General features: G+C 39.1%; 3 protein-coding genes and 1 pseudogene across 6 annotated transcripts; 3 read left to right on the forward strand and 1 right to left on the reverse strand.

The window, feature by feature from the left end:
- The first annotated feature begins 28,517 nt into the window (after positions 1–28,517).
- LOC114041406 (zinc finger protein 3 homolog) lies at positions 28,518–41,344 on the forward strand. The gene is made up of 2 exons (XM_027859829.1): positions 28,518–28,726; positions 38,889–41,344. The coding sequence occupies exon 2, from the start codon at positions 38,927–38,929 to the stop codon at positions 39,974–39,976; it is 1,050 nt and encodes a 349-aa protein (XP_027715630.1). The 5' UTR covers positions 28,518–28,726; positions 38,889–38,926; the 3' UTR covers positions 39,977–41,344.
- A 4,628-nt stretch (positions 41,345–45,972) lies between these two features.
- LOC114041405 (zinc finger protein 239-like) lies at positions 45,973–60,666 on the forward strand. Its single transcript, XM_027859827.1, has 4 exons — positions 45,973–46,043; positions 48,213–48,300; positions 49,404–49,589; positions 58,826–60,666. Exons 3-4 carry the CDS (start codon positions 49,463–49,465, stop codon positions 59,860–59,862), a joined length of 1,164 nt encoding a protein of 387 aa, XP_027715628.1. The 5' UTR covers positions 45,973–46,043; positions 48,213–48,300; positions 49,404–49,462; the 3' UTR covers positions 59,863–60,666.
- A 1,315-nt stretch (positions 60,667–61,981) lies between these two features.
- TOP1MT (DNA topoisomerase I mitochondrial) lies at positions 61,982–99,942 on the reverse strand. Of its 4 annotated transcripts, none has more exons than XM_027859912.1 (14): positions 99,697–99,935; positions 95,590–95,705; positions 93,273–93,394; positions 89,584–89,712; positions 88,405–88,592; positions 85,093–85,237; positions 81,798–81,941; positions 80,916–81,101; positions 75,464–75,532; positions 74,658–74,772; positions 66,138–66,265; positions 64,569–64,663; positions 62,822–62,925; positions 61,982–62,189 (listed from the first exon to the last, which is right to left on the reverse strand). In XM_027859912.1, exons 1-14 carry the CDS (start codon positions 99,846–99,848, stop codon positions 62,053–62,055), a joined length of 1,830 nt encoding a protein of 609 aa, XP_027715713.1. In that variant the 5' UTR covers positions 99,849–99,935; the 3' UTR covers positions 61,982–62,052. The 4 variants fall into 4 exon arrangements, with proteins under 4 accessions (XP_027715713.1, XP_027715714.1, XP_027715712.1 ...); XM_027859913.1 differs by having other exon boundaries at positions 61,994–62,189; positions 62,776–62,925; positions 99,914–99,942; XM_027859911.1 differs by having other exon boundaries at positions 61,994–62,189; positions 62,776–62,925; positions 89,584–89,706.
- Positions 77,486–78,866, forward strand: LOC114041451 (annotated as a pseudogene).
- Positions 99,943–144,179: the final 44,237 nt, after the last annotated feature.

Genomic DNA, 144,179 nt, shown 5'->3' on the forward strand with positions numbered 1-144,179 from the left:
AGGAACTTACAGAGGCAGCTAGGTCTCAGGGTAGCTATGAGTGTTGGACTTGGAGTCAAACAGACCTGAGTTCAAATCCAGACTCAGACACTTACTAGCTATGTGATCCTGGGCAAATCATTTAACCTGTGCCTCAGTTTCTTCCTCTATAAAATTGGGGTGATGATAGCTCCCTCACAGGGCCGTTGTGAAGATAAATTAGGAATATTTGCAAAATGCTCTGCAAATCTTAAATTATATAAATGCTAGCAGCTGTTTTTCTTGCTCAGGGTTGTTGTGAGTTGTTTTTTGTTGTTTTTCTTATTACATTCTAATTGGGGATACACAAATATATTATATGTGTGTATGTATATGTATATAAACATATATATAGCATATAAAATAAAGCTAATACAAAAACACACAAAGAACTTAAATACAAGGTAGTTTGGGAGGGAGAGCACTAGCATTTGGGGGCATCAGGAAAGTCTTCATGTAGAAGATGATGCTTCAGCTGTGTCTTAAAGGAAGAAGTACATTAAACTGGCAAATTCAGGGAATGTTGTAGACATCATTTACCTAGATTTTAGCAAAGTACTCGATATAGTGCTATTCTTGTGGAAAACATGAAAGCTATAGATTAGATGATAATATAATTAAATGGAACTGATTGCATGGCTAGACTCAAAGAGTGGTAATTAATGGTTCAATGTCAGCTTGCCAGAAGGTGTGTAGTAGAGTGCCCCAAAGATCTGTGCTCAGCCCTGAGCTGGTAAACGTTTTTGCTTTTGTTTTTATTTTTTTGTCAGTGACAAAACATCAGATAATAGATGTCATGCTCATCACATTTGCAGATGACACAGAGCCAGGAAGGATAACTAACACACTGGATGACGGAATCAGGATCCAGTAAGATCTTGACAGGTAAGTGCAGAGGTATCTTACATGCTGCCTGATGTCGCCTGTGGCACTCTGCTTCACCTGAGTCTGAACCAGATTAAAATGTAATTGGGAAGTATTTAATAAACTAGAACGTAGACAACGTTAATATGTAGCTCTCTTTTCTTTCCTTTTTTTTGTTGCAAGGCAATCAGGGTTAAGTGACTTGCCCACAGTCACACAGCTAGTATATGTCAAGTGTCTGAGGTCACATTTGAACTCAGGTCCTCATGACTTCAAAGCTGGTGCTCTATCCACCTCACCACATAACTGTCCCTGATATGTAGCTTTCTAAGTCAATATGGGCCTTCAGGGATCCTTATGTGTGCTTTAGTGGCCCTGTTTCTAGTTCAGTTTGACACCACAGAGCTAGAAATTAATGGAGCTGAAATTAATAAGATAAAATTCAGGAAAGATATATTTAAGTCTTAGATTTAAGTTTAAAAAAAAAATCAGCTCCACAGTTATAGGATGAGGAAGCATGGATAGGCAGCAGTTTGTCTAAAAAAAGATCCCAGAGGGTTTTAGTGGAATGTACACTCACAAGTCAACAATGTAATATGGTAGCCAGAAAAGCTAATGTGATCTTGAGCTGCATTAAGACGAGCACAGAACCAGAGCATTGGGAGGTGACAGTCCCTCTGCCCTCTGCCTTCTGCCCTCATCAGACCTTCTGCAGAGTACTGTGTTCTATGCTGGGCACCCTGGACAGTTAAGCACCTTGAGACTTCATCACGTGAGGTGAAGTTAAAAGAAATGGGAATGTTTAGCCTGGAGAAGAGAAGACTCTGGAGAAATAGGAGAGTGATCTTCAAGAACTTGAAGGAATGACGTGGTGAAGGGCTATTAGATTTGTTCTGTTTGGCCCCAGAGAACAAAAGCAGGCGCAATGGATAGAAACGGAAAAGAGACAAATTGAGGCTTGATGTCAGGAAAAAACTTCTTAATAATTCTCCAATTAATCCTGTATCTATCTTGTTTGTTCATAGTCGTTTGCCTGTTGTCTTCCCCAATTAGAATGTGAGCTCCTAGCAAGCAGAGACCCTTAGCACAGTTCCTGGCAAGTAGTAAGTGCTTAATAAATGTTTATTGACTGACTGACTGAACAATTGGAACTGTCTAAAAGAGGAATGGACTACCTCTGGAAGTGTTTGTTACCCCTCGTTAGAAGTTTTCAAGTGGGGGGCAGCTAGATGGCGCAGTAGATAGAGCACTGGCCCTGGAGTCAGGAGGACCTGAGTTCGAATCTGGCCTCAGACCAAACACTTGACACTAGCTGTGTGACCCTGGACAAGTCACTTAACCCCAATTGCCTAAAAATTTAAAAAATAAAATAAAAATAAGAAGTTTTCAAGTTGAGGCTAAATACCCATTTGTCAAATAATGTTATCATGGGAAATCTTGATGAGGGAAGACCAGATAATGTTCTAATGGGTATTCTTTCTGGGTGTGGAGTGGGCTAATGGCAAATCTCTGTGAGCCTGAATTTACTTAGCTATAAAATGGTTGCTAAGGTCTTAACACTGAACTCTGTCATTGTAATTCTGTGAAGTTGCAGAAAGATAAATTTTTAGTTCAATATGTAACCAAAAAAAACCAACTTGCTAACCTTTAGAATTATCTAAAAGTTGACTGGTCTGCCTCAATGATAACGTAGAAAATTCCCCAGCATTGGAGATCTTTAAGTGAAGAATGAATACTTGTTGGGGATGTTGTAGAAGGAATTGGTTGGACTAGATGGTTTCTGAGATCCCTTTCAGCTCTAAATCTGTCATCTTGTTCTGATATAGCTTATATTAGATCCAGGGTTTTTAACCTGAGTCTGTTAGTTTTTTTTTTTTATTTTGATAGTTGTATTTCAATATAATTTGTTCCCTTTGTAATGCTATGCATTTTTTTAAGCATTGAAACATTATTTTGAGAATAGTACCATAGGCTTCACCAGACTGCCTAAGGAGTTTGTAACACAAAAAAAGGTTAAGAACCCCGGGCACTAGATAGACTCTGACTTACTTTCCAAACCTGAGTTTCAATGATTCAGGTACTCTCTTAACATTAAGGCTACCTGTGTTTGTGTCTCATCCCATTATAAGATTGTAACCTTCTTGAGAACGGGTACTCTGTATTACCTGAACTTTCTATCTTTCTTGGATGTATTACTTTGGAAATGTTTGTTCAATGAACTAATGTGTAAATGAATGAGATTTAAATTAAATTCAATTAACATTTAAATTCTAAACTATTTAGGAGATTTGCTTCTCAATTACCTGTGGTCTCTTAATTTGGCAGCTAGGATTTGATCAAAAAATATGGGGGCCTTTTTTGCAGTGTGGTATAGTGGAAAGCACAGTGTATATGATCAGGAGACTTGGGCCCTGGCGCTAAATTAACTGCACACCTTGAGCAAGTCTCTTTACTACTCTGGGCTTGAGTTAAGCTGTAAAATGGAGTTTGACTAGATTATCTCTCAGGTTTCTTCCAATTCTTAAGATTCTTCAATATTTTTGAAAGCCTTCTGTGTACCAAGTATGAGAGTGCAAGTGTTAAGAAAACTTTTCAATATTTTTCCTATGCCTTATTAAGTTTTGGTTTATTAGCTTCTTGTCAGTTTTTATCAGTTAAATATGCATTTAGACTTGTAACTGCTTAAGTCAGATTAGTTACTTAATTTGCTTTTGTTCTTTGTCTCTTTATCTGTTTCAATTCTGCTGCACTAATCCCAGTCGCCCTTGGAGTAATGGAGCATGTCTAGGTCCCTTTTCCCAGTCCTTGAGGATGTTTCTGGGTGCTGAAGTTTTGATCTCTCCATCACAATATTTTCCTTACCCTGCTGTGATTTTCATTTAACCAGGTCTCAGCTATGAATCCTGACAGGTTGCCTTGGAAAGATGGAAGCCCTGAGGCCAGATCAGGAATCATGCTCTGTTTTACCCTCTGTTACCTGCTTCTGGGCATCTGGGATACACGTACAAATATTCAGTATGGTGACATCTATTAAAAACTAGTTTTTAAAATATTATGAGTTAATGTTATGTCTAAGCATTATGGGGCAATAGTTCTGTTTGTAATAATGCTTGAGTACTAATACAGTTTGTTTGTTGAATTCTCAAGGATATTTTGGAGTTTAATTCAAACTGAGAAAATCAAATTGATATTGTCTCCATTTTGTAATTAAATTTTTTAATTTGATTTTATTCTGTATTTTGTATAACTACTGTGGGGATAAAAATTATCCAGCCTACAATATGAGAGACCTAGGCAGAGCTCTGAGCCAATGGCACTTTATTAAAGGGTTCATGATCCCCTCTAATGAAGTGGATCCAGATCTTCCTCACAATCTGAGATGTACCCTCCTTCCAAGGTCCTATTTTTATAGGGTTACATATTTAGACAGCAATACCAAATACAGAATAATTCCATTGCTTGGCATATGATACATAGGCAGAGTCACAGGTTGGGCAAGGCAGGAAATATTTCTGCTGTCTAGGTGATCATAAGGTGGTCATAAGATGGGTGAAGCATAGGGCATCTCCACTAACTAGGTGAATAAGAATTCAAACCTGTCCTTGAGTTAGGGGGGTGTCTACCCCAAGCATGTGAAGACTTCCCCCAGCAGAATGGGCAGCAAAGAACAATTTGTTTCAATGACCATGAAGGTGACTGAAGCAGGCATTGTGGAGTGCTTAGAGCTTGAAGGTCAGACATTGAAGATGCCAAGGTCATCCACTGTATCCCTGGTCATTGCCAGTCATCCTGACTTTTGTCTTGCCATTGGACTTCAATGACTTTAGGAGGGAGTGAGGCTTTACTTTGTGCATCCCTCACCCTGTGATGCTATTGGTTCCCTTCAAAAATGAACGACAAAAAACATCTGTTGTACTGTGTATGTATCTTGTATATACTTATATTTCTTTTCTCCTCCATTAGAATGTCAGCTTCTTGAGATGAGGGCAAGTTTTCACTTTTTCTTTGCTTTTCCAATACTTGGCACAGTGCCTGTCACATGGTAAGTGCTTAATAAATGCTGATTGATTGATTCTGAATGTAATGCTTTTGGGAAGGACATTGACAAACTGGACCTTGTCCAGAGAGGGGTGACCCTTCAACTGAAGTCTTTCTGGTCTGTAAAATAGGGATAGTGCTCCAACTACCCAACTCACTGTTGTGATTATACTGTTTTATGAACCTTGAAACAACATATAAATATGAATTATTCTATTCAAGTCAGCAACTATTTATTAAGCACTTGGAATGTGTCAAGTACTGCACTAGTCATTACAAATATAAAGACAAAAACTTGCCCTCCGAGAACTTACACTCTTTTGGGGGTTGAACACATAAACAGAAAAGCAAGTCCAACTCTTCCAAAGGCCGAAGGATGGCTTGCATCTGCATGGATTTCTGGGATTTGGAATTTTTTTGCTCCCTCGAGGTAAGGCCTTGGTTTGGGCCTAGGGCGGCACTAAAGAAAGGTCCCTTCCAATGATTCTCCAACCACTCCCTGGTGAGTTGGTCAACAGGCAGTTATGAGAGGCTTACTACATGCTAAGCGCTGGGGATACGGGGATACAAGGAAAGGCCAAAAAAAAAAAAATCCGCAGTGCCTGCCCTCAAGGAGCTCCCAGTTTAGTAAGGCTTTGGTACGTCATCAAGGAGGGGAAGGCGCCTGCGGCAGTGGGAGGAACTAGGGAAAGGCCTCTAGCAGAAGGTGAGACTTGAGCAGCTTCTGGAGGAAAGCCGGGACGCAGGGGGCATTTCAGCCCAGGAGACCGCCAGTGGCCTCCATCCGTTCCTCCTTCCTCCTGCTACTTTTCTCTCTTTCCACCTTCTCTTCCTAATAACAGAACCCAGCCTGGCAGACCACTGAGGCCGAGTCCTCCGCAGTCCCTAGAGCGTCCCCGGAAGCGGCGGCAGCAGCAGCACTGGGGGCGGGTCTGAAATGGCCCTGGAGGGGAAGTATGGCGCTCACTTCCGGCCTTGAGCGCCTAAGGAAGTGTGGTCTGCGTCTGCGACCTTCCGGAGCACAGAGGCCAGACTGTTACTGTGCGCATGGCCAGGGGAGGCCGCACTTTACGCGCAGAGGCTCCAGCTCCGTGAAGGGGGGGGTGGGGGGGTTCGCGCCAAGGTCCTTACCTCCCCACGCCCCTCCCCGCTCCAGGTTCCCCCCTTCCCCACAATCCCTTCTCCCCCCCCTTCTCCTGGTGCGGGTAGAGTAAGGTCTGTGCAGTATGGGAGCGATAGATTGATTCTCATCCCTTCCCTCTTCCTCTCTTCATCCTTTTACCCCTCCCCCCCACCCCCCCAAAAAGCAGCAGATGTGGAATCAGAAAACCTAGAATCAAATTCTAGTTCCACCATTCCTACCCGTGTAACTCATCACTTAACTTTTCTAAGTCTCGGTTTGTTTGTTTGTAAATCGAGGAGGTGAACTGGGTGACCCCCAAGGCCCTACAGAGGAGAGAAAGAGGAAGATGACAGTCATTCACAAGAAAACTTCCAGAGGTGAGAGAGGCCAAGAATGTCACGATTCTGGGAAAAGCATCCGTCTGAGCTCTCAGCTTGTCACACAGGAAATTTTCCATAAGAGAAAGACATCATAAACATAAATATGACCAACGTTTTAACCAATGTTCATTCTTTATTCAAAAACAGAAATGTCATACTAGAGAAAAACACTATAAATGTAATTACTGTGGGAAAATTTTTAGTCAGAGTTTGCATCTTTCCCAACATCAAGGAATTCATGCTGGAGAAAAACCTTATGAATGTGATAAAGCCTCCAATTCAAAATGCTGGTCTTCATCAACATCAGAGATTTCATATTGGAGAGAAACCCTATAAATGCAATTAGTGTGGTAATACGTTTAGTATTAATATGTTTTTGCAGTCCTTATTGAACATTATAGAATTCATACTGGAAAAAAAAACATTTGAATGTGAAAAGTATAGAAAAATCTTTAATCAAAGCTTATTACTAATTAAGCATCAGATTTCATTAGAGAAAAACCCTATAAATGCAGTGAATGTGGGGATACCTTCATTCAGGATTCGGATCTTATCCTAGGTCAGAGAGTTCATGGTGGAGAAAAACCCTATGAATGTAACATGTAGAAAATTCTTCACTTGCTGCTCATATCTTCTTCAGTGCCATAGAGTTCACACTGGAGATAAACCCTATGAGCAGTAATATCTGTGAGAAAGCTTTCAGTGGAAGTGCAAACCTTCAACACCAGAGAATTCATACTGGAGAGAAACTGTTTGAGTGTGATAAATGTGAAAAATCCTTCCATCAGAATTCATTATTCATTCAACATCAGAGAATTCATACTAGAGAAAAACCTTATAAATGTAATATGTGAGAAAATCTTCAGAGCTTACTTAATGACATCAATCATCAACATATTCATACCAAAGGAAAAATCCTATGCATATAATAACAAAGGAGGGAAAATATCAGCCAGGAATCAGATCTTGTATATCAAAGAGTTTACAATGAAGAGAAACTATGAATGTAGTATTTGAAGAAAATCCTTTAATTGCAGTTCAAACCTTCAGAACAAGAATTCATACTGAAGAGAAACCCTATGATTAAAACATATTCAGAAAAGCTTGAAGCTAAAATCTAACTTAGCATCAGAATTGGTACTGGTGAGAAGCCCTGTGACTGTAAAGTATGTGGTAAAAAATTCAGTAGCTCTGATGTTCTCAACCATCAGATAATCAACATTGGAAGAAAGCCCTTGTTTCCTTCTTAGCTTCCTTCCTTCCTTGCTTCCTTTCTTCTCTTCCTCTGTCCCTCCCTTCCTTTGTAGCTTCCTTCCTTCCTTCTGCTTTCACTGGCTACATTATCCTTGCTTCTCCATTTTGATTCCTTGGTAAACTAGTTCAACTTCCCTTTGTGTTGGCCTACTAAGCCTCAGCCTTGGATTATTCCCACCATCCACTGCCTTCACTCCTACTGACATGCTACTGATTGAAGCTGGAGAAAAACGCAAAACCATGTTGACTGGGTCCACTGTAAGTTTGTTCCATAATCTCAGGGCTATATGAGGTGTTCAGGGAAGACCAGCACCTCTGGTATGGAGGCTTGCTAAACCCTTCCAGGGCTGCTCATCTACCTTCACCCAACTCCCACCTGTGGCTCCAAGAATCTGTAGCATGCCCAGAGACCACGCCACAGGAAAACCATCTGAGCAGATGGGTCAAATCAAGTTGAGGGTAACCAACAGGCCTGAAACCAGTTGGCGAGTTAGGGGGCTATCTACCCTAAGTATGTGATGACTTCTCTCAGCGGAATGGGCGGATAAGAACAATTTGTTCCAAGGAAGGTAACTGAAGCAGGCATTGTAGAGTGCTTAGAGCTTGCTCAGACATTGAAGATGCCAAGGTTATCCAGGCCACCTTCAATCTTCTTTTTTTCTAAATATTTTTTTATTCCCTCCCCCCCTCCCCAATTACATGTTAAAACAATTTTTAAACTTTTTTTTTTTAAAGTTTGGAGTTCCAAATCCTATTCCTCCCTCCTTCCCTGAGATGGTAAGCAATCAGATAGAGGTTATGCATGTTCAATCATGTAAAACATTTCCATATTAGTCATTCTGTACAAGAGGACTTGAATAAAAGAAAAAGACTGAAAGAAGGTGAAAAAAAAACAAAACACGTTTCACCCTGTATTCAAACAATATCAGTTCTTTCTCTGGAGGTAGATAGTATGCTGCATCATTAGTCCTTTGGGATTGTCTTGGATCATTGTATTGCTGAGAATAGCCAAGTCATTCACAGTTCTTCATTGAACAATATTGCTGTTACTCTGTATTATGTTCTACTGGTTCTGTTCACTTCACTTTATATCAGTTCATGTAAGTCTTTCTAGGTTTTTCTGAAATCATCCTGCCTGTCATTTCCTGTAGCACATTCCTTTTCTTTTTTTTTAAATTATTTTTTAGTTTTCAACATTCACTTCCACAAGATAAGTTCCAAATTTTCTCCCCATCTCTCCCCTCCCCCATCCCAAGATTGCGTGCATCCTGAATACCCCTTCCCCTGATCTTCCCTCCCTTCTATCACTTCCTCTTCTATTTTCCTGCAGGGCAGGATATATTTCTATACCCCATTGCCTGTATATCTTATTTCCCAGTTGCATATAAAAATAATTTTGAATATTTGTTTTTAAAACTTTGGGTTCCAAATTTTCTCCCTTCCTCCCTGCCCACCTGCCTTCAATGAGAAGGCAAGCAACTCGATACAGGTTGTGCATGTGTAGTCATGCACAACACTTCCATAATAGCCATGTTGTGAAAAACTAACTATATTTGCCTTCATCCTATCCCAGCTTCCATTTATGCTATTCTCTCCTTTAACCTTGTCCCTCTTCAAAAGTGTTTGCTTCTGGTTACCCCCTCCCCCAATCTGCCCTCCCTTCTATCATCCCCCCCATTCTCATCCCCTTTCCCCTATTTTTCTGAAGGGTAAGATTGATTTCCATACCCAATTGAGTGTGTATGTTATTCCCTCCTTAAGCCAAATCTGATGAGAACAAGATTCATTTATTCCCTCTCACCTCTCCCCTCTTCCCCTCCATGGTAAAAGCTTTTTCTTCCTGCTTTTATGTGAGATAATTTACCCCATTATATCTTTCCCTTTCTCCTCCCAGTACAATCCTCTCTCACTCCTTTTATTTTTTAGATATAACCCCTTCATATTCAACTCACTCTGTGCCCTCTGTCTATATATATTCCCTCCAACTACCCTAATACTGAGAAAGGTCTCATGAATTACAAATATCATCTTTCCATGTAGGAATGTAAACAGTTCAACTTTGATAAGTCCCTTATGATTTCTCTTTCCTGTTTACTTTTTCGTGCTTCTCTTGAGTCTTGTATTTGAAAGTCAAATTTTCTATTCAGCTCTGATCTTTTCTTCAAGAATGCTTGAAAGTCCTCTATTTCATTGAATTTCCATTTTTTCCTCTGAAGGATTATACTCAGTTTTGCTGGGTAGGTGATTCTTGGCTGTAATCCTAGCTCCTTTGACCTCTGGAATATCATAAGCCAAGCCCTCTGGTCCCTTAATGTAGAAGCTGCTAAGTCTTGTATTATCCTGATTGTGTTTCCACAATACTCGAATTGTTTCTTTCTGGCTGCTTGCAATATTTTCTCCTTGACCTGGGAACTCTGGAATTTGGCTACAATATTCCTAGGAGTTTTCCTGTGGGGATCTCTTTCAGGAGGTGATTGGTGGATTCTTTCAATTTCTATTTTGCCCTCTGGTTCTAAAATATCAGGGCAGGTTTTTTGTTTTTTTTTTTTTACAAGTATTTGGAGGGGTTTGGGGGAGAGCTCAAGCAAATCTCTGCTTTTACTCCACCATCTTGGCTCCATGCCTGACCCTCCCCCACCTCCCTCTTCAATTTTCTTAACTTTTGTCCTGCAACTAGATTTTCAATGTTTCTGGAAGGGGAGTGAGGCTGATGACTTTGTGCAACTTTGCCTCACTTAAATCCAGTTCATGTAGAAGTCAAGAAATCACCTTGTGATGCCATTGGTCCTCTTCAAAAAATTAAGGACGAACAGCAACATCTCAACTAGGCTACTTATGGAAGTAATTAACTTACTATCCCAATCAACATAGTAGTTTTCCAAACCTTTTCATCCCTCCTCAAAGCTCCCCTTCCCTCCACCTCAGCTGAGAACCTTGCTTCATATTTTATTGAAAAAATTGAAGCCATTCTTTAAAAGCTCCCTCTCCTTCCCTCATTTCACATCACGCAGATACCTTTTGCTACTATTTCTGCCTTCACCCCGTCTCAAATGAAGAGGTGGCATTTCTCTTTGCCAAGGTAAACTCTTATACATGCACAAGTGATCCCATTCTATCCTATATTTTCCAGTAAATTGTACACTCTTATCATCTTCACTCTCTCTTATCTTCATTCTTTTTCTGTCTACTGGCTGCTTTCCTTCTGCCTTCAGTTATACCCATGTGTCCCTCATCCTCAAAAAAACCCTCACTTAGTCCATCCATGCCCAATGGCTTACATCCCACACCTCTCCCTTTTGTGGCTAAATTTGAGAAGGCCATCTATAATTGATACTTCCCCTCTTCATAGTCTGGCCACTAACCTCATCATTTGGCATGAAACTGCTTTCTCCAAAGTTATAGATGATCTCTTAATTGACAAATCTAATGGTCTTTTCTCATCCTTGAGCTCTTTGTAGCCTTTGATACAGATCACTCTATTCTCCTTGATAATCTCTTCTATCTAGGTTTTGGTGACACTAATCTATCCTGCTTCTCTTTCTGACTGCTCTTTGTCCATTTCTTTTGCTGGATATTCATCCAGATAATGCCTGCTAAGAGTGAGTGTCTCTCAGAGAGCTCTTTCCTGGACTCTTCTCCCTCTAAATGCTATTTCACTTGGTGAACTAGATATTCTCATAGATTCAGTTATCACTTCTAGGTGATGATTGTAAAGTCTACTTGTCCAGCTCTGCTGCTTTCTAGTCACATTTTCAACTGCCTATTGGACATCTTAAACCAAATGTCCCATTGATGTCTTAAACTCAGTATGTCTAAAACTGAACTCATTATATTCCCCCTACCCTCATCCTCACTTCTTCCTAACTTCCCTATTATGGTGGAGGGTACCATCATCTTCCTAGTCATCCAGACTTGCAACCTAGGTGTCATCCTGGACTCCTTACTGTTATCTATTATCAAAATCCTGTAGATTCCACCTTCTTAACGTTTTTCATATAAACCCCCTTCTCTCCTCTGACATTGACACCACTCTGGTGCAGGCCCTCATTGCCTCACACTTGAACTGTTACCTTGATCTCCATGACTCAAGTCTTTTGCCACTCCAATCCATCCTCTACTCAGCTGTCAAATTGACCTTCGTAAAGCAGAAATCTGAACATGTCAGCTCACTATTTAATAAACTTCACTGGCCCCCTGTTGCCTCCAGGATCAAATATAAAATCCTTGATTTGGCTTGTAAAGCTTTTCATGACCTGATCCCCACTTACCTTTCCAGTCTTACACCTTACTCCCTCTCTGTGTGCTCTGTGATGCATTAACACTAGCATCCTTGCTATTCCCTCCTACAGGATACTCCCATCTTCTAGCTATGCATTTTCACTGGTTGTCCCCATGCCTGGAATTCTTTCCCTCCTCATCTCCATCTCCTGGCTTCCTTCAAGTCCCAGCTAAAATCCCACCTTCTGTAAGAAGACTTTCCTTAATGTTTTCATTAAGCATCTGCTGCCCTGACTGGTATTAACTCCACAGAACAATATGCTCCTTCAATCCAATCAATACTTATTAAGTGCCTACTAAGTACCAGGCACTATGCAAAGTGCTGGGCATTTTATGGTTTGTTTAGTTGTTTTTCAGTTATGTCTGACTCTTTGTGACCCCTTGGGGTTTTCTTGGCAAAGATACTGTAGTAGTTTGTTATTTCCTTCTCCAGCTCATTTTACAGATAAGGACACTGAGGCAAACAGGGTTAAGTGACTTGCCCAAGGTCACATAACTAGTATGTCTGAGGCCAGAATTGAACTCAGAAAGTGGAGTCCTCCTGATTCCAGGGCAGGTACTCTATCCACTGTGCCACCTAACTGCCCAGTGCTGGGGATACAATTAATAAAAAGATAGCCCCTTCCCTCAAGGAACTTACATTCTATAGGGGGAGACAACACACACAAGGACATAGGAAAGCAGGTGTTGCAAGAGAGGGGAGAACACCAGAGGGTACTTAGTTTGGGGGCATCTTGTTGAGGAGTGCTCAACATTGTGTGATAGCTGTCCCCAATAATACAATGATCCAAGACAATTCCAAAAGACTCATGACAGAAAATGCTATCCACAGCCAGAAAAAGAACTGATGGAATCTGAATGTAGATAGAAACATACTTTTTTAAAAACTTTATTTTTCTTGCTTTTTTTTTCTTTCACAACATGACTAATATGGAAATTTTTTGCAAACTGCACATGTATAACCTTTGTCAAATTGCTTGCTTTCTCAATTATAAAGTAGGAGAGGAAGGGTGGGAGAGAGTTTGGAACTCAAAATTGTAAAAAATGAAGGTTAAAAATTGTTTTTGTTTGTAATTGGGAAAAATCAAATGTTAAAGTACAAAAAAAAAAAGACTGTAAGCTCCTTGAGGTCAGGGACCATCTTTCATTTTATTAATTATACATGTGTGGCACATAACAAGCACTTACTAAACCTTGATTGGATTGGATTTATTGTGCCTCTCCCCTGTTGATTATGTTAAGTTTAACCTGTGTACATCTTGTTTATACTAGTAAAGCAATAATGAAATAAGATTTTTAAAGTGCTTAGCACAGTGCCTGACACATAATAGGTATTTAATAAATCCTAATTCTCTTCCCTTCTTCCCTCTCTAGGGTTATCTCTCTTAATATTCTGTGATCTCCTTGAAAGCAGGGACTGTTTTTTGTCGTTCTTAATATTACCAGAACTTAGCACACTGCCTAACATAATAATATATGTTTATTGACTAACTGTGAATGGCAAAACATTTTGTAAGGAAGGATTGAGATATTTTACCATACTGTAGTACAGTTTGGTTTGGTAAACACTGAGTTAGAGGAAATTCCTTGTAAGGTATGCTTGGTTGGCTGAGCTTGAGTTGGTGAGATTTTTGAGAAAAGATCAGAGTTTCCAAGATTGAAGGTTAAGGGAAACCCCAAAGTTAGAAAGTTGTAGAAAACAGAAATTATCTAAGGAGATAGAAAAATACTTTTAAATTAAAAAAAATTTTATTGCCACGTTCTTATTTTCTCTTCCTCCTATCTTAACCTTTGGGGCAGGGGAAGAAAAACTGATCCCCTGTAACAAATATGCATAGTGAAACCAGATTCCCTCATTCGTCATACCCCAAAACACATGTTCTATTCTGCACCCAAGGCCAGTTATCTCTCTCTGTTGGGTAGCAAACTTCATCCCCAGTCCTCTGCAATCAGGGTTGGTCATTTCATTTATCAGAGTTCTTAAGGTTTTCGCAGTTTGTTTTTACAATGTTGTTGTTACGAAATAAACTGTTCTTAATCTGCTCACTCCACCCTTCAGTTCATACAGGCCTTCTAAGTTTTCACTGATACCATTCTTTTCATCACTTTTCTTTTTTTTTCAGTGAGGCAATCAGGGTTAAGTGACTTGCTCAGGGTCATACAGCTAGTAAGTGTCTGAGGCTGATTTGAATTCAGGTCCTCCTAACTCCAGGGCCAGTGCGTTTTCCATTTCACCACCTAGCTGCCCCTTTCATCATTTCTTACGGCAGGGTAGTACTCCATTACAGTCATATGCACTTATTTGTTCAGCCATTCCCCAATTAGCATTGCCTGTTACTATCATCGTCATCACTATTATTATCATTATCATTACTGGAATCCATGAGTTTCTAATTCTTTGATATTACAAAAAAGAGCTGTTGTAAATATTTTTGTACATATGGTTCCTCTTCAATTTCTTTGGGGTATAGGCCTAGTAGTGATACACCTGGGTCAAACAACAACAAATATGTATGTATATGTGTTTACATACACATATTATGTATGACAAGTAACAGCCAAAATGAATTCTAAACCAACATGGGAAGCGGTTTCTCTCTCCCTCATAAATGAATCCCCCCCCCGACCATAGAGAGGAGAAGTCAACCACGATTCCTAGACACTCCCGGATGTTCGCTGTGGGAAGTAATGGCGGCCTGTGGCTCGGTGGTTGGGGAGGCGGCCCCTCCCCATGCACTTCCGGTCAGGCCAGCCTTGCAGTTTGGCCCTCGGGGCCTTGTGGTGAGGGGTTGGTGTCTCTGTCCTGGCCTGCGAGGTCCCCAGCCTCGGTCCTCCCGCCGTCTAAGGGCGGGGCGGGGCAGACTGGGGGCGGTGTGGGGAGCTGGTGAGCCGGGGGTCCCGTCAGGCCGAGGCCTCCGCCCTGGGGCTGCCCCAGCTCAGGCTCCGGCCCCTCTCCCTCGGGGTTCTCCTCCCCTCCTGCCCCCGACCTGCGGGGAGGGGTGGGCCGCTCTCCTCCTGAGGAGGCCGAGGTGGTCGCTGCTGGGCCGCACCCCCCAGGCCTAGGGAGCCTGGGGCTGCCTTTGGTATAAATAAATCCCCCCACTCCCATCCCTGGAAGGGAGGCAGTTTTTGCCTTTTTTTGTGGTCTTTCCTGGGATGATTCAGCCCAGCGCCGAGCGCACTGTAGGTGCCGCATAAATGCTGGTTGATGATCTGATTGACATTGGTGCAGTTTCCCCCGCTAGAATTTGCCGGTCTCCTTGCCGTGTGGCGGTGGGTGTCCAGATGTGGTGGACTAGCCTTAACTAAATGACCAGAGCCGAGGCTTCTCACTAGGTTGCCTTCTGGGTGATGAGTTTTCCGGACTTAGCCACTCTAGAAGAGTAAGCCACACAAGGGGGTTGCATCTCATACCTAAGAAAAACAAAGACTCTGGAAGTATTGAAGTAAGTATTGGGTCTAGATAGCCCCTGGGCAGTGGAAAGGGCCCTGCTGAGTCGTGATGAAGCTCTTTTCTGAGCAGATAACTCTAAAAACAGAAATTTAAAGCTAGAAGGGGCTGTCTTCCTCAACAACATTCCCCAGCCATCATTTTGCAGGTGAGGAAACTGAGGCACAGAGCATTGAAGTGAGTTGTCTGATGTTACATAGTCACAACGATTTGAACTCAAGGTCTTTGACTCCATATTCAGCTGTGTTTCCACTGTATCCCACTTTGCCTTTTAGGTCAAATAGGGAAGGGAAAGGGAATAAGCAAGTATACAGTGCCTGCTAGGCACTGTGCTAAGTGCTTTACAAATAATACCTCACTTGATCTCATAAACTCTGGGAGCTGGGTGCTGTTATTATCTTCATTTTATAGTTGAGGAAACTGAGGCAAACAGGTTAAGTGACTCGACCAAGGTCACACAGTAAGTATCTGAGGCTGGATTCCAACGGACATCTTTCTGACCACAGGCCAAACAGGGGATAATAATCCTTGTTTTGCTTCCTCTTTGGTTGTTGTAAGAATCACTGAATGGTAAATATGAAACTTTGTTCAAAAGAATTATTTCAGTCATTCATGTAACAAATATTAAGTCGAGAAATATTTATTAGTCACTCTTTATGTGACAGGCACTGTATGGTATAAAATGTTTGACTGGGATCATAGCTTCGTATATTTAAAGCTGGAAAGAACCTTGGAGATGATCTGGTCCAGAAGTGTCAGACTCACTTCAGAGTGGGGTGGGATGAGGTTGAACCAGATTAAAATGTTATTGGGAAATGTTTAACAAAATAAATAAAAATACAATACAACATAATGTTAATTTGTGGTTTTCTAAATCAATAAGCATCTGAAAGAAATCTCTTTCTATTTGAGTTTGACACCACTGATCTAGTCCAACCTTTTCATCTTACAGATGAAGAAACTTAGCCCCAATGAGTTACTTCCCTGAAATCAGTCGGTCATTAAGCATTAAGTGCTTCCTGTGTGCCAGGCACTGTGCTAATTGCTAACCTTGCAAAGAAAGGCAAAAACAAGGCGCTAACCCTAGAGAAGCTCACTTTCTAATGGGGAAAGCAACTTGTGAAAAAATGGTACGTAAAAGGTATGTACAGAGCAAACAGAAGATAGTCTCAGAAGGAAGGCTCTAGCAATTGAGGAGGGGGTCAGGAAGTAAGGGAAACAAGACCAGCTCCTCTGACACCAAGTCGAGTACCCTTTCCACTACGGTTTCCTGGAGCCAAGTTGCAAATGAGCTCTCCAGGAAAGGACTTGATTATTTTCTAAATTCTGATATTCCTCTAGCACTCAGTAATATCAGCAGCCTTGTCCAGTTTAGGTCCTCTGAAGGTCTCCTTTCAGCCCTAGCTGAAATCAGTGGTTTTAATCACAAATCTCAGTGCTGCATGAAATATAAAATTATTCATTTCTGGCTCTTCTCTTTGCCCCTTCCAGTTCCTTCAATCTGGCAGGTATTGGGTACTCAGCAAATATATATTTTAATCCAATTTCTGAGCTCTTTTGCTCCCTCCCTAAGATTTCCAAGGGTCCCAGGCCAGAATCATTGGGCTGAGGTTTCTCATTGAAACCACTAACTTCAGTCAGTGTGCTAGGTGCTATGGGGATCCAGTGTTCTATCGAACTCTCTCCCTCCTGGTTTCTTTCAAGTCCCAGCTAAAATCCCACATTCTACAAGAAACCTTTCCATATCCCCCTTAATTCTAGTTCTCTCTATAGAGTATCTCCAATTTATCCTGTATATATCTTGTTTGTAGGTAGTTGTTTACATGTTGTTTCCCTCATTAGACTGTGAGCTCCTTGAAAGTGGACACTTTGTATCCTAACACTTAGTACAGTACCTGGCACATAGGAGGTACTTAATAAATATTTATTGACTGACAGACTTACAGACTCTAGCTTAGTCCATACCAGCATAGTTAGAAAGAAACTGAAACTAGGATAATTGAGGGAGATGAGAGGAAAACACTAATGTCCCCAATGATTTCTGTCACCAGACCCAGGTGAAATACATCTTAAAATAGTGCAGCCAATGTGATCAGTAGCTGTTAGTAATTTTTGAGTAATTATGGCAAATGGGAGACATGTTACAAAACTACAGATTTGATGGACATCTTAACTTTCAAAAGGATACAACTTCTTCAAACTATAGGGAAGTCAGTTTGATACCTTTTCCTGGTAAAACTCAAAAATCTTATTAAAGCAATGGTTTGTGAATTCTTAGAAAGGGAAGAAATAATATATATGTGTATTATTTCATATATATATGTATATGTATATATATATGTATATGTATGTGTGTATATGTATGTGTGTGTGTGTGTGTGTGTATATATATATATATAGTATATTGCTGCATTTCAGCAAGGTAGTTGACTAAATCTCTCATGATATCCTTGTGGCCAACATGGGTAGATGTGGGCTGGATGATAGTACATTTGGATGGATTTGTAATTGGTTTTCTCACCAGATCCAAAGAGCGGTAATTAATAGATTAATGTTATACTAAAGGGAGTCTCTAGTGGAATGCTTTGGGGCTCTGCCCTTTGCGCTGCTTCAATATTTTTATCAACAAATTAGAGAAAAGACCATGCTTATCTAGCTTCCAGGTGGTCGGAAGCTGGGAAAAATAGTTATTCTGTTGGATGACAGTTGACAGAATTGGTGTCCCCAAAAAAGATTAGGACAGGTAAAATGAGATTTAATGGGATAAATGTGAAGTCTTGTTCTATGTTTCAAGATATGAACTGCATAACTACAGGATGGAGATGGTATGGCTAAAAAGCAGTTCAGGTGAAAAAAGACCTAAGGGTTTTAGTAGGCTACAAAACTAAATATTAGCAGTGTGATTTGGATCTAAGGCTGAATAAATAGATGCATAATACACAGGGTGGGGGGGGGGGAGTAATCTGTTTATTTTTCCCTGCTTAGTCCCCTTCTAGAGGATTATGTTCAGTTCTGGGCATCACATCTTAGGAAGGATATTAACTATTTGGAATAAATCCAGAGGATGGCAAGAGGTCTGAAGATTGTCATGAAAATTAGTTAAAAGAACTGGAGTACTTAGCCTGGAAGAAAGGGTTTAAGAGCCATATGATAGCTATCTTGAAATATCTGAAGGACCATCAATCACGTGGAGGAAAGCTTCAGCTTGATAAATTTAATCCCAGAGTAGAATTAGGAGCAATGAGTGAAAGTCACAGGGAGAAAGATTTTGACTCAATATGGGGAAAAAAAACTTTCTAAGAATTAGAGCCGTCTGGTAGTGGAATAGACTGTTTCACGAAGTGAGTTCTCCTTCTTTGGCGGTATTCGAGGCTTTAATAATCCCCACATGTGCACTGCGCTATCTCTAGAGAATTTTTACATCTGTCATGTTATATGTTCCTCATAATACAGTTCTGCAGTGATTTAAGACTCATATTATAACACACTTTGCTCTGAACAATCCAGTAGGATCAGTAGTGAAACTATTATCCTCATTTAAAAATTAGACTTGACAAGTGACTTGCCTCCAGTTACATTGTTAATAAGAGGCATGAGCTGGCTCTTCAGCCAGGTCTCCTGGGTCCTAGTCTAGAGTTCTTTCTACTACCAGACTGTCTCCTTCATCTAAAGCCACTTGGATTTCATGTCATTGAGGAAGCTTACTTCTTTAAATGTCATCTCCCTTTGCCCCCACTGAAGGCTGATCTGAAAACTGGGGAGCTTGCTTTATTATTATTATTGAGATGAAGGGCTGAGGTGACCGGGATCTTACTGACAGTTACAGTGAGATGTGTACCATTTTTAGGCATCTCTACTACTAAAGCCCTTCCCTGATATGGCATGGGAGGAAATCTTAGGATCTTGAGGCTAAGCCAGTGAAACAAACTCTGGCAGTTCCCTCCTAGCTGGGATGGCTTGACCAGTTGATCATAGCAGTTCATGAAACTGTCTGCTAAGGTGAAGAGGGAGCACACATCTGTAAATTCAAAAATCTTTTGAAGTATTAAACATCCATGTTTGTAACTTTTAATGCAAGAAGTTAAATAGAACAAATTTAATAGGTCTTGATCTGTGTTTATCAGTCAGAGTCACCTTCTCTCTACTAATTCCTTCTACCTCCAAGGATTGAATGAGATGCTGGTTCTATTTTTATTGAGCCTGGGTTCTTAGGTTTTTTTCTGAGATTTGAGGTGGTTGGAAAGTATTTTGGGGCATTACTCTTTACCAGAGTAGTTCTTAGAGTTTCCTTCTCACCATACTATAGTTTTCATTTTCTTTAGGTCCCCTCTATGCTCAGCAATAGGAACGTTCATCAGGTGAGATGGCAGCTGTGGGGATAAAGCATGAGTCACCTCCTGTTGTACATCTTCTCAGCTTCTCACCTGGGATACAATCTGAACTTCAGCACCACCAGGCTCTACTTCATCTCTGTGATCGTGGTATAGCCCTTCAAACTCTGCATCTTCTCTCAGATTCCGTATTTAAGCATTTTTGCCTCATTCCCCTATTCCCAATGAGTCCTCATGACCTATCAGCCTTTTAGTTTCCCTAGTCCCAGCTGTCCCACTATTGTAGTTTGGGCCTGACTATACGAGAGGTCCTACCACGTAGAAAGGGAAATGCTTTTCACAAAGAGCCACCGTGGCTTCATCACGGACATCTCCTGTTCAACTATGTCAGTTCTTTTTTGTGACATGGTCATTAGGCAAGTAGATCAGAGGAATGCTCTAGATACAGTTTAACCAAACTTGAGCTAAGCTTCTGACAGCCTCATCTTATTTTTATGGATAAGTTAGAGAGATAAAGGCTAAATGATGTTTCATTTAGATGAGTTTGGAATTGAATGACTGACCCCCAAAATAGTTATTAATGGCTTGATGTCAGCTTTGAAGGAGGTCTCTAAAGGGGTGCTCAAGATGAATTTAACAGGACTAAATAAAAAGTCTTTTAATTGAATTTAAGAAATCAACTTCACAGGTATAAAATAGGGGAGAGTATGACTGATATTGAAGAAAGTTGATGTATGTGAGGTTGGGGTAGGGGCATATGAACATGTCTAGTGTTATTCCTACAAATGATGAGACAGGTTGGAGAAACTTTGAGCCAGGTACTGAGCTCCTCCAGAAAGCAACAAAGCTTTGTGCCCCATTATATGGACAGATAGCAGTGAACCTCAGTGAAAGATAATTCTGAGTGATGGCTGTGCCTAGCTTCCTGGGGACAAAGGAAGGGGCAGTTGACTGTGGAAAGGGTAGCCAAGGATATATTTCTGCAAGGAAAAGAATATGGAAAGAGTGTGAAAAGAAGAGTTCTCTGGATGAAGAAAAATCTGTTTGCAATTTGGCAGGGGTTTCAGAGGGCACAATGGAAGGGGAGGAAGTGCCTGTTATATACTAAGCATTGCGCTGAGTGTTTTATAAATATTATCTCCTTTGATGTTCATAACAGCCCTGAGAGGTAGGTGCTGATATTATCCCCATTTGCTTTAGTTGAGGAAACTGAGGCTAGGAGAGCTCAAGTGACTGGTCCAGAGTCACACAGCTAGCTAGTAGGTATCTGAAGTCACACTTAAGCTCAGGTCTCCATGAGAATAGAAATCAGCTTCAGGAAGCCCTGGAGCCCAGCACTTTATCTACTGTACCACCTAGCTGCAATGGAGAGGAAGAGCAGAGGAGAAAAAGTCAAGCAAGTCATTGGATTAAACTGGATTGGTGCAAGAGTGCAAAGAAAAGTAGTAAGAAAAAAAGGAGCCTGAATCCCTGGGGTTAGAGGGGAGGATTTGTTCCCAGTTATTTAGGGACTCACCCTGCTATATTCCATGATGATGGATGCTTGAATTAGTGCACTGTTCCCTCTGTAAACACTGGCGAACTTTCCTGATTCTGGCCAACTGATAGTGTCTCCCTATGCCTACGTTGTCTTTTATTTACTTTGTCCCCAGAGTTGTGCAGTTTTAAGTGAGTAAAACTTTGCTTATATGGATAAGTGTTGTTTTCCCAATAGCATATGAATTTCTTGAGGGCAACGACTGTTTTGTTTTTTGCTTTTGCATGTCCAGTGCCTAGAACACTGACTTGCACATGGTAGATGCTTAATAAATGTTGGCTTGATTATAGTTTATAACCCTTAAAGTACTATGGAAAATGAGTTATAATAAAAATAATTATAAGTAACACAATATATAATTATAACAAAATAACTTTTATTATAACTCATGTTTCTATTATTATATAGCTTATTTTCATAGTTCCTTAAGGTTTTCAGGTACCTTATAATATGAGGTAGGGGTTGCCAGTATTATCAATATTTTTATAAATGAGGAAACTGAGTCTCACAGAAGCTATGTGACTTGTACATGATCACACAAATAGTGTTAAAGTGCATTGTCTTCCAAGTCCAAGTTCTGAGGCAGAGGTCAGGAAAGACTTCAATATCTTAATCTTTAGTATCTCTTTTACTACTTTTATATTCTTGACCAGCCTTCTCACATCTTCGAGTATGTTTTCCTTATTCTATGTGTTTATTTTGTACTCTGTTTTGGAATTCTCTCCAATAATTTCATTCATAGTATTACAGGATTTAGAGTTGGAAAGGACCTTAGAAATGGTGTAGTGAGTCAATTAATAGACATAAATGCCTACTGTGCAAAGCCTTGTGTTAGACATTGGGGGATGATATTTTAGATATCCCCCAACATATTTAGATAGTTTATATAAGATACTATCCCTTAACTCAAGGAGTTTACAGAATAGTAGGAGGATAGGGGACCCACACAAAGCTATGATACATAAAATTTTGTGATTCGTGTTTTACAGATGTGGGGGGGGGAAGTGCTTCATGAGGCCCACGGGGAAAGGCTTTTATCAAGAGGGAAAGCTTTCTTGGGGAGGTGCCATCTTTAAATTGGGCTTTAAAGGATGGGTAGGGATTTAACCAGCAAAAATGGGGAAGGAAAGTACTGCCAGCAAAGGAAACAGCCTGAGCCAGTGCAGGGAGGTGGGAGAGCACAGTATATAGTCAGGGGCCCAAGAACTTTATAGCATGGCTAGAATAAGGAGGGCACAGAAGGTGGTAAAATAAAACAAGAATGGAAAAGCGAGGTTGTACCAGATTTTGGCGGGCTTCAAATACCAGACAAAGGAATTTAGACTTTACTTAGGAGGCAGAGAGGAGTTGCTAAAGATTTTTGAGCAGAGGAATGATATGGTTATCTATATTTCTGTGAATGATTATTCTGGCAATGTGGGAGAGAGATGGAAAGGGAGAATGTGTGAGAGATAAGGACATCTCTTAAAATGAATTTCAATTTGATGGTACTATTTCTGCCCTCCAGCAGTCTGATTCTATTTGGTGTCTTATTTCAGATTGTAAAACTTTTAATAAGAAAGAGGCTACATCAAAGCAAGAAATTACTAAAGAAAGAATGTCACATGAAACAATATGGGAAAAATTTCTAAGTGAAGGTTCCTTGGGATTAAAGTTTATGGAAGTCTGTAGAACTATCATTTACAAGATAAGTCCTGGAGGAAAAATAAGCCATGAACATAAAGACTATAAAAGAAGCTTCCGTCTAAGCTCAAACATTGAACTTCAGGAAGTCACAAAGCAGAGAGACCCCATAAATGTGAAGCATGTGGCAAAAGTTTTGAATATCAGTCAGATATTATCAAACACTTGAGAATTCACACTGGAGAGAAGCCTTATGAATGTAAGGAATGTGGAAAATTCTTTAGCCAGAGCTCAGATGTTACCAAACATCAGTGAATTCATACTGGGGAAAAACCCTATGAATGTAATGATTGTGGGAAAACTTTCATTCGTAGCTCACATGTTGTTAGACATCAAAGAATTCATAATGGAGAGAAGCCCTATCAATGCAGTGAATGTGGAAAAGCTTTTAGCCAGAGCTCAAACCTTATTCAACATCAGAGAATTCATACTGGAGAAAAGCCCTATGAATGTAATCATTGTGGCAGATCTTTTAATCAGTTTTCATTACTTATTGAACATGAGAGAATTCATACTGGAGAGAAACCATATCAGTGTACGGAATGTGGAAAAACATTTAGTCACAGCTCAGATATTATTAAACATCAGAGAATTCATACTGGAGAGAAGCCCTATGTGTGTCATGAGTGTGGAAAAACCTTCAGTCATAGCTCAGGTGTTATTAATCATCAGAGGGTTCATACTGGAGAAAAACCATATGTATGTAACAAATGTGGAAAAGCCTTTAGAGGATGGTCAGGCTTTGTTCAACATCAGAGAACTCACTCTGGAGAAAAGCCTCATAAATGCAGTGATTGTGGAAAAGCTTTTATTCGGAGCACACAACTTATCAAGCACCAGAGAATTCATATTAAAGAGCATATTCCAAAGAATAAACCAGTTACTATAATGAAAAAAGGAAAAGGAGAATCTGAGAGAGTAGAGAATCCAGTTTAAAGCAGCTTTTTGAAAGTTTGTAAGCTCTTGCAGGTCAGGCATTTAGCTTGTATTATAGATATCTAACCCACCATCTCATAAGAGTTGCTAAATAAATGCTTGTTCATTGTTTTGATAACTTGTGTGGGTGTTTCACCCTCACCCACCCCCATGGGCAGATCTGAGGAATACTAAGAGAACATTTGGTGATGTAGATGCCAAAGATGGAGGATATTTGAAGAGGAAGTAAGAGCTGAATGTCAGAGCAGAGGTTGAGATGAATGAGAACTGAGTAAATTAGCACGGCATTATGCCCAGGAGGAAGGATGGAAACAAAATTTATTAAGTGCCTACAATGTGCCGGGCACCATGTGCTAGGCACTTTTATAAATATCATCTCATTTGATCCTCACAATAACCCAGGGAGGGATAATAGTAACATTATTACCACCATTTTACAGTTGAGGAACGACTGTAATGTTCCAGGAAAAACACCAGTTACCAAGGTATCTTAGAGCAATTTTAATCAGTTTTCCATTTATTTACTGGATGCAGAGGTTGTTTCTAGGTTCTCTGGGAGGCAATTTACACAACAGACATAATGTAGTTAGTTTCTTTTCTTGAAATTGTTGGAGGAAGACTGTCATGGTAGCTTTCAATGTAACTAAAGGACAGAGAGCGAGGTCTTATTTTAATGGTGTCATCCCAAATCCACAGAGGTAGATTTTGGCTTGATATAAAGAAAAATTTCCAAACTATTAGAATTTAGGGTTGGGGTTAGAACTGTCCAGGAAACGAATGGTTGCTTACAGAAATATCAAGTTCCCAATCATTGTAGGTTTTTTTCCCCCCCAATTAAGAAGCACTTTTTTTTTTTTTATATGAGGCAATTGGGGTTAAGTGACTTGCCTAGAGTCACACAGCTAGTGAGTGTTATGTGTCAGGTCGGATTTGAACAATGGTCCTCCTGACTCCTGGGCTGGTGCCCTATCCCCTTCGCCACCTAGCTGCCCCATAAGCATTTTTTACCTCCCACTAAGCCTTCCCCACTGAGAAAAAGAGAAATAAAACCTTTATAACAAATTAGCTATGTCTAAAAAATATCACTGTAAGTTTTCAGTAGGAAGCTGGACAGACCCTTGTCAGAGATCTTATTATAGAAGAGATTCTTGCTCAGATAAACATTATAGTAGAGGACCTCTCAGATTCTTCTCACTCGGATTCTGTGATTTTAAAAAATCAGTGGTGGGGTCTTGAAGAAGCAGGAGGAAGCTGTCACTTGGATGTGGTAATGCCTTATCTTCAGAATGAGACATGACTGAACAGCAACCACAATGCCCTATCTTCATCTGTGTGGCAAGTTGTATTTTTTCTTTATTGAAAACATTTGATTTCTTCTGTTTTCACATCAATTTCTGAACAACCTTCCTCCTCCCTTACCCAATGAGGAACAAAGAATTTTTTAAAAGGAAAAAAAAACCAGTTAAGCAAACCTAACCAATACATTGGCAGTGTCTAACAATAAGCACATCATTTCGTACCTGTGGTCCCCCACCTCTGTAAGCTGAGGAAAGATATATTTCCTCATTTCTCTTCTGGAGTAAAGCTTGGTCATTATAATCATACAGCATTCTTTCTGGTTGTTTTTTTCTTTGTAGTTACAGTTTTGTTAATATGTATGTTGTTTTCCTGCTTTTACTTACTTTATAACAGTTCATAACAAGTTTTCTTATGCTTTTCTGAATTCTTCATATTCATAATTTCTTAGGATGCACTAATACTCCATTATGTTCCTTTTACAATGAACATGTTTCCAGTTCTTTGATGCCATAAAATGTGCAGCTATGAATATTTTGAGTGAGAATGTACATGTATATTTATACATGAGTGAAACATGTATTTGTATATGTTTGTATACATACAAACACAGAGATACCTGACTTTAAATTGACTGGAGTAGCAGTAAGATCTCTGCTGCAAAAGGTATGGAAACTTTAGTAACTTTTTTGGGGGCATAATTCCAAATTGTTTTCCAGGTTGTTTGTACCTATTCACAGGTCTATCAACAATGTCTTAATGTACCTGTCTTTCCACAAACCTGCCAACAATGACTTTCCATTTTTTGGACATCTTTGCAAATTTGCTGAGTTTGTGGGGAAGAGTTTTGACTTGCTTTTATTATTAGAGATTTAGCAAAACATTCCTTATGGTTTGCAGTTCTTTGAAGAACTATTTTGTCATATCCTTTGTCTTGAATCCTGGCTCTGGAGACAATGGATTTAGCTCTGATACTACCTGTGATTCTGATAGATTTCACCTGTAAATGCATATGGAACAGGGATTTTTTTTTCTTTGATAGATTCTTTACAACTCAGTCAACGAACATTAAGTGCCTACTATGTGCCAGGCATTGTGCTAAGTGCTTGGAGAAAGGCAAAAAACAAACAATTTCTGCTGTCAAGTAACTCACAGTCTAATGGGGAGAGACAGCATACAAACAACTGTATACAAACATTTCATATATATATATGTATACACACATTTATTAATACATATATATCTGCTTAATTGGGGGTAGTCTTAGAGGGAAGACAAGATTAAACAAGACTAGCTAGGAAAGGCTTCTTGCAGAAGAAAATGAGACTTGAAGTTGAAGGCAGAGATGAGGGAGAGCATTTCAGGCATGAGGGACAGCTAGTGAAAATAGGAGATTATGTTTAGTATGAGGAACAGTAAGGCCAGTGTCACTGGATCAGAGGATGTGGAGGGGAGTAAGGTGTAAGAAGATTGGAAAGGTAGGAAGGGCCCAGATTATGAAGGGCTTTGAAAGCCAAATAGCAGATTGTATGTTTGATCCGGTAGGTTAGAGGGACTCAATGCAGTTTATTAAAGGTGGGGTGGGGTGGTGGTGCAATGTGATATGGTTGGATCTGGATTTGACAGCCAAGTGGAGGATGAATTGGAATGGGAAAAGACTTGAGGATGGAAAACCAACCAGCAGGCTAGTTCGATTTCATTTTCTGAGACTACTTCATATCAAGTTATATTTTTAAAGCTCTTAAATATGCATGATTTATTTAATTCACATTTCTCCAACTTTTTAAGGTTTAGAAACAATTTTCTCATCACAACCCTGTGAGGTAGATCATCTAAGCATTGTTATGCTCATTCTTTGAAACAGAAAATGGGCTAAGAGTTGAAGGGACTGGCCTGTGGTCACACAGTGATAAGTCCTGGGGCCAGGATTCATATGGTCATAGCATTTAGAGCTGAAAGAGATTGTAGAGATCATCTAGTCCAGTGCTTTCACTTAACTGATAAAGAAGCTAGAAAGGAAATGGGCAAATACTGAAAATCTACTAAAAGGTTCATAACAATCTAGAGTAAAAAATAAAAAATCAGTAACATTCTTTACCTTAAAGAAACTCAGATTTTATTGGAGGCAGTGGAGAATTCAACACAAAACACAGGAATAACAGAGTTGGTAGTTGGGGACAAATGAGAGATCCGCAAAGAGCTCATTTTTGAAGGAGGAAGAGGAATACTAGCTAACATTTATTTATATGGTACTTACTATGTGCCAGGCACTTTACAATTATTTCATTTGATCCTTCAAAACAACCCTGTGTCTAAGAGAGGTGCTATTATTATCCCCATTTTACAGATAAAGTAACCGAGGCAAAACAGGTTAAATTACTTCCCTGGTGTCACATAGCTCCTGCCTGAGACTAGATTTGAACTCAGGTCTTCCTGACTCCTGGGACTCAGCCCTCTTTCCACTGCCTTTACCTAATAGGTTAGGGGAAGATTCTATAGAAGAAATGGATTCTGGAGGGAATGCTCTGTAGGCACGGGGAACACGTATTTATGTGTGAAAGCAGGAAATGTCCAGTACTCCCAGAAGCTGTGTGAAGGATAGATTAGGGGAGATGCGACCCTGGGTCACGGTGCTGGTAAGAGTGGAGGGGAGGTGCATGTGGAAGGTGAGATAAGCATCAAAAGGACGTGGACAGGGGTGGGGAGAGGGAAGAATCAAAGAGCGCCCGAGGTGGAAGCCCCACACGAGGGGAGCCTGGCGGCTGAGCTGCTTTCCAGGGAAACACGAGCGCTGATTTGGCCGGGCTGTGCTTGAGACTCTGGCAGCATGGGCAGTGGTCCTCGGGCTTCCAGGACCAATGGGTGGGAGACGGATGACGGACTGTCCAGCAGAGGAGTCCGAGACACAGCGGTCAGCAGCTGCCCCCAAGGGGCGGGGGGACTCTGGCAGCCGACAGGGTCACTGATGAAAAGGCGGAGCCTAACTGTCGGCCCCTGTCCTTCCAACTCGGTCAGCAGAGGGCCCGAGGGGGGAGGGGGCGGCGGCGGCCCGCAGGGCCCTGCCCCTCCACACTCCGCCCTCCTCTCTTTTCCGGCAGTGGACAGAGTGCGGGGCCCGGAGTTCCAACACTCTCCAGCTCAGACCCCGTCCTCAGACGACTCCTTAGCTGTGTGACCCTGGGCGAGTTCCCTTCCCCTCTGCTTGCCTCAGTTTCCTCAATGGTCAAACGGGGATAATAGCTCCTACCTCAGTGAAGACTGAATGACATCATATTTGTAAAGCGCTTAGCAAAGCCTTCTTCCCTCCTTTCCTCCTCTCCTCCCCTCCCCTCCCTCTTTTTCCGGCGGACACCGAGCCCGACGAGCCCTGCTGGGCGCCTAGAGCGTCGCCGGAAGTGCCGAGCGGCGGGGACGAAGGTCGGGCGGGAGCACTTCCTGCTCGGGACGCGGCTCGGGGTGTGTGGGACGTGTGGGACGTGTACATCGTCCGGGCTTGAGGAGACCTAGTGGATCGGCGTGTGTTGCTCAGGGCGAACGGTAAGCACGCGCAGTACAGTCGGCCCCACGCTTTGGGGGTTGCGCGCGCCGCCGAAGCCGCGTGGGGAAAAGACAGAGGGCGCCGTGGCTGGCTCGGGTACCGGGTCGTTGTGCACGTGCGCGTGGTGGCGGGGGTCGGAGTAGGGTGGGTCCTGGCCCAGGCTCGATGCCCAGGGAAGACTGGCTGGACCGCGCGGTCTTTTGTGCGCCTGCGCGTTACAGGCAGCGTGATTTGTCACGTGTCCCTGCGCGTGTGTGTGCGCGATGATCGGGTCGAGAGGTTTGTGCTTGAGGGGCTGTGTCCTGTGTTTTTATCTCCAGCGCCCTAGTTCGGTGCTTGGTACTCAGTAAGCGACTAATAAATGCTTGTTGCCCGACAGCTGTGTTTGGGGGTGTGGGGGGGGTTGCTCTCTCTAGAAACATCAGAGACTAATGATAGTTAACTTGTAACACTTGACGGTGTAAGGACCCAGGGACCCCTTTGCTCCCCGGCCCCCCTTCTGTCCGTGCTGCTATGGCCATCTTCCTAAAGGGCCTTCAGTAGTTTCTCATTTCCTAGAAGATAAAGACTACACGCTTAGGGCTGGCATTCAAGGCCTCCACTGGCGTCGTGGTGGTGGGGTTGGTGACTGGGCTGTAGTAGAAAAAGGCCAGCATCTGGCCTCAGGGAGCCTATGTGTTCCAGGCTTACTGCTTGTGTGACTTTGGGCAGGCCTCAGTTTTCCTGTCGTATGAGGAGGTCTCATAAATGTCATTATAAATGGCTTCCAAAGCCTCTTCTGGCTCTAAGACCTATGAGGTGGTAGGGAGCTACAGAAGAAGCTCACAACTGCATGTCCTGGAGACATCTCAGACATAATTAATTCCAAGCAGAGTTATTCCTCCCACCACCCCATATCCGAAAGTAATGCTTTAAAATGCATAAATAAAATATATGGAGTTACCAATGAAACCTAGTTTTATTGAAGTAGTCATCAAAGTGTTTTAAAGAACAAACTCACTGAGGCCATTAAAAACTCCTAATGTCCTGAGCGTCAGAGGCAGGCCTGTGTCTAGATCTTCCTGTCTCCAGGGCTGGCCCTTTAGCCACTAGACTGGGCCCTCACTAGGCCACACTGCCTTCCTTATTTATCAGTATATGATGATACATTAGAGAGGCTGAAAACAAAATGGTGCTTGATTCAGTTCATATGTGACTGGGGGATCAGGAAAGATTTTATGGAAGAAGTGACATTTGAATTGACCTTTAAAGAATGGTTGGGAATTAAGTAGATAAAGGGAGGTCAGTGAAGGTTTTTCTAGACATAGAGGTAGGATAGGAATAGGACCTGGACCTGGGATTTCATTTATAGAGATCTTCCAGTTGAGGGAGCCTTTTCTACTGATGCAGGTTGGTACCTTCCCTGCAACATATGGCCTTAGAGTGTTCCCTAGAGCATGGAAAGCTAAGTGACTTGCTCATGGTCACAACCAGTCCGTGATAAAGAGAGGACATGAGCCCTGGTACTCTTGGCTTCAGAACCAGCTCTCTCCTCTGCCATAGGAAACCTGCATGGATAAAATGAAGATGATAATAGCACTAATCTCACTGCAGTATTGTGAGGACCATATGAAATAACATGTAAAGGGCTTTACAAACCTTGCTATGTAAATGCCAGCTATTTTCAAGGCAAGAAAATGTAAGGTTTGTAATGGAGATGGTAAGCAGTTCAGTTTTGCCAGGATATAGATTCCATGTAGGGGAATAATAAGAGACAGACTGGAATGGTAAGATGGCTTCAGTCTGGGGAGACCTTGAATGCTGGGTGAAGGAGTTTGCACATTACTTAGTCGGTAACAGAGAGACTTTGAAGGGTTTGTGAGCAGATCTTTTGGTTGTATCATGGATGGTTGGGGTGGAGAGGATCAGAATATAGTGAAGGTAGAAATAATTGTACCCGTTATTGTAGTCCAGACAGGTGGTAATGAAGTCCCATACTAAGGAATAAAGAGGAAGGAATGGACATGAGGGATGTTGGAAGAGGTGGAGTTGTGGGACTTGTTAACTGGCTATAAGAGTATGAGAGTTTAGAGAAAAGTCAAAGAATTTCTAATAGCCTTACAGTCTTATCCCTGCTACCTTCAGCCAACTCCCCTTAGATACACACTGAACTGTGGGTTTTCTGAGAGTAGAGATTGGTTCTTGTTCATTTTTACCTTCTTTATGCAGAGAAATTCAACTGGATAAACATTTTTTAAGCCCCATCTCTGTGTCTCACATTTCTTCTTGGATGTCCCACCAGGATTTCAAACTCAGCATGTCTAAAATGGAATTTATTCTCTCTCTCTCCCTCCCGGACACATACGTGGCAAAACTGGTCCTTCTTTAAACTTTCCAGGTTCTTATGAGGGCAGCACCATTCTTTCAATCACCCAGGTTCTTAACTTCAGAATCAGTGGTGTAAGACTCAAATAGAAATGGGGGCCCCTAACCTGTACATAAAGATTCCGGTGGGCCACATATCAACTGAGAAAACAATATGTTAATAGTATCTGTGTTTTATTGTATTATTAGGTATTTTGTTAAATATTTCCCAATTACATTAGACTCTGGTTCAGGCCATACTCAGGAGCATTGTGAGCTGTGTGTTTGACACCTCTGCTCAAGGTCATCCTTCTGTCCATCAGCTCTGCTCAAGGTCATCCCTCCATCAGCTCTCTCCCTTATCTTCCATAGACTATTTCCGATCCCAAGAGAGTTCTCCTAACAAGTAAAAAATTAAACAAAACTAACAATACAGTGACCTAATATGAAAGTGTATGCAACATTCCACATCAGTAGTAAGTACCCCCACCATATCTGTTTTTTAAATAAACAACTTTATTTCCTTCCCCACCTTTACCCCATTAGAAAAAAAAAAAAGAAAGAAAACAGATTCCTTCTAACAAATATACATAGTCAAGCCAAAAAAAAAAAAATCCCTCCTTGGCTTATATGCAAAAATACATGTGTCACTAGGGGCAACCGGGTGGTGCAGTGGATTGAGCACTGGCCCTGGAGACAGAAGGACCTGAGTTCAAATGTGACCTCAGACGCTTGACACTTAGTAGCTGTGTGACCCTGGACAAGTCACTTAACCCTGATTGCCTCACCAAAAAGCAAAAAAACAAAAAAAAGAACCATACGTGTCTCTTTCTCTTCCCTCCATTTGTCCTCTCTCTGTCAGGGGGGCGATAGTGTGTTTCATCATTATCATCCTTCTCTGGGATCATGGATGCTCATTGCATTGGTCAGTTTTCTTGAAACTTTCAGAGTTGTTTGTCTTTATGGTATTTTGACTGTAAAAGTCGTTCTCCTGGTCCTGCTCCTTTTATTTTTCATCATTTTATAAAAGTTTTTAAAACTGTTCATTTTGATAATATCGATGTTATAGTATAAATTGTATAAATTGTTCTGGTTCTGATTACTCATCATCTATTCATTAGTATTTCATCATATTCATATACCCTCATTTATTGAGCAATTCTTCATTTGATGGACATCCCTTTAGTTTCCAGGTTTTTTGGTCATAACAAAAAGATGCTATAAATATTTTTGTACATATAGGATTTTTTTCTATTTCTTTGATATCTTTGGGTATAGGCCTAGCAGTGGTATAGGGTCCAAGGGCATGAACTATTTAGTAACTTTTTGTGTAGAATTCCAAATTGTTTTTCAGTATGGTGGTACTCATTCACAGGTCCATCAACAGGGCATTAATATTCCTGTTCGCCCACAGCCCCACCACGTGTAACTGAAGGCCATTCTAGTTTTAATGCTCCATGATTATATATACCTTTCACAGTGTACCCAACACCTGCATCCTCAGATTGAAAATCTCAATCTTGAGTTGAATCCCTAATGGCCTCCTAATTTCACTTTCTCATCTCTTGGAACTTCCTCTTGGCGACTTCTAACACCTTCTCTATCTCCTTCGTTGTGAATTGTGAGTCATATTATTTTGTTTTACTATATAAAAAATGACCCATGATTTTGTTCACTTTCCTTAAGAGTTTGATGACTTGTTTTAGAAGAACTGTGTTCTCTTGGTTGTTTTGAGTGTTTGGAGTGTCAGCATTTTCTGTGGGATCTGTCTCTATGCATGTGCTATGGAATTACAGGTTCATGTTACTAATGTGGACAGCAGGACCGACTAGTAAGTACATTGCAGTAGTCTCTAATGCCTTCTATATGTAGGGTCCTTTTTTGGGCTACATTGAAGAAAAGATTATAGTTCCCACCTTGGGAGAGGTATCTGGATTCTCAAAGATTTTCTTCCCTACCATGATGAAGCATTGCAGAATATGACATGGTGTAGTGGAAAGACATGAAGTCAGAGGACCTGGGTTTGAATATTGATGCTGCTCCTTATTTTGTGACTTTCAGCAAGTCACCTTCTCTGGGCCTCAGTTTCCTTATTTATAAAATGAGAAGTTTAGACCAGATGAACTCTGAAGTGTTTTTTGAGCTCTATTTGATCCTATGATTCTTCAGGAACTCACAGTTTATCAGGAGAGTTAATACACATAGGCTTCTTTTTAAAAAAAAAATATTGATATCCTTTGTTTTTATATCACCTTTGTTTCCTAATATATCACTTTCCTTCCCCTACCCATTGATCCATCCTTTGTAACAAAGAGGGAAAAAGAGGAAAGAGGAAACAAACCAGATCATCAAAACTAATCAACACCTCAACTGAGACTGACAAGCAAATTCATATACACATTTCAAATGTTTTGTCATTTCAGTAGATTCGTTATTTCACTGGTATGGGTACTCCCAAGAGCTGAGTCAGATTGAAGACCTTCCATTCCTTAGCAGATGGTTTCTATAGCTAACATGTTTATCACCTGGCAGCCATTTTTCTGTTGATGATCCCGTTTAGATAGTGCTAGGTTGGTCCTCAGACAACAGAGACATTCTGTCCCTGGAACCACACATGAAACCCCTCCATCTTGGTTATACTTGTCAGAGCCACACTTCACTGGCATAGCCTTCAAGAGTTTCTACTCACATCTACAAAATGAAGAGGACTTTAAAGAGTGCTTTCTAATAGAAAAGAAGGGTCATAATGAAGGCCCGTGGGGTAGTAGCATTGCTTAAAAGAAGAGTACAGGGTGTTCCCAAAGTCTTAGTGCAGGAGCATCACTAAGACTTTTGGGAATAACCTATATCGTCCCATATGGATTGATCCACTAAGCACATGGTAACCAGTCAACATATATTCGTGGTAGAGAATCAAAATAAATGAATGATAAATAGGTATCTCATATTCCTGTATCACTCATTGTTGGCTGATGTCATAAGTGGGTCCATAAACAGTCTAAGACCTTGTGTACATTAGTTAATATATGCCTTAAAGCCATCTTTTGTTCTGGTAGCTTTTATTGGACATTCTTCTGTGGAAATATGTGGTTTACGGGGTTCCTGAACTTAAGAAATTTTTTACTTTTGCGGTAGAATTCTCATAGAGGGACAAAAAGAAAGGAAACATTCCCAGCCTTCAAGGAGCTTAGCAGATTATACCCAGCAACTCTGAGTCACACAGATATTTCATTAAAAATTACTTTTTTAAATAGGTGGCATTTAAACTTTACATTTCTTGTTTCAGATTGTGAGAAAGATACTGAGAATGTAGAAGTGACTTCCAAATAAGATATTGCTGCTGAAGTAGAATCCATGGAGCAATATGGGAAAGACTCTTGTGTCATGTTCCCTAGAGAATGGGTTTGGAGGAGACTGTAAAAATGATGATTTAGAAAGTCAGAAAGGTTTCCAACCTGTGGTTGTTATTCAGGCCCAGAGCATAATGAAACTGGGACAAGTTTCAGTCTATGTTCAAACCTTATATGTTAAGAAAGGTCTAGAGAAGAGAAATCCCTTGAATAAGGCCAGAGTTTCAAATACCATTCCGAAGTTGATAAATGACAGAAAATTTACATTGGCAAGAATGAAATGAATGTGGGATACCTTCAAGCATAGCTCTAATGCTATTATATATCATAGTATTCATTCTGGAAAAAAAAACAACCTATGAATGCAGTCAATGTGGGAAACCTTTTAGTCAGCGTTCAGATTTTAAACATGAAAGCATACTGGAGAGAGACCTTATGAATGTAATGAATGTGGGAGAGCATTTAGTCGAAAATCAGATGTTGTTAACCATTAGAGAATTCACACTGGAGACAAACCCTCTAAATGTGGGAAATGTGGGAAAGCCTTCATTCACAACTCACACTTTACCCAACACTTGAGATTTCATAATGTATTAAAACCCTTTGGATGTAAGGATTGTGGGCAAGCCTTTAGCCAGAGCTCAAACCTTGTTCAGCATCAGAGAATTCACACAGGAGAAAAACCCTATGAATGTGGTAAATGTGGGAAAGCCATCAGGGCAGTGTCAGACTTAATTTTTTTTTTAACTCACAGAATTAACACTTGGCAGAAACCATTTTGAATGCACAGAATGTGGGAAAGCCTTCAGATTGAGTTCTCGTCTCATTCCACACCAGAGAATTCACACCAGAGAGTAATCCTGTTAACTTCATGAGAACGGGGAAATAAAAATCTCTGTGGGACAGAAGCTACTCTGAGGGCAAGATCCCCCTTCCCCTCCCATCAGGCTGCCATCATATGCAGAGTATTGACTTTCCTACCTACCCCCATCCTGTGTAGCATTTGGCCAATACATGTGCCTAGAGGTAAATAGTCAATTCTTGGTTTGTTTGTTGTTGTTGTTTGTTTTTTGTTTTTTTTTTTTAATGGGTAGTTGTGTTCAAGCTTTTAGGGACTGAGCCTCCTTTACTCAGACCAGGGAGATCAGGAAAGACGAACATCATAGAAGCCAGAGAGTTTGAGAGGATATTTGATAGTTCAAATGATGCAGAAATATCGAGAAAGATGAAAGTAAGGTTCTGGAGACTTCTGATACAGGCATCTGAAAGAAGAAAGGGAAAGGGTCCAGAAGATGTTACCAGAGATTCAGCTGTTACTTATCTTGTGATCAGTCAAACTTTCCAGTGTTTTCTGTGTCCAAGCCCTTGGGCAGTTCCCACTTTAGTTTGGCAGAGCAGAAAGAATATGGAAATGGAAGTTAGAGACCTGGGTTCAAATCTTGACTCTGGGCAAGTCATTCATCGTTTCTGGACCAGCCTCCTCGCCTATAAAATGAAGCTATATCCCTATACAAGCCCATCCTATTTTGCAGAAAGCTGAAACCCACTTATTCTTTATTGAAGTGCTAGTTACATTTGGAACTCCCTGTCCTGTTGGATGTAATTATGATACATAGCCGTCCTGCTTTTACCTTGTAGTTCTCTTGAAGTACCAAGACTGAGTTTTCTTTTATTACAAATCCATTCCCAGTAGAGTAGCTCAACCCCAGATGCCAGAACATCGAATAACAAATCATAGTCTAGAACCCAGTGGGACTGCTTCCTAATTGCTGCATTTTAGGAGTACCTTAATATTCCTTAAGGTATTTTTAGGGTAGATTAGGAAACCCAGAGAACGCCTTATTTCTACTTGGAAAATATCTCCCTTAGAGATCCCAGAAAGTCTGGCTTCAAGGGTCCTTAAAAACAATGTGCTGTAGCTCCCTTATAAAATTTGGAGTACTGAAACCCAGAGGACACCAGTCTAGATTCAGAAGGGACTTCAGACACCATCTAGTACAACTTCTTCATTTTACATATAAGGAAACTGAAGGCTTTGGAAGTTAAATGGCTTGCCCAAGGTCTGTCAGTCAACTAGCATTTATTAAGCACCTACTATATGCCACTATGCTAAGTGCTGGGGATACAAAAGGGCAAAAGACAATTCCTGCCCTGGAGGAGCTCACAATCTCAGGGAGAAGGCAACAGGCAAACAAATATGTACCAAAAAGGTAAATACAGGATAGAAAATAATTAACAGGAGGGAGATTCTAGAATTAAGAGGGTTTAGGAGTGACTTCCTAGAGAAGATAGGATTTTACTTGGGACTTTATAACCAGAGATAATTACCAGAGCCTGGAGTGCATTGTTTGCGGAAAAGCAAGGAGGATTGAAGAGTACATCAGAGTTAAATGTAAGACTGAAAGATGGAGGGAATAGGGAGCCACTGGAGTTTACTGAGTAGGGGGTGACATAGGCAGACCTGTGCTTTAGTAAAATCACTTAGGAGGATGAATTGGAGTGGGGAGAGACTTGTGGCAGACCAACCATCAGGCTATTGCAGTAGCCCAAGTGTGAGGTGATGAAGACCTATACCAGAGTGGTGGCAGTATCAGAGGAGAGAAGGGTGTGTATTTGGGAGGTGTTAGAAAGAGAAATCAGCAGGCTTTGGCAACAGATTGAATATAGGAGGTGAGATGGGAGTCAAGGATGACCCTTAGGTTGCAGGCCTGGAACCCTGGAAAGAAGGCATTGTTTTTGACAGTAATAGGGAAGTTTAAAAGAGAGAAGGATTTAGCGGGAAGGAAATGAGTTCAGTTCTGGACATGTTGAGTTTAAGGGGTCTACTGGACATTCAGGGTGAGATGCAACTAAGGCAGTTGGAGATATGAGACTAGAGGCAGCAGACATGGTAGTGTAGAATAGGTAGTTTTGAGAACGATCAGCATGTGATGACGATTAAATCCATGGGAGGTGGTGAGATCACCACATGAAGTATAGAGGAAGAAGAGAAGAGGGCCCAGGACAGAAACTTGCAGGACACTCATGATTAGAAAGCATGATCTAGTAAGGGAGACAGAGAAGAAGTGGTCTGCTAGGTAAGACAAGAACCAGGAGAGAGAGTAGTGTTCCAGAAACCTAGAGAGAAGAGCATGTCAATAAGAGGAGGGTGATCTAATAGTGTCAAAAGCTACAGAAAGGTAGAAAATGGGGATTGAGAAAAGGCCATTGGATTTGGCAGTTAGATCATTGGTAACTTTGGAGAGAGCTGTTTCAGTGAAGGTGGCTGCATTTGTGGATGATGACAAGATCAAGGGTATGACCTTCTGTGTGTGGCTGAGGTGGGCTGGAGGAGTAGGTCCAGGGAAGTAAGTAGGTTGAGGAACTGAGTGGTTAGGGTATTTGAGGGAGAGTCAGTATGTATGTTGAAGTCTTCTAGTATGAGTATCAGGAGTTGAGGAGGAGAGAAGAACTGGTGCAGGAACTGAACTCTTTGAGAAAGGAGTAACCTGGAGATCTGTAGACTTTAGCTACCAGAATTTTGATTGGGTGGAAGATGTAGATTGTATGCCGCCCAGAGGAGGAGAAGTTACGGAGTGGTAGAGGTGGGGGAGAACCCGGAAATGGCAGTGAGGGCCAAAGAGAATTCCAACTCCCTTGTCTCAGTCGGTGAGCTGAGGGGAGTTAGTGAAGGTGGAAAAGGGTGTCCAGGGAGGCAACAGCATCAGTCAGTTAACATTTATTAAGTGCCTACAGTGCTCACCTCTATTTGGAGATCTGTGGCCTTGTCTTCCTTGACTACAATGGATTCCATTTTAATAATAATAATACTGCCTTCATTTGTATAGTGCTTTGCGTGGTATAGTGGGGAGAATGCTATGCTTCAAACAAAGAAACATAGGTTCAAGTCCCAGCTCTGATGCCAGATGAGTGGCCATGGACAAGTCACAATATATTTTAAAATTTGTATTGTTATCTTTGGTTATTTTACTATCACCTTTTCTTCCAAATTTCTCCCTCCTCTGTCTCCTACCCAAGGGGATTTCCCTTGTAACAATGAAAGGGAGAGGAAAAATTATTTTAGCAAAGTAATTCACTTCATTTGAGTCTGACAACATATTCCAAGCCGTAGTCCCCCTTCTGCAAAGAAGGGAGGGAGAGAAGTACATTTTTGTATCTTTTTGTTAACTTGCAGAATATTCACTTCTTTTTTTTGTTCTCTCCATTTACATTGTTGTGTATTTTTTTTATCTTTATTTGGCTTGCTTTACTAAGGTAAATTACTCTTTATGCCTTATCTATAAATAGGAATAATGATATTTGCTCTGTCTACATAGGAAAGTGCTTTGTAAATGTAAAAATGATATGTAAATGTGAATTATTATCTTCATCATCATCTTATCCAGTGGCCTTTGTCAAGCCTTTTTTTTCTCCTCAGAAATCAGGTGCCATTTGTGGGTAATTTTGTTTGTTTGTTTGTTTATTTCAGACCGTAGGACCAGAACTGAGAAGAGTGGATTCCAAATCATGGCAGTTCCTGAAAAAGAATCATATCCAGTGATGTCCAGATTCCTAAAAGATATCCCACAGGGATTGGAATGTCATAAATCTTGCAAAAGTGAGGAAGATGTCGAGATACAGCAGAATTCCTTGATTGGAACAGTTTTTGACAAGAAAACTGCCAAAAGGGAGGAAGACTTCAGTGCCAGCCCAAATCTTGGTCCACATCATCCGAGTAGTACAGGACGACCTCATAAATGTAATACATGTAACAGAAGCTTCAAATGTTACTCAGATGTTGTTAAACATCAGAGATTTCATACTGTAGAAAAACCCTATGAATGTGGGGAATGTGGGAAAACCTTCAGCCAGAGCTCAGATGTTATTAAACATCATAGAATTCATTCTGGAGAGAAACCTTATGAATGTAGTGACTGTGGGAAGACTTTTATTCACAGCTCACATGTAGTTAGACATCAGAGAATTCATAGTGGAGAGAAACCCTATAAGTGCAATGAATGTGGCAAAGCCTTCAGCCAGGGTTCGAATCTTATACGTCATAAGAGAATTCATACTGGAGAGAAACCCTATGAATGTAATGAATGTGGCAAAGCTTTTAATCAATTTTCATTACTTATTGAACATGAGAGAATTCACACCGGAGAAAAACCATATGAATGTAAAGAATGTGGTAAAACGTTTAGTCGATGTTCAGGTTTTATAACTCATCAAAGAATTCATACTGGTGAGAAACCTTATGAATGCAGTGAATGTGGGAAAACTTTCAGTCGAAGCTCAGATATTATTAATCATCAGAGAATTCATACTGGAGAGAAGCCCTATGTATGTAAAGAATGTGGAAAAGCCTTCCGAGGCTGGTCTAGCTTTATTCAGCACCAGAAAATTCATACAGGGGAAAAGCCCTATGAATGCAGTGAATGTGGGAAAACCTTTATCCGGAGGAGCCAGCTTACCAAACATCAGAGAATTCACACCAGAGATACCCCTTTTAATAACCCTCCCTATTTATTAAATAGGGAAGAAAGCGAGCTTTGTATAATAGATTATCCACTTTAGAGAAATCTCTAAAATATTAGAAGTTGCCAGAGAGCAGGTACTTTGTAATTTTGTGTAATTCCTGTTGCACTGTTCCTGGCTTAGCACTCCAAATAAAGTGCTAGTATTTTTTTCATCAAGAACTGTTTGTAGGTTAATTGTTTTGAAATATGTCGCTATTTCCTCATTACTTGGCACTCTCATATCTAAGAAGAACTTGGAGTATATGGTGATATGGATGTCTAGGGAGGAAAATTTTTCAAGAAGAAAGGGATGTTGTTTTTTGGACATTATGAGGAGCACTCCAAGTATTGAGAAGGATAAGAACTAGGGGAAGTCATTAATGAATCAAGTAGTCTTAATCAGGGCTCTTATTAACCACAACTCAGGAACTCTGGAAAGCAAAACAAAGAAAAACAAGATTGGAGTGAATGATAGTTTGAGAATCCAATCTAAAATGTTAGAACCTGAAGGACTCTTAGAGATTGAGTCCAATTCCCTCATTTTGCAGATGGGAAACTACTTCCTGCTCTCCTCCTCCCCATTCTTGCTCTTCAGAAGCAGATAAGGGTTCCTTGGTGAAGGAGCTCATAATGAACTGAATGTGCTTGATGAATCTAAGTGGTCCAGTTTGAGAGTTTTTGGATTTCAGGAACCAACTGACCATTTTTACCTCATCCCAAGAGGTAGCAGCTTCTCGGTTCAGTGGACGTCAACAGCTAAGGAACTGGTGGAATGTCAAGGTTTCCTGTAGAAACACATGGTAGGATCAGATGTACTTGCCCCTGGGTCTGAGAAATTCACAGGCAATATTTCTGAAGTCCAACCTCCTTTGTGGAGGGAGGATCTAAATTTTCCAGCCAGTGTGATTATAGAAACTAGGTTTTTGGTAGAGAGGGGAGAATTATGGGTCAGTGCCAGCTTTGGAGGCTGCCTCCAGAGGAACCCCAAGTTCAAGAGTTTGGTGATCTGACATTCTAGGGGTAGCAGGGGATTTTCTGAGTGTTGTACTTCTTGTGGATAGAAGAGGATTACCCATATAATGAGGAGTAGGGAGAGACTTAAAACCACAATAAAGAGGAACCGAAGACCTGAATTTTGTTACCTGCTATTACTGTGAATAGTTAGGACAGTAGCAGTTCAGTGAGTGTGTTTGCCTTCCAAGGGAGAAATCTAAACATTGTTCCTACAAATCTGAGGAATACTGCGTAAGGTGAGGGAAAAGAGGGATTCCACCAGAATGTCAGGGTATTGTCAAGTTTGCGGATTTCTAAGGGGAGCTTAGAGGTATCTGAGCTCTTTAAGTATTATCTGTATCTGTTTGTGGGCTCCTGAGACCTTTGTAACACCTGTGTTTCAGATAAAGTAAAAGCTGTCTTTTACCCAGTATCCGTTTTATTTCCTTTAGTGCTTGTAGACCTTGGGACCTTATTGCTCACATTTGGGGAAACCCAGACTTAAACATATTTAGAGATTTCCTAGAGTAAATCCTGTGGGGGCCATAACGAACCAAAGAAAATACTACCTCCTCCCTGCCCTCTTTTTTGAAGAGTCTAAACTATGAGTTAAAATATAAGGAAGGAAATAACATTAAAAGGCCGCTGAGCAATGATCATTCTTCATTCTGGAAGACAAGTAATGTACCATAATTTCTTTCTCTAGGTGGAGGGAAGCTTTATAGGTGGGTGATACTGCATTGTCTGTCAGACCCAGGAACTATTTCAGTAGATTATGCCACTTTCCTTTGTTACAAGGGAGGTTTTAATGGAAGTAGGGAGGTTGAAATGGGAGTATGAATGAGTAAAGCATTTATTAAGTGCTTACTATATGCAAAACACTTAGGAGAACGTCGAGACAAAAGGAGAGTCAACACATGTGGAAGGTTTCAGCTGCAAGTCAAATGGGAAAATCCCTTGGGCCTTATGGTGTACCCAATAGGAATAATCATAAATGACTAGTATAAAAAGCAAGTTATGGATTAAATTTTAAAATGAGGGGAAAGGAAGTGTGATCAAGACAATTCTCTAATTAATTTGAGCTTATGGGGAGAAGGGTGTTTTTTTTTTAATCCTCTTTTTAAAAAGTTTTATTTTTACGTCTTTTCTTTTGAATATAACCTCTCCCCTTCTCATTTCAGAAAAAAGTGTAAAAGAGTTCTCAAAACAATTGCAAATTAACAAACATGTGAGATTGCACCCAAATCAATAATAAGAGAAATGCAAGTCAGAACAACGGTGAGGATTCTTACACTTAGCAAACTGGTGAAGACTACGAGATGTTAGAACTATTAAATGGTCCAATTGGTTGTAGAAAGCAGTTTGGAATTATGTTAACAAAGTGACTAAAATGTTTATACCCTTTGAACCAGAGACCCCTTTGTTAGCACCTACTATGTGCTGGGCACTGTGCTAAGCACTTTACAAATGTTATCTCATTTGATCCTCACAACAATCCTGTGGTAGGTACTGTTACTATCTGAATTTTACAATTGAGGAAACTGAGGCAAACAGGATAAGTGACTTGCCCAAGATCACAAAGCTAGGAAGTGTCTGAGGCTGGATTTTGAACTCAGATCTTCCTGCTTCCAGGTCCAGCTCTCTATCCACTCCAGCACCTGATTATGAAGGGCTTGAAAAGCCAGACAGAGGGTGTCATATTTGATCCTAGAGGCACTGTAGTTGATTGAATAGAGGGATGTCATGGTCATACTTGTCACTTTGACAGCTGAATGGAGTGAAGAGACTTGAAGCACAGAGCCCAACCAGAAGGTTATTGCAGTAGTCCAGGCATGAGGTGATGTGGGCCTGCACCTGGGTAGTATTCATGTTAGGGAAGAGAAGAGGGCCTGTGAGAAGTGTCAGAGGTACAACTGACAGGTCTTGGTAACTGATTATGTATGGAGATAGAGCATAGAGTCAAGGATGACACCCAAGTTCAAGCTGAGTGACTGGGACAATGATGTTACCTTCAGCAGTAACAGGCAAGTTAGGAAGAGAGAAGGGTTAGGAGGGGGCAGGGAAATGAGTTCTGTTTTGAGCATGTTGAGTTAAAGATGTCTGAAGCATCTAGGTTAAGGTGTCCAGCTGGCAGTTGGAGATGCAAGACTGGAGGTCAGGAGGGAGGTAAGGCTAGACCAATTTGAGAGTCATCTGCAGAGAGATGAGAATTAAATCCATGTGCGCTGATAAAAATCATCAAGTGACAAAGGGTAAAGAGGGAAGAGCAGAAGGCCCAGGATAGTCTTGTGGGACACCAAGTTAATGGTCGTGACCTCGATAAAGATCTAACAAAGTAGATTAAAAAGGAGCAGTCAGTCATGGGGAGAACAATGAGAGAGCCGTGTCACAGAAACCTGGAGAAGAGGGTGAATGAAAGTGAGTTATCAGAGGCTGCAGAGAGCTGAAGAAAGAGGAAGATCAAGAAAAGACCATTAGATTTGGTGATTAAGAGGCCATTAATAACTGGAGAGAGACCTTTCCGTTGAAAGGTAAGGTGGCAGCCAGATTACAGAGTTTAAATGACAGGAAAGTGGAGGCATCCATTGTAGACTTCTCAAGGAGTTTGAGAAAAACAGAGAAGGATCCCATATACACCAAAATATTCATAGCAGCATTTTTTGTAGAAGCAAAGAGCTGGAAATAATGTCGAGGCGTATCAGTTGAAGAATGCCTAAATAAACTGGTACCCAAATGTATTGGAAAGAAACAATGAAAATGGAGACTTCTGAGATGTATGGGAAGATAAAAGAGGATACACATGAAGTTAAGCTTAATCAGGGAAACAACATATACAATGCATAAGACAGTGTAAACAGAATGACAAAAACAAAACTAAACACTATAATTATGATGGTTAATTTTGTTCCTGAAGAGATGGAAATGTGTACCTCCATCGTATCTTTTCAGAGATGGGGGAATGAGTGAGAAGAGTGCATTTATGTGAGACTATTGATATGTTGGCTAGTTTCACAGAATTGCTTTTTTCTCCTTTTTAAAAAGCTTTGTTGCAAGACATGGCTCTGGGGGGTGGGGGGTGGGGGAGAAAGGGGAGGAATTTATCTGTAAATGAAGGAGATGTAAAAACCAAAGCAATTTGGCCAAACCAGTACATCAATGGAGTCTGGTGTTCTGCACCTGCAGTTCCCCACTTCTTCAGAGGAAGAAAGGAGTACATTTTCTTTTAAAAAACAATTATTAAATTTGACTATCATTTTATAGGAATAATCTCATCTTTGGGGTCAACCTTGGTGGTTGTAATTACACAACATTCCATTTCTTTTTAGTTGTTGTATATATTGTTTCTATAAGTCTTCCCATTCTTTCAGTTCTTCATAGTCATTTCTTATAGCTCAGTAATAGTCCCGTACTGCCGTTTTTTTTAAACCATCCCTCCATTAATAGGTATCTTTTATCTCTAAATGCTACCATTTTCTATGGAGGGTGTGACTGTGTCAGTTGGCATCTCCTTTAGAGAATGGAGGATATGAGTCTTGATTAATTCTCAACAACTAGGTCTTTCCCTATGGAAAATTGGTTGGTTCAGATTCCTGTAATAGGAGCCAGCCTTTGTGCTAGGTCTGTAAATGAAGGGGTCAATCTTACAAAGGAGGGGAAGTTGGCCCCTTTCCCTGTATTTGACTTTTTCTGTTTAGAATATTCTAGAGTGCAGCACAGCTAGAAGAAAATCTGAGTTCTGGAGGGTGGGAGGGGAAGAGGTGAAGCTTTGCCCTCATTAATGACTTCCTTGGGACAAGGCATATGTGAGTGACAGGGACTCAGCCAAACCTAAGAATTCCTGGCATTAGTATTGGAGAGGCATTTCATAAACTATCACCCACGTGGCAGCTGTGGCAAGAGAAACCTCATGGTCCAAGTGGAGGGAGCACCTACTACATAGAGAAAGGAGGGAATTTCTGAGCCCTAGATGTAAGAGGGAATTTCCTGGGCAGTGCCAACCTGGAGAGTCCCCCTCTAGTAACCCCAAGTTTGTGAGGTTCTAGAACAAGAGTTCCTGGGCAGTACCAGTTTCTCGGAGAAAAGAGGATCATGTATGTGACTGCACAGCTAGAGGTACCTGGGGGAGCAGATGTTGAGGGTGGCTCACAAGCCATGCTGTTTGTTTTCCTTCTGAGAAAAGTCCAAACCAGCTATGATTTGGAAAAAACCAGGGGAAGGTTGGACTTAGCAAATAAAGATCAGAACTGCATTGCTTATGGCCTCCAGAGCACTTTTATATATTTTCTGCCTTGTTTATGGGCTCCAATGAGTCCCAACCTTCTGTGCAATGGAATAAAGGCTGCATAGGCTGTCAGACCCCAATGACTGTTTCAGTAAATATGAACTGCTTTTCTTTGTTACAAGGGAGAATACTTAATGTATGCACTGTTAACCCGTGGAGCTTGAGATTCAAGCTATATTTGAGTGATAGGCAAAATAACATTCTGAAATTTTCCAGTGTAAAATTCCAAGTCGGGTAATTAAAGAGCCAGAGAGGAATATTGGGAGGATTGGACCTGGAGGAAGGGTGGATACAGGTTACAAAAATAACGTCTTGAACTATAATAATCTCTCCATCCTGTGACAAGTACAGAAGAGACTTTTACAGAAATGATGCAAAGGAAAATTTCCTCCCCCGTGATCCTCTTCCCAAGCTTTGCCCCAGAGTCGAGTTGTGTGACCTCAGGCATATCCTTTCCCTGAACTCAGTTTCCTTTTCTGTAAAATGTAGATAATCACCATTATTGCATTTCCTGCCTCCTCCAAAGTGTATCCCATCCAGCGGTCCTTCCCTCTAGGCCCTGCCTGCTCCTGGCTCCTCTCTCCATCCCCTCCCCTCCTAGGCTTTCAGCTATGCCGACCCCGCCTCCTTCGGCCCTCTATCCTCTGCCATCATTCTTTGTTCCTTTCCAAGGACCTCCCTCTCCGACCCTCCCCTTTCTTCCCCAGGCTGAAATCTGACAAAAGAGCCTCCTGCTGTTCCAAGGAAACCCCGGAAGTGTTGGGGGGAGAAGGGGGACCCTGGGCTTGGCAGGTCCCCTGAGGGGTGTGGGTCCACTTCCGGCCGGGGGCTCGGCGCCTGTGGATGCTTGGTCAGTGTGTGCCTCTCTCGGGGTCCGCGGTCCCGCCAAAGAGCTCCCAGCTTGGTGTGGGGGAGCACCTACCCATATGGGCCCGTGTGCTTGTCCCCGGGAGTCAGCTTTCGGCTGTGTCCTGGGGACCCTTTGGGGCCGGGAGCGGCTTCTCATCACGCAGAAGGGGTCCGGAGCGCGGGGAAGGGCCCGGACAGAGCGCAGGGAGCTCCCCTGGGAGCTCGGGGAACCCCGCTCCCGCCTGGGGACGGAACGCCTCCCCTCACCTAGGCTCAGGACAGAACCGGGGCCTTCCTTGGGAAAGCGAGGAGCCCCACCCTGAACGTGGGGACCTCCTTCCCTTGGGAGTGCAGGGAGACCCTCACTTGACTTGAGGACAGAGTGTGGGGACCTCCCACACCTGAAGGCAGGACAGAACCGGGGCCTTCCTTCCCTTGGGAGCTCGGGGAACCTCCCCTCTCACCTGAGGATGGAGAGTGGGGACCTCCCCTCACCTAGGGGCAGGGCAGAACTAGGGCCTTCTTTGGGAAAGTGGGGAGCCCCCCCTGACCTGAGGACAGAGCATGGGGACCTCCCTCACCTGGGGACAGTACAGAATACAGGATACCCCACCCTGATCTGAAGACAGATCATAGGGACCTCCTTCAGCCGGGGGCTGGTTGGTCCAAGAGAGGAGACCGCCCTCTCACCTAGGGGCGGGACGGGTGGAGCTCAGGGACCCTCCTGATCAGCTGGCCGGACAGAGCTTGGAGACCCCAGTCATCCGGGGATAGGACGGAACAGAACGCAGGGACCACCTTCCCCAGGATGGGTGGAGCGTGAGGCATCCCCTCACCTGGGGCCTAGTTGTACAGAGCAAGGGGGAGGGCGGGCAGGAAGAGTGGAGTACTGGGGACTCCTGGATCTCCGGGTGAGACAGCCTGACACCACCTCTCACCTGGGGACAGGGCAGAACATGGGATGGGTTGGGCACCACCCTCAACTGGGATAGGGGAAAGGGGGTAGGAAGTGGCAGAGCTCAGGGACTTCACTCCCCTGGAGGCGTCAGAAGGAACTCTGGAACAGTCCTCATCTGGAGGTGACCTGAACCAGGGCTGGGCGTCTGAGGGCAAGTAGAGATGGAGGCTGGCCCTCGGCCTTTAGTGTTACTCTGGGCAAGTCCTTCAGTTTTCTGCCTTCATTTGAACTTCATTTCTCTAGAGTGTGCTGGTGGAACAGTTTTCAAATCTCTTCCAGTTACTTGTCCCAGGAACTCTTGGTGTCTGAGCAGCTTTTAAATGAGTTTTTGGTTTTTTTCGTTTGTTTTGTTTTTTAGGCAATTGGGGTTAAGTGACTTGCCCAGGGTCACACACCTAGTGTCAAGTGTTTGGTCTGAGGCTGGATTTGAACTCTGGTCCTCCTGACTTCAGGGCAGGTGCTCTATCCATTGCGCCACCTAGGTGCCCCCTTAAATGGGTTTTAGTGGTAGCTTTCCAAGGAGCTCTGCAAGGCCAGGAGGAGAGGCCTCTCCCAGTTGAGGCCTGAGGAGGCCAGTCAGGCAGCTGTAGCATGAATTGATGGTTCCACTGGGGGCCTAGATTATAACAGAGAAGCTGGTATCCCTTTTGGTTGTGTCTTTGCTCCTAAAAGGGAGACGCTTGGGAAAGACGTGAGGGGGACATCATCACTCAAAGGGAGAAAGGACCTCAGAGAGCTCCTTGAAGACAGTTTTCATGTTTTTATTCTCAGTGCTGTTTATTCTTCAGTGCAGAAACTTAAAATAGGTTTTTGGAGCATCTATTCCATTTACATCAAGAAGATATTTGTCATTGAGAAAAAGACTATGACTCTATTCATTATCCTGGTGACTGCCCAGGCCTAAATACCCCTGATCACCACTTTCCTGTAAGTATAGGTTTTCATTAGAATATAAACTCAAGGGCAGAGATCACCTTCACTAAATTATATGTATATTTATATCCATGTAGAGTGCCCAGCCCAGGGGGAAGTCGAACAGAAATTTTGGTTAGATATAAGGAAAAACTTCCTAACAAAACAGTGAAATGAACTCCTACGTAATGGAAGTCTAAACTGGAAGGTTCTCTTTCAGAGGAGTCTGAAGGGGATTCTCCTGAAGTCCCTTCCAAATTTAAGATTTATAAAATCGATTCCTTTTGTATTTATTTTCAGGAGGGCTGAGTATCCTAGCCTGAGTTCCTTGGCATTCATCCTTTTCCACCTCTAGGCCCAGAGTGGCCCCAAACTCCCAGAAAGCAAGGTAAATTAATGCAGGACAAAATCTGTTTGTTTCCCCTCAGCTTCGCTACTGTCAGTTAAGTAGAAAACGTAGTAAGTTGGCCAGTGGGTCTACCAGGCCCTTGAAATGCCACCATCCCTGTTCAAGATGGGCCCTTGGGACAGGTTAGTAGAGATAATAACACGATATGTTGATATTTACATGTATTTGCGGTGTCTACCATTCCAATAAACTGACTCAGAGCTATTTCCTCACAACCCTACCATCTCTGGTGATGAGATATGTGAGTACTATGAAGACTTAGGCCCTGTGGTTTTAGTCACTGGAAGGAGAAAGGGCCTAAGAGCCATCTCCCAGACAAACCAACTGAGGGTCTCATTGGTATAGTAAAGAAGACTAACCCATCCCCCCAAAAAAACCTAAGCTCGGGTACATCTGGAATTCCTAGAGATATAGGGTCCAGTGTGTGCAATTGGGCTTGAGTGCCTGTCTATCTCGCTCAAGAAAAGAACGAAGGCAGGGTTTTCAGCTTGGGGCCAGTCTATTCCCAACAGAACAGACTGAATCCAGATCCCAGGGTCGGAGGCCTTCAACTGTCCTTGGACTCTGAAGTGTGTTAAAGGCCAGTGAGTGTCCTTCCTGTGCCAAAGCTGAAGGGAAGGTTAATACAAAGCCACTTTTATTACATGCTGGCCTTTTCCTCCTTCCTTATCATCTCCTTGTTTGCTTCCGCCCCAGTGCTGTTTTGTAATTTCCTAAACTAGTTTTGGTATCCAGTTTGAGCTGGAGATTTTAACACTGGCATTAAAATCTGATAGTTGGGCAAAGTACCTGGTTCTTTGGCTATGTTAACTTCATGGAATAGATGAGACTCTAGTCATACCTGGGGTCTTTGGGGATGTTTCTGAGCTTCCTACTGTAGGACTTAGAGCTGGAGGGATCTCCATGATCATTTGGCACATCTCCTTCATTTCAGAAAAGAGGAAATGGGCTCTGGAAGGTGAATGACTTGTTCAGAGTTGGGATTCAAACTGATGGGTTCTTTTTTTTTTTTTTTGGACACCATTCCCCTTGGAGTTAGACCTCCATTGTAACCATATGCTTTCCCTTTCTCATTTTACCAGGACGATTTTTCTTTTCCTCGAGTCCTATCTGTGCATGACAACAGGAAGTTTCCTTGGAGATGGCAGCCCTGGGTCCGCCAAACAGGTCACCTCCTGTTCCACCTGCCATCTCATTCTCCCCCCCTGAAGTACAGCCTGGACCCCCACACCACCAGGCTCATCTTCACTTCTATCATCATCAACATGGTACTTACTAATTTCTTAGAGTGATACTGTCCTCTCAGAATAAATGAAAAAGCATTTGTTACCTGTCTGCTATGTGCCAGGCAGTGTGGTATGCACTGGGATACAAATATAAACAAAGAGTCCCCGCCATCAAAGAGGGAAAACTGATACACATGGCTGGGGACAGGTATTTTGGTCCAGAAAGTTAGAGAGGCCAACCCCTTCCAAGAGCAATGGCAGTGACGAGATGTGTGAGGGACTGGGGGGGCTCTGTAGGTTTAATCACTGGAAGGAGAAGTGGTGACCTCAGAGCTCTCCACAACAAGCCAACTAAGGGTCTCATTGGTGTGATATGGAAGACAAAAAAAAAATCAGACACCATGTCATGCAGTACAGCAATAAACCTTCCACACCACTGACATTTCCAGACTGTTCTCTGCCTCACTTCAGGCTGTGAAGGACTTGGGAGATTTCTCACAAATTATCCCATAAAGATGAGGTTGTATGTACGAAACCTTGACCTTTGTCTGTAAAATGAGGGGTTAGACTAGGTGATTTCTAAGATATTTTTTAAGCTCTATACCCTAGACTCCTCAAAAGGAGGCTGACCATTTATTCTCTGTCTAAAGAGCTTCTCAGGGCAGCCCATTCCATTTAAATATATATGCATTTTGTTTTCCCTCCAATTACATGTTAAAACAATTTTTAACATTTTTTTTCAAAGTTTTGAGTTCCGAATTCTATCCATCCCTCCTTCCCTCCCCTCTTCCCTCCCTGAGATGGTAAACAATTAGATATAGGTTATACATTATATGTGCAATCATGTAAAACATTTCCGCATTAGTCATTTTGTACAAGAAGACTTGAGTAAAAGAAAAAGAACGAAAGAAAGAAAGTGAAAAATAGCATGCTTCAGTCTGTATTCAAACAATATCAGTTCTTTCTCTGGAGGCAGATAGTGTGCTTCATAATTAGTCCTTTGGGATTTTCTTGAATCATTGTACTGCTGAGAATAGCTAAGTCATTCACAGTTCTTCATCGTACAATATTGCTGTTACTGTGTACAACATTCTCCTGGTTTTGTTCACTTCACTTTGCATCAGTTCATGTAAGTCTTTCCAGGATTTTCTGAAATCATCCTGGTTATCATTTCTTATAGAACAATAATATTCCATTGCAATCATAGACCACAGTTTGTTTAGCCATTCCTCAATTGATGGGCATCCCTTTGATTGCCAATTCTTAGCCACCACAAAAAGAGCTGCTATTAATATTTTTGTACAAATCGGTCCTTTCCTCTTTTTCTATGTCTTTGGGATATAGATCTAGCAGTGGTATTGCTGGATCAAAAGGTATGCAGTTTTATACTCCTTTGAGCATAGTTCCAAATTGTTTTCCAGAATGGTTGGATCAGCTCACAACTTCACCAACAGTGTATTAGTGTCCCAGTTTTCCCATATCCCCACAAACATTTATAATTTTCCTTTTTTGTCATATTAGTCAATCTGATAGGTATGAAGGTACCTCAGAGTTGTTTTAATTTGCATATCTCTAATCAGTAGTGATTTAGAGCATGTTTATATGACTATAGAAAGCTTTGATTTCTTTGTCTGAAAATTGCCTATTCATATCCTTTGACTATTTATCAACTGGAGATTTACAAATTAGACTCTGTTTTCTATATGTTTGAAAAATGAGGCCTTTTATCGGAGATACTTATTGCAAAATTCCCCTCCCCCCAGTTTTCTGCTTTCTTTATAATTTTGGTGGCACTGGTTTGTTTGTGCAAAAACTTTTTTAATTTAATGTGATCAAAATTATCTATTTTACATTTTGTAATACTCTCTTTCTCTCGTTTGGTCATAAATTCTTTCCTTATCCATAGATCTGACAGATAAACTATTCCATGAACTTCTGATTTGCTTATGTGTAAATCATGTACCCTTTTTGATCTTATCTTGGAATATGGTGTGAGATGTTATTCTATACTTAGTTTCTGCCATATTGTTTTCCAGTTTTCCCAGCAGTTTTTGTGAAATAATAAGTTTTTGTTACAAAAACTTGGATCTTTGGGTTTATCATATACCAGATTACCATGGTCATTTACTGTAGTGTTATTTGTACCTACTCTATTCCACTGGTTCACCACTCTATTCTTAGCCAGTACCAGATTGTTTTGATAATTACCACTTCATAATGCAGTTTGAAATCTGGTACGACTAGACTGCCTTCCTTCACATTTTTTTTTCATTGATTCCCTTGATGTCCTTGAGCTTTTGTTCTTCTAGGTGAATTTTGTTATTATTTTTTCTAGCTCTATAAAATAATTTTTTGATCGTTTGATTGGTATGGCATTGAATAGATTAATTTAGGTAGAATTGTAATTTTTATTATATTGACTCAGCCTTCCCATGAGCAATTGTTTAGATATGACTGTGTGAAAAGTGTTTTGTAGTTGTGTTCCTGGGTTTGTCTTGGCAGGTAGACTCTCAAATATTTTATGTTGTTTACAGTTATTTTAAATGGAATTTCTCTATTTCTTGCTGCTGGGCTCTGTTGGTCATATAAAGAAATGCAGATGATTTATGTGGGTTTATCTTATATTGCAACTTCACTAAAGTTATTAATAATTTCAAGTAGTTTTTTAGTTGATTCTCTAGGATTCTCTAAGTATGACATCATATCAACAGCAAAGAGTAGTAGTTTTTTTTTCTTCATTGCCTATTTTAATTCCTTCAATTTCTTTTTCTTCTCTTATTGCTATAGCTAACATTTCTAGTACAATATTGAATAATAGAGGTGATAATGGGCATCGTTGCCCTGATTGTATTAGGAAGTCTTCTAGCTTATCTCCATTACAGATAATGCTTGCTGATGGTTTTAGATAAATATTACTTATCATTTTAAGGTAAGCTCCATTTATCCCTATACCCTCTAGTGTTTTTAATAGGAATGGATGTTATATTTTGTCAAAGGCTTTTTCTGTGTCTATTGAGATAATAATATGGTTTCTGTTAGTTTTGTTATTGATATGGTCAATTATGCTGATAGTTTTCCTAATATTGAAACAGCCTTTCATTCTTGGTATAAACTTTACCTGGTCATGGTGTATGATCCTTGTGATATATTGCTGTAATCTCTTTGCTGGTATTTTTTTTATTTAAAAATTTTGCAACAATATTCATTAAAGAAATTGGTCTATAATTTTCTTTCTCTGTTTTGGCTCTTCCTGGTTTAGTATCAGCACCATATTTGTGTCATAAAAGGACTTTGATAGGACTCCTTCTTTGCCTATTTTTCCAAATAGTTTATATAGTATTGGGAATAATTATTCTTTAAATGTTTGGTAGAATTCATTTGTGAATCCATCTAGCCCTGGGGATTTTTTTCTTAGGAAATTCACTGATGGCTTGTTCAATTTATTTTTCTGAGATTAGGTTATTTAAGTATTTTATTTCTTCTTCTATTAATCTGGGTAATTTATATATGAACTCTATGCCATTGGGTATGAAAAGAAATGGTGGATATGACTAAGGAACCACTGTTGGTGATATCTGAACGCTATCAGACAACAGGAGAGGTATCTGAAGATAGAAGGGAAAATGTTCTTCAGATTTTCAAAAAAGGGAAGAGTGAGAGAATTTGTAAATTCTAGGCCAGTGAGCTCAACTTTAATTCCTGGCAAAATTCTAAAATGTATTATTTGTGACCATCTAAAAAAAAAAAAAAAAGAAAGAAAGTGGTCACTATAAGGAGCTGGCTTGACTCCAGTTAACTCTGAACTAATGACCAACCTGCTCAGGTCAAACTAACTTTATTTCCTTTTTTTAATAGGATTTTTATAATTATAATATATAATTATATAAATAAATTATTTTATATAATTTTTATAATCCTTTAGAATTACTAAATTGGAAGATCAGGGGAATGCTATAGATAAAATTTACCTAGATTTTAGCAAAGGGTTTGTTAATGTTATCTCATGTTGGAATGGAAAAATAAATAATGGATCTAAAGGCAGAGGACCCAGATTCAAAATGCTCCTCTGCCACCTTGTGACCTTGGGCAAGCCACTTAAATTCCCTGGGCCCCACTTCCTTTAGCTGCAAAACAAAAGGGTGGACTAGATGACCTCTTGTGGTCCCTTCCAGCTTTAAATCTGTGATCTGGTTCTTTCCTTTCCTTCTAAACTCCATGAAGAAGATTCTCTTCTGTTACCATCCCAGAAGCAGTTTCGCACTGGTTGCAATGCACCACTAAAGCCTGAGAGATCAGAAAAATAATTACTTTACTAAAAACATACTCACTGACTCCTAAGTAATAGCAGCCTGCAAGGGGTACTGTATCAAGAGCCCTCCGCTCAATCCACGTGAGGGCAAAATTAACTCAAACTGACTTTAGTCTGTCCCATAGCATCTGGACCAGTCAGTCATTAAACATTAAACACCTACTATGTGCCAGGCACTGTGCTAAGTGCTGGGGATACAGAGAAAGGCTTACAACAACCCTGGGGAGGGGAGGAGAGGAGAGGGCCTCATTTAGGCCACCTTGGGTCTTACCACAGCATCCTGGCTGAAAATCTATCCTTCCTGCCAAGAAAAGAATTCCACTTGTGTCTTCTATATACTTTGTATATTCTTATCTGTGTACATGTGGTTTCCCCTTAGTAAAATGTGGCTCCTTGAAGAAAGGGACTGTTGTCATTTTTTTGGTCTTTCTTTCCCTAGTTTCTACTGGTGCCTGGCACACAGGCACTTAGTAATACTTGTTGAGTTGAATTAAATTGCTTTTTAATGTTAGCTACATAGTTGTAGTCAGTGTCCCAAAAGTGTTAGTGCAGTCTTGACCATTAAGAGCTTAATACTTAATAGTGTAAAACTGTACTAAGACTTTTGGGACATTCCATATAGTATTCCTTCATACCACCTCACCTCATATAAGTCCTTCTGTATTTCTTTGAATGCTTTATACTCATCATTTCTCTCAGTGTGTCTCTTAATTTGTATACATGATTTTTTCAAGCATTTCTCAATCCCTGGCCTCAGCATTTTCATTTTTTTTTTTTTGCTATTATAGTTCTTTGAGGAATATTTTTGTAGAGATAGGTCTTTTCCCCTCCCATCCATAATGTCCTCAAGCTATAAAAGCCTAGTAATGGAGGTTGGAGAGTCAAAAAGTATGAATATTTTTGTAATTCCTAGTGTATAATTCTATAACACCTTACAAAAGATCTAATTCATAGCTCCACTAGCAGTGTTATTATTCTAAATTTTCCACAACTGTTCCAGCAATGAATTGTAAAACGTCTGTAAAAGTTTTAATCAGGTGCTTAGGGTGGGGGCTTAAAAACCCACAAGGAGTTAAAAAAATAAAGCCGAAATTCTCAAATAGTATGGAGAGTTGGGAAAATTGTGTACTGGCTTCCATCAAATGTTTGATAACTGCATTTTTACCATAGCCAAATGACTTGTGTTCCAAGTATAGGCTGATCTCTCTCATGGAGGTGGTAGAAAGGACTCAAAGAATGTTTCTCCTCATGCCAGGTTGTAAGGGAGAATGAAGTGTTCCTAAGGAGAGGCAAGGCTTCAGTGGTGGGGAAGGAGGGGTATGAAGGAGAGGAGGGTTGAGACTTGATACTTGTCAGGATGTTGGAGAGTACAAGATTGTTGCACGGAGGAAGAAGGATGAAAGGCAGTTGTTAATTGGAACTTAAAAACCGATTTCAGGCTCTTTTGAAGAAGAGGGCACAGTAAGCACTGAGGAGGAAGAAGAAGAACGTCCTCCAAAGGATGGCATAGGAGAAGCTTAGGTGAGGGATAATCTAGTGAGACTCAAAGGGAGAAGAGAGAGAGAAGAGAGGAGAGTGGAGAGGAGAGGAGAAGAGAAGAGAAGAGAAGCAACTCAGTAGTTGGTGGTTCCTCAAGGCAACTAATCGTCAAGCTGATAACAATAGTAGAGAGGTCTTTTATCTTTCTGCAGCGCGTAGCCAACAGAGGACTTTCCAACATTTATCCGTGCCTAGTTTCTGCCATACTATTTTCCAGTTTTCTTTTTTTTAATAATAAATTAATTTACTTATTTTTAGTTTTCAACATTCACTTCCATGAGTTTTTTTTTTTTTTAGGCATTTGGGGTTAAGTGACTTGCCCAAGGTCACACAGCATAAGATCTTGAGTTCCAAAATTCCCCCCATGTCTCCCCTCCCCCACCCCAAGAAGGCATGTAAATTGACATAGGCTCAACATATACGTTCATATTAAGCCTATTTTCACATTAGTCATGTTGTAAGGAAGAATTAGAACCAATGGGAGAAACTACCAGAAAGAAGAAACAAACCAAAAAAAAAAAAGAGAGAGCAAATAATATGCTTCAATCTGCATTCAGACTCCATAGTTCTTTTTCTGGGGATGTGGATAGCATTTTCTATCATGAATCTTTTGGAGTTGTCTTTGATCCTTGCATTGCCAAGACGAACTAAGTCTATCAAAGTCAGTCATCACTCAGTGTGGCTGTTATTGTGTACAATGTTCTCCTGGTTCTGCTCACTTCACTCAGCATCAGTCCATACAAGTCTTTCCAGGTTTTTCTGAAATCTGCCTGCTCACCATTTCTTATAGCACAATAGTATCCATTACATTCATATATCACAACTTGTTCAGCCATTCCCCAATTGATGGGCATCCCCTCAATTTCCAGTTCTTTGCCACCACAAAAAGAGCTGCTATAAATATTTTGGTACATGTGGGTCCAGGCTCTTTTTTTCATCATGGCTTTCAGGTAGACCAATAATTCTTAAATTATCTCTCCTGCATCTATTTTCCAGGTCAGTTGTTTTTCCAGTGAGGTATTTTATGTTTTCTTCTATTTTTTCATTCTTTTGATTTTGTTTGATTCTTGATGTCTCATAGTCATTAGTTTCCACTTGCCCAGTTCTAAATTTTAACAAATTGTTTTCTTCAATTAGCTTTTGTACCTCCTTTTCCATTTGGCCCATTTTACTTTTTAAGAGTTCTTCTCTTCAGTGAGTTTTTGTGCCTCCTTTTCCATTTGGCCAATTCTACTTTTTAAGGAGTTGTTTTCTTCAGTGTGCTTTTATTTCCATTTAGCCAATTGTATTTTTTAAGGACCTGTTTTCTGCAGTCAATTTTTGTCCTTCCTTTTCCAAGCTATTGACTGTCTCTTGTATACCTCTCATTTCTTTTCCCAATTTTTCTTTTACCTCTCTTGACTTTTAAAATCCTTCTTGACTCTTTCGAGAAGGTTTTTTGAGCTTGAGACCAGTTCATATTCCCCTTTGAGGTTTTGGATGTGGGTATATTGACAATGTTGTCCTCTTCTGAATTTGTTTAGATCTTCCTTGTCCCCATAGAAAGAATCTACGGTCATTGTCTGTTCCTGCATTTTTCTCATGATGTTTGCCTCCTTCCTGGCTTTTAAAGTTGAGCTCTTCTGCTGGAGCACAGGGGACGCTGACCCGAGCCTCTTGTGCTGATGGCCAGGGACCTGGTCACTGGCTTTGGGTGCTGGGGCCTCAGGTGTTCCCAGCTGGAGGCTGTAGGGGTCTGGCAGCTTACCTGGTGCTGGTCTGGGGTCAGCAACATTGAAGCTTTCAGGGTGCAGTGGAGGATCTGGCCCCTGGAGGATGCCTGTCTGCCTGGAGTTGTGCTGAAGCATGGTAAGGTTTGGCTGCTGGAGGAAGCCTACCTGCTGGAACACATGGTGGTTCCCAGTTGGAGTCTACTGGTTCTCCTGCCTGTGCCAAGGCACGGGGGTGGGGGGATTAGGTCCTGGTGTTGGTGCTTGCCTGCTCCACCACCCTGGGGCTCAGGATCTCCCTCTGGCTTGCTGAAGTGGGGCTTGTCACTGGCCTGCTGGATACCTCTTGTCCTGTCCTGCTTCCCTTCCACCAGAGCAAGAGGAACCTTTTCTGTTAATCCCCCAACCTTCCTGGGTTAAAAGACTGCTGTACCCTGTCTTTCTGCTGGCTCATCTGTTCTGGGATTTTTCCTGGGGCGATATTTTCTGGGTTTTTAGAGGTCAGTAAGGGAGAGTGAGAGCGACTTCTGCTTACTCTGCCATGTTGGCTCCCAGAAGTCCAGCGTTAGAAGTCTTAATGAAAGGAGGCAAATTTGATCTTGCAGGTATCACTGAAACTTGGGATGAAGTCCTTATCTGCATCATGGCTCTGGACAGGATTTACTTTCTAAATAACTGAGTAGAAGTGATTGCTGGGATGGAAATAATTAGAACTCTGGAGGTTCTACCACTGGCCTAGTTCTAATCATACCTGCCTAGAGTTTGTGAAAAGCTGCCATAGTTTGGCATGCAATCCAGGTTTGGGGAAAGCAGATTTTCAAAGATTTCAAAGGAAAGATTGATGAATTTAGAGCCAGAGGATCTGGGTTCAAATTCAGATTCTTATACTTAATACCACCCTAAGTAAATTACTTCACTTCTCAAGGCCTATTTCTTCACCTGAATGATGACCTCTAAGGTTCCATCTCTAAGTTCTTAAAATTTGAATTTCTGATTGAACATTTTAAAAACTGGTTGTTTAAAAAAATTTGACAATCACCTGCTGTATCTTTACTATTTATCTATTTGAGAATAGTGCTTATTCAAAAGGTGTCAAATCTTTATAGATTTTAGATGTCTTTTAATACAAAGTTTAAAAAAGAAGTCTATATTTTTATCCAGTCAGTTAAATAAAGGCAAAAACATGGTGTCTGCCATCAGGGAGTTCACATTCTAATGGGAGAAACAACATGTAAGTAAATATGTACATAGGAGATGTGCACAGTGTAAATGAGAAGTAATCTCAGAAGGAAGGCACTGGGAGTGGTGGGGACAGACAGTTCTAGGGGTGATTCCTTAAAGAAGATGGGATTTGAGCTAGAAGTTTTGAGAAGTAAGCCTGGAGGTCCAGAAGGTGGAGGTGAGGAGGGGTAGCATCGTAGGCATAGCAAACAGCCAGTGAAAAGACAGAATAAGGAGATGGAACATCACGTATGAGGAACTGCAAGTAGGCCTGCGTCACTGGACAGTAGAATGCATGAAAGGGAGGAATGGAGGTGCTAGTTTGGGAAGGGCTTTAAATGTGAAATAGCCGTGGGTTTCCATTTAGCAGTAATACTGCCTTCTTTAGTGCTTTATATATTTTAAAGTACTTTTAAGATCCATCATATTTGACATCTTTTAGAAATTAAAGGTTCGTTTTTCCAGAAATTAGATGACATTTATGTCTTGTTTTGTTTTAGGCTATAAGATCGGTGCTGAGAAAGAAGAATGGACCCCAATGCAAGAGTTTCCTGAGGAAGCGCTATCATATCACGCAGGGTTGCCATCTTCAGGACTACTGGATGTCCTCCAAGTACCAGAGTTCCATGAATCTTGTAAGACTGAGGACAATTCAGAGAGGCAGAAAGATTCCTTGTCTGGGAAAACTCCCAGAGGGAAGGGAGACCATGAACTGAATACATCTGGGAAAAACTTCAATCAGAATTCAAATTTTGTTAAACATCAAGGAAATGCCAAAGAAGTGAGGCCCCATAAATGTGATCTATGTGCGAAAAGCTTCAAATGCCATTCAGATATTATTAAACACCAGAGAATTCACACTGGAGAAAAACCCTATGAATGTGAGGAATGTGGGAAGACCTTCAGCCAGAGTTCAGATGTAATTAAACACCACAGGATTCATTCTGGAGAGAAACCCTATGAATGTAGTGACTGTGGGAAGACTTTTATTCATAGCTCACATGTAGTTAGACATCAGAGAATTCATAATGGAGAGAAACCTTATGAATGCAAAGAATGTGGCAAAGCTTTCAGCCAGAGTTCAAACCTTATACGTCACCAGAGAATTCACACTGGAGAAAAACCTTATGAATGTAATGAATGTGGAAAAACATTCAGTCAGAGCTCTGATGCTATTAAACACCAGAGAATTCATACCGGAGAGAAACCTTATGAATGTAATGAATGTGGGAAAGCTTTCATCCATAGTTCAAATGTTGTTAGACATCAAAGAATACATCATGGAGAGAACCCCTATGAATGCAGAGAATGTGGCAAAGCCTTCAGCCAGAGCTCCAATCTCATTCGGCATCAGAGAATTCACACAGGAGAAAGACCCTATGAATGTAATGCATGTGGGAAAGCTTTCAATCAATTTGTCTTACTTATTGAACACCAGAGAATCCACACAGAAATGAAACCAAAAAAACCTAACAGATGTAAGAAAATGCTTAGGCTTAACTCTGATGCTACCAAACACCCAGAGAATTCAGAGTGAGGAAAGGTCTTTTGAGTACAAGTGTGAGAAAGTCTTTAGTCAGAGTTCACATACTCCTCAGCAAAACTCTTCATGTGAATATGTAAAGGAAAATTCATAACTGAATTTTCTACTTCTTCAAGTTTTCAGATAATTCTCAAATTATAATGGTCTTATGGACAGAGACAAAACCAGTTGGTTTTGTGTTTAGAAAAGTCACCTGTAAAGAGGCAATTAATGAGTGCTGTATCCCTGATGAAACTGACAGCTGTATGCAAGTCTTCAGGGCCTTTCCCCTTTCCTTACTCAGTATAGATCAAAGGAATAAAGGAAAATATCAGTAGAGTATGGTTAAATGGAAGCAAAGGATATTGAGAAAATCACCAAGTTTTAATTCTTCTGTTTCTACTTCTGTCATTTTCTTCTGGGCTGAATCACATTGTCCTCAGATGAAACCAATTTCCCTCTTTTCAAACACTCTCTAAGCCCAACCATCACGTTTGACATTATAGTCCTGCTCAGAATCTTTCAGTGGATTCTCACTGTCTAGAGGACATAAAGTTCTAGGGTTGGGCTTGTGGCCCACCACAGTTATCTGTGTTTCTTTGCTATTAATACATACCACATTTGTTTTGCTTCTGAGCCTCCATTTTTGTTATCTGGAACCCTTTCCCTCCTTCTGCCTTATCCTACAAGGCCCAGCTGAGGTCTCATGTCTTCCAGAAAACCTTCTCTACTTATTCCAGTACTCAGCAATTTTTAATGTGTTTCTAAAACTATTTAGTGTCAATACCATGAGTTTGAGGATGGAATTGTCTTTTTTTTTTAGGCAACTGGGGTTAAGTGACTTGCCCAGGGTCACACAGCTAGTAAGTGTTGTGTTTGGTCTGAGGTCAGATTTGAACTCAGGTCCTCCTGACTTCAGGGCCAGTGCTCTATACGCTGCGCCACCTAGCTGCCCCTTGGAATTGTCGTCTTCTTGTTTGTGTGCATGTTTTGTCACCCATTGTTAAGACTATGAGCTCCTTGATGAGACTGACCAAATGTTACCTGTGTCCTGTATCCCCTAAAGAGCCTGGCCAAGAGCCAGTTGTTCAAGAAGTATCTGTTGGATTTTGAGCCGTCTTGGGGAGGGAGAGGGAGAAAAATTTAAAACTCAAAAGCCTACGGAAGTGATTGTTGCTAAATCAAAATAAATTAATAAAAAAATAAGTATCTGTTGGTTAACTGTTTGGTCAAATATCTTGCCAGAGTAGCAATGTGAACATGGTGGAACTGAGTCTTCTGGGTGGCCCATGTCAACCCCGTGGGGGGTGGGATGGGGACGTACTTTTGGCTTTACTTGAGGTTTGAGCCATGAAGAGAAATGATAATGGGATCTTGGCTTTAAGACATGTTTTCCCCAGAAGCTGGGGGTGTGGAGGGGAGACCTTGTATTATTTGAGAAACTAAAAGGATGGAGATCAAAAGTGTGGGTCAGGCTCACCTTATGTGTGGAGATGGAGAGGCAGTAGAAAGAGGCCCTGAAGAGGCATGAAAAAAGTCGACAACTTTCACTGCCTTCCTTTCCACTCCTCCAAATACCTGAGAATCTGTCTTCTTTCCCCCTGGCATGTGTTCCCAAATAAGGAAGCTGATCTACATGGTTTATAAGATTTCACTTCAGATTTAACTTTGTGACTCTACAGACTGTTACAACAGAAAGCTCTGGAATGGGAATTAGGAGACCCAGGTTCTAGTCCCTGATGATTCATGATGCAGTTTCCTTAGCAACAGAACTGCTCATGTTTATGATTTTAAAGAAATCTAGGACTCTGCATCTTAGAAAACCTACTAAATATTTAAGTAAAAAGGAAATTCACAATTAATGTCTAAAAACTTCCTTCACTCACACACTCACACACCCACACACCCACACACAGTATTTGGCTTTGGATTTTCCCTTCAGGTTTTCATTATTACCAATAAATTCAAGGAATAATCTTACACTAGAGATAGACTGCTGTCATAAAACTTAATGGTGTCCTAAAAGCAACAGAAGTCAAAAGGCTAATGACCTCAGCAGTCACATCTGAAAAGAGATCCCAGTTATATTTCTGACTAAGACCCAGGAAGCAGTATCAGCACTCAGATTGCAGAACCAAATACATCTTTAGTAAAATACTTCATTGTACAAAATTCCTCCCAATGTTGTTTAATAATTGAAAAACCTCAACGATTCAAAAATAGATACAGAAATGTTAGCTTAGAACTCAAACTCTTCATCTGCCATATCAATTGCCCAGGCAAACTTCTCCCTCTGGGTTTTATTATAAATCTTCTCCACTGGCACTCCAAACTTCTTACACCTGTGGAAAGGTCCAATATATTGCATGGTAAGAACACTATTAGAAAGTTACAAGAAAAAATGCTACATGAGGTTAAGAGTTAAATCATAACAAAAGGAGAACTGAGAAGAGGAAAGGGAAATTAGAAAGACTTCAGGGAGGTATTCTTTCTATTCAATTTTAGAGGGGGAAGGAGAGCATTTTGGTTCTAGGCACAGGGACCTCAGGGGCTAATTCAGATTTTGCAAACACACGTGTGAAGAGGTCAGGGACTGGAAAATGAGTATCAAAGTGTGACACACCATCCTGTGAACTGAAGGTCAGAATAAGCTAATGGTGGTGAGTGAACCACATACCACAAATAAGGACTTGGATTATTTTAAAAATCTACACTGGGAAGAAAAGGAGGATCAAGGAAGTTGACTCAAGACCACTGTTAGGGACAGATGGGTCAATATTAGATGACAAAAGGTCTCAGGAGAACTAATCATTTTATTCTGCTCTTTTCTACTAGTAGATCCCCATCTCTCCTGGACACAACCCAAGACCTCTGAAAAAGTGCACATTTAGAAGAAGGCTCTGCCAGCCTCCTTCTGGCTTCTCCTACCAGGCAACGCTAATCCTGGGATCCAAGTAATTGAGTTTGGAGGTACCCAGGGCAACCTGCTTGTTTTCTTCTTTGTCTGTGGCTTGGGTGCACAGCTTCGTGAGCTGTTCTTCTAACTTGGCCAGCAGTTTTTTCTTCTTGTCCACATTACTAGGAAAAAAAGAATAAGAATGAACTTAATCACCTTCTCATCTGAACATGTCTGCTCCCAAGCAGCCTGACTCAACAGGAACAGAAAAAGCAATGTCTCCAATGATCTTCCGGAAGAAAAGCTGAAAATGTTAATGGCCAGAAGAAAGCTTAGCTAGCACCCATCTAACAATGCAAGTGGAGAGGAGATCCAGAGAAGGCTAGCCCCAGCTCACACAGGTACCTGCAGAGCAGAGGCCAGAATTCAGCTTTTCTGTACCCGCTGAGCTTTTCAGCATGCTACAGGCAGAAAGAATTGGGCTCTCAACCTCATTATTAATAAAATGATATAACAGAAGATCTAAACAAACTTCCTGTCTTCTCTCAATTTCTTTTCCTTCTCAATTGCCATACACTGAGGAGAGGTAGGCATCTCTCAACCCAGGGGCAAAACAAGAGAAAAAACAGGGCTTTCTTTCCCTTCCTCCACATGACTGGTGAATAATGGAACTTGCTTGTCAAAGCTGGGAATTAGGAGATATAGTCCAAATTTACTAGCTCAACACTGGCTGTGTAACCTAAGACTGCTCCATACGCTAGCCTGGGATACATAAGATTTAGTGCCTAAAATGTCCAGCGTGGAACTATGACCTCCAACGAAACAAGGAGAAGTCTTCCCTTGCTCCAGTGGGGGGAAAAAGCTACAGTTCAGGAATAAGATCTGAAGAAAAAAGTACTCTGTCTACCCCTACCCCTATATTCTCACTCATGGAGAGAAAAAGAAGTCCTAATTGAGAAGCTATCCAAAGGGTACCATTCTGGCAGAGGGCAAGGCTAAGCTGCCATTGTGTTGCTGTTTCTGTCTTTAATTTTTTAAAATTTAAATTTAAAAAAAAAAATCAATTTTGTACACCCTAATTGTCTGGATGTCTTAAATAAAAATTGTAGTACCTGAAGGAGCCTGGCTACATAAAATTATTTCTCTTTTCACCCATTTTCCCAAACTGCTGGGCTTTTGGCCATGAATAAGTATTTTCGGCACCTGTAGTCTTGCTATTACTGTGTCTCAGTTACATCCTCTTGCTTTTTCCACCCTAATGTCTCCTGGCTTCTCCCCTAATGCCAATGTTTTTCTCTCCGTCTCTTTGCCTGACTCTGGGCAAGTTTTGCATGAAGTTCCTGAAACCATATGGAAGAAGGAAAAGATGCTGCCTGGGCCTTTGTGGATCTTCCAGCGTGAAGGGAAAGTCTAGTGGATTCTCTACCTGTAGGATACCTTTAACGAACTTAGTCTGATCCCCTTATTTTACATACAAGGGAACAGACTTAGAGAGGGGAAGTGACTTGCTCCACATCACCCAGTGATGGGGCTGGAGTCCAAGTGTGTCCTCTGACTTCAAAGTCCAGTGTTCTTCTCATAACAGCACTAAGTACCCCAAACCATCCCCTACTGGTCTTAGATCAGTTATTAATCAGTATGATGACAAAATGTGGACCAGCTAAAACTTAACCATATTTATCTATACCTGACTGAATTTGGTATTAATAATCAGACAACTATTCAAGGAAACATTTTAATTGCAACAGATAATTCGTCAGTTCTGACAAATGCTGGAACACAATGGTCACCACCAGATGCTTCTGTGCAGCCCTGTTATGCTTACCTCTTGGACTTGACATCCTTTCTCGCTTTGGCATCAGCTTTCGCTCTCTTTAGCTCCTGTTCTGCCATGGCTAGCTGCTCCTTTTTAGCATCAATCTTCAAAAGAAAATTCCATTAGACAAGCCTGTCCTCAGAGAATTGTTAAGAGTTGAATGGTACCTCAATGAGAGCCCAGTCTAAGTGAAATGTTACCAGGAATCCCTTCCACAAGATTCCTGACCAACAGTCATTCAGCCTTCATCTACAGACATCTGGTAAAGCAGAGCCCACCACCATCTGAAGCAGCCCAAGATTTTGCTCATAAAGAAGTGAAATCCGTGCCTCTGCAACCTTTCACCCATTAGGGGCCAAGCAGAACGACTCAAGTGTCTCTTCCCCATGACGACTTTTTGAATACCTAAAGGCCCAGCCACTAACAGTTTAGAATGGGCCTTTAGCTACTGCATTTAAGTCTTTTCTACTTTGAAAACAATCACTTCTTTATCCATTATGAAGGCATGCAGTGGGAAAACAGAACTCATATACATATATACATATCATATCAGATTGCCTTTCTATCTCTGCAAAGATGCTACTGACCCACTATCTAGAATAAATCTGGAATTCTAAAACACTAAAAATGGAGACTAGTAAATCTTAAAATTGAAGTGGGAATCATGCTCTTAATTACAAATACTTTAGCATTAATATAATGTCTGTTTTTAACAACTCAAGAGTATTTTACAGTTACAAAGAAAATACATCATCTCATTTGGTCCTCTTCATAGGCCTAGTAGTACTAAGGGCAGGAATTAGTTCCAATTTTAAAGATGAGTAAATTGAGTCAGAGAGGTTAAGTGATTTGTGAGATCAAGTGCTAGAAAGAATCCTGACACAGGATTCAAACCCAGTTTCCAAGTCCAGTCCTCTTCCCACTCCATATGATGGGGCTTCTCCACTTAGATCTCACATTTACCAAGGCACTGTAGTACTTAGCTGAAAAAAAAAAGGGGGTAATCATGAAGGAGCAAAGAGAAGAAAGTGCACTGGGTTTGCAGGCAGAAGGCCTGGATTGAAATCCCAGTTTTGCCACTTACTCACTTTGGCTCTCTGTGCTTCAGTTTCTTCACCTGTAAAATAAGGAGGCTGGATTTGAAGACTTCTAACTCACTGGCCTAATAGGTCTGAATGGACCACTAGTTCTTTCAAACAAATTTCTTTTGGGGAAATCAGACTCCAAAGCTCTAAGTCACATCGTGATCAGGAATGAACATTAGTTACCTTTGGAGAGCTTATACTCAGCTCAACGTGCAGGAACCTGGAACAAAGTCACCCCTCCTCAGCTTGGAAACAGGGTAACTGGACATCAGTAATAGGGTAAGAGAACTCAGAGAAGGAAACTTTCCCTGAAAAATAGCTCTATGACTTCAAGAAACCTGGCTTAGAGATGAGGGGAGGGGTATCAGTTACTTTCCACGGACCCTACACATATACAGGGCCACACCTCCAGAAGACAAATGGAAGGATTGTGGGGGTCTGCAACATTAAAAACGACCTCATTCACAGTTATTAGTAATCTTTATCTATTTACCTTTGTCTGGAGATTTTGCATGGACTTCTCAAAAGTCTTAGGAGTTGCCCGCTGATGGTTGCATAAAATGGCTACTGCTCGGTTTGCTCGGTTGTAGGACAAAATTTTAGCTGCTATATTATCTTCAGCTAGAGGATGCAGAGACACATTTATAAGAGAGCCAAAATACATAGAGAACACTGAAGAGTGTCAAGAACCCAAGGAGTAAATATGAAGAATGTGCCCATGGTTGTAATCAAACATATATTGCCTCCTTTCTCAGCTGAAGCAATCTAATTGACTACTTGGGCCTTGAAGGCTAATTCCTTTTTTTTTTTTTTTGGTGAGGCAATTGGGGTTAAGTGACTTGCCCAGAGTCACATAGCTTGATGGTTAATTCCTAACCACACTTCTTTTGTTTTTGTTTTTGCTAGGCAATCGGGGTCAAGTGACTTGCCCAGGGTCACACAGCTAGGAAGTGTTCAGTGTCTGAGGCTGGATTTGAACTCGGTTCCTCCTGACTCCAGGGCCAGTACTCTCACTGCACCAAATGATCCAGATCATCTGCTTTTTCCCAAATGGAGGAAAGACCTCTAGTAGTATGACCCCAAAAAGTAACCTCGCTTCTCTGGGCTTCAGCCTCCTAAAGGATTTCCTAATCTTTAAAGGAGGGTGGATAGACAGATCCAATCCAGTTCTAAAATTCCAAGATCCTAAGAATGAAAAAATGGGCAGCTAGGTGGTGCAGTGGATAAAGTACAGGGCCTGGAGTCAAGAAGACCTGGGTTTAAATTTGGCCTCAGACACTTACTGGCCATGTGACTCTGGGCAAGTCACTTTACCTTGTTTGTCTAAGTTTCCTCATCTATAAAATGAACTAGAGAAGGAAATGGCAAACCCCTCCACTATCTTTGCCAAGAAAACCCCAAACGGGGTCATGAAAAGTCAGAAGACTGAAAACAACTAGACAACAACAGTAAATGAATAGGGGAAAATTGGCCATTTACATGAGTATATGTAAATGAGTTACCATCACTCACCCCAGGGGGATGGGGGCTGGCCAACCTCAGCCCTTTCTTCAGGACTGGCTTCAGAGGCAGCCTCATCCCAGGGACTACTGCCATATGGGAAGGTAGTATCTACACTGCTCAGTAGCCAACCAAACTTGGGAGTGCCTCAGTCCCCCATAACTCCTGTGCACTCCAACATCAGGCTTTTCATGGCCAAAAATATGTTCAGGACACGGCATCTAAGCTCAATCAAGAGCCCAGTACAGAGGCAGGTTCTTTTCGAGGTATGCATTATTATCTCTACCCGTCTCCATGCTAGCATTTAGCAAAATAATCGGCACTGAGAGTAACAAGTATTTACGGACCCAAACACTTCATCTGCCTTCATCCCCAGTTTTTTTGGTATTTGGAGAAACAATGCAGGCTAACATCACTGCTTTGGCACCAATTTCCCCTCCCTACAATCATCTTACCTACCCCTGAAATTACTGCCCAGTCCCTATCCTCCTCTGCTGTCCTGCTCTTCTGCCCTCTGCTCTATCATTCACAAACTCCCCTTTGTCCTCCTATACCAGAAGCCCCCACATCTCAGACCACCCTTTCAAGTACCAGTTATTCTTCTTTCACGCTTGCCAACACACTGAGCACAGAAGAGACACACCAGCAACTTACTTCCAGATCCTCAGACTGATGAAATCACTCAGCAACCTTTCCCTTGAGGTTCAATGTATTTTTATCATCTAGGCAAGCCAGGAATTTAGAACCTGGATCTCAGTCTCCATCCTAATCCATGCCTTCATGATTACTTCAACATACATGGATGAGATCCTCTTGAACATCCTGGCCTCCAAATTCCTCAATCTCAACTGTCTTGATCTATCCCTTCATCCTATCTCAGCCACTCACCAACATGGTCAAACTAAGATCTTCCCGTCACTCATACCTTCATATGGGCATCTGAAATTGCCTTCAATGATTATAACTGCCTGTCCCATCAATTACCCCTATCTCACTACAACCAATCTTCACTATGGTTTCTAGTCTCTCTTACCCTCAATCTTGACCTATAGGTAGCTAGTACTATTACACATGGTCCTCTTTCCTTAAATTCTTTGACCCCATGTCCTCTTGTTCTAGCTTTGCTAAACCCTTGTTACTCTCCTTTTATCCACTCTAACACTGCTACTGATCAATACAAGAGAAAGTCACACAACTGGGTCCACCACAAATTTATGTATGCTAATTAGTGCTGTGTGGTAATCCCTTATGCCCTTAATACCACATGCTTCTATTTCTACCAGAAGCTTGGCCCTTGGAGAGCATACACAACCTACTGCACACTGCTTAAAAACATACCTAGGTCTCTATCACCTTTAAAAATATCCTCCCTTGACCCTGCCCTCTTCTCAAATTAGTGTTCTATTATCTTTCCCCCTTTTCACAGCCAATGCCTAGAAAAGGCTATTTAAAGTCACTGCCATCCCTATCTCACCTCCTACTCACTTCTTGATCCCTTATTATCTGATTCTGACCTTAACACTATTGAAACTGCTCTAAAGTTATCAATAATCTTTTTGTAAAAAATAAATTCATATTTACATTTTCTGTTTTTATGACCTGCCTCTCCCAATGTATTGCTACCTCCCCCACCCCCAAATCATCTATAAAAAAGGAAAACAAAACCAGAAACAGTCTCAAAAAAACCAACACATTGAAAACATCTGACATTATATGGAGTGTCTTCGTGCCTATAGTCCTCTACCTCTAGAAAGAATGAGGGGAAGCACCTTCTCATCTCTCTTCTTTGGGTCCAAGTTCACACTATTTGGTTTCAATTGCTTTGTTGTTGTTATTCTTGCCATTTACACTGTTGTAGATGTTGTATATACAGTTTTCCTGGTTCTGTTTACTTCGTTTTGTGTCATTTCCTGTAAGTCTTCCCATGCTTCTCTGTATTCATAATATTCATTGTTTCTTAAAACTTAGCAATATTAGCTAGCATTACAATATTATTAATATTAGCAATATTCCTTCATGTTCATCTGCTACAATTTGTTTGGCTATTCTCCATGGTCATTTGTTTTGTTTCCAGTTCTTTACTACTACAAAAAAACACTGCATGACTATTTTGGTACATACGGAGGCTTCCTTTTTATTCCTGTATAGTTGGCACCTATTTCCTTAGAAAGTATCACTAACAAAGAGAGGTCTAGGTCAAAGGCTATGAACATTTTAGTCACTTTCTTGGTATTACTCAAAAGTGCTTTCCAGAATGATATACTTATCTTTCTATGATCCTCAAATACCAATAGTTTCTCATTGGTTAAATCTGATAGCCTTTTCTCAGATCTCAATCTCTTTGATATTTCAACGGTTTTGTTTTTTAAAAATTTTTTACTGAATATATTTTGTTCCAAAACATCATAAAAATCTTGACTTACTGCTCATTCAAAATACCAGACTCTATAATCCTCATTAAAAGTTAAATAAAACGACATTAAACAGTGATCGCAAATGATGCTACCTACAAACTTACACTTTGCCAACTTTTGTCTGTCCAAAAGATGGGTGAATGCTTTATAAATATCAATGTTGTCCTTTGTTTTTGATCTGAGTTTTGTTGCCATTTAAAGTTGTCTTCATTTATGAAGTTGTAATTGCATGTCACATTCTTTGCTCTGTTCACACTGCACCCCACATTAGTCTTCTCAAATTTCTTTAAATTCTTTCTATTTGTTGTTCCTCATGGTGTACTAATATTCCATTACATTCAGACACCCCCCCCCCCCCCCCCCCCCTCAGTTGGCAAACGTTGCCATCTCTACCATCACAACATCTCTTGCATCCAATCCCTTCTCATTACTTATACTGTCACTACCTTGGGGCCTTGCCAGTTCAAGCCCTAATTCCCTCTCATCCGGACTACCGTAATTGCATCATAATTGCTGTCCTTGTCTTAAGTCTCTCCCCACACCAATCTATTTTCCACACCAGCTGCATAAGTTGATTTTCTTTAAGATTCTAAAGCTATGCACAACGTGGCCCCAAACTACCTTTCTAGGCTCACTGTACATTACTCTTTCCCAGACTCAATGGTACAGTCAAATTGATCTTCTGACTGTTCCTTACGCAGTCAAACGCTATAAGTTCCAACTCTATGTCTTTGCTCTGGTGTCCCTCATGCCTGGAATACACTCCCAAATCTAACCTGCCTTATAGAATCTCTTGTTTTCTCTAAACTAAAGCACTGTCTTCCTCATCCTCCAGTTGTTATTACTCTTGTATTGGCTTTTTAATATTTTATGTACATGTTCATACATTTATACAATGTCTCCCTGAGAGAATGTAAGTTCCTTGGGGACAGGGACCGTTTCATTTTTGTCTCTGTATTTTTTTTTTTTTTGAGATTTCTTGATTTCATATTCTCTTTTTTTGTTTTGTTTTGTTTTTTTTAGGCAATTGGGGTTAAGTGACTTGCCCAGGGAGACACGGCTAGTAAGTGTCAAGTGTTTGGTCTGAGGTCTGATTTGAACTCAGGTCCTCCTGACTTCAGGGCTTGTGCTCTATCCACTGCGCCACCTAGCTGCCCCTTCTCTTTGTATTTCTAACACCTAGAATAGTCCCAAGGACAGTACTTAAATAAATGATTGTTGATTGACACATTACAATTTGTTCTGATATTCTCCAATCATTAAGCACATGGCTCGTTTATAAATTTTTACTAGTACAAATAGTCCTAGAACATTTTTATACAGATTTAACAAGAACCTTCCTGGTGATATGAACACTTATTTAATTCTACCTTAATTTCAGTGAAAATTGTTTTCAGTTTTATTTATATATGTTAGGCTAACTATATTAACATTCCATTTTGTTAAATTAAATGGTTTTCCTCTTATTTTTCTCTTGATTATTGTAATATACAGAAATAATGATTTCTGTAGATTTTGTACATAATGCTATTGCACTGAAGCCACTGTCTCAATAAATCATGTAGATCGTACTGTCCACAGAGATAATTTTGCCTTCTATAATAATCCTTAGTCCTTTAATTCCTTATTTTTGTCTTACTGCTTATTACACTTATATCACTACTATATAAAATAATAACAGAGGCAGTAGGCAGCCTTACCTTTCTACCACTCTTGCTAGGAAAGCTTCTAATGTTTATCATTTACAAAGACCTTGATTATCTCATTTTGTCCTCATAACCCTGGGAGGTAAATTCTATTATTATCTCCATTTACATATGAGGAAAGAAGCTGAAAGAGGTTAAGTGATTGGGCCAGGTTACACAGTTAGTAAGAGTTTCAGGTCAAATTTGAATTCAGAGTTTCCTGGCTCCAGGTCAAGTTCTCTATGTACTATGTCACCCAGCTGCCTAATATTTTGTCAAAGAAAAGTCCTTTTATTCCTATTTTTAACAAGAGAGATATATTTTATTAAAAATTACTTCTCCATCCACTGATATTTATGTTTGTTTATATGATTTTATTTCTAGTATATAAAATCCAACTTAGTCAAAATGAATACTTTTTTGGATTTATATTTTATTAACTCTTTTGGACCAATTTTCATTAGTGATATTGATATATAGTATTATTTTATGCTTTATTCCTCTCTGATTTTGGAATTAGCACCACATTTGTTTCATAAAAATGCTTTGAATACCTTCTTCCTTCATTTAAAAAAAGATTATATAACCTAGGGATTCTTTCTTTAAATATCTGAGAGAAATCACTTGTAACTCTATTTAGACCCAGATTTTTTCTCTATAAGAATTCTTTAGTGGTTTGCTTAATTTCTCTTTCAGAGATGGAAATATTAAGATTACAATTTCCTATTTTGTTTATTTTAACATTTTATATTTTTGTAATTTCTCATTCCATTTAGCTTATGTTCCCGTTCAGTTGCCATCTATTTTGCTGTACAAGTTTCTTATAAATTTATTTTTTCCTCACCATTTGTAATGAGTTCACTCTTTAAATTTTTGATGTTAATTTAATTTTGCTTTCTTCTTTAAAATTAGCTAATAGTTTATTGTTAGTTTTTGAAAAAGGCCACTTCTTTGTTTTACTAGTTTATTAAAAAAATAATAGATTACAGGATCATAGATTTAGAACTGGAAGGGTCCTTAGGAGTCATTTATACTCTAATACCTCATTTTAAAGATAAGTAAATTGAGGCCCAGTAGGGATAAAGTCAAATCACACCTGGATTTTTTGTGTTCAGTTCCTAGAACCACACCTTAGGAAGGACACTGATAAAGTAGGGAGCATCCAGAGGAGTAGGAGGGTGGCTAAGGCCCTTAAGATTGTGCCCATGAGTACTGGCTGAAGCAATCAGGAATGTAATATTAGACTAAAGAACACTTAAAGGGGTCATGCTAGCTTACTTCAAGTAACTGAAGGGTTATCATATTGAAGAGAGATTAGACTTGTTTAGTTCAGTCCCAGAGGGCAGAATTGAGAGCAATGGCTGGAAGGTAAAGAGGAAAATTTCAATTTGATGTAAGAAAAAACTTCTAACAATTATAGCTGTCTGAAACAAGAACAGTCTGGTAGGAAGTGGGTTCTCTTCCCATTTGTTAGGTGCAGAAAGGATTCTTATTCAGGTATGGTTTGGACTAAACTGTCTCCCACGAGAGATTCTCTGCCTTGTTAATCATTGAACAAGCTATGGTTCAAAATGCATTTAGGATGCTAATTTCATTTTTAAATAGATTAGGAAAAAATATTTTAAATCTCTAAGCAAAGGGTGAATACTACTACTACTACTTATCAGCTATATTGAAGAATAGATTGCTTTCTAGGTCTAGGTTCACTAGACAGCCTCTAAAGCCCCTCTTTAAGATCCTGTGATCTCCACCACTTTAATCATAATGCTGCTTTCCTGTTTGTCTATCTTAAGGATATCTACGTTCGTTATTGTCTTACTTAAAATCATAATTGCAAACTCCTATTGAGTTTTACTCACTTGAAATCTAACAAATTTTATTCTCACCCTTTACTTTTACAGTTTAGATGTTACTTGCAAATAGCAAATTGACGGGTTTTCTTTTTTAATCTATTCGGCAATTTGCTTCCCATTCATTAGTAAATCAACCCTGTTAACTGTTAAATTTGGTTTTCCTTCCACTAGGTCCCAAGTTATTACTATTTCTCTTTTAATCAGAGTAAGCTATCACACTGCCTGTTTTGTTTTAAAACAATCCAATCTAACTCACTATACTAACACCGTATTTCCCAGTGTCACCCTGGACTCCTCACTCTCTCTCTCATTATGTTCAATCAGTTGTCAAGTACTGTTCTTTCTACCTTGATAAGTAGCACTCTTCTCTCCTCTGACAACACCACCCCCCTGGTAGAGGCGCTCATCATTTCCTACCTGTCCTGCTAGGTCAATAACTTTCTGGTTGGGCTTCCCACCTCAAGTCTCTCTCCCCTCCAGTCCATCCTCCATGCAGCTGTCAAACTAATCCTCCAAGTCTAACCATGTCACTTCCCTGTTTAAAAAACTCTAGGCTCCCTACAGGATCAAAGATAAATCCTGTTTGACATTCAAAGTCCTTCGTAATCTGGCCCCTTCCTACCTTTTCAGTCTTCTTACGCCTTTATTCACCTCCACGTATTCTGTGATCCTCTAGCACTGGTCTCCTCCATGTTCCTGCCATAAGATTAGCCGTTTCCCAGCTCCAGACATTTTTGATGGCTGCCTGCCCCCCATGCCTGAAACACTCTCCTCATCCTCCCCTCTTGCTTCCCCTGGTTTCCTTCAAGTCTCACCTAAAGCTCTACCTTTTATAAGAGGGCTTTCCCAAACCTCCTTAGTCTTCGTGCTTTCCCTCTGAGATGATCTCCCATGGACCCTGTCTATATCTTGATCGTACACACATTATTTGCATATTGTCTTCCCAGTCAGTTTGTGAACTCCCTGACAGCAGAGACTGTTTTTTTTTTGCCTTTCTTTGTAAAACAAGAACTTACTTAGCACAATGCACACAGTGCATAGTGGCACACAGTAGGCCCTTAATAACTGATCGTTGACCAACAAAGAACTACTCCCACCATTAAGATACCAAACACAAAGCTTATTTTACTTTCTAACAGTCCTCAAAGTTTACAACCTTAGGTCATTCAAAACTCTTTTGCCTTTCCCTTACCAGCTATTTTCAGCCTTTTCCAAGACTGTATCTTGTACCTTGTTATCTACAGAGTATACCGTACCCAGCAGCCACTCAAATGACTAACTGTTTGATGATAATAAGGGCAGCTTACATTACTACAGCATCTAAAGACTTAACACAACAGCTTTAGGAGGGCAAGGACCATCATCCCAGTGAATGGATGAAGGAACTGAGGCACAGAGCAGTGGAATACTCGCAGGCAGCAGTGGCAGGACCAGCATTCAGCCCAAGCACGCTAATTTGGCTACACTGCAGCTGCAACAGTTACAAAAGGCTAACAAACTACACTCTTCCTTCCCTCCCGAGCACTGACGATCTAATCCACACTGTGGGGGAGCTCATTACCGCTGGTCAGTGCTCTCAGCTGTTCCTGCAGGGTGATGGATGCATTATAGGTCCTGAACACCTTGGCTGTCAATCCATCCATCAGGTCCTGAAGATGCTTATTCAAGGTTGAGGTCTGAAAACATAAAGGAACAAATGGGTTTTAAATAGGATGTTCAGGAATGCCATTATTGCTTACTTTCTGTTTTCAATTTTTAGCAGATCAGGCAGATAGGGAGAAAGGAGAGCATAAGAAGAGAGTACAGAACACCAAAGGATATGAAGGGAGTAAGAGAGCCTTTCTAATTTGGGCAGGCTGCATATGACTGATTGTATGATCTTCTACCAGTCCTTGCCAAGAAACCAGCCTCTGAGCAACAACAGTCACAGGGACAGAGTTCAGCCTAGACCGTACTTGTGACAGATTCAAATCTAACCATTGTCTGGTTTACCTTCCGCCTGCTGCTAACACCTTATTACACTATGGATATTTCAAGGTAAGATTTTCTGTACCATCAACCAAGATTAACACAATAACAAAGAAACATTAAGTGTGTGATAAATTAAAACATTTCTTGTCAAAAGACTTTTTGTAAAGCTATATTTAACAGACATGAATCTATTATTCATGTCAACTTTGAAATGCTGTTATATTTGCTGTTCTATAACATTCAGTCAGACCAATATTATATTTGCTGTTCTATAACATTCAGTCAGACCAATATTACACAAAAAAATACATTGCAGAAGTGACAATGACATTTTATGCAATCAGTATGACATCAGTAGCAAAGTTAATAGGAACCACTTTTTCCAAAAAAGCTCACATTAAGTCTATCAAACAGATCATCCCCTGGGTCCTTGTTCTCCATGAAGAGCTGCAAATTCTTAAATACCTGTAATGAAGAGAAAAACCCAAAGCATGCATGAATACAATGGATGGTTTCAGAACAGACTCATACTGAAACACGATGGTTGGGAGGAGGCAAGTGACGTACAGGAATCAAGTTGGTGACCAAAAGGTCCCACATTTATTTTAATACTTCAGGAATCAATGATTTCACTTGAGAAGGTGCTCTGTCTACTGATGCTGATCACAGTCACTTCACGGAAGCCTGAGAAGAGTGAATGAATTGTTGTAAAAACACATTCATCTCCTGGTGTCTCACCCGGAGTCTCTCAATACTCATCTAGGTGGTTCTTGTGATGCTTGGACAACAGCTATAGGGGGCTATTGCCAGGTCCATATTAAAAGACTTTCCAACTTGGCAGGACCTGCCTTAACTTAGGTTCTGCTAGCATAGCCTTCAAGAACCCAGAGTAAGTGGAAACTAATGACTCTATAAGAACATCGAGAATCAGTGAAACAAAATCAAAAGAATGAAAAAATAGTAGAAAATGTAAAATACCTCACTGGAAAAATAACTGACCTGGAAAATAGATCCAGGAGAGATAATTTAAAAATTATTGGACTGTGTGAAAGCCATGATCAAAAACAGCATCTTTCAAGAAATTATCAAGGAAAACTGCCCTGATGTTCTACAGCCAGAGAGTAAAATAGTAACTGAAACAATCCACTGAGCACCTCCTAAAAGAGTTCTCAAAATGAAAACTCCAAGGAATATTGTAGCCAAATTCCAGAGCTCTCAGGTCCTGGAAAAAATACTGCAAGCAGCCAGAAAGAAACAATTCAAATATCAAGGAGCCACTGTCAGGATTACGCAGGACTAAACAGTTTCTACGTTAAAGGATCAGAGAGCTTAGAATATGATATTCTGGAAGGCAAAAGAGCTTGGATTACAACCAAAAATCAACTACCCAGCAAAACTGAGCACAATCTTTCAGAGGAAAAAATGGACATTTGCCTTTGGTCTAAGAGAAAGATGACCAAATGTAAACATGCAAACATCACTAATGAAAGGATTCAATTATCCAGATTTCTCTCTCAGTTAAAAAACACCAACTGCTTTAAGTAAGTGAGACTAATTAAGTTAAGCATCCACTTAAAGCCACTTGGCAAAAGGGATTTTTTGGTTACTCCAAAGTTAGATGAATTCAGGTATAACTGGATCCAAAAGCTCAAGTTTGTAGATTATGTTTAAATTAGATCCAGGGGGGCAGCTAGGTAGTGCAGTAGATAGAGCACCAGCTCTGGAGTCAGGAGGACCTGAGTTCAAATCCGGCCTCAGACACATAACACTAGCTGTGTGATCCTGGGCAAGTCTTTCTTAACCCCAATTGCCTCGTAAAAAAAAAAAAGAAAAAAAAAAGAAAAAAATTAAAATAAAGCGTCCCCCCCCCCCATTATAACTGACATCAAGGCAATGTGTTTAAACTGCAAAAATAAGTTTTTGGTTTTTTTTTAAAACTCTTTTAAGACACTTTGATTGAGGCTTTTCTATCATAATCTTAAATGCAATCCCTTTAGGATTTCAGTAACTTATTTTATTGTTTAATTTTACTGTTTTACTTAAATTTTTTTAACTTTAATTTTATGGTTTAATTTTAGCATTGTAAAAGCTGTTTTTGTAAGTAAAGTTGGTGAAAATTATGAGAGAAATACTGCTCTCCTGATCTATAAATGATTAAATGTTAACTTTCTTCAGATTCTGAAAAGTAAGGAAAGCAGGAAAGGAAGGAGTAAGCAGTTACTAAGGTGTGAATAAGTCTGGGGTCAAGTGAAAACCAGGAGAATTCACAGCTTGAAGGAAGGAGGGGCTTCAGGGTTCCAGGACTACATAAAAGACCGAGGATGAGGCAGAATCAGAGATTCTCTGTGTGTGTTGTAAGCAGAGAAAAAAGCAGAGCTCTGAGGCTGAAGAAAAACACTTCAGAAGAAATAAAGAATCATGGCATCTTGCTCAGAGCTGATTGAAGACCTCCAGAAAGAGTTCGTCTGCTCCATCTGCATGGAGTACTTCACAAACCCAATGACCACTGAGTGTGGCCACAGTTTTTGCCATGGTTGCCTCCTCAGGAGCTGGTAGAAAGCCTCTACTCCTTTCTCCTGTCCAGAGTGCAAGACTGACTCCCAGCAGAGGGATCTCAAAGCCAGTGTGTGACTTGAGAAACTGGTAGGTAGCCATTGCCAAAAAAACTAAGATCCATGTAGGACGTGGCAAGTGTGAGGTACATCAGAATGGAGAAGATGTTCTGCAAAGATGACCAGCGCCCAGTCTACGTGTCCTGTTCTCAATCCCAGGAGCATGAAACTAACAGACTTTGTTGCACAGATGAGACTGCTGAGAACTTCAGGGTGAAGCTCCAAGAAACTGACTGATTTGTGGAGAAAAATGGAGAATGTTGTTCAACCAATGGCCAATGAGAAGATTAAATTTACACTGATGGAGGAAGAAATAGAAATTCCAAAGAAGAGTATTTTGTACAAATTCCAGAAAATGAAATAATTCCTAAATAAAGAGAAGGATGCAAATTTATTATATCTGCAAACATGGGGAACAGCCAATTTAGAAGGCTTGAGCAAGACAATTAGTGAATTGCCCTACCACAGTCAAGAATTAAGGAAGAGGATCACAGAACTGGAGAAGGAGCACAAGAAACCAGATCTGGATTTGTTCCAGGATATGAAAGGACTGTTAAATAGGAATGAATTTGTGCTGCAAAAGGAAATAGAAACTTTCCATATATACATGACTTTCTGTCCCATCCTTGGAGTTATGGAACGGATTTTCAATTTGAAAGTGGACATCACCCTGGATTGCAACACAGCTGATCCAGGTCTCATCATATCTGAGGATCTGAAGACTATGAAATATGGAGGCGTCCAGGAGAAAGTACCCAACAGTGGGATATTAAGAGATTTTGTCCAAGTTCTTGGTACTCAGTCCTTCATTTTAGGGAGACATTACTGGGAGGTGGAGGTGTCAAATAACACTATCTGGTGTGTTGGCATCTGCCGAAAATCAAAAGAGTCTGAAGACTTCTGTGTGCTTGGGACTGTAGAGACACACAATTCCTGCTATCTTTATGTCATGACCCAGCACAATCTTTATTCACAAGTCCACACAAAATACCACCAGGTCAGTGTGCCCAACTTAAAGGTGGGCATTTTCCTCGACTATGAATGTGGAGAGACATAATTTTATCATGTGAGAAACAGACATATAATTTATACTTTCCCTACCATTTCATTCTCATGTCCCCTTATGTCCTTCTTGTCTCTCTAAGAAAGTCTTGACAAAAGATTTTTCTCTCACAATCTGCCCCTAATTGAGAGAGATCAAGGAATACATACTGATTGGCCAAATGGAGTTCAGGCACTATATCACCCCAATTCCTGTGTACTCTGTTATATGAAAAAATTGTACCCACTTGCCCCGCTACAACTAATAACTTTGCCTATTTCATCTTAGTATGCTTTCTCTTGACCCCAGTAGAATATAAGCTATGGTTTGTTTTTTTTTTTTTGGGGGGGGGGCAAGGCAATCGGAGTTAAGTGACTTGCCCAGCGTCACACTGCTAATGAATATCATGTATCTGAGGCTAGATTTGAACTCAGGTTCTCCTGACTCTAGGGCAGGTGCTCTATCCACTGCACCATCTAGCTGCCCCCATGAACATAAGCTATGTTACATCAGGGATTGTTTCATTTCGTTCTCTGTTTACCCAGTGCCTATAATGTTGCTGAAATTTAATAAATGCTTGTTGAACTGTATCAAATGTTGTTAATTACTCACAGACACATAGGATGACAGGCATTAAGCTAGGAGAAGTCACTGTGCCCCATTCAGATCAAGAAAAGTCTAACAGAATAATAAATAGTTAAAAATTAAGAATTTGAAAAGAATTTTATAAAAAAAAGTATGTAATTGACATATATTGATTCCTAAATGAAACTCACAAAAAGTATACGTTTTTCAATTCTGAATGCATTTGAATAAAAAACAAACGTGCTAAGTCTTAAAAAGCTCCTAAACAAATGAGGAAAAAACCCATTAATTTAAAATTCAATCTTTATTGACTATGAAGCAACAATAATTATAATCAATGAAGAGAGTCCACAGTCAAGATTCACCCTAAAGACTAAACGAAATAAGGCTAAAGCAAGAGTAGATTAAAGAAAAATCACAGAATCAATAAATTGATTTGTCAAAGGGAATGACAACAATGAGGTATCAAGCAAAATTTTTGGACTAAAAACAAGTGAGTCCTTAGAAGGAAATGTATATTAGGAAAATATACAAAGAAAATAATTTAATATGTAACCAAAAAAGATCAAACTTAAAAATGGACATTCAATGAAACAGAGGACTTTCAAACTTTCCTGATGAAAAGACCAGAGCCAAACAGAAAATTCAATTTTCAAATACAAGACTCAAGAGAAGCATAAAAAGGTAAATAGGAAAGAAAAAACATGTTATTCAATAAGGTTAAACTGTTTGCCTTCTAACTGCTCCAACAGAGATACAATTCTTAAAAGTTACAAGTATCACCTTCCCATGGTGCGATGTACACAGACTGCTTGCTGTCTTGAGGACCGAGGAAGGGAGAAAAATTTGGAAATCCAAATCTCATTACGTTAAAAACTATCTTTATATGTAACTGGAAAAATAAAATGCTATTAAATTTTTTTTTAAAAAAAGAGAGAATAGGGTGAAAAAGGAAGGTAACAATCCCACTGTATTCTGCCTTAGTCAGACTACTTGTAGAATATTGTATTTAGTGCTGAGCATCACATTTTAGAAAGAATATTGATATGATGTAGAATGTCTACAAGAGAGTGACCATCCATAAGGATGGACCTTAAGAATATGGAAATCAGTTGAAGAAACTGCAGATATTCAATTTAAAGAACAAAGATAATTTCAGATATTTAAAGGATATCAAGTGGAACAGGAATTAGTTAAGACTTGTTCAACTTAGTGCCAAAAAGCAGAACTAAGAATAATGGCTGGAAGCTACAATAAGAATAGATATATGGAAAATCTTAAATTAGTATTATCTAAATAGTTATCTAATAATTAAGAGTTATCTAAAAATGGACTAGCCTGCCTTGTGAGTTAGTAGCTTATTCTTCACTCAAAGTCTCCAAGCAAAAGACCTGTGAACTAACTACTGGGAGTGTCACAAGGGGATATGCGGTCACGTACAGGTTATGGTATCTGAGGTCTCATCCAACTCTTAGATCCTATGAATTCTATGAGGGAAGATGTGGTAGAGTTGCTAGATTGCATTTTCACTGTAACACGCCTTAACCAAAATTAAAATACCTCAAGTCTCACATTTTAAGAGCGTAATATGAGAAAACAAAGTACTTACTGGCTTTTCAACAGGCACTTTGTTGTAGTATCGGATACAGTCCTTTCCCAGGAAGTCAAACTCAACAACATGTTCCTGCCCATCCAACTCCCGGTGTAACTGTATGTGTTCAACACGAAGAGAGCAGCAGCCAACCGTGTCTGCTGTCTCTCCTTCTTCTTTCTCATTACCAGCTCTCAGGGCCAGCTAGCCACGGGAAAGAAAAGGAGACTGAGATGGAATCGTTCAAACATATCTTGTTACCACACTCAACAGGTTCCAACCTTATACATAACAAAAGAAAACTTCTTTGGTCCGAGTATCAGCAACATTTGTCAAACTTGTTCTTCCTCTATTCCAATCATTAAATAATAACAATTAACACTAACACAAAACTTAGTGGTTACAAAGACCATTACCCTAATATTATCTCCTTTGATCCTCACAACCATTGAGGAAGGTGTTACAATTAGACAGAGTGCAAAGATCACTAGACCTGGGAGTCAGAAGATCTGAGTTTGAATCCTACCACTGATACATGCTGGCTATGGGATCATGGGTAAGTTAACCCTTTTGATTCACATGTTTCCTCATCTATAAAATGGGGATAATATACTTATACTACCTTCTTTACAAGGTTATGATAAGAAAAGTGCATTGTAATCCTTCAAATACTACAAAAATGGCAATTGTTATTATTCCAACTTTACTGATGAGAAAACAGATTCAGAGGTTATGTGAATTTCCCAAGGCTGCAATGTAAGTAAAAAGGTTAAGTGCTTACACTCTGATAACAGCAGTCTTCTGACAAATCCAGTAAATGTCAGAATTTGGAGTTGATAATAAAAAATAAGCATTTTTGTCTGATAGTAAATTCTACTAAAGACTCTAAAAAAACCTTACCTTATCAATGAAATAAAGGGCGACAGCTCTTTGTCGTTTTCTCATTTCCCTTGATTTCCAGTCAAAACGGTACTGAAAACGGATTTTGTCTACCACCCCCTTCAGGCGTCGAGCAACTTCATATTTCTGCCAGTCCTTCTCCCCCTGGATAAAGAAAATAATAAAAATCTTTCATATCTTCTTTCAATCTTTACCTCAGGTAATGGTTGGTGGTAGAAGGAGAAGGGGAAACATCCAACCACGTTAATTCTGTATTTTTTGTATTAGACCAGTGATTTTATTGGTCTAAGAACACCTGGTGAGGAAACTTCCTCTACCAATGTAGATAAGCATTTCTGCTACTCATCGTCTTAGAAAGTGGCCTGCTGGAATCAGGAAGACCTGAGTTCAAATCTGACCTCAGACACTTACTAGCTGTATGACCCTGGGAAAGTCACAATGCCAATTGCCTCTAAAAAATAAAAAAGGGAGGGAGGAGGGAGAGAGAGAGAGAAAGAAAGTATGGCAGTTTTCAAAGGAAGAAAGTCAAGCCATCAATGGCCATATAAAAAAATTCTTCAGATAACTAATAATTACAGGACCAAGCTCTGAAGTTCCACTTCACTCCCATCAGATTGACAAAATTGACAAAAAAAGGAAGATGACAAATGCTGGACAAGCTGTGGGAAAACAGGTACATTAATGCACTATTGATGGTGGTGTGAACTGACCCAACAATTCTAGAAAGGAATTTATAATTATTTCTCAAATGTCACTAAAGTGTACATACATTTTGGCCCAGTAATACTACTTTAAGGCCTCTATCCCAAAGAGATCAAAAAGGGAAGAAAGACTCATATGCATAAAAATATTTATAGCATCTCTTCTTATAGCGGCAAAGAATTGGACAAAATGGGAATGCCCATCAACTGGGGAATGGACTAACAACTTGTGGTATATGAATGTAATGTAAAATAAGTATGCCATAAAAACGATGAAAGAAATGGTTTCAGTGAAACACAGGAAGACATGCATGAACTGATGCAGAGTGACGTAAGCTGAACAAGAAGAAAAATTTATACAGTAACATCACTCTAAAGACAACTTTGAAAGCCAAGATGTCTGATCGATGCATTGACCAACCATAACTCCAGAGGACTCACGATGAAGTACTTCCTGATAGAGAGATGACTGACTAGGACACAGAGTGAGACAATATATTTTTTGGACATGGTCAAAGAAATAATTTATTTTGCTTGACTATGCCTATTTGTTACGAGTTTGGTTTTTCTTTTTTTCTTTTGAATGGTAGGGATAGGAGGGAGAGAAAACTGGTATCTGTTCATTAACAAAAATAAAATTTAATTCAAAAATTTCCATAGTGAATGACTATAATTCACCATGTCCCAGCCTCCCCTTCAAAAAAAAAAAAAAAGATGGCAGAAATTTCATGCAAGTGTGGGAATTATGACTTTTGTTGTTTCAGGCATTTCTAAACTACACTACTATATCTTCTATCTTAGGTAGTCACTGGAGTGGAGAAGGAAGAGTACTTGCTAAAAGGTAATAAAACATTCAGGTTAGGTAAGCATTGGATTTAAGAACAAGGGATAGAAAAAGGTAGTTCAAAAGAGGAGGGCTGAGCTCATAGTGTTAACATGGAGGGAATTGTAGAGGTGATATTAATTTGCTATGGTCCTAATACCCAATTCAGAGGAAGATTTCTTGTGGTAATTTTATACTATACTACCATGAGTCCATGAGCAGTACGATGGCTCCAAGGGTGTCAGATGGGTAACTGAAATACCAAATTGCAGGGCCAACAGATTTCCAGGATGGGAATACACTGGAACTTAAAGATGGGTTCCTTAACTCTACTGCCCTCATATAAATATATGCCCATTCCTTATTTTTACATTCCCTACTTTTGAAGTTTCACCATTACTTACTACAGCAATGTTACAGTCTCCTTAAGTCAGACAGTTTTCTAACAATTTGATATATGTATAAAAGTGGTGGCATGCATGATCTACAGAACTGAAGTATTCATTCATGTCATTATGTAAGCACCATGTGTCTGAACAGATACCACTGATTCTCAGATCTTCTGATGGGGAGTAATATAAACAAAATAAGTTGGACTTTGAGTCAAGAGATTGCAATTCAAAATCTAGTTCACCCAACTATAAACTGTGTGACTGTAGGCAGTAATTTAACTTCCCTATGCCCTATTTTTCTCATCTATAAAATGGGGAAGATACTAATATTTGTACTACCAACCCCACAGGGCTGTTGTGTGTAAAAGTCTTTGTAGAACTAAAAATATTACATAAAGGTGATTATTATTTTTTTGAAAATTATTATTTGTTGCCCTAAGATACCAAGTGACTTGTCCAGGGTCACACAGCATGCATATGACAGAGGTGAAAATTGAACCTAGATCTCTCTGATTCCAAAACTGGCCCTCTAGCCACTATACTATGTTGCCTTAAAGATCCTATACTACAGGGGCAACTAGATGGCACAGTGGACAGAGCATCAGCCCTCGAGTCAGGAGGACCTGAGTTCAAATCTGGCCTCAGACACTTGACACTTACTAGCTGTGTGACCCTAGGCAAGTCACTTAACCCCAATGCCTAGCAAAAACAAAACAAAACAAACAAAAAAGATCCTATACTACAAAGAATATTTTAATAAATGATGACAAACAGCTTCTGATCTGAGTTACAAACTCAACTTTTTTTGATTGGGGGAGGGAAGGGAGCAGGACAGAGGGCACAGTGAGGAATTTCAACTAACCGAAGGTCAAAGCACACTTACAAAGTGGTCGGTAATTTCAATATGCTGGCAAAATTAGTGAAAAACTTCAATGAATTATCATCACCACATTACTGGATCCGTAATTTTATTGGTCCCAATTTTACTGGCTCCCCCAAAGCATATCACAAGCCTTGTAGGAATATAGTTGAGCTTGAGCTTCTACGGCTGAAAAATTTATCACCTGGCAGGCAGTCAACCTGGTGATAAACCTGTTTGACAGGCTAGTTCTTAGATAAAACAGTCTGCTGGCTATATTTCAAAGAAAACTTGGACATAAAATACAGAAAAATGTTGAATATGTCTCTACTCCTGCACAAGGTCTACCCTGCTCCTACCCAGATCAGCAGCATCCAGAGAGGTACTTGTTGGTCAAATGAATACGTATGATTTCTTATTTGCTTACTTCAGGTCATACCCTTTGATTTCTAAAAAGACTGGCTTATAAAAAGGAAAGATCTACAATTCAAAAATACCTTCAACATACTCACATACAGACCTTAAGCTTTGAACTGGGGTTCAACATGATGTATTTAATGGAATTCTGGATGTTCTCAGTCCATGATGCCAGCCAAGTGACTGTGTTGTCAAAGCGTACTTCTTTCCATTTGTGACCTGGAGGAGGCTCTGGTATTTTAGAATCCCTGGAAGGAAAAAGCCACATCAGTCAGGTTAATTACTTTACAGGTTCTTTTTTCTTGTAGTCATAAGAAAATTATTCATCAAATCCCAAAGTATGTTATCTATTCTTAAGTACTATTTGTCTGTACCACATATTCCTGACTTTGATCACATTCTGTTTGGTATCATTCTCTGTTTCCCATATGCTGCTGATTTTATCTCTTTTATCTCAAAAGTTTGTAGGCCCCTTAAGGGTAGTGTCAGGATTTCTTACGGCTCTTGCAAAGCCCAGCAATATTACTCTAAGCTTGAGGGAAAGACCCTAGCATCCAGCTATGGGCAGTTCTCTCTCCAAAAGTCACTTACAGCAGAGATCTAGGCTGTTGTATCATGAATTGCCTGGCTCATGAGGCAGCTGAGATGCTTTGAGATTTGGCTTCTAGGGAAACCACCATAAGAAGGGAAGGAGTTAGAAGGTAAGCAAAAGGGGAAAATAAGGGGGAAAAAAAGACTGAAATTACCAAAGATCTCATAAGGTAGATGTTGACCATAAGATCTCATAAGGTCAAAGATGTTGACCATAAGCATAAACCAATAGGGAAGACATTAACAGTAGAAAGAATTGTGACCTAGGTATCAAATCGAGTAAACAACTTATATGCTATAAAACAAAAAAGGATTTTAACACCAAATGAAGCAGAGGACCTTATGAATTTTAAAGAGAGTATGAAAACACAACATACTGTTCCTGGATGGTATAAAAGACAAATGAGAATTGAGAGCAGAATTTATGGCCTACACAGGAGAAATAATTGGTGGAACTGAAAAACATGAATCCATGGTGGCAAGTGTCAAAGAAGAAACAAAAGAAAAGACAATTGACTGGGAATGCAAATACACAGAAGTGAAAGACAATCAGAAAGAGAAGCAAAAAGCAATAAATAACATTAAAAGAAAATATGATCAAACCAGGAGAACACTGTACATAGTAACAGAAATACTGTACTATGATCAACTGTATTCTAAGCAATACAATGATCTAAGATAATTTTGAAGGACTTAAGATGAAAAATGCTATCCACCTCCAGAGAAAGAACTGATGGAGTCTGAATGAAGATCAAAGCATATTTTTTAAACTTACTTTCTTTTTTTGGGGGGGGGTTATGTTTTCTTTTGTGACATAGCTAACATGGTAACATTTTGCATGACTGCACATGTACAACCTATATCATCAAATTGCTTGCCTTCTCAAGGAGGGAAGGCGAGAACATGCAATTCAAAATTTTAAAAAACAAATGTTAAAAATTGTTTTTACATATAATTGGAAAAAACGAAATTGTACACACACACACACACACACACACACATATATATAAACATGCTTTCCATTTAAGTAAACTACAAAGATTTCAAGCCCTGTCTAAGCACCACTTAATGGTTATTTTTTGGGCCCTTCAGGCACAGAGTGAATGTAAATAATAACTGTTTCTCTTTTGGCCAGCAACCCTGAGTGTCTTCCCTTCCCAGTTTGATTTTTTTTTTTAAATTAAAGGGGCCATCTCTTGACTCACTCCTTAAAGAGGCCTATTCATTGAATGGGCATTGCCTCACTCAAAGTGAGAACCTGAAATGACCTTAGCTGAAAAGGGCCAAGGTCTCCCACTGCATCCTGGGCCATCTGTAGTCGTCCTGATGGATATTTGGCCACTGGACCCAGATAGCTCTGGAGAAGAAAGTGAGGCTGGTGACTTTGCACACAGCCCTCTCTCACTCAAAACAAAGTCATGTCATCATCATGTCATGGTCATCTCACAATTGATCTCGAGACAGGATTCTCTGAGACAACTTAAGGATTATAGTTCTCCCCAGAAGATCACAAGACAAAATCTCAATACTATAATGTGAGAAAACTGCCCAGAATTTCTGAACACAGAAAACAAGTTGCTAATTGGAAAAATCCATAAATCACCTTCAAAAAAAACCTCAAGGCTACGAAGTTCAAGATAGATAGTAGTTAAATTTAACAATTGCATTGAGAAACAACATTTTTCAAGTGACCAGGAGAAAGACCTTCAAATACAAAGGAAAGGAAATTCAAATAACACAAGACTACTCTGTACCCATAAGAAAACACAGGAGGAAATGAAATAATGTGTTTTGAAGAACAATGGAGCTCAGTAAGTAGCCCAATATGACCTACCCTGCAACTCAAAGTTTAATCGTAAATGAAAAAACATAGTTGTTTAAAAACAAAGAGGTGTTTGAAACATACTTGATAGAGCACTGGGCCTGAAGTCAGGAAGACCTGAATTCAAATTCAGACTCAGACATTTATCAATTGTGTGATCCTGGATAAGTCACTTAATCTCTGTTTGCTTCAGTTTCCTCAACTATAAAATAGGAATGATAATAGTACCTACCTCCCAAGATTGTTGTGAGGATCAAATGATATAATAATTGTAAAGCACTTAGCACATAATAGCATGATACAAAAAGAAAGTATCTCTCGAAAAGGGTATAGAAAATGAAATATAAAAAACTTATTGAATAGGAAACTAGTGAAAAATTAGTTAAAGGGGAAGAGAGGAAAGGTATTCTATTTACCTAAAAGTGAAAAAAAAAAGGGGAAGAAATAAATTACCAGATAAAAGCAGGAAATAAAATGGAACTAATAAGCAAATCTCCAAAGGGAAAAGGGGAACAAATTGTGCAAGAAGGTGGAGAGGAGGAGAGAAAATCAGGGAGTGAGGGAAAAAGAGTCAGTGGGAAGGACACCTTAAAAAAGATTAAGCTAAAGTAACTGGAAAAAAAAAAACAAAATGAAAAAAAAGTACTGTGTTTACATCAGAATAGGGGAAAAAATCCTAACTTGAAAAAAAAAAGCAATATTAGAGACAAATAGAAGAAAATACAAACCTAAGTGTCATAACTTTAAATGGGAATAGATTACACAATACAATAAAATCAAAGAGTGACAGAGTGGATAAGAAAACAAAACTCCACCGTCTGTTGCTTACAAAAAACACATTTAAAAAACAAAGACATACATAGAATAAAATTGAGAGTTGGAAAATTTTTTTTAATATCAAGAGAATTTAAAAAAGCAGGAGTTGCAATCATGTTATCCAAAAAACAAAAACAAACATTCAAAGAAATTATTTGGGAAGGTTTTACTAAACCAAAAGTATACCTGCTGCAGTTTATGATCACATCTTCTGGCATTATTCTTTTCTTCAACATCCCCATTTTTGGATGGTCCCCACGACCACGAAATAACCCCGGTGGCTCAGTCTTGAAATTGCCTATTTTCTCTCTGTGGCCATCTAATATACAGTAGCCAAACTCTTCCTGAAGTCTATCTGCCTCTTCTTTTAGCTTCTGAGTTAGTAAAACATCATATACATTAGCAATTATCAGAATAAGGACAAGTTTAAGTTTCTTAAATTCGACAAATGATTCACCCCTTAATTAGCCCAAATTGAAGTCTATACTTACATTTAATTTTCCATGGGGTCTCAAGAAATCAAAAGTTTAAGGGAATCAATGAATTAGAGTGATATACAATTACTGAGGGATATAACATAGAATCTATCACTATGTTATCTCCAGTCATGTTAGGCTGTCAATGACAACAGAATTTTTCAAACTAAATTTAATTAAGCTAAAAAACGAAAAAAAGTCAGTCTAATTTTTTTTTTAATTTTTGAGTTAAACTTTATCAATACAATTATCGTTAAAAAATTTCTTTACCCATCTCTGTTCAAAGCTATTTTCATTTCTTGTAAGGATTATAATTTCTTAAGGATTTTAATGAATTTCAAACTAAAAAAAAATGAAGTTATGGTAGATTTTTCTCAAAGGCTGGAGAAATATTTACATGAAACAATGCAAAAAATGAAAACCATATTTCACAGTGGACCAAATTATGTACCACTTTATTATTATATTTTATTCATTTATCACATTCTTTAGAGGTGAAATGTTACTAACCACATTTTTCCCATTAAAGGTAGACCTAGTTTTATGTAGTTATACGTGTTTCTGAAAGTGTGTAAATGAAGTATTTTAATATCCTAGGGGAGTTTACTATTTAAAAGAATCTTATCCTTTTATAAAATGACAGTCAATGAAGTAAATAATCAACCCCTAATTTTATCTTTAATGTAATTAAATTCATGCAATTAAATTTGCTTAAAGTATATCTGCATGAAATTTGACTAAGAGACATCTCAAGTACACAGAATATTTATGTCTTTGGTAACCAACCTCCTATTGATGGTCTGGCTGTGCCCATGAATGAGTAAGATGAATTCCTCTAAGATAAATATCAACAAATGAACAACTCTAAAATTTTAGAATGCATCCTGACCTGTTTCTCCTCTTTGGGCAAAGCTTTTCGCGCTTCATTTTTGTCAACAAAGTACTTGTGGATCTCTGTGAAGTCACATTTGTCCAGGTGCTTGATTATCTTTTTCTCTTCCACGGTCATTTCCTGTGCCAAAAGCCAGAAACCAATATAAAGCCTTTCTTACTTATCAACTTCAAGCTGCATGATTTTATCACATGGGTGCCCCAACAACTGATGCAGAGACTTTAGCAGATAGTCTTCATAACACTCATTATCCTGTGGCCAACTTGTGGGTGAAGAGGTCCTCCCAACAAGCTTAGCAAGCCTGGTGCTCAAAAAGAAACAAAGTCTATCACCAGGTGATTACCTGAGGCTTTTCCAGTTTGTTAGAACCTGCTAGAAGCCTGCACCCCAATGGCATGGAGAAAATCCATAACACAATGTATCATCAGAATAGACCATCTCTTATCTATAACTGAAAGGACAAAAATGGACCCAGTGAGCAGGACATAAATTTGTTATTTAGGGAGATGAAGGAATTCCCTTCCCTAAAAATTAATGGGTCAGATGAGTATTCCTGAGAGATGGACTAGAAACAAAGGGTGTACTAGATGACATCAAGAACTAATAATCCATTATAACTATTATTATTGATGACTCAGTACCTAAAAATATTAGTATCATCTAAACTTCATAATGAAGAAATGAGGTGAAAAACCAAAGCTGCTCTTTTTAGGAGCTTACACTCTAGGACCGTTTGGCCAGTACTTTAAATATATGCCATGAGTAGGAGGGCACCATATATTTAATGCCCACTGAAAAATTAAAAGCTTCTACATTAATTATGATCAAAGGAAAAATAACTGTCATGTGTTTATGCCAATACATCTATGACCTGTGATTTCACAGGTGTGCCAGCACAGATAATATTTATTTATAACCTAAAGTCTTTGAATGAGAAAGGTAAGTAACTTGTACAAAGTCAGTAAGAGACAGAAATAGGATTTGAATTCAGGCCTTCCTGAGTTCCTACTTTAGCATTCTACCCACTATACCATGCTGACTCTTAACAGTTTATTGTTAAAAAATAAAAAGCTTACTCTAATAAGATTGACTTGTAAATGACAGTTGTCAATAATGATAACAGCTAGCATTTATACAGCACTTTAAAGTTTATAAAATGCTTTACATATATTATTTCATTTTCTCTTCATAATAACCCTGTAGGGTATCTACAATAGGTGCCTACACTTCCTCTTCTCTTTCTTCTTAACTCTTTACAGTCTTGGTTTTCTGATTCCAAGATCAGTCATCTATCTACTATGCCAGACTGCCTATATAAAATATTCATAGCTACCTCAATTATAATAGTAAAAATCTGAAAATGGCCTACATAGCCAACTGTTGAAGAGTAGTTGAACAAGCTGTGGCATATTTTCAACTCAATTCAAGAAACGTTTATTAAGCATCTACTATGTGCAAGGCACTATACTAAGTGATACAAAAAGAGGCAAAAAGTTCTTGCTCTCAAGGACTTACAACACAATGGGGGAGACAATATAACACACACACACACACACACACACACACACACACACACACAGAGCAAGCTATATACAGGATAAACAGGAAATAATTAACAGAAGGAAGGCATAGGAATTAAGAGGGCTGGGGAAAGTTTCCTATAGTAGGTGGAATTTTAGGTAGGACTTAAAGGAAGCCAGGGAAGTCAGTCATCAGAGTAGAGGAGGAGAACATCCTAGGGATGGGGGAGAGTCAAAGAGAATGCCCAGAGCAGAGAGATGAGTGTCTTGTCTGTGGAACAGCAAGGAGGTCAGTGTCACTAGATCAAAGACTATGTGTTGGGGAGTAAGGTGTAAGAAGACTGGAAAGGTAGGAGGTGGCTAGGTATGTAGGGCTTTGAATGCCAAATAGAAGATTTTGTATTTGATCCTGAAAGCAACAGGAAGCCACTGGAGTTTATTGAGTATGGAGGTGACATGATCAGGTTTGCATTTTATAAAAATCACTTTAGTGGCTAGAGAATGGATTAGAATGGGAAGAGATTTGAAGCAGGCAGACCAACCAGCAGACTACTGCAATAGTCCAGATATGAGGTGATGAGGGTCTACACCTGCATGGTGGCAGGATCAGAAAAGAAAAGGGGACATATTTGGGAGATGTCACAAAAATGAAATTGATGGGCCTTGGCAACAGTTTGGATATGGGGGGTAGGTGTGTCTGTGTGTGAGAGATAGTGAAGAATCCAGGATGACTCCTTGGTTGTAAGTGTGAGGGACTAAGAAGATGGCGATGCCCTCTATAGTAGTGGGGACAGTGTTTAAGGGGAAAGATAATGAGTTCTGTTTTAGACATAATGAGTTTAAGTTGTCTACTGAATATCCAGTTTGAGATGTCTGAAAGGCAGTTGGAGAACTGAGAAGACTGAAGGTCAGCAGAGATATTGGGGTAGGAAAGACAGATTTGAGAACCATAAGCATAAAGATGGTAATTAAATCCATGGAAACTGAGGAGATCACCCAGTGAAGTAGTATAGTGGGATAAGAGAAGAGGGGCCAGGACAGAATCCTGAGGTTCTGGAGCATGATCTAGAGGAGGATCCAGCGAAGGAGATAGAGAAGGAGCACTCAGATAGGTGGGAGCAAAACCAAAAGAGAAAGGTGAACCAAAAACCTAGAGAGAAGACAGTATCAAGAAGGAGAGGATGATCAACAGTGTCAAATGCTGCAGAGAAGTCAAAGAGAATGAGGACTGAGAAAAGGCCACTGGATGTGGCAACCAAGATATCATTAGTAACTTTGGATGTCAATATAATAGAACATTAGCACAGTATTTTGTTTGGCTTTTGTGGTAAATTTAAAAGGAGGGGAAAAAAGATTTAAGATATAAAGAAATGGTGTTAAAAACCAATAATTTTACGACTATTAAAAGACTACGTATATTTAATGCTTTGGGTTTTTTTAGGCAATAGGGTTTAAGTGACTAGCCCAGGGTCACCCAGCTAGGAAGTGTCAAATGTTTGGTCTGAGGCTGGATTTGAACTCAGGTCGTCCTGATTTCAGGGCCGGTGCTCTATCCACTAGGCCACCTAGCTGTGCCCATTTAATACTTTTAATTCAGTGTCTTTACACTGAAAATAAATCATTATCACAGACATAAAAGCTATTTTTACAGGTCTCAAGAAACTAAAAGGAAATTTCATTTCATTTCAGATGATAATTTTTAAGAATACAAAGCAATGTGGAAAGATAGTCAAAACAAAGCAGAGTGAAGAAACTGGAGAGAGAAGAGCAAAAATACTACAACAACAAAAACAGATAAATACTGCCAAGGGACAAAGTTTGGAAGGGAGCATGGAGGAGATGAATCTTATTGTCCTTAATCTAGTGAAGGTATTTCAAACTTGTAAACAGTTCTGATTATGATTCTGGTTGGTCATTTAACCTTGCTAGGCCTCATATCCCCCATGTGAAATGACAGAATGGAACCAAACAAGCTATAAGTTCCCTTCGAGCTCTACATCTTATGACCTAGGTTGGGTATAGTCATATTGGAATTTCCATTTCTGTGTTAGCTTTTTATAAAGTTGTTTATAACGAAAATTTATTAAAAGGAAAAAAAAGACAATTCAGTATAAGACTAAAAAAAAAAATCTATTCGATCACATACATACATTCAAGACAAAATACCTTTTGCCAGTCATTGAAGAAGTTGTTTTGAAAAACTTCCTTTGTGGTATATTCATGATCCAACATTTTCCCATAAAAGGTAGCAATCTCTTCAGCTGCTAAACTCAACTTCATAGCATTTCCTGTGGAAATTAAAAGGCCAGGTTCACCTGTAGTGTTTGCTGCTTATTCTATGGTCCTACTGCTTCCAATGTCAATGATCTAACATTGTTCCTTATCATTTGTGTTCATTTTACTTCAGCACCAAGATGTTTGTTTTGTGTATAAGTTGGGGTTGGGGGGGGAGAGAACTTATGAAAATCTATAAAGATTCTTTTTATTCTCCAAAAGTGCCTAGTGTTACACATATCAAACGTTCAATAAACATTTGCTGAATTCAACTGACAAAACCACGAACCTCGACTTAAGAACATCTGAACTTTCAAAATTTACCTGATTTCACTAGGTATATTAACAAAGCTAGATTTAAGCCTCCAGAACCAGAAAAATATGGACAGATAAGGCCAACCAAAAAATCTCCAAAAACGTCCCCATAAAATAAAACAGCAGTGAGATAAAAGCAACAATACTTCTGAATCTTCAGGAGTAAGTTTAGAAATACCAATGAATATTGGTATTATATTCCCAGTACCAAGAAATAACATGGCTTAATGGATAAGTAATATGAACTGCTATGGGCAATGACCCCAAACCACTCAACATTTTGGTGCCTCAATTTCTCCCTCCTGAAAACAGGTATTCTGCTTTCTCTCAACAGAAGCTGTAGGCTTCTTGAAGACAGAAATCATGTCTTATTAATTTTTTTTATCCATCTCTGTTGCTCATCACTATAAGCCTCTGTATATAAAAAGCACTCAATAAATGTCTGTTCAGTCAACATTGTTGAACTGAATTACCAATCAAAAAGCATTTAATATCTGTGCTAAAAAAGGGAAAGGCAGAAAGAATAATTACTTAAAATAATTTTTAACTCAATTAGTAATAAAGATAAAAAGAAAAAAACCCAAAAAACTTAGTATCAGTGACAACAATAAGGGGTTGCAGGACTAATAGAAAGAAAGACATTATGCACTACACAGGAGAAGCTTCCCTTAAATGCTCCTGCTGCTACAAAGAGTAGATTAGACAAATGCAAACTGATTCTGTAGGAATTTTCACTGTCTATTTAGGGATGTCAGAAAGCAGAAAGGATGCTGATATACAGGCATTAGATGGAGGCATGAATCAGTCAGTATGTGGTGGTGTAGAATGTTGATGTGAGTTGGTAAAATGTGTAAAAGGAGGATGATCTACAGAACCTGAGAGATGGTGAGAGATTTAAGTCCTGAATTTCTCATCTTGCATCATCACTGTGGTATCTGTGGATGTTCACAGGTATTTGTCAGTTGGGGTTGCACTGTATGTAGCTACTAAGCACATTCCACTATAGGAAGCATTTAATGGTGAAGCTGTAAAATGAGATCAGGCCGAGTGATGTTTATGTGAATGGCAGCAGCTGAACTGGCTCCTTAAAGCAGAATACTGCTCGTCAGTGGTAAGACTGGGCAAACCTAACAAACATGCAAGGCCCTCTTCCAGGCCTTGATACCTTTCTGACTCATACCTATTGCTTGTAGCCTAGGGATTGCAATTAGTCAAAAGGAACTTGGGTTCCCACAAATAAAACCAAAACCAGATATTTTATTTTTGCAAAATCAAGATAAATATTGGGGTTATTTAGAAAGCAATCCTGAAATATGTAGGAGGGAGGCTAGTAAGTACTAAGACTATTACTATTATGATACCTTAATTGCTGGCATTCAAATAAACATGAGTACAGAATATTAACACGAGAAACCCATCTTTTCCATTTTGAAATCAGATGGCAGTGAAAAGGATAAAGATTTGTTCATATGGAGCATTACCTGAGACAAGCATTTCTGTGATGTCCAAGGAAACACAAAGATTAGACTTGGGAGTCAGAAAAGCGGGGTTTCAGCCTAGTCTCTGGCACCTAACTAGCTAGCTATGTGACTGTGGGAAAGTGACTTTATTTCTGTGTCTAGATTTTTCATCTGTAAAGAGAGGATAATGCTAGTTATACCATGTCACTCCTGTTGTGATCTAATGGCTGATACATGTGAAGTATTTTATAACAGTGCTACATAAATATTAGGTATTATCTTGGAAGACAGGAGACATGCTGGAGAAGAAAGAACACTGGGCTTGGGAGTCAGAAGAACTGAGTGAGCTCAGCTGTTCTAACCCACAAAATTATGAAGGACAGTGTTTGAAACACCAGATAAATGTGGGCTATTGTAGTTTTTTTTTATCTTACCATCATAATAGAAGTGAACTTCATCTGGAAGTGGTTCATATAAGGGTGCAAAGTACGGCCCCTTATGTTCCAATTGTTTCCATTTCACACCATCTTCACTTTTTTCCTCTTGCCACCTAAAAACAAGTCACACAAATAAATTCATTTCCTCATGGAGACATTTCTTTGTAGTCAAAAGCGTATAGAACTGAGAGCCAGTTTATCTCAGATTTCATCCTGGCTCACCCCAAAGTTGTGAGAGCTAAGTTCATACCTTTCTCTGGTCTCAGTTTCATTATCTATTGAATTAGGAAGCCGAACTAAATGATCTCTAGGACTAAGGTTCTAAAGATAACAGATTTAGAGATGTAATTAAAAGGATCTTGGTACAGAAACAGTTACAGCTGCTTTATTTTTAATAGTGAAAGACTAGAAATAACTTCTACGTCTACTCATATGCAGAATTAGGGAATGGCTGATTATCAGTGTGATCAAATACTACTGTCCCATTAAAAATAAAAATAAGGAGACACACACAACAATGCAAAGTAGAACTAAAAGTGCATCACACACTATGAATGCTATTTAAATCTAAAAGGACTTAGAAATATCAATGAACCAGCACTTATTAAACACCTACTTTGGACCATGCATAGTGTGTTGCAATGTGGATACAAGTACATGAGACAGCCTTGGCTCTCAGGAGCTTATACTCTACTGGAGACAAGCAACAGTAACACAGATAAATACAATCTTGGAAGGGAATGGGATGTTTCAAGAAGGGGAGTTAAGGAAGGAAAGCATTCAACACTCGTATAAAAACACGGAGACTTGGAGATGAATGATGTACGCTGGGAATATCAAGTTGGCCAGTTTGGCTGAAGGTTAAGAGCGAGAAGGAGTAATGTGTAATTAGCTGGGAAAGATAGGCTAACACCAGATTGTGAAGGGCTTCTAGTACCACAGAGTTTTTATTTAATCCCAGAACCAAAAGGAAGCTAAGGAAGCTACCTGAGAAGCTTGATCAGACCTGCGGGTTAGGAATAATCATTTGGCAACTGTATGGAGAGGCAGAGTAGAGAGATGAAGAGACTAAGGAAGTCATTCAGATGAGAGGGGAGGAGGGTTAGGCTGGTTCTGATGAATGAGGAGCAGAAAAATGCTATGATAGTAAAATCCAATAAAATAATGCTGGTGATTAGGTATCTATTTTGAAACCACCACATCAAAAAACAAAAACAATTACATTTTTTACAAAGCATTTTTCCACTCTGCTGCAATGTCCCACTCCACAACCAGACCTCCAGATAGTATGTCCCACCCACCCTTTCCCTCTACCTCTAAAGAACCATAATCCTATCATAGCTTCTGGAAAGGGTGTGTCAATCAACTGCCCAATTATTATACTCACACAATCCTGTTGATATCCCAAACCCCTCCTTGGCCACCATTACCCTAAGGGAGTTGTTCATTTGTTTTATCATATCCAACTTCGTGACACCATCTGGGATTTTCTTAGCAGAGATACTGGAGTGGTTTGCAATTTCCTTCTCCAGCTCATTTTACAGATGAGGAAACTGAGGCAAACAGGGTTAAATGACTTGCCCAAGGTCACACAATTAGTAAGTGTTTGAGACTGATTTTAACTCAGATCTTCCCGAGTTATCCACTGCCCTATCTAGCTGCCCCCTATATAAGTGGCTTCTCAATTACCATGCAAGCTTCTTAAGGGCTGGGACTGCCTCTGATTTGTATTTGTATCTCCACAGTAGGCTTAATACATACTTTTTCATTCATTCACTCACTCATTTTCAAAGGCCAGAAAAACTGGGAAGAGGTTACCATGCTCTACACCTGCTGTTTTTGGTGTGGCCCACCAAAGGATTTCAGGCAGCCTGAGAAAAATGTAGAGAATGTAAAAAAGAGTAAAGATGTAACAGTGCTTTGTCCATGACCCACATAACTGGCCTTCCAGTAGTCACTATTGTGCCCATCATGTAACTTGGCGGTTGGGTTGCCACTGTGTATTTGCTCCTGTTTGTCACATGAGTCTTTCTCTAGTCTGAGAGGAGTGATTTCATGATAAACAAAAATCTTAAGTAATGGATGTCATTAATTGATACTAATTGAAATTTCTCTTTTCTAAAATATGGTTTATTTACAAAATAGTTTAACCATTTATTATACCTTTACTTGGAAAGTGAGTTGCTAAAAACCTATCTGTGGCCCAAAGGAGTTTAGCCTATTTTAATTTTGGCCCTTACCTACTGCTAAGCTGTACAGTTACTGCTCTACGCTGAAGCAAAGGCTGTTAAAATCCTGGGATTGCTCAATTTTTTGTTTTAACCCCAAATCACTCTGGCTCTGATTGGCCAACAATAGGTCCTGGGCCAAGACCTACTTGGTCATTGTTTGAATGAATGTAAATAGCAATTGTTTCTGTTTTAGCCAGAAACCCTAAGGGTCTTCCCCTCCCAGATAGATTTTTTTTTCTTTTTGACTGAACTCTCCGCCTAATCTCTTATTAAGCCTTAATCAATGAATGGGCATTGCCTCAGTGAAACTGAGACCAGTTAAAGACCTTGGCTTGAAAAGGCCAAGGTCTCCTACTCCATCCTGGGCCATCTCCAGTGGTCCTGATCTATATCTGGCCACTGGACCCAAATGGCTCTGGAAGAGAAAGTGAGGCTGGTGACTTTACATGGTCTTCCCTCACTTAAATCCAATTCACTTGCATGCCATAGCATCACCTTCTTGATGTCACAGTCCACTTCAAGAAGGAAGGATAAACAACAACTACTACTACTACATCATTTATCAAATTCCCTATCATATAAGAACCTGATGTAAGCCAAAAAGTTTTGCTTTCACTATCATCTTAAGGCATTTAAAGAGTACCTATTATGGAATCTAGAAAGATTCTCCTCTGTTTAGGGATATATAGGCAAGCAGACCTATGAGTCTTCTGAAATTCTCATTGTGATCTAAAGGGCCTAAAACCTTTTACAAATTTGTAATTTACAAACACATCATAATTAACATTTATGTTATTATAATACTTAGAGGTATAAGCGACCTTTTCAGCTAGGTGGCACAGTGAACAGAACACTGGGTCTCGAGTAAAGAAGACCTGAATTCAAACCTGGCTTCAGACACTTAGTAGTTGTATGACCATAGGCAAATCACTTAACCCTGTTTGCCTCAGTTTCCTCATCTCCAAAATGAGCTGGAGAAGGAAATGGCAAACTACTCCAGTATCTTTGCCAAGAAAATCCCAAATTGGGTCAAGAAGAGTCAGAAGTGTTTGAACAACAGTGTAAGTGACCTTAATTAAGATTTAGTTAAACTCCCCTATTTTACAAAGGACACTGAAGTGAAGGGAAAATGACTTGTCCAAAGTCATAATAAAACTCAAGGATCCCACATCTAGTACTCTTATCACTATGGACACACCGCCTCCTAAAAAATCTGCAAGGTCTCTTCTATTTCTTGATCTTATGAATTCTGAAGGATTCGGATTATTACAAAATGTGAAAACACAAGGGGCCCTACAGATCAAGGACTCCAATTATTCATTTGACAACTGAAGTGACTTGAACACATATGAGTGAAGAGTCTTGAGCAAGGTTACCAGATTATTTAAGGGCAGCACCCAAACAAGAAATCAGTTGTCTGACTGAATCCATAATAACTTCTAGTACATTAAAGCAGGGACAGCTAGGTGGCAGCCTTGGATAGAACACTGGGCTTGGAGTCAGGAAGACTCATCTTCCTGAGTTCAAATTTGGCCTCAGATACTTAACTGGCTGTGTGACCCTGGGCAAGTCACTTAATCCTGTTGGCCTCAGTTTCCTCGTCTGGAAAATGAGCTGAAGAAGGAAATAGCAAACCACTCCAGTATCTTTGCCAAGAAAACCCCAAATGAGGTCATGAAAAGTCAGACACAACTGAAAAATGGTTCAACAACAAACACTAAGTGCTGGGCTTGACGCTAAAGGTGCAGAGGGTGTGTGTGTATGTGCATGTGCGTGAGTTTTTCTAGCAGGCAGACTCAAAATGAACAAGGCAGTACTTTCTCCTGCCCCAAAGGGGAAAGAAAGGATCAGAAAAATCTCAATCAACACTTACTTGGGTCCTGCAGATCCCTCCCTTCTCTGTGCTGCCCCCAGCCAGGGGCATTGCCTTCTCCAGGCCTTCAGGAGACAACCAGGTTTGGTACCATAGCACAAGGTAGGGGCTACTCTTTTAGGCCACAGAATATTCCCAATACACGTCCACATCCCAAAGTGTCACAGCAAAAAACATGCTTGTTTAACCAGAGGTCAAATGGGGAAAACTAAGATACCTGTACACGCCAGTTTGTTAACCTTTCACCCGGAAAGGATCTGAACTTACACACCCTCTGGTATTCACTGTGCTTTTAGAATGCAGCATTCTGGGAAACGTAGTCCTAAGCCTAAAAGCCACACATAGTATATCTATACAGCAATACCACAGTCCTTCCTGTCTCTAACACTGTAGACTCTCACTTTTCTGTGTATTGTAGAGTCTTAGATTTAAAGCTAATAGACTCCCTGAAGGCCATCTCCAACACCCTTAATGACAGATGAAGAGACTGAGATCCACCCAGGATAAGTGACTTGTCCAAGGACATACATGTAGTAAGTGGCAAGGCAGGATTTGAACCCAGGTCCTCTGATTCCAAAACCAGTGCTCTTTCAATTTTACCATGCAGTCTCTCTTAATCTTATATTCCATCTGATTCTTAAAGGATATATTGGGGCAGCTAGGTGGCGCAGTGGATAGAGCACTGGCTCTGGAGTAAGGAGGACCCGAGTTCAAATCTGCCCTCAGACACATAACATTCACTAGCTGTGTGACTCTAGACAAGTCGTTTAACCCCAAATGCCTCACACACACACAAAAAAGAATACATTAAGCACTGCTGGGAAAGGAGTTTGATGCTACCATGTCATGGCAGGCAGTAGGGTATAATGGAATCATCAATGGACTTGGAACCCTACAACCTGGCTCCCCCAGTTACTTATATGAAATTAATCAAGTCTCTTCCCTTCTCTGGCCTCAGTTTCTTCGCCAATAAAATGTAGAAGTTTCCTAGGTGTGCCATTCAATGGTTCCTTTTGGTTCCAAAGGTCTGATGGAAAGTACTTTTTTTTCCTATTTATTTAAAATGAGAACTGAAAGGTTTCTCCATTCAGCTGAAATAACTTTACTTTGGCTATGGCTAGGTTACTTCATACACCCAGAAAAAATCAATTAAGTATGAAGCTGAAAGAAAAAACAGTAAGGGTTATGGCCACTTTCAAAGGTATCACAAATATTTACTTGATACCAACTGTCTGAAGATTTGATATGTTTCCCTCTTTATATTTATATCTTAGAAAACTCTCAATAGAATTTAAATATGAGGGATGCTAAATTTAAAGCACAAATCCACGTTAATTGAAGAATTGTGCAACTAAAAGGCATCTTAGATTACACAGTTCCCCTTGCTTTATAAAGTTTCAATCCTGTCTCAATTACTTACTAATTGTGTAATCATGGGATAAATCACTTAAATTGAGTCTTTTTCTTTACCTTTCTAATGGGAATAAATATACTTGCACACTACCACAGGGCTACTGAATAACACACTTTATAAATTTTAAAGTAATTAGTATTACGTAGCCTTGTAGGACTGCATCACCTGGCTAACAAAACAGACTTTAAAGTCACTGTTCTAACTTATTCAACAATCAAAGACCACAATTAAGATTTCTACCCATAAGTTACTCATTCAGTTCATTCTTGGTTTATCCTGACACCTAGTGGCTATAAAGCATTGACACACTATCAGTAAGACTACAGAAATCATTTCCCCCCCCAAGCCCTTCTTGACTATTTTTGGCATTAATCATTATTTTTGAAAGGTGAACACCAGAGCTAACTTTTTAAATGTAGGTGATGCATTTGATTCTGTAACTATTGGTTAATTTGAGAGACTTTAGTCATCAAATCGTAGAACTTCTGAGTTTGAAAGGATCTTTGAGAACTACATATACCTAGACTTGTTCAGTCATTTGCACTCAGCTCACTTTTTGCAACCCCATCTGGAGTTTTCATGGCAAAGATACTGGAGTGGCTTGCCATTTCCTCCTCCAGATCATTTCGCAAATGAGGAAACTAAAGCAAACAGAGTTAAGTGACTTGTCCAGGGTCACATAACTAGTGTCTGAGGCCAGATCTGTACTCAGGAAGAGGAATCTTTCTAACTCCAGGCCCAGCACTCAATATACTGGGTCACCAAGCTGTCCTAATTATACCTAAACATATAGGTCTATACTGACCCAGATCTTGCATCACTATCCATCTACTCTGCTGCCATATGCATCCTACCCCCTATTCTACCTCTTGCGCTGGGAATAGTAATCAAATAAATACTATCACTGCTTTTGGAAAGAGCAGTAACAATCAATTGCCCTATGGCTCCATTCACAATTCCCCATATAAATTCTCTAACTAGCTACTACACCCCTCTTAGAATGTTGGCTCTCTGAGGAGAAAGACTGTCTCATTTTATTTTGAATCCTCTGGGCCTGGCTAAACAGTAGATGCTTAATGTTTTTTCATTCAACCATTCACTATTAAGTCAAATGCTCTTATTTACAGAAGAGACTACTCACCCAGACCATCATTCTTTCCACCCTCAATTCTTCTCAGGCTATCCCTGGCCACACTCTCCCCCTTCTCTATCTCATCTTACATTCTTATATAACTCAGTTATCTTCCCCCACTGTCTTCTCTTTCACTTGGTTCATCCCTGGTTACTCACTCTCACTCATCCCATATATCCAATTTATTACCAAGTCTTATTGTTTCGACCTTTACAGTATTTCTCAAATAAAGCCTCATCTGATCTCCACTCAACATAGAAGATGCCCTAGTTCAGACCCTCATCGTCTCTTGCCTGCAATATTACAATGGTCTTCTAATCCATCTCTCTGCCTCAAATTTTTCTACATTCTAACCTACCATCTGCTCATCTGCCAAAATGATTTTTCTGAAGTGTAGGTCTAGCCATGTTATACCTTCCTCCTCTCTCCCATCAATAAACTCTAGTGGGGAAAGGAACAAGCATTTATGAAGCACCTACTATGTGGCAGGCACTGTGCTAAGTGTTTTATAAATATCTCATTTGATACTCTTAACAACATTGGAGGGTAGATGCTATTATTATCTCTATTTTACAGCAGAGGAAACTGAGGCAGACAAAGGTTAAGTGACTCGCCCAGAGTCACACAGCTAGTCTCTAAAGCTAGATTTGAACTCAGATCTTCCTGACTCCAGGTTTAATACTCTATCCATTGTGCCACCTAGACACTCATTATCTCCAGAATCAAATACAATGTCCTCCAGCATTTAAAGCTCTTCCTAACCTGGCCCCTCTCTGTCTTTCTAATATTCTACACTAGACTAACCTCCACAGACTCTACATTCCAGCAATACTGATCTACTTGTAATTCCTTTAACACAACTGCATCTCCCATCTTTCTGTCTTTGCAGTGGTTATTCCCCACATCCGAAATCTCCTTCCTTACCTCCTTCTCTAAGTTTCCTTGGCCTTTAGGGCTCAGTTCAAATCCTACCTTCTGCAGGCCTTCTCCAGTCTCCCTACCGCTAGGTCCAAATTTGTGAGAATAAATGAATCCCCTGAAATGGTTCTATTATTTGAATTCTCTTCACACATTTCTACTGGGCTAGAACCAACTACTTGATTTCATATAATTACAATTTCTAATAGTGTGAATTCAAATAGATAGGATCACTTGAGGGATTACATTTTCATATTAATTAGGACCTAGCCATATTACCTGCCCTCTCAGAATACCTTTTAATTATTCTATACATATCTTGTATATACCTAGTTATTTATACATCTGCCCTATTATAATGTAAGCTCCTTCAGGGCAGAGACTGCTTCTGTCTTTCTTTGTATGAACCCCAGTGCTTAGAAGACTTCTTGGAACATAGCAAATACTTAATGATTGTTGATTGACTGGCTCAGTTGCTAGATGATCTTGAAAGTCCTCTCTAGTTCTAAAACCCATAATCTTTTGAATTTTCTAAAACTTCCACAAATGTATAGGAGAGCCCTTTAAATCTTTACTTATGGAAGATTTTAGATCTTTCTTAGAAACCAGATATTATGTCACTTTTGCAAATCTATAATAGACTTAATGATGACCCTTAGGCCATCAAGGTTCTGAAGTTGCTTATGTTTAAAACTAGACTACAGTCTGTTCCACATAATCTTAGTGTTAAGTGATTTTGTTATATGCCTCAAATGTGGCTAGCTACAGATAGTAATGGCCAATCTACTCATCAGATTAACCTCAACACCCCAATTTCCAGCCAAGGAGGCAAATGTTGAGTTACCTAATTTCCTAAAGCATGCATTAATATGAACTTCCTCAAAATAAGCTACGTTGGCCTTATATAATGTTTTCTCCTCCAAGACCCAATGCAAAGAGTCAGTTGTGCTTTCATTTTAAACACACATACACTGCATTTCTTTGAAATCTGTTCATAGGAATCTGGGTCCCATGGACTTCAAAGGTCAGACCTATAGTCAAATGAAACATACCATTTCCACTTATTTTCTTCCTCCTGCCTCTTCTTTTTTCCCTTTTCATTTTCCTCCTTTGGGGCTTTATTAATCTCCTTATCTTTTTTCTTTTCCTTTTTCTTGGAACATTGTTCATTAACTAACAGCTCTTCCTTTTTCACTTTATCTTTAGTTCCACTCTTCTTTATCAGGAATTTATTTTTAGCTTCTTTCTTGCCTTTTAGAGCCTTTTCTTGTATGGGTTTGTTCCTATCTCTTGATTTTTCCTGTCTTTTGTTTTTGTTTCCTCCTTCGTGGCTGCCTCTCAGCTTTTCTTCTTGTGTCTGTCCACTTTGCTCACTTTCAGTCTTTATATCTCTTCTCTCTCTTTGCCTTTCTTCCTCTAGGTCCCAATATTCTATCTTTCTTTCCTTTAACTTATGCACACCTTCCTCTTCTCCCTTGCCTTTCTTTCTTTTCTTTTCTTTTTTAGAAACCAAAGTTTCTGATTTAGTCTTGTTCTCCTGCAGCTTCCTTTTCTTTGCTTTCAAGGTGCCATCTTGTTTTTCTGCTTCATTCTCTTCCTTAATTTTTTCAACCCAGAGTTCTTTTCCCTCTTTATCTTCATTATTTTGTACACGTTTCCCTTCAAATGACATTTGTCCTTTGAAGTTTTTTATTATCTGATTTTTCCTTTCAGTGTTCATTTCCACAGGAACCATTTTATTATCCTTTTTTTGGCTCTCCAACTGTTTCTCATGATCTCCTCCCATTCTGATACAGTCATATTCTATTTGATCAACATTTTCTTTTTTTACAGATTCTTTTGTATTCTCTTTTGCAATATTGTTTTCCTTTTCAGCCTTTCCTTTCAGGACATCTTGGGTATCACCATGGTCCCTCTCGATGATCATTTGAAATCTTCCTACCTTCTCTTTTGTTTTCTTGTATTCGCCACCACTCTCCTTTACTGGCTTCCCTGCCTTCTGAGACTTCTCAGTATGTTTTTGCTTATGATGTCTTTCTTGCGTTTTCCTTGAGTCCTTTCCTTTAAGAACTTCCTGTTTATTTTTACCAGTCACCTCTTTTATCTGGTCGTTTACTATTGGTTTATTGTTTGATTCTTCCATGGTGTCCCAATGTAGAAGGTGCACATACTTCCCCATTCCCTTGTTTTCTTCAATGGTGCCTTTATTTAAGGTATCTTCTTTACTTGCTGAACACTTCCCATCTTCACAGATTCCCTGATTTCCACAATGAGGAGCTTCCATCTTGCTTTCATGAACTTCTTGGAGCTTTGTAATCTTACCCAAAGAGAGAGAACAAACAAAAAACAAAAGTAAAAGTTAGATGGCTGGTAACATTTCATTAACTTATACATTTTTAAGTGTTCAATCAAATCCACAATCATTTATTAAGTACCTAATGTGTGCAATGCACTGTGCTAGGCACTAGGGTTGATATAAAGGTTAGAAAAGACATTACCCTTTTCCTCATGGAGGAAAAAGTAAAAAGGCACCAATGTAAATAATTTTAAATATTATAGCGTAAGAATGAAAAAGGTGTAAAACACAAAGTCAGAGAAGAATTTGTGACAGAAGGGGCATTTGAGGTGTACTCTAAAGCAGGAGGATGGGAATTCAAAGAGACCCTTCTAGGGATAGGGAATCAGGTGAGCAAAGGCACAAAGGTCACTTGAAAGGTATAAGTACATGGTACAGCATAGGTGAAATTAAGGCTAGAAAGGCAGGTTAGTAATGATTATGTAGGGTCTTAAACGACAAAGTAAGGAATTTAAATTTTACTTAGCAGGCAATAGTGAGCCACTGAAGGATTCTGAGTATTAAGAGTTATATAACTAGATCTATACACAAGGGAGATCAGTTTGAGACTAACATTAAGGATGATTTGCAGGTGAATGAGTGCAATAGGAGAGAGGATGCAAGAAGATGTATTGAGACTATTTTAATAGTTCAGGCTGGTATTAAAGAAGGCTGTACTAAGTAAATGGGCATTGAAATAAATAAAAGGGGTCAAATAAGAGAAATATAAGAGAAATCTAACTAGCAGGACATAGAAACTAACTGGATTAAAGAAAGGAAGAAAAAAAAAGACAGAATCACAGAATCTGAGTTAGAAGAAACTTCAACAGTCATCTGGTCCAATCCAAACCCCAAAAAGAAGCCTTTCTACAATATACGCAAGTGGTCATTCGGCTTTGCTTGAAGACCTCCAATGAAGTGGAATATATCACCTCCTCAGGCAGCCAGTCCCTGAACAGCTCTAAATCTTAGACAGGTTTCCCTGACATGAAACCTAAATCTGTTTCTTAGTAATTTCCATACTTTGCTCCTAGTTCTATCCTCTGGGCCAAAGAGAACAAATCTAATCCTCTTCCCACATGACAACCCTTCAAATACTTGAATAAAGCTATAATATGCCCCCTAAGTCTTCCTTCTTTAGACTAAACATCCTTAATTCCTTCAACTGATCTTCATTGGACACGAATCTAAGGTCCTTCACCATTCTCTTTGCCTTCCTTTGGACATTATTCAGCTTATCAATGCTCTTCCTAAAATGTGGTGAACAGAACAAAACATAGCCCTTAGATGTGGTCTGGCCAGGGGAGAGGACAGTAAGACCAGCAGTTCTTTATTACCAAAAGCTCTACCTACTGAGTAGAAGGTGATTTTCTTCACTGCTGCCAACTGAAGAGAAGGAATTGGGGAAGGGAAATGAATACCTGGCTAAGGTAATGTCTGATGACAGAAGGATGGACTCTTGGCCAAGCAACCAATTAACAGGCAATTATTAAGCTACTGATAGAGTATCCTTAATGAGGGCTGGTAAAAATAATATATTTGCCTATAATTTTGCAAATAATTTTTTATTATTTTAAACTGAGGATAGAAGGGTTAAGAGAAAACTACTATTATGTTTACGTCTTTCATACACAGAGTAGCAGATACAATATATAAGCAGAAGAGAGCACCAGTAATTCAAGTAGATATTACACAAAAAGAAAGACAACAATAAAACCTATGGCCTCATATGCCTTCATGCTAATATACCAAATATGTATAATAAGCAGTGAGGCAAATTTGATCTCACAGAATACACAAGAGTTGTTGAGATGGTATTGGAATATGAATCCAGAAAGGCATGCCTCTTCAAAAGAAAGAGGGAAAAAAAGTGGTAGAGTGGAATTACATTAAGAAGACCTATCTGGGAAAGTGGCAAGATGGACAATTTTTCTTCTCTCCTCAAGCCTTCAACATTACACCTTCCCCATAAACACACCTCAGCCTCCACATCAGATAAGGATATTGCCTCCTACTTTACTGAGAAATAGAGATTATTTGCTGTGAATTCCCTTTCTTCCATTCTCTACATTTCAGTACTCCTCAAAATTCTCTCCCATTCTTTCTTCTTTTATTCCAGTACCTGATGAAGTCACATTTTTCCTTACCAAGGCAAACCCTCCATCCTCTCCTATAGTTTTCTATAGATTGTCCTCACGATTATCTCCCCTCTCTAATCCCTAACATCTCCTGATTTACTACTGGTTCCTTCCCTCCTATCTATAAGCATTCCAAATTCTTCCCTATTTTTAAAAAGCCTTCACTAGACCACAATCCCCTCAAGCTATGATCCTATATTTCTCTTGCCTTTCACTGCCAAACTTCTAGAAAAAGTTATTTATTATCTCCACTTCTTCTGTGCTTGTCAACACTTTGCAATCTGTCTCTTAATCTAATCAATCACAATTCCAATTATTCTCTCCAAAGTTATCAATGCCTTTTCTAATTGTCAAATTCTATGGACAAATTTAACAGAATAATAAACAGTAAAGGAATTATGGATCTGAACAAAATACTCAAAATACTAGATAACAAAAATCCTGAGTATACCTAATTTTTCACCACTGCATGACATTTTTATAGAATGTGATCAGAAGTTAATTGTGGTAAAATGTGAAGACTAAAGATATATGGGTTCAAATCCCTCCTCCACTTCTTAATATCTGTGTGAGCTCGGGCAAGCCATTTAACCTCTGTAGGACCCAGTCTCATTTGCAAGATAAAGGGACCAGACAAGATGAACTCTGAGTTCCTTTGAGTTCTAAATTATGATCCTATGATCGTACGCTGTGTATTAATAACTCAAATGAAGACAAAATGGCAGAAACATTAAATGTGACACAGATCATAAGACAATAAAAACTAATTAAGGAGGAAAATATGAACATAGTATAGACTTGTTTGTCCTGTGTTTCTGAAGACCAATGACATCACAGTGTTGCAGTCAGTGTTTGGCTGTGACTGATCAGACCAATAAGAGTTTGGAAGGCACTACCACAGACAGGGGGCACAAGTGATCTATTAGAACGTTTAGAGTGGAAGTGGCTCTAGATTTGTGCAACTCATGTTTCCTTTGTTCTTCTACAATTCTGCTTTGCTCACAGACTACACGATAAGGGCATGCCATGCTGGGTAGTCCTGTGCCAGTATCTCCCATGTCTCACAGTCAATACTAAAGTTCTTCATAGATACTCTGAGAAGATCCTTATAGTGCTTCTTCTGATCACCATGTGAGTGCTGACCATGTGCGAGTTTGCATAATTATGTGTTTGGCATTTGCACCACTGAGCCCGCCCATTGGAGTTGTACTCTCTGAAGTAGAGTTTGAATGCTTGGCAGTTTAATTTGAGAAAGGACCTCATTGTCCAGTATCTCATCATGCCAGGTAATCTTCAAGATCTTCCTCAGACATTTCAAATGGAAACAGTTCAGTTTTCTGGCATGGCGCTGATAGACTATCCAGGTTTCATGGTCATACCACACTGAAGTCAGCACGATGTAGACCTTAATCTGATATGCAGCCTGATACTTCTTCTCTCCCATACTTTATTTTGGAGCCTCCCAAATACTAAGCAAGCTCTGGCAACACATGCGTCAACCTCATCACCTATGCAGACAGCCCTGGAGAGTGTACTGCCAAGATAAATGAACTTATCCACAGCATTCAAAATTTCTCCATTTCCTGTGACCAATGGTTCCATATATGAATGGTACAGTGCTGACCAGTGAAGGACCTCTGTTTTCTTGCTGTTGAATGTCAGGCCAAAATTAGTATAAGCGGCAGAGAACTGATACATACTCTGTTGCATTTCAGCTTCAGAGGCTGCGCTTAGGGCACAATCATCTGTGAGGAAAAAAGTCACACACCGATTTCCCCTCCCCTTTGGTTTGACTTGTAGCCTTTTCAAATTAAATAGTTTACCATCAGTGCAGAAACTGATCTTGATGCTATTTTTGTCCTTGCTAAAGGCATCCGACAATATTACAGAAAACATCATGCTAAAGAGCATGGGAGCAAGCACATAACCTTGCTTCACTCTGTTGGCGACTGGGAAAGCACGAGAGCATTGTCCTTCATCCAGAACCCGTGCAACCACACTATCATGAAACTGGCATACAATACTAATGAGTGGCATACAATACTAATGAGCTTCTCCAGGTAACCCAATTTCGTCATAACCTTTTATAGGTCCGCACAACTGACAGTATCAAAGGCCCTGGTCAGGTTGACAAATGTCATATACACACCTCTGTTCTGCTCCTGACATTTTTCCTGGAATTGCCAGGAAGCAAACACCACGTTGACCATTCCTCAGCCTTTTCTATAGCCACACTGACTCTTGGGCAGGTGACCATCTTCCAGATGGTTCATCAGCTGATTAAGAAGGACACTGGAAAGGATCTTGTCAGCAATGACTAGGAGAGAGACTCCCTTGTGGTTATCATAGAGCAGCCTATTTCTTTAGAGATGGGCAATGGAGGCATTGTTAGGCTGCCAGGGGATGGCTTCCTCTTGCCATATAATCTGGAAGATTTCAGCGAGCTTCTGTATGATCAATGGACCCCCTGTCTTGTAGATCTCTGCTGAGATGGAATCAGCACCAGACACTTTGCCACTCAAGAGGAGCTGGATGGCATTTACTACCTCTTCTTCAGTTAGAGGTTTAGCTAGAGAGGAAGTGATTACACCATCAACAGCTTCAGCACTGTTAAGAACACTATGGAAGTGTTATGCCCATCTCTCCAGGATCATGACCTTGTCACTCATCAGTGTGGCTCCACCAGTGCTAAGTAGTTGAAATGCACCAGAGGTCTTTGGCCCATAAATAGTTGTCAGGGCATCACAGAAGCATTTGGATTATTGCTGTCAGCAAAGAATTGAGTCTCATCTGCCTTCTTGCTGAGCCAAGAATCCTGCATCTCTCTAAGCTATGGAGACTTAAATAGAGAATAAATAATGTTATCATAAAGAATGCAACAAGGAATAAATCACAGAAATAATATATGATTCTATTAAAGAAAAAGTCAACAATGAGACAATATATCAAAATTTATGGAATGCAGCCAAAGCAGTTCCTAGGTGGAAAATTTTATCTCTAGACAACGAAAGAGAAGATCATTTAACTGAGCACACAGCTAAAAAAACCCAAATCAACCTAGAACATCAACAAATTAATAGCCCCCTCAAAAAAGTACAAAAGTAGAAATCCTAAAAAATCAAAGAAATAAAACTGAGAATAAAGATTTTTACATTACATAATTAAATTAAAAGATATTTTAATAGTTTGAACAGATTAGATTTAATTTTTTAAAGAAAAAACTGAATCACCAAAATTAAAAGGGTAGTCATAAGAAATAGAGAAAAAAGTAAAGAAATTTATCAGAAACAATATCAATAATGTATATGTTAAAATTTCCAATACTTATACAAAATAAATATTTATAGAAACATAAAATATCAAGACTCTGTAAGGAAAATATATGGAAAATCTAAACCCATTCTAAAAAAAAAGAAACAAGTCATAAATGAATTCCCAAAGAAAAAGAATACCATGTCCAGATGGATTTTCAAGTGAATTACATCAAACAAATAACTCTTACGCCATATAACCTGCTAACAAAAATAGAAAAAGCAAACTCCATACCAATTGCCTATGAACTAAATATGGTCTGAAACCCAAACCAGCAAAGCATAAAACTGAAAAAGAAAATTATTAGACTCTAATGAATGCTGCTGCAAAAACATAAAAAATATATTAACCAAGGAACAAAGGCAATATATTAAAAAATATTCAGAATGGTTAATGCTGAATTTGTATCAGAGTGCAAAGATGTTTCAATAGTGAGAACACTAGAAACATAATAAATCATACTAATAACGAACAAAAATCACATGGTTTAAAAAAATCACATGATTTATATTAACAGATATAGAAAAAGACTGACAAAAGATAACATTCATTTGTATTAAAAACACAAAAAAGCATAGGAACAAAAAGACATTTAAAAAATATAATCAAAGTATGCATCTAAAATCAAAAGCTAGCATTACTTATAATGTAGTATTACTAGCTCTCCCAATAAGATACTATCACATTACTTCTCCTTTTATCTAATATAGCTAGTTATGGAAATTTAAAAAAAGAAAACAGTAAAGTCAAAGAGGAGACAAAATTATTTTTATCTGCAGATAAGATGGTTTACTGAGAGAATGACAGGTAACCAATTAAACATGAAATGAGGGCAACTGATAGTTTAAATAAAGTGGCAGGATACAAAGTAACTTCACAAAAATCACAAATTTTTGTGTGTGGCCTCCCCAAAAAAACAAGAGGAAGAAATAGGAAGAATAATTCCATTTAAAATAACAAAATGCACAAAATAACTGAGATCTACCAAAATACATGCGAGACTCTATTTACTGCTATGCCAGACTAACAGATATTTTATAAAATTAGAACAAATAAAAACAGTATTTATCTATAGGAATAAAATGTCAGAATATCTAGGAATATAATGGAAAAAAAAAGGAGGAAAGAGAGAAGCTTGGTATTATCATATCACAAACTATACTGTTGTTCAGTTGTTTCAGTTGTGTCTCGCTCTTTGTGACTCCTTTTGGGGTTTTCTTAACAAAGATACTACAGTGGTTTGCCATTTCCTCCTCCAGCTCATTTTACAGATGAGGAAAATGAGGCAAACTTGCCCAGAGTCACACAGTGTGAGAAATTATTCACTTGGACCCATACTCCATTCCAATCAGTAATAATCAGTTTAGTGTGATTCCATAAAGCGTAATGATTATTAGCAATTATTAGTGATATACTCATCTAGTAATATGCATTGAGTCAGTCATTTAACAATAGTACATGAATAAACATGTAATAATATTTTACATAAATCATATAGGGATAATTAGATAGTACACCTTTATATTGCGCCTCAAACTTTCATCCAACATTCACCTCTCATTTATCAGTTATGAAGCTCACTTGCATGACCACAAAAATGCTGACAAAGATATCTCCAACCATGTTTTGCTCCAATTCCATGTCCAAATTCAGCAGGAGTGGGATGTCTTGATTCTTTGGAAAGTCCTCCAACTTATTTCTGTACCTCCAGACCACCTTCTCTTGTCCAATACGAGCAGGTGACCATCTTATGACCACTTAATCAGCAGTGATGATCCTTGCCGTGCCCACCTTGTGACCACCCATGCTGATGCATCATTTCTGGCTGTCCCAGTGAGATTCTGTATTTTACCATGCCTCTTTCGCATGTTTGGGTATCAAACCCTATAAAAGTAAGGCCCTGGGGGAAAGGAGGCATCTCAGATCGTGAGGAAGATCTGATGTCTACTTCATTACAGTGGACCATAGACCCTTTAATAAAGTGGTATTGACTTGGAGCTCTGCCTTAGTGGTTTTTCTTGCAGATTGAACAATTTTGGATCCCACAACAGCTAGTTAAGTGTCTGAGGCCAGGTTTGACTCAGGTCCACCTGACTCCAGGCTCAGCAGCACTCTATCCACTGTGCTACCTAGCTGTTCTTTCTATCTATCTCTCTGTAGTGCTTTACAAATTTTAAAGCACTATGTAAATTAACAACAGATTTTGATACAGATTATCAACATTTCCTAAAAAAGTTAAATTGGTACAAGTAAATTACAACTAAAGGGCCAAAGAGCCTAGAAACGGCTTCAGTCAGCAAACACTTGATCCCTTATTTCCTTGCCAAGAGGAGAGAACTGATATCCAAAGTCAACAATGGTTCAGAATGTAATGGTGTTTGTAAAATATTAAAGGAAAGCTGTTGAAAGCTTATAAATAATATCATTTTATTAAAAAAAAGTGATTAGGGGGTTACAGAAAAACGAAAGTTTATGGAAAGTTTGGTGAGAGACCAAATTAAGTCAGATCATCCCAAGAGCATTTAAGGATGAAATAACAGGGAGGAAAACAGACAAAAACTGAAAAGATCTATCAAGATTTCAATTAAAAATGATTTTCTTCACTCATGATAGTGAAGCTACCATATCTGAACTCTAATGTCATGGTCCGCATCAAGTATGTGTTGGACAAAGAAGCAATAGGGACATTAAAAAAAAAAAAAAAATGGAACAGCTAGACCAGAGTAATTACCCAGAATCAGTTACTTTAGTGAAATTAGACTTGGTATCATGAAAATACTTCCCAACAATATGGACTCTTTTGAGAAGTGGTGGGTCTCTCCTCTTAGACACTAAGTCTAAATTGGCCTCTTCGTAATCTTTGCCCATTGGTTCTGATCTCTGGGGTCAAAGATGGCAAGTCTAATCCCTCTTTCCATATGACAGCCCTCCATACCTATCATTTCCCCCTTGAGTCTTCTCTTTTCTAGGCTAAACATTCCCATTTTCTTCAATCAATCCTCACATTATGAATTCAAGGCCATTATGGCTGCTGCTTCTATTCTTTTCCCAGCTTAACAATATCCTCCTGGACATTATGGTTCCTGGAACTAAATACAACATTCCAGATAAGGTTTGACAAAGTCAAAGTACAGTGGAGACTGTCACCTCCATATTCCTGGAAGCTATACCTCTCAACAGATCCCAAGACATGGCATTAGCTTTTTTAGTTGCCACAACATATTCATGCTGAACTTGCAGTCTACTAAAACCCCCAAATCTTTTCTAGAACAACTACTGTCTAACCATTCCTCCCCCAACTTGTACTTGTGAAACTGTACCAAAGTGAAATGTACCAAAGTGTACATTCATTCCAATTTGATCTTATTAGACTCAGCTCAACCGGTCCAATAATTAGACTCTGATAAGGTCTTTTTGGATCCTGATTTTATCATTCATTGTTAAGCTATCCTTTCCCTCCTCTGTATCATCTGCAAATGTGATGACCATAACCCCTTTACTCTTATGCAAGTCACTCAGAAAAATGACAAACAGCACACAGTCAAGCACAGACGCCTGGGGTACCCCACTGGACACTTCCTGCCAAGCTGACATGAAACCACTGACTATTCTTTGAGTCTGACCATCCAACCAGTTCTGAATCTGTCTAAATGTATTAATGGCTAGTCTTTATCTCACCATCTTCTCCACAAGAATGGTGTGAAACACTTATCCAAAGCTTTGGTTAAAAAAAAAAAATTCCAGGGGCAGCTAGGTGGCGCAGTGGATAGAGCACTGGCCCTGAAGTCAGGAGGCCCTGAGTTCAAATCCGGCCTCAGACCAAACACTTGACACTTACTAGCTGTGTGACCCTGGGCAAGCCACTTAACCCCAACTGCCAAAAAGAAAAAAAAATTCTACATACAGGCAGGTTCATTATGGTAACACAATTTTAAGGGCATTAAGGTATTGATTCTCAGGGTATCTGAAGAAAGGATACAAAATGTCAACAAAAATGACACATATTGTTACTACCCAAAAAAGCGATCAATGAAACTTTTTACCCATATACCTACTTCTCCATTTCATTAAAATTTTTAAGGGAATAATCTATACACACATGAAAATTTCCTTGATTAAGGTAAGAGAAAGAAACAAACATCTGTAAGTAAGTTATCTTCTATAGTAGCCAGCTTTGCTGGTGAACAAGTGACTGAAAGAGGCAAAGAAGCCCACTGTATCTCTTGTCTGTTGATTATAAGGAAGTATTTTATTGGTAAGAATAGTTGACAATAACAACATTTAAATAATACTTTTAGGTTTTCAAAGAATTTTACATGTACCATTTCATCTGATTCTCACAACAGCTCTATGATATATATATATAGAGGTGTAGCCCTACTTTTAGAGGGAAGGAAAAAGGCTGAGAGAGTTAAAGTGACTTGTCCTGGATCATACAGCTAGTCAGTATCTGAGGAAAAATTCAAAGGTCTTATTGACTCCAAATCCACTGCTACAGCCCCATGAAGCAGGGCACAGAACAGAGAGATGTATGCTTGCCCAAAGTGTCTGCCATGGTCACGAGGGATATCCAGCATACAGTCTAAACGGAAGACGCCCTATATGTGGTTTGGACCTTTAGGTTCTTCTGTTTGCAGTTAACACTGTATCAATCCCTGGAATATTACAAAGCCTTCTAAATTAAATCCATAATCATTCAAAAGCGTTTGGCTTAAGTATCCACACAGGAAAATCAAATTATGATGTGAAATTGTATGGACAGTTCACTGCAATGAACCTTCACTAAATGAAATCTGCATACATGTTACAGATGGATAATAAACTGATCCTAGAACTAAACAGAAAGGAGAGGTCAGGATGGAATGAATGTGGGAAATTGTGCAGTTTCTCTCTTAAACTAAAATCCATGGTTTTTTTTTAAACACCAATATTCTTTAACTGATGCTATATGACAGAGACTATAATCTCTAAAAATGTTAAGACAAGGGGCAGTTAGGTAGTGCAGTGGATAGAGCTCCAGCCTTGGAGTCAGGAGGACATAAATTCAAATCTGGCCTCAGACACTTGACACTTACTAGCTGTGTGACCCTGGGCATGTCACTTAACCCCAACTGCCTCACCAAAAAGCAATTAAAAAAAAAAGATTAAGACAAGTCAAAAAGTCTTTATTAAGTGCCAACTCTGTGCCAAGCACTGTGCTAAGTGCTAGGGATATCAAGAAAGACAAAAGCAGTGTCCCCTGCTGTCAACGAGCTCACAATCTAATGGAGGAGACAACAGACAAACAACTATGTACAAACAGTATATGCAGGATAAACTGGAGATAATTTCAGAAGGAAAGCACTAAGATTAGGGAAAGGCTATTTACAGAAGGTAGAGTTTTAATTAAGACTTGAAGGAATCTTGGGAAGCTGGGATAGAAATTCAGGCATGGGGACAGCCAGTGAAAATGTCCAGTCAGGAGATGAAGTATCTTGTTCAAGAATAGCAAAGAAGTCTACATCAATGGACTGTAGTGTATGTGAAGGGACTGCTGTTGTTCAGTCGTTTCAGTTGTGTCCAACTCTTCATGACCTCATTTTGGGGTTTTCTGGGAAAAGATACTCGAGTGGTTTGTCATTTCCAGGTCACTTTACAGATGAGGAAGTTGAGGCAAACTGGGTTAAGTGACTTGCCTAAGGTCACATGGCTAGCAAGTGTCTGAGGCTATAGTTAAACTCAGGAAGATGAGTCTTTCTGACTCTAGGCCTGGCAATATCCACTACAACACCTACCTGCCATGTGAAGGGCAGGGAAGTAAGGTGTAAAGGACTGGAAAGGAAGGATGGGGCCAGGTTATGAAGAGTTTTAAAAGCCAAATGATTTTATATTTGTTCTTGGAGGTAACATAATAATTAAAATTATAGGTTCCCAAAGGCAAAGGAGAAATACATACAAGGTGTAAGTAGACTTTAGCTTATTAACAATAAAGAACCACTCATAAAATATGTCACTGAAATGTGGTATAACTGGAAAATGAACTACTCTGAAATAAACTACCTACTCCAATATATAAGACAAACTCATGAGAAGATGCAATGTACACAAATAGAGGAAGTACTTAAATTGATGAGAACACAGATCCACTGATTATGCTGTTAAGTATCCCTGCTCCCTTTTCCTTTACCCTCGTAATTAGTTGCCAAGCTTTGTCAATTCTACTTCCATAAGATCTCTCAAATCCATTACTACTCACAGGACCACCTCTCACATTAACTATAAGAGCCAAACTGTGCTTGCTTCTTTCAGCCTAGATATTCTCTTGTTCATTCTCCACATAGCTGCCTACTGTTAGTGCTTTCCCTGTCTCAAACTACATTGTATTTAAGAACTTTGTTTTTATTTGTATTTATTTTCTTTATTTTCTATTCTCTTTACATTTATTTATTTTCTTTTCATATTTATTTATTCTGTACACATTTATGTATGTACTTTATATTTATACTTTATATATGTACCCCATTATAATGGAAGCATCTTTCAAATGGAGATTGCTTTATTCATTGTTTTTATATCTCCGAGCATAGTGCCTTACATCGTAGACACTTAATAAATACTTTTGATTGAGGTGAATTAAAAAAATCAGAGGTAGCATTCAATATCTCAGACAAGGCAACAGTAAAAATAAACATGATTAAAAGAGATAAACAGGAAAACTACATTATGTTTAAAAGCACCACAGACATATATTAATACCAATACTACATACATATACACCAAATGATATAGAATTTAAATACTTAAAGGAAAAATTGATAGATTCACAGAGAGAGAGAGATAGACAATAAAACTATAATAATTGAGGACTTAAATCTACCTCTTTCAGACCTGGAAACATTTAACAAAAAGGAGAACAAGAAAAAAGATACAGATCTAAATAGAATTTTAGAAAAGTTAGATATGACAGATCTTTTGTGATTACTGAATTGAAACACAGAGAAACATAAATATTTCTCAGCTATCCACAGCACCTGTACAAAAAATGAACATGTATTAATTAGGGCACAAAAACCACACAAGGCAGAGAAGCAGAAATAGTAAACAAATCTTTTACTGACCACAATGCAATAAAATTATATTCAATAAAGGATCTTTAAAGAAAGGAGTAAAAGCTAATTGGAAGCTAATCTTAAATAACTGGTAGGTCAAAGAATAAATCATAGAAACAATAGATAATTTCATCAAATAAAATGACAGCAATGAAACAACATACCTAAACTTTCAGAATGCACTCAAAGCAATACCAAGAGGAATATTTTTATCTCTAAGGAGGTTTATTAATAAAAGAAAGAACAGATCAATGAAATGGGCATTCAACTAAAAAAAAAAGCCTAGAAAAGCAACAATAAAAAACTCAATGAGTTTTTTGAGAACTCTAAAATATGAGAACTCTAAAATCAAAGAAAATGATGAAACTGAAAAGAAATCAACCATTTAATTTCTAAATAATTTTTTTTCTAAACAGCTAATCTCATTTTTAAAAGAGAAAAATGAAAATAAATTCCTAGTCTCAAAAGCAAAAAAGAATTCGCAACAAATGAAGGAAATTTTCAGAAATTGTTTTGCCCAAATTATATGCCAACAAAATGAACAAATCAGATGATATACTTACAAAAATATAAAATACCTAACTTAACAAAACAATAGAGAATTCAAATAATTAAATTTTAGACAAAATAAATCGTACAAACAAAAAAAAATGAATTCTCCCTCCTCAAAAGCTACAGAACCAGATGATTTTATAAATGAATTCCAACAAAAAACAATTAATTTCAACATTACATAAACTGTAAAAACAGAAAAGAGATCCTGCCAAACTTCTCCAAAGATACAACTGTAATTGTGATAACCTAAATTTGGAAGATAGAAATCAAAGAAATTGAAAATAACAGATCAATATCCCTAATATATACTGACACAAAAATTTTAAATTAAATATTAGCACAGATTAAAGCAATTTATTAGGATATTACATGTCAACAGATGCAGAAAAAAACTTTGGATGAAATACAATGCCCATTTCTTTTAAAAAAACAAACAAACATAAAAAAGCACAGGAATAAATGGACCACCTTAATATGGCAAAGTGATTCTATCTCAAACCAAGGGCCAACATTACACATAAAGGAGAACTTTTCAGTAAGAAATGTGAATATGATGTCCACTATGACCATTATTATTTGTTATGTGTTAGAAATAAGAAAAAGAAATTGAAGAAATAACCATAAATAAAGAAGAAACAGAAGTCAAACTTTATAGATTACATAATGGTCTATCTAGAGAACCCTAAAGACTTAACTAAAAATTAATTGAAATAGTAACTTTAGCAATTAGCAGGATATAAAATAAACCCACATAAATCATTTGCTTTTTATTTATTATTAACAAAACTTAGCAGGATGAAAGGCAAAGAGACATTTCACTTAAAATAACTACAGAATGTATAAATTATTTGGGAATCTACCCACCAAGACAGATGCAGGAATGAATGAACACAATAAAATAAGATGAATACAACCACAAAATACTCTTTACAGAAACAGAAACAGAGATCCTCCTGAATAATCAGAGAAATATTAATTGTTTATAGCTTAGACCATGACAATATAATAAAAAAAGACTACAACCTAAATTAGTTTATTTATTCAGTGCCACATCAATTAAACTACCAAAGAGTTACTTTTTAGAGGTTGGAAAAATAATAACAATTCATCAGAAATGATAAAAGATCTAGAATCTCAAGGGAAATAATGAAAAGAAGTGAGAAGGAAGAGAACCTAGCAGTACCATATATCAAACTATACTAAAATTAGTTATCATTATTTGGTACTGGTGAAAAAATGGAAAAGTTGATCAGTGGAACAGATTAGGTATGCAAGATACAGAAGTAAATAAACAAAGTAACACAGTGTTTGATTGACCCCAAGACCCCAACTACTGGGGCAAGGACTCACTACTTAACAAAAACTATTAGCAAAACTAGAAAGCAGTATGACACAAACTAGGGTTAGACCAACATCTCATACCAAAAACTCCAAATAGATATTGGGCATAAAAGGTAACATCACAGTCAAATTAGAATAGCAGAGTTGATACCTTTCCAAACTATGGCAATGAGAAGAATCCTTTATCAAACAAAGGATAAATTACAGATGATAAAAAAAAATACACATGATAAGAAACTTGTGCACAAACAAAATCAATGCAGGTAAAATTAGAAGGGAAACAGTTGCTTCAGAAAAAAATCTTTACAATAAGTTTCTCTGGTAAAGGTTTGGTATCCAAGTTATATAGAGAACTGATTTAAATATATATTAACACGGTTCATTCTCCAACAGACAAATAAATGGTCAAAGGATAGGAAAAGGTAGGTTTCAAAAGAAGATGCATACTATTAACGGCACAAGAAATAATAATCCAAATTGCTAATAACAACAGAAATGCAAATGAATATAACTCTGAGGTTCTACTACACAATCATCAGATTGGCAATGACAAAAAGGGAAAATTATAATTGATGTAGGGCTTATGAGAGGATAGGCACATTAGTGAAGTTGTTAGTAGAACTATGACATGATCCAGCCATTCTGGAGACCAATTTGGAACTATACCCCAAAAGTCACTAAACTGACACAGTGATAGCACTATTAGACTTATACTCTCCTTTAAAAAAAAAAATATAAAGCAAAAAGATATATATGTACAAAAATATTTAAAGCAGAATTTTTTGTTGTAGCAAGGAACTGGAAAATAAAGGGTTGTCTATCAACTGGGGAATGACTGAAAAAATTATGATATATGAAAGTAATGGAATATTACTGTGTCATGAGAAATTATGAAAGTGATAGTTTCAGAGAATCCTGGGAAGACTCGTATGAACTGATAAACTGAGTGTTATATGAGCGAAACTGAGAGAACAATTTATACAATGCTTACAACATTGGAAAAAAAAGGCAATTCTGAAAGATTTAAAAATACAGAGAAATGCAATGACTAATCACAACTTCTGATAGATAATGATTAAGTAAGCTATCTGGTTCCTAAAAGAGAATTATGGATTTGAGATACAGAATGATATGTATTTTCATACACAGAAAATGTGTAAATCTGTTCTGCTTTAATAAGTTTATCTGATACAAAGGAGGGTTCTTTTTTAAAACTGGGAGAAATTAGATGAACAAGACAGGGATGAGTGATACTGCTGTTCAAGTACAGAAGTATATTCTATGAAGTATAGAACAAAAAATTTTAAAAATTCTAATGAAGAGGAGAATGACAGCTCCAGGTCTGGACACAGGTAATTTGCCAATATCTGTTCTTCAAGAAACTATTATGAAGAACTACAGCTCTCACTTCCAGGAAATACTGAGTAAAGGGGGAATATTGCAACAACCTGCCCTGTGTGACGTTCATATTTCTGTCTTAGCCAAATGATTCTTTATCTCTGATTAAAGTGAAGGCTGTTCTACCTTTTAGAAAAAAGGGCTAAAGGAGTCTAAAGAATAATTCTCCATCCTCTAAGTTATCAGCGAGAATGAAGTGTTCTCTAAAACAATGTAAAAACAAAGAAGAAAAAGGATATGAATGAACAAATAAGAATCCTGACCTGTTTCCGAAGACTGAACGGTAGCATGTCATACAGAGAAATGGAAAAAGAATCATTTAACATCTGGAGCCTAAGTAACAGATGTGAGGCTCTTCCAGAAGAGGAATGAACTAACCCCAGTGAAGATGAAACAGTTGCATATATTCCGGAATGATATAGATCCAAAGGTATCATTAGGTTAGTAATCAGGCAGTAGGGGTCATGGGCAATTCCTGGCTTCTCTGATTACTTTCAATTCTGTGAGCTTACAAATACAAGGTGTCCCAAAAGTCTTAGTGAGATTTTAAGCTATTAAGAGATATTAAAGCTTCAAATGGCACTGAAGCTTTTGGGATACTCTGCATATCTAAACCATATCCCAAAAAATGAAGCACTACACAAATAATAGCTATTACATCTTCCAAGAATTAAAGTTGTATCTGATAGATTGTAAGTTGTAAAAGAATATATCCATAATTTTAAAATACTTACTTTGTTGCCTTTTTTCTTTGACAGCCTCTCATCATCTCCAGGTTTTGCCTCCGGAGTTACCTGTTCTGACCTAGAATACAAATTTTACAAATTTCACAAATTTCTATTCAACTCTACCCACAGAAATACACTGAGTTTTACTGACAGGCAAGGTTGGCTACTACCATAAAAAAAAACAAAAAAAAACAAAAGGGGAGAGAATAGGGGGAACAATGACATAACTCATTCAGAAAAGGATTCCCTCATAGCTTCTGTGTGGAGAACAACTATATTTGTTTACCAAAAGCCTCTGGATCGACTAAATGCCAGGTGCTTGGGAATGGGCAAGAGGAAGGAGTCCTAAAGGAAGCACTTGCTCAGGTAGCATCAGGAAATGCTTTCACAGAACCTTTCTGCCCTGAAGGGCTGGAGGTAGAGGGACAGACTCAACAATGGGAGTGAAGGGGGAAGGCAAGCTGTTGTCCTGCAAATGACCACTTCATAAAACTCTGCCACTTAATCTCCACCACAAGAACTGGTAGATTAACCACTGGATTAAGAGAACTAGTCTTTCTAAACAATTACAAATCAGAAGACTCAAGAATCTTAGAAGTGAAAAAGGAATGTAGAAAGCATCTAGTCCAACTTGTATCTGAGCAGCAATCTTCTCCCAACCACAACCCACAGCATCCCAACAAGCTGTGAACTTTCTACTCAAAGGATTCCAAGGATAATCACTCACCATATGTGGACAGAAATAGGGACATATATAAAAAAGTACACTTAAGAACAAAAAACAAACTACCCAGATATCTACGATGGAAAGTGGCCGAGTACCCAAAGCCACTATAACAGACTTTGTCTCATAATGGACACAGTGTGGAACTGCTTTAAAAAAGAAAAAAAAAGCAGCTATGACGATAATATAGATAGAACTGCCTCCATGATTTAACTGATATAGGGAACTCCTAAGGAAATTTCTTCTACTAATGCAGGTCAGCCTCTCCTCTGAGAATTATAACCTAGAATATCTACCTAGGGTCATATAGCCAGCACGTCAGAAGCAAGACCTGAACCCAGGTCTTCCTGGTTCCAAAGCTAGCTCTCTATCCATTGTTATGCTTCCTCTCAAAATACTAATGGGATGTAATAAAAGGCACATTAAGACAATAGGTTAATTCTCGCAATCTTTATGTTGGAGAAGGTACTGGCCAAGTCATTCCTGCAGAGCATCATGTCCCCATTTTAAAATAGAAGCAAAAAACTAAAAAATTGCTTAAGTCCTCACTGAAGGCTTACCGAATGAAAAGCAACATTAAGTGATCAGAAATGGAACCTCTTAGAAAAGGATACACAAACTGAAATTATTTGGTTAGACCTCATACCTATCAGATTGACTAATATGACAGAAAAGAAAAATGACAAATGTTGGAGAGGATGTGGAAAAATAGGAACACTTATGCATTGCTGGTAGAGTTGTGAACTAATCCAACCATTCTGGAGAACAAGTTAAAGTTATGGCCAAAAGAATATAAAACTGTGCATACCCTTTGACCGAGCAATATCACTATTAGGTTTGTACTCAAAGAGAACAAAGAAAAAGGACCTGTATGTACAAAAATATTTATAGCAGCTCTTTTTGTGGTGGCAAAAAACTGGAAATCAAGATGTCCATTAACTGCGGAATGTTTGACCAAAGTTACAGTATATGATTGTGATGGAATACTACTGTGCTATAAGAAATGATGAGCAGGATGCTTTCAGAAAGCCCTGGGAAAACTTACATGGACTGATACAAAGTGAAGTGAACAGAGCTAGAACATTGGACATAGTAACATCAATACCATACAATAATCAACTGTGAAAAACTTAGCTATTCTCAGCAATATAATGATCCAAAACAATTCTGAAGAACTTATGATGAAAAATGCTATCTGCCTCCAGAGAAAGAACTGATAGATACTAGCTGTGTGACCCTGGGCAAGTCACTTAAAGCCGATTGCCTCACTAAAAAAAAAAGAACTGATAGAGTCTGACTGCATATTGAAGCATACTTTTTTTACTTTCTTTATTATTCTGGGATTTTTTTTTGGTTTATGTTTTCTTCTGCAACATGGCTAACATGGAAATGTTTTCTATGACTGCACATGCACAATCAATATCAAATTGCTTGCCTTCTCAAGGAAGGAAGAGGGGAGAAAGGGAGGAAAGAATATAGAACTCAAATTTTTTTTAAATAGTAAATATTTTTACATATAATTAAAAAATAAAATTAAATGTAAATTTTTTTAAAAAAGAAATTATTTGGTTAGAATGGATTACAGAAAGGATGAGAGTGATAAGCATCTCTTTCCTGGAGTCTATTTCTCACTCAGCAGTCAAACTCATCTTCCTAAAGCACAAGTCTAACTAACTGTGTCACCCCCCACCCCCCACTCAATAAACCCTAGTGGCTTTCTATTACCTCCACAATGAAACAGAAAAATCCTGTAGGGTATTTTCATAACCATGCCCTTCCCCTACCCCTCACCCCCACTTTTCTAGGTTTTATATACCTCAATTCAGACACCTCAGAGTTCCCTCATTTGTTGTTGTTGGGTTTTTTGGGTTTTTTTTTTGTTTGTTTGTGTGGTTTTTGGTGAGGCAACTGGGGTTAAGTGACTTGCCCAGGGTCGAACAGCTAGTAAGTGTCAAGTGTCTGAGGTCCCATTTGAATTCAGGTCCTCTTGACTCTGAGGCCAGAGCTCTATCCACTGCGCCATCTAGCGGCCCCTAGTTTCCTCATTTGTAAAATGAGTTTTAACTACCCATTGAATATTTCAAACAAGCTAGATATTCAGACTAGATGTTGTGGGCATCTCCAGTTCAACATGTTCAAAAATAACTAATTATCTTTTCCCCCAAACCCATCTCTTGAATTTTTCTATTCCTGTCAAGGCCACCAATATCTTCCTATACATCTAGATTCAAAACCTCAGAATCATTCTCAACTGTTCACTTTTACATCCTGCAAATCCAGTCAGTTTCCAGAGAGAAGAAAGAACTGGTGATGTTTAATATAGAGAAGAAAATATTTAAAGGGGACATGACAATTGGTCAAGTATTTGAAGAACTGTCCCTTGGAAAAGGGATTAGTCTTATTGTTACAGGTTCCTGAGGGCAAAACTAAGAGCAATGGGTAGAAGCTGTAATGAAGCCAATTTTGGCGTGATGTCAATAGCCAATCAATAAACCTTATTAAGCTCCTACTATGTAACAAGCATTATGATAAGTGCTAGAGATGCAAAGAAAGAAAAAGGTAGCCCCTGTTCCCAAGGAGCTCACAACCTAAAAGAGGTGACAACATGCAAATAGTTATGCACAAAATAACTATATACAGGATAACCTGAAAACAATCAACAGAGTAAAGGAACGAGAATTATGGGGATTAGAGAAAGGCTTCCTACAGAAGGTGAGATTTTAGTTGAAACTTGAAGGAAGCTAGGAGGCAGAGATGAGGAAAGAGAATTCCAAATATTGGGGACAGCCACAGAAAATGCCTGGAATCTTGAGATGGAGTGTATTGTTCAAGGAATGGCAAGGGGGCCAGTGTCACTGGATCTAAGAATATGGGGGTGGGGGAAGGTAGAGAGAGAGAGAGAGGCCATGAAGGATTTTGAATGCCAGAGGATTTTATATTTGATCCTACAGGTTACAGGGAACCGCTAGAATTTACTAAAGAGGGATCATATGGTCAGACCTAGTCTTTTTTTGAAAGGAGAAATTTCCTAAAATAAGAACTACCCAAAAGTGGGACAGATTGCCTCAAGGGACACCGAGCTCCACTTCATTGGAGTTCTTCAGACAAAGGCTGCATGGTCACTTAAGAGCTATGTTAGAGAGGGGATACTTGACTGGGTACAGATTGGATATGGCCTTTATGGTTCCTTCCGACTCTAAGATTCTATTATACAGATATTTTCTCCATGTTAAATGGGGAAGATGACTCTAAAAAATTTGAGAATTCTACAACATTGATCGAGAACAATAAGAATACCAGGAAAGAAAGGAAAAAAATACCCTTGCACCATTCTAAACCTATAGAAAATAGCAAGCAGAAATAGAATCCATGGGAGGGGTTTCTATTAGAGGAACCCTCCTACAACAAACAGCGAGTACCTTACTACTGTGTTCAGAGCACTGTACTAAGCCGTTTCTATCCTCATCACACAACAGTAACTGCTCTATTCAAAGCTATCAACAATCTCTTAATTTCAATGAAAGAATAAGAAAGCATATACTATGTGCAAAACACCGGGGTACTAATAGAAGAACAAGGCAGTCTCTGTTCTCTAGGAGTTGCCATTCTAACCTGGGGTCTCTGAACTTGATGTTATTTTTTAAAAAATATTTTATTAACTGTTATTTCAATTCTTTCCTCTATAATCCTACAGCTTTTATTTTGTACATTTGAAAGAAGAGGTTCATATGCTTCACTAGATTGCCCAAGGGGTCTATGACACAAAAAAAATTAAGACCTCCTGTAATAGGGGAAGAGAGTACACACAGGAGGTTTCAGTTACAAGTTTGAAGGGATATCATATATACTTGTTCTGCTTGGCCTCAAAGTACAGAACTAGACACAATGGATGGAAGGTGAAGTTGCAGATTTAGGCTTGACACAATAAAAACTTCCTGACAGTTAGAATCATCCCAAAGTGGAACAGATTACCTCAAGTAGAGGTAGTAGACTCCCAGTCAGTGGAAATTTTCAGGCACAAGTGGGATGACTGAAGAACTGATGTGCAAGGATTGAATTCTGTGACCCTTTCCAAATTTGAGATTCTGAGATTCATGGTAACAGACACAAAATGCAAATTCAAACCTACAGATAGTCTTCATAATCTCTAATTCTCAAAATTGAACCTCACTGTCCTCACTGAAATTTTTACTTAATTTGATAATACAAGTAAGCTTGCCATGCTTGAATGTCTTCTTTCTTTTCCCAGTAGACATGCTAATTAACAATGAATTAGCCAAATGCAGTCTAAGTATTTGCATTTTCCTAACTACTCTCTTCTGAATCTTACCTACACAAGTCCTTTTTGGTGGATGGAACCTAACTACTAAAGGGATAGACTTGGGGCAGCTAGGTGGTGCAGTGGATAGAGCACTGGACCTGGAGTCAAGAGGACCTGAGTTCAAATCCTGGTCTCAGACCAGATACCTGACACTTACTAGCTGTATGACCCTGGGCAAGTCACTTAACCCCAATTGCCTCACCAAAAAAAAAAAAAACAACAAAAAAAAACCTACATAAAGGGATAGACTCAAAAACAGATGCTCAATATTTGTTGATTAAGTGACATAGTTTGACTTATGAATTACTGGGCCAATGGCAAACCCGTCAATTTCCCCTATTCTTGGCAAAAGTCCTAGACACAAAGTCAGACCATGACACATTAATGATCCAGTCCCATCACGTATTAGCTGTGTGACTAGACAAATAACTTAACATGACTGAGCCAGTTTAAATGTAGCTATCACTTGCTGTGCCCTTTTCACAGCTTTTCTTTTAGGATCAAGTTACTTACCAATGCTGTAATGCAGAAAAAGTAATAGACTTTGAGTCAGTCATTAATACCTAAGTTTGGATTCTGACAACAATACGTACCATGTGAGTAGTTAGTTGCTGAACCTTGTTTTCTTCATCAGTAAAACAGGGGTCCTGTGTACTACCTACCTTACAAAATTATTATGTGGTTGTGAGGAAATGCTTTGTAAACCTTAAAGTGCTATAGAAATGTGGGCTATTATTAGCAACTAAAGAATGAATGTTCATCAAATTTACAGATGACAAAGCATGCCTGATATATGAGAAAAAAAACTGCATCACTCTACCTGTCTGGGTAAGCCACTCACACTCATAGCACTTTAAAGATCACAAAGTACCTTCTCCTCAATAGCCTCGTGAAGGACTGAAAAGAGGCCATTGTATTTGAAAATTTTGTTAAATCAGTGATGTTTGAGAAACCAATTTCAGGGGAGTAATGAGAGAGTAAATGCTACATGGCAAGGCTTTAAGATAACAGGTGGCAGACTTCAGGTTAAGATGTCTGGCAGCCTGGCTTCCACACACCTATTGCAGCAAAAAAACTAAAAATTGCACAACACTGAATGATAAAAAATAATCCAATGAGAAACCATAATAAATCACTTTATCCACCCCATTACTGCATAAAGAGTCAGCGAGAAGTCCATAGGCAACAGAAACAGGTATCCACTAGAAAAGCCAGTGTCAGTGCAGGCAAACAAGATGTTTGCCTCCCTCCCAGAGTGACCAGAGACAGACCAGAAGCATCTGTAACCTGCAAGGATTCATGTCCAGAGGCAGAAAGAATGGAAGGCCTCCATAAGAAAGGCAGAAGTCCCCAGCATGCACTCTGGAAGCAGGAGTGATAAGTCCATGTATGGCAGCTCAGACAGACCCAGAGGCTCTGATATTTCACAGAGGGTACCAGAGAGAGCTGATGAGCCAGGACACTAACTCAAAGGAGCCTTAGCCCTCCCAATGGTCTCCTCCCAGGAGGGAGAGGTCAGCAAAAAAATCTAGGTTGAAATCAAGTAGGGCTGACTATGCTACCAAAAAGTAAAGGGTGCAGAGCCTGACCTTGACATGAAGCCTCAACTCCAGAACAAAGGCTAAAGATATGAATAAACAAAAGAAGACAACAACCACTATTAAGAGTTATCATAGCTCCAGAGATACCTCGAAATGCAATTTATTATAAGAAGTAACTACATCAGTTGCAGGCAAAGATTCAAAGAAAAAAATAAATTTTCTACAGAGACTATGTAAATAACTAGAAGAAATGAAGCAAAAGATGAAAAAAATGAAATAAAATCTCTAAAGAAAAGAACTGGAAGAGGAATAAAGAACTTGTAAAAAAAAGTGGTAAACCTTACTCAAGAATTCCCTGAAAGCAAAAATAGACCTGGGATCTATCAGCATTGTTTCTTAAACTATACTGGATAACAGTAACCAATAAAACAATTTAATAAAGGTTTTAAAAAAAAGAAGTTGATCAGTGGAATAGATTAAGTAAACAACAAAGAGAAGCAAACAAATACAGCAGCCTAGTGTTTGATAATCCCAAAGACACCAGTTTCCAGGGGAAGGACTTGCTATCTGACAAAAACTTCTGGGAAAACTGGATAGCCTTGTGGAAGAAATTAGGTTTACTAAGATAAGCTCCAAATGGATACATGACCTAGCTATAAATGATTACAACATGAGGGAATTAGAAGAGCAAGGAAGAAATTATCTTTTAGATCTATGGATAGGGGAAGAGATCACGATTAAATAAGCAATAAAGAAGATCACTCAAGATAAAATGGACTATTTTGGTTATATAAAATTTAAAAGACAAACAAACCTAGTGTAGATAAAATTAGAAGAGAAACAGGCAGATGTGGAAAAAATTCTCTGCATCAAGTTCTTCTGAAAAAGGTTTTATATTCAAGATACATAAGGAACAGATTCAAATTTATAAGGATGTGAAAAGGAAGTTTTCTTTTTCTTTTTTAATTTTTATTTTTAGTTCCAAATTCTCTCCTTTCCAGAACCCTCGTCTCACCCATTGAAAAGATGAGAAATATAATACTCATACATATGAAGTCATGCAAAACCTATTTTCCCATTAGCCATGTTCCAAAGGGGAGAAAAAAGCAAGAAAAATAAAGAAAAAAATGCTTCAATCTGCACTCTGAATCTATCTGGAAGCAGTTCTCTATCTGGAAATGATTAGCATGTTTTGTCATGAGTCTTTTGGAATTGTGGGGAATCATTGTATTGATTAGAGTTACTAAGTCTTCACAGCTATCTTTACAACATAACTGCCACTGTGTACAGTGGTTTTACTCACTTCACTTTGCACGAGTTAATTTTGTTTTCCCAAGTTTTCCTGAAACCATCCTTGAAAAGGCAGTTTTCAAAGGGATAAATCCAAGCTATCAAAAGCCTTTTGAAAAAAAAAGCTCCAAAATACCAAAAATTAGAAAAATGCAAATGAAAGCAACTCTAAGGTTCTACCTCAGGCTCATAAGACTGGCAAAAATGACAAAAGACAAAAATGACAAGTGTTGGTGGGACTTCAGGAAAACATGCACACTAATGTACTGTTGGTGGGGCTGTGAATAAATTAGTTCATTCTGGCTGAAACTATGCCAAAAATGTTACTAAACTACTCAGCTATACACTTCTACTAGGCCTATACCCTAAAGATATTAAAGAAGAGGAAAATATGTATATGTATAAAAATACTTAGATTAACTAAAAATTATAAACTAAGGGGACATCCTCCTTATTAGATAATACCAAATAAATTATGGTATATGGCCATAAGAAATGACAAATTTCCGGTAGCTAGGTGGTACAGCGGATAGAGCACTGGCCCTGAAGTTAGGAGGACCTGAGTTCAAATGCGGCCTCAGACCAAACACTTGACACTTACTAGCTGTGTGACCCTGTGCAAGTCATTTAACCCCAACTGCCCCCCCCCAAAAAAAGATAAATTGGATAATTTTGGAGGAAACTGGGAAGACCTCTATGAACCAATGCAAATCAAAGAGAGCAGAACTAGAAGAATCATTTACAGAGAATATATTGTTGTTCAGTTGTTTCAGTTGTATCCAACTCTTTGAGACTCCATTTTGAAAGACTTTGGAAGTCTGATCAATGCAGTCACAAACCTGTCAAAAAGACTAAAGATGAAACGTTTCAGCTACATCCTGCAGGAGAGGTTGACAAACTTGGAATGTAAAGAGAAATACACATTTTTGGCCACGGCCAATGTGAGAATTTGTTTTTCCAGATTACACATGTTCATGATAAAGGTTTTATTTTTCAGGGTTGTTTTTTTTTTTCAGTTGAGGGAGAGGAAGAATAGGAGGGATAGATTATAAATTCAAGATATCAAAGATGCTAAAAGAAGAAAAAGCAACTGGGGAAAAAAATCTTTGCAGGAAGTTCTCTGAAACAGCAAGTTTCTATAGGTCTGGCATCTAAGATCTATAGGGAGCCAGTCCCCACTGGATAAATGGTCAGAGTATCTGGATAATTCTCAAAGGTCAAAATTCAAGATATCAACAACTACATGAAAAAATGTTCTAAATTACTACAAATAACAGGCAAATTAAAACCACTCTGAGGTTCTACCTCAGACATATCAGATTGGCAAAGATGACAAAAAAAGGAAAATGGCAATTGCTAGAGGGGATGTGGAAGGAAGACAGGCACAATGATCACTTTTGGTGGAGTTGTAAATTAGTCCAGCCACTGCAGAAAGCAATTTGAAACTAAACTCAAAAAGTTACTAAATTGCACATATCCTTTTATCCAGCAATATCATTACTAGGCTTATTCCTCAAAGACATCAAAGACAAATGACAACAATCTAGATGTAAAAAAATATTTATAGCAGTACTTCTTGATGTAGCAAAGAACTGTAAACTATTATGGCAAAGAGCTGGAAAGGCAGAGCCCATTAATTAGGGTTGCCTGAACACACCATAGTAAATAACTATAATGGAAATATTATTAAGCCCTAAGAAATTATGCCAGATAATTTCAGAGAATCCTGAAGAGATTTCTATGAACTGATGCAGAGTGAAATGAACATGACCCGGAGAATAATTTATACAATGATTATAATACTGTCAAGGAAAACAACTTTGAAAAGCTTAAGTATTCTGATCAACTACACTAGACCAATGTTGAATCCTGCTTCCCTCCACACCTACCTCTGCCAGAGATGTAAATGGACAAGAGGCACAGAATGAAATACACATTTTCAGACGGAGCCAATACGTGGTATATTTGTTTTGTATGACTTTCCTTATCTGTTAAGTACAGCTAACCTGGAGGGCTTTGGGGAAAGAGGAGAGAATACAGGCAAAGAATTGGTGATGCCAAAAAAAAAAGAAACATTCAAAAAATTTGCAGAAGAGAGAAGGAAGTTCAACAGAAACAGACAAGCAGAGCAGCGCTGACACTACTATGTAAACTCAATCCCCTCCATTCGAGGTTTCATATACAATCCTCTTGTCCTGTTTTGTATATGTAAATGGTCATGTTTGTCATGTTTCTCAAGTTCATAATAATAAAGTAATTTTAAAAGCTTAACAGTGAAAGAAAGGAGAGAGAGGGCCATAGTTGGATAGAAAAGGGTCAAGGGAAAGTTGTGTTATTTTTGTTGTTTTAGGATTTAGGTATCCTAAGCTTGTTTTTAGACAAATGGGAAGAAAGTAGAGAGGAACGGATTGAGGATGCATCATAGAGAGAGCTACTGAAGGAAGAAACTGAAACACGCAAGAAGGAATGGGATCAATGGTGCTATTAGGGAGATCAGCTTTAGTGGGGAATTGGGGTCTTTTATTCTTTCACCAGAGGAAAGAGAAGAGAGAAAAAAAATGAAACAAAGTACTGAGAAATGAAAGAGGGGAGCTAAAGAGGCATATATCAAATCATTTCAATCATTTTGATGAAGGGGGTACCTTATTGCTCCCAAATACATGGGAATAGGGTGTGGCTGGAGTGAAAGGAGAGAAGAAAGGTGAGGCAGAAAGCTGACAAAATTACCCTATACTGAAACACATACTGTTTATGTTCAATCCTACCCCTATAGAGAATACACTATACATCTTGTTCACATATACACAATGGTAAATACTTGGTGACTAATGAAATAGAGGAAAAAACATTAGATTCCTTACTGTATTCTCTTGCTGTTCTCATTGCCTTGTATTCTCAAACACTCTTTTCCTATGGAAACCTGGAACCAGTTGAAAGGGATGTATCCACATTTTAACAAAACTAGGCTGGGGCCCAAAATAGGTTAAAACAAAAAATACAACCATACATCAGATGTTTATAATCCATTATTTAATGCCTGAAAGATGCTCAAAGATCTCACCTCAAAGGGAATGCTTGTTCCATCGTAGTTTTGACTACTACAGATTCATTATCCTGAAAGAAAATGAGTACGTACTAAGGTCATTAGTAGAATATCTCATATTATTAATCATTACATATTCTTACCTAGTTAATAAAATCTTTTGATTATACAGCCTTACACACTACTGGAAGTGATATGACAGCCTAATTCTATTTTGTTATATTTGCTTCAAGTTACTACAGGGCCTCATAAAAAAGCTGCGGCATTCTCTCCAAAATCCTGCCTCTAAAATACAGCAATAACACAGCTGTTACTGTACTCACCACCAACTATCCAATGGTGACTAGGATATAAAAAAGCTATTGAATAGGATCACTACAAAGCTGGCAAGGTCACCAACAAGTGGGAATGAAAACCTATTCATCCTAAACAATTACAGTCTCATTATGATAGTTTCACAGTTAAATGCTATTAACCCTATATATTAAACTATTCTGTCTATAACAGTGCCATCCTTATGATAGGTGTTCAGTGTTTGTCGAGTTGAACTCACCTAGGAAAAAACTCTGCTGGGAAGTCCAACCAAAGTCAAATAAGTTATATGTATGGCTACAGCTTTTGCCCAAGGTTCTCCTACAAGGTCTGGAGACTGAGGGAAAGAGTAGTTCCACTAGAATGGGCATTTCTAGAAGCAATGGTCTTATACAGAAGTGGAAATTCAAATATTCTAAATACCTAGGTTAAGTCTACATATGTAGGCTAATGACACAATAACTTTTGCTTTGGTTTAGCCTAAACTTTAAGGATAAAACCAGTCAACTGAATTATTAATTTTCTCCATGGTTCTAATTGCCAGCACATAAATGTGCATGTCTAAACTGACACTTAAAAAAGGAGAGACAATATACTGCACTTACTACTCAATCTGAAACATAAGTTGCTTACTCAGCTTCCTTATTTCTAAATCATTCCACAGATCTTTAGTGTTCATGAGTGTTAAGCAGAGCAATTTTGAATAATTATTTAACTTTCAAACTTTGAGTTGAAAATTCAGTTTCCCAGCGAGTTCAAAGTTACTGAAACCAATGCTATACTTGGTCTGTGTGATTATAATATCTCTTGAGATTCTAATGGCTAAATGTCCAGGACTAAAACTGTTTTCATAGAAAGAGATTAACTAAACTAAGTAGTTTCAAAGTCTCATTGAACCTTAGTTAAAAGTGATTATCATGAGTCCTACACCTCTTATCCTTCCTTCCTGACAAATAATCATCCAACCCTTTCTATGAACCTTAAAAGGAGTTTTTTCCCTCCAGTTTTTCATCAAAACACTAAAAGTCTTGTGACTGCTTAGTTTTTTGTAGATTTAATCTAACTACCATGTTGTACATTTTAAATTACACCTAAAGTGAATCAAGCAGATTGGCAACTGAAAAAAACACACTCACTGTCCCTGTTATCTCTCACTTCATATATAACCAGCACACAGTCATCTTTTTCAGCCATCTACGTTGATAAAGTTTTAAATGCAGCTTTTCTGATGCTACAGGCTCCTTACACGCACTGTTCAAATTTTCATTGCCTCTTGGCAATTTCGTTTCTTGTGAGATCCTGATATTCCATGAATCAATGACATTTAGCTTCAGCAAGCATACATGGTTATTTTTTTAAATAAAAATTGGGCTTCTGCATCACCAAGCATCCTAGAATTGCTGAAAGTGGATTTTCCCAAGAATGATCCAAACCAATTGCCTTCTTTTATTCAAATTTGGATCCAACTCATCGTCTACCTGTACAGGTAGGCAATATCTAAACTAATACATGTGCTCAAAGAGTTGCTCATACAACTTCATGTCATAATTTTGGCAAAATTGGACACCTATGTTCTCCATCACTCCATCTCTTCAGCACGTATTACTAAACCAATCTCTTTTCTATGACTATGATTCTCAATGAGTAGGCCCTACAGTTCAATACAATCGACACAATGTCATATGCAACCAAGACTATCTAGAGAAACATTAATAGGGAATCCCTTGTCTACTTATTTTGACTTTGTGCAGGTCATCTTCCATAACAATGAATACCCCTAGTAAGCAGGTTTTATGCCTCAACTGATGTTGATACAAAGTTGTGCAATCACACCTGTCACAGAATACTGTATGATTTTAACAGACGCATGGGAGACACCTTATCCAAAGCCAATCCTTAAGGCTTTTCATTTTTCTCCATCAAGTGATTTTCATTAAGAAGAGAGCAGGACCTTATAATCTCTATACCTCAGTCAATGGTGTGACTCTAAAGATGTAATTTATTATAGAAAACTGTCTACGAAGGACTTCCCATTCTTGTCTCCACCAAGGCCTATGTAGTTGATCTATCCATTCTTAAAAATTTCATAGTGAAAGTAAGCACATGGATTGGCATCTTGGTCAATTTATTAAGTAACAGTAAAATTCACAATCTTTCCCATCCTTCTCCCTTTTTGGTATCTTATTCAATGGACCAATGAAAGGCCTGCATGTCCTAAGTGAGATCATACTCATTTTTTATCCCTATACGTAAAACATTTTAGCAATTCCAACAATCCTAGCAGAGTGGGCCTTGAAAGCATTTCAAGAATATTATACACACCTGGCAGATATTTGCCCAGCATTAAAAAGAAACAGAAGAAAGAAAAGGCTCTGAATAATATGCCAGCTTCATTTTCATAGGATTTGATAGGACATAGAGCATACCTCGCCCTTCTACAGTAAATTTTGGTCCTTGACCAGATATATAACTTATCCACAACAACCATCATGCAGTTAACCTGTTTCCACAGAAAAGAGTTGAATTACAGACTTTGTAACAATACGCCTTACAGTCAAATGAAGTAATAGTCAAAATAACCATGAATAAGGAACTTTTTGATTAAAATACAAATAGATTTATTTTTTTCTTACCCAAAATTAAGCAGAAACAGAGAGAAACAAACAAATGCAAGGTTGGAAGGATGAGTTAAAACCAAAAAGAACAAAAAGCAATTGTGTAATCCTGCCATTAGAAAGCAGAAGTACCAAGTTATTATACAGTGACTATGTAAACTACAATTTAGCTAGTGTATAAAAGTTTCTTGCAGTCTTTAACCTCGGCTCACGGGGACACATGTGGACCTGAGGTAGAAAGAGTGCTAAAAAAGAGAAGTGTTCTATACTATGGTATCCCAGGATTGAATCTACTGCAACACTCTGTTTTATCCAAGCAATAGAATCCTATAGGATTCTATCCTATATGCACAAACCTTAAAGGCTTAAGGCAAATGGAATAGAAATTCAGATATAATGGGCAAGATCTGTATCTGAAGATTTACCAAGACAACCTCCCTGCTCTCTAGCCCTGTGATAATCTGATAACTAACAGGGTTTCTGAGAGATTATCCACCCCACCTTGCTTACACAAAGTAAGCTTAAAGAGCACCATGCTCAACACTTTACTCTCTCTGGGAGCAAAGAGGTGCCTGATAAGCCATTACCAGACCACTCTTACCCTCTCTAGCCTAAAGGAAATAATTTTAAAGTATTCATATATGGCAATTAAAATTTTCTGGCTGAGGATGGCTTTAAAATCTCAGAAAAATGACAATAAGAGCCATGTGGTTTGTCCAAGTAATTGGAGACTCACCTTCCTGACTGGGACCTTGCCAGCCACAAGAGAAGGGCTCTGCCAAAGTCCCTCATTTGCAATGTCTTGGCCAGCATGCTTTGCTTCCAGTACTTCTTTCCGGTTCAGAGAATTTCTGAGCAAAACAAAACAGAACAGGAAGTATAGAGTGATCCTGAAAAGATGGTGGCACCTAAGCAGACAGACCAAGAAGCAAGGGAAGCTCTTGTCACTGGGAAGGGTGACCTCACAGCAAAGTCAGTGAACAAACTAGATGATAAAGCCCACTTTAGGGACCTCACTTTCACAGACTGGGAGAGCACAATGTCATCTTCAACTATTCACTTTCCGTTACCCCAAATCCACATAACTAATTGCCAGAACTTACTGGTTATACCTCCACATCTCACATCTGTCTCCTCTTTTCACACAGCTAATGCAGACATTTGCCACCTCTGGATCAGACCACTGAAATAGCATTCTAACTGGTCTTTCTGACTTAAGTCACTCAGCACGCAATCCAACCTCTATGCAGGGGCCAAACTGATTTTCCAAAAGTTTCCTATTCATCCTACTCTCCTTCTCAATAAACTCCAGTGGCTCCCTATTGACCTAGGATCATATGTTTCATATTTCTTATGTCATTTTAAAATTTCTACCTTTTATGTAAGTTTTATAATGTAGGTAATTATTAGCATAGTAGTACATGTATATAATTACACACATACTGAGGGTGCAGGCTCAAAAAATTTTAAATGATGCAGATATGATTAAAAAAAGTTTAGTGATCACTAGTCTACTGGAAAGTGCTTTTAACTAGAAGGGATTTGGATTTTAGTCCTACCTTTCTGACATTGTCAGGCAACCCTGAAGAGCTAATACATTTATTTCTCTCACCCAGTTTCAAAAATTAGACATTCTGCTTAAAAACTAATATATGACCTCAGGATTAGGAATGAGAGGAAAATGAAATTAAATATCTTCTCTAAAAATGATAGCAAAGATAGAAGAGAAGGACCCAGGCTCCATGGTGAGAATGCAAAAAAGCAGTTAAGTTTTTAGACACAATATGACAGATAAAATATCTAGTTAAACAAAATATTTGATATTCTCAGCTCTGTATTTATTTGGCTTACAAAAAGAAATGCTGTTTATTACAAAATAAAAAAGAAAAATTACCTGGTAATAAGATTTTCTTGTACTGGCTTCTCTCTGGACCTAGAGAATTTGTTTCCTTCTTTCAACAAGTATTGCTATAATTTACAAGATGACAGAAAGAAAAATGAATTTATTTAGTGCACTTTTTTACAATGTTATCCACAATGAACAATTATGCTAATGTTTTAAGACTAAAAAGAAAATCACAGAGAGGAAAGAATCCTATGCTTAGAATTTAAATAAGTCTAAGTACTTTAGAATTACAAAATGTTTGTAATGGACAGAAACTTTTATCTTGTCCAATCCATTCATTTTACAGATGAAAAAACAAGTTTAGAGAAGGGAAGTGACTTGCTTTACACAGAAATAGGACTACAGTAAGGTCTCTTGATTCCCAGTCCACAGTTCACCTTGCTAACCTATGTCTTTAGCCTCAATGAAAATAGTTCACATTCTATATAGTACTTTAAGATTTACAAAAGCTTTTCTCACAAAATCCCTGTTAAGTACAAGTGGTATCATTTCCATTTTTACAGAGGCTCAGAGTGGTTGTGTCTCACCCAGGGTTACAACAAGCAGGAGGATTTCAAAGTTGTGATTTGAACCCTAATCTCCTGATTCCAAGTTCACTGGTCTTTCTTGTTGGAATGACCATATCTATGGGAAAGCAATTTGTTACTAAGACATAAATAAATAAATCAGGCAATAGTGTAATAGAAGGTAACTTCAAAAGACTCAAAATAAAATCTAACTAAAAACAAGCTCCTCCCAGTTTAAGTATTAAAATCATCTAAATGCAGTCTTGAAATTCTAACTCACTTTATAAAGACCCACAAAGAATGACTAGCACTATAAGAAGAAAAACTAATTTCCAAATTTCAAATTACACTTAATTGCTATGAAGTACATATGCACATACTTACCAAAATACAAATGGACAACTACTAGGAGACTGACCAGCAGAAAACATTATTACATTATGTACAATGTAGTACTTAGAAACTGTGAGTCTGCAAGTTAAAATAAAATGTTACTATGAAATTAAAACATCCATACCTGGTCCTCCCCCCATATTCCCTGATTCTCTTCTGTGCTGGATTCCTTCATTCTCGGTCTCTTTGGGTTCTCTAGCTCCATCTCCTGAGGATTCCCTCTTTTTCTTTAAAGAAAAATTAAATGTGATTTGAAAAGAAGAAACTGCAGATACAATGTTAAAATGGCTCCTTTGTCTGAAAGCAGCACACAAACTTATACAGAAAGGGACAAATATCTCTCTCCCATTTTGTTCTCGCCTAATAACCATGATTAACATAGTAGATTCTAGAAATTACTCTGTATTGATAGAAATAACAGAAGGCTTATAAAGTTCATAGCGTTTAAATCTACTGTTATCACAATGATGAAATCAATTCCATCAGTCAATGTCTATAATCATCTCAAATTGGATGTCCTATTACAAACATCTTAAACTCACCATGTCTAAAACTGAACTTAATCTCTACCCCTAAACCATCCCCTCTTCCTAACTTCTCATTACTGTTGAGGGTACCACCACTCTCCTAGTTACCCAGGCTTGAAACTTAGGTGTCATACCTGACTTCTCACCCTCTCTCACTCCCCATCTTAAATCTGTTATTAGGTCCTGTAGATTTTACCTTCACTCACACACCCTCTGCTTTCCTCTGACACTGCTACCACCCTAGTACAGGCCCTCATCACCTGGACTATTGCAAAAGCCTGTGGATTAGCCGACTAAAAGTCTCTTTCGACTACAGTCTGTCTCCCATTTAGCTGTCAAAGTGATTTTCCTGAAGGATGTCATCCACCCCTTCCACAATAGACTCCAATGGCTACTTATTACCTCTAGGAGCAAATATGAAATCCTGGTTAGCATTCAAAGCCCTTTGTAACCGGTCAGCCCCACATCCCTACCTTGCCATCTTACTTATGCCCACATACTCTGCAAACCAGTGACACTGGCCTTCTTTCTGTTTCTTATGCACAACACTCCATCTCCCAACTCTGGATATTTTCACTGGCTGTTCCAATGCCTGAAATTCTCTCCCTGCTCATCTCTGCCTCCTGGTTTTCTTCACATCTCAACTAAAATCACACTGTCAACAAGAAGCCTTTCCAAACCCTCTTAATGCCAGTGTTTTCCTTCTATTGATTATCTACAATTTATCATATATATGTTTACATATGTATGCATACATATATATCTTTTTTGTACATTGTCTCTCCCATTAGACTGTAAGTTTGAGAACAGCAATTGTCTTTTGCCTTTCTTTGCCTTTCCCCAGCACTTAGCACATGCCTGGCACATAGTAGGTACTTATTAAAAACCTATTATCAGACTGTGATTCCTGCTACAAACTCTCCTCATATTCCACATCTAGGCCTGTTGAAATCCTCTGTTTCCCTGAAGGTCTAGGTGCTCTTCTTCCATGAAGGTTCCTTTAATGCTCCTAGGAAGAATTCCCTTCTCCCCTGACCTCTAATGCTTCTAAATTCACCTCTCCTGTGCACTTGTCCCTACCAATGATTACAAGGATATCACTACGCTTTAAAATGTGCAAAATGTTACTCATTCATCTTCCCATTTAGGTCCCACAGCAACCCTGTGAGGTTAAGTACTGCAGGTATTATTAGCCCTATTTTACAGATGAGGAAAAAAAGACATGCTTATGGTTAAAGAGCTAGTATATTTCAGAGCCAGGATTTCAACCTGTATTCCTGACTCCAAGTCCAGCACTTACTGTACCATACATATCACATAATCATTCCCTAAATGCAAAAGTTGTCATTTCTTTCATTTTTTTATCCCTAACATTCAGTTTAGCATCTTACACATAGCAGACATCTTAATACATGTTTACTGAAATGTAATAAAAATCAAAACACCACAAAACCTAGAATGCCTCACTTTTTAAAAAAACTAATACCTTATGCAAATATCCTTGTGATTTACTGAAGCCTCTTTCAAATCAGGCTTTTTATAGTCTTCCATGATTTTTGCAACTTGTCTCTTCTTTACTCGTAATTATTCACTACTGTAAAAAATTGATTATATTATGTAAGATTATGTATACATGAAATTCAACTCATGCCTAGTTCAAACTGTTTCAAGGGCCATTCCTTGTAAAAACACAGTGCAGCATATGTTGTCTATGTGGAGTAGCTAATTTTACAAGACATTAAGAATCCATCAACAGGAAACCTACCGAGATAACAGGAAAGGAATTAAGTTTAAATATCTTCCTAAATTACCAATGGCCCAATGCTCCATTCCTCCTGAGCTTTTGGTCCTGATAATCTGTGAATTTCATTTATAGGTGATCCCCATTACCATGTAATTAGAGTTTTTCTAGAAAGGACAAGTTTCAAGAACAAGTCACTAAGAATTCTCCTAAGATTTATAGGTTGCCATTACCAGATCATTCACTACTATGATTAAATGAATTTTATTTCAGATGTAGACGCTAGTTAAAAAAAAAAATCTACTTGCTAGAGCCCTTTAATTCAGTGCTCGCTTGGTCTTAGATCCAGAAAGGAGGAAAATGAAGGTTTTCAGTGATGGAGAGCTATGGCTTTAGGAATACCAGATAAAAGTGGGAGAATACCCCAAACATAAATCTTTAGTCTAGGAAAGCAAGGAGAGGTCACTGAAGGAAGTGGACAGAGAAACTAGAGTAAGGGAAGAGCAAAAAGTCAGAAAGTCACTTATAGGGCAGGCATTGTAGATTGGCACTATATGGGGAAAGGCCCAAAATAAGTGGCATAATTTCTGAGGGTTCCATGGAAAAGGGGGCAAAAACAACTGATGCATCACCATATGGAAGTTTGGTGGGGTGAACCAGAGGTTCTAAAACAGAAGATACACCTCAAAGAAATAAACTGAAGTTTGGCAAGGAAAAGGCTGGGTTAGGGCAGCAAGAAGGGAAAGGAGTTGGAAGTTCAGGCTTAAAAGCAACTGTCTTGAAAAAAAAAAATGGAAATAAAAGAAAAGGCATCCTGAAGCAATGAGCTGATCCAAGAAGATGTAAAGGCCAGATAATCAGATGAAGATCTGTAAGAAGAAAGTAAGGAAAGAATATGGAAGCGGGAGCAGGGTATGTGATAGAAGCAGAAGAGGGGTGAGAAAGGTGTGGGGAAAAGGGAGAAGTGGAAGGGAAGAAAATATGGAAGAAAGGGAAAGGTAGGAGAGTGGAGAAGAGGGAGATTATAGGGAGAATGGGAAGAACAGAGGAAAGGGGACGGGGAGAGAACACAGATAAGGGAAAAAGGAGAAAGAGGAAAACATGGAGAAGAGGAAGAATGGAGGAGGAGACTAAAGAAGGAGAGAAGGAAGGGTCAGAAGAATGGGAAAACAGGTGGGAAGGAAAGACGAGGTGGAGAAGGAGGGAGGGGGGAGAGGAGGAAGGGAAAGGCAGGAGAAGGAAGGAAGGGCCACGAGCAGCGGAGCGCAGGACGGAAGGAAAAAGGAGGCGGACAAGAAGAAGCGGAGCAAGGTAAAAGGTGGGAGAGAACACGGAAGAAGAGGAGAGGGAGCGGAAAAGAGGAGCCGGAGAGGGAGGGAGGGAAGGAGGCCGAGGGCTCCTGCGAGGGCGCGGAGCTGCAGGGTCCTGGGCCCAGGGCCGCACACACCCCGCTCTCACTCTCGCCTCCTCCCTACCAGCCTGCTAGGAGCTGTCCCTCATCCGGTCCACCGTGGCCCAGGACCGAAGTGAGGAAAGCGCCGCCCTGGTCACCCACAACCTACGACCGAAAGGACGACAATGGCGACAACAACGATCCCGCCTCGTCTCGTCATAGAGCCGACCGCCAAGCGTCCGCGGGACGGCCCGCTGCGCATGCGCCCCAGGTGCTTCCGGCCCGTTCCGGCGTTCCAGCCAGCCACGTGCCCGGCCACGTGGTCCCTCTAAGGGCTGGGGGCGGGCTTCTGCGGGCTGCCCCAGGGGGCGTTGGGGGTGGGGCTGGGGGAGGTGCCTCGGGGGAGCAGGTGTAGGGGCAGGGCCTCGGGTGGGAGGGTGGACAGCCAGGAAAGACAAAGCCAGTGTCAGGCCGCGGTGAAAAGCCTCTCTCCGTGGATTAAGGACGGGGTCCAGGTGTCCCCTGCTCTGGTCAGTCTGGAATATTCTGTTCAGTTCTGGCCACCGCAGTTTAGAAAGGACATTGATGAGCTGCCGGGCAGCCAGGGAAGGACCCGGAATTCATCTGTGATATGAGGGTCAGTTAAAAGAAGTGTCGATGCTGGAGAGGCACCAGGGTTGTAGCCCATAGAGCACTGGACTTGGGGTCAGGGAGCTTGGATTGGAATCCTGCTTCTGAAATTCATTAGTTGTAACCACTCTGGGCAAGTCAATTTCTTCATTTCCTCTCTGGGCCTCAGTTTCTTCATCTGTGAAGGAGGCCAAGAGGGAAGGGTAGAATGGATTCAGTGATCCCTTCCAGCCCTAAATCTCTGCCTATGTTTGGCCTGGAGAAGAGAGAAATAGCCCCTACCCACTCCCATCAAAACTTAATTAGCTGTATTTAAGTATTTGAAAGACTGTTAAGGAAAGGATCCAGATTTGTTCTGCTTGGCTTCAAAGGACAAATAGGAGGAGCGTTGGATGGAAGTTAACAAAAAGGCAGATTTAGGTTTGTTGTAAAGAGAACTTTCCTTCAAGAAAGAGAATGCACTACCTTGGGAGATGGGAGATTCCCTTTCACTGGAGATCTTCCCTTAAAGGCTAGATGACCCTCTTTTGAATAGGTCTTAGAGGAACTTCTTGGTTAACTACAGATTGCACTAAATGGACCATGAAGACAACCTTCTGGGACCCTGTGTTTTGGATGTGATAGATGAAAGATTTGAAATAAACATGGAGGGTGACTAAATGAAGGGGTGAATAATAACAGGTAACATCGACCTAGTGCTTTATGGTTTGCAATGCTCATTTTATCCTCACAACAATCCTGAGAGGTAGGTGTTGTTATTATTCCCATTTTACAAATGAGGAAACTGAGGCAGACGGAGGTTAAATGACTTGTCCAAGATCACACAGCTAGTGTTTGTGGCCAGATTTTAATTCAAATTCTCCTGATTTCAGGGCCAAACACGCCAAATCCCTCTATAACAAAAACCAACTCTGGAATATCTCTATTCTGGTAGTGTCTCTCAATCCTGGTCAAAATGTCTGGAGTATTTTGTTTAATTCTGGGTATCGTGTTAAGAAGGCTATCTATCTATCTATCTATCTATATGTATATATTATATAATAAGATATATACATATAATAATATATGCATATATATAATATATACATATATATGTATATATATATGTATGTCTGCAGAATCCAGGGTGGGAGAGGGAGGGAGGGAGGTAAGGAAGGAGAAAAAGAGAAAGGGAGGAAGGAA

Source organism: Vombatus ursinus, unplaced genomic scaffold, assembly GCF_900497805.2.
Source record: "Vombatus ursinus unplaced genomic scaffold, bare-nosed wombat genome assembly UNPS02014173.1, whole genome shotgun sequence".
NCBI lineage: Eukaryota > Metazoa > Chordata > Mammalia > Diprotodontia > Vombatidae > Vombatus > Vombatus ursinus.

Coding starts and splice junctions, on each gene's coding strand:
- LOC114041406 (XM_027859829.1), top strand. CDS start 38,927: ATGGCAGTTCCTGAAAAAGAATCATATCCAGTGATGTCCAGATTCCTA.
- TOP1MT (XM_027859910.1), bottom strand. CDS start 99,848: ATGTGGACGTGTATTGGGAATATTCTGTGGCCTAAAAGAGTAGCCCCT. Junction 81,942..85,092: donor ACCCCAGTTCAAAGCTTAAG/GTCTGTATGTGA, acceptor TTCTTTATCCAG/GGGGAGAAGGACTGGCAGAA. Junction 62,926..64,568: donor AAGGATGTCAAGTCCAAGAG/GTAAGCATAACA, acceptor TTTTTTTCCTAG/TAATGTGGACAAGAAGAAAA.
- LOC114041405 (XM_027859827.1), top strand. CDS start 49,463: ATGGCAGCCCTGGGTCCGCCAAACAGGTCACCTCCTGTTCCACCTGCC. Junction 49,590..58,825: donor CTTCTATCATCATCAACATG/GTACTTACTAAT, acceptor GTTTTGTTTTAG/GCTATAAGATCGGTGCTGAG.